Genomic DNA, 121,896 nt, shown 5'->3' on the forward strand with positions numbered 1-121,896 from the left:
CCTTTTTTGCCCTGGAACACAAAAGGTAATGTAAAGCGGAATGTTCAGTCTCAGTTACCATTCACTTTTATTGTATTGAAAAAAGATGCAATGAAAGTGAATGGTGACATGAGGTTGTTATTGCAGAAAGAATTAATTGATATTTGGGTGACTGATCATTCACCAGTATATTTACACCTCACCCAACAGACTTGTGTTGGCTTTATTACCATATAGGTAATATCAGCTTTTCTCATTTTAATGAGGTTATATATATTTTCGAAATATTTTGAGATATCTTTAAAAATATTTTATCCTTGTAAGTCTGAACAATTCTTCATACAGAAGACTCTGGTATTTTTCTGCCATATAAAAAATAGAAATAGTCAGGGTTGCAGTCATCTTTGTTATGATCTTATCGTACTCTCATACTTGAACTTGCCATTCATGAAAGCTCATATTTTTTGTATTTTTGCCAAACATCGTTGTGTATGTTTGGTGCGAGTGTACAGATGAAATGGGTAGTTCACCCAAAAAGGAAAATTCTGTTGTCATTTACTCACCCTCATGTCATTCCAAACCCATATGACTTTTTATTATGTGGACTATCAAATGAGAAGTTAAGCAGCCTGCACAAGATGCTCTGTTCCATACATTGAAAGAGGATGGGGACAAGGGGCTGTCAAGCTCCTTAAAATGCAAAAAAGTAGTTAAAAGTAGTTCATATGATTCATGCTCTGTATTCCAAGTCTTCTGAAGCCACTAAATAGTTTTATCAGAGGGAGTTGTGGCGGCACGAGGGGGACCTACACAATAATATGCAGGTGGTTTTAATGTTGTGGCTGATCGGTGTATGTAGGCCTAGTATATATGATGTTAACATACTTTATTTACAGAGGTAACAAAATACTGTGTGTGCATTACAGTGTGAAATTTACACTTTAAGTCACCACTCATGTGTTTGATAAAATCTTATCCAGGTTTTTTCTTGTAGGTGGTTTGTAAGTATCATCTTACAAGAAAAAGCCCAGAAAAGACATCATATCCTGAAGATTACCACAATAGGCCAAACAGAGGAAGTACAGTACATCCTCAAAGCTAGTAGTGAAGTGTGGTGTTTCCCTTCAGCAAGTTTCATTTTGAATCAGTCGCTTTATCTATGATGTGGTCAGTATTTCATTCTGTTTCGGCAATACTTTCTCACACAAACAGTAAATGGCATGCATGTTGACAGAGGTTGATTATATGCCTAAAAACTCACCTGCCTTGTAAGGCTTAAAAAGGTTTAAAAGAATATTTCACCCTAAAAAAAATAATTCTGTCATCATTTATTCACCCTCAAGTTGTATCAAACTCATATGACTTTCTCTCTTCCATAGAACACAAAAGAAGAATTTCCGAAGACTTGGAATATATAGCGCACGAGTCATATGGATTACTTTTATGATTTTTTATAGTGCTTTTGCATCTTGAAATCTTCAGTCCACATTTATTTTAATTGCATTGAAAAGACTGACCAGCGCAGTCTTCAAAATGTCTCATTTTCTGTTCCAGGGAAGAAAGAAAGTCATATGGGTTTGGAACAACGTAGGGGTCAGTAAATTATGTCAGAATTTTAATTTTTGTGTAAAATAACCTGTAAAGAAAAGGACCTGATCAATTTCTCATTATCTAAAAAATTCCCAATATTAGCTCTAACATTTCTCAAGGAGAAGTGTGTGGTTTAAGCATGGTAGGTTAGACTCCATGGCGCTCATTAATGTGTTCTCTGTTGAGAATCTTTCAAGGTTAATTGACAGCTCATACAGCTTGTACACTGTATATGCGCTCTTCACAAAGTGTGGTAGGAATAAATTAAAACAATATTTAAAATAATTTAAAATGAAAATGTTTTAAAACCTCTCAAGAGATGGGTTATTTGAAAGCAAGGCAAGTTTATTTATACATATTTTGTACAAAGTGCTTTACGTGAAAATTATAAAGAAAATAAAATCACTTAAGAACAAGAAAATAAAAGACTAAATATAGCCGCAAGCGGCAATCATCAGGGTCCAAGCACATGTGAAGAAATAAACAATATAATCAGAACTGACAGAAATTATCCAGTGGATGCCAAATAATACAAACTGACAGAATAGATCCTCCCTAACCTAAATTTTGAAGCTGTAAAACGCACATAAAGGAATCATAAAATGACTCCATTGGTTGAATCCATATCTTTTGTAGCAAAATCACTCAAGAGTTATGGCCCAAAATGTGATTTTTGTTTGTTTTATTTGTTTTGTCTGAGTCAAATGAACATGTGACGAGACAGGATAGGAATGAGGATCTAAATGCAGCCTTTTTTTAATAAAACAAAAGTGAACCAGGTAACTCAGAACATAATGAAACAAAACACAGGGAACAAAGCACAGCATAATACAGATGAAAACTAACAAAAAAAAAACAGGGTAAAACAAGGGCTTAAATACACAAGGGAAAACAAGGGAACGAGGAACTCCTGGGGAAACAATCAGGGGAAAACCAATCATGAAAAGAAACTACAAAGGACTACAAAACTAACAGGAAACAGGAACTAAACCAGAATTTCAACACAAGTCAATACAAACAACAAGGGATGTGACAAAGCCCCCCTTTTAAGGAACGGATTCCAGACGCTCAAACAAAATAAATAAATAAAAATAATTAATTGTCCATGGGGTGTGGGGGAAAAAAACAGGTAGTTCTGGGGGGGCACAAGGGGCAAGGAGAGAAGAGGAACAAGGCAAAGTCAGGGAGGCTTGAAACCAAGGTGGAGGCAGAGGGATGGAGAGCCAGGGCAATGCTGCAGGCTCAGAGGATCAAGTAGACCAGAGCAGATCAGGCGGGCAGCCAGGAGACCAGTGAGACCAGAGCAGATCAGGCGGACGGCCAGGAGACCAAGGAGACCAGAGCAGATCAGGCGGACAGTCAGGAGACCAGGGAGACCAGAGCAGATCAGGCGGACAGCCAGGAGACCAGGGAGACCAGAGCAGATCAGGCAGGCAGCCAGGAGACCAGGGAGACCAGAGCAGATCAGGCAGACAGCCAGGAGACCAAGGAGACCAGAGCAGGTCAGGCAGACAGCCAGGAGACCAAGGAGACCAGAGCAGATCAGGTGGACAGCCAGGAGACCAAGGAGACCAGAGCAGATCAGGCGGATGGCCAGGAGACCAGGGAGACCAGAGCAGATCAGGCAGACGGCCAGGAGACCAAGGAGACCAGAGCAGATCAGGCGGACAGCCGGGAACCAAGGAGACCAGAGCAGATCAGGCAGACGGCCAGGAGACCAGGGAGACCAGAGCAGATCAGGCAGACGGCCAGGAGACCAAGGAGACCAGAGCAGATCAGGCGGACAGCCGGGAACCAAGGAGACCAGAACAGATCAGGCGGACAACCGGGAGACCAAGGAGACCAGAGCAGATCAGGCGGACAGCTGGGAGACCAAGGAGACCAGAGCAGATCAGGCGGACAACCAGGAGACCAGAGCAGATCAGGCGGACGGCCAGGAGACCAGAGCAGATCAGGCGGATGGCCAGGAGACCAGGGAGACCAGAGCAAATCAGGCGGACAGCCAGGAGACCAAGGAGACCAGAGCAGATCAGGCGGATGGCCAGTAGACCAGAGCAGATCAGGCGGACGGCCAGTAGACCAGGGATACCAGAGCAGATCAGGCGGATGGCCAGGAGACCAGGGAGACCAGAGCAGATCAGGCAGATGGCCAGGAGACCAAGGAGATGACCTCAAGGTGGGGACTGGGTCAGGAGTCCTGGGAGGCAGCTGCAGGGCCAAGACAGGGTCAGGAGGCCTGGGAGGCGGCTGCAGGGCCAAGACAGGGTCAGGAGTCTCTGGGGGAGCGGGCAGAGCCGCAGGAGGAATAGTCTCTGGGGGAGTGGGCGGAGCCGCGGGAGGAATAGTCTCTGGGGGAGCGGGCGGAGCCGCAGGAGGAATAGTCTCTGGACAAGAGGGCGGAGCCGCAGGAGGAATAATCTCTGGAGAAGCGGGCGGAGCCGCAGGAGGAATAGTCTCTGGGGGCAGAGCCGTGGAAGACGGAGCCATGGGAGGCTCAAGGGGCCAAGCGGTGGAAGGCGGAGCCATGGGAGGCTCGAGACAAATGACCTCCATGGTCGCGAACATGGGATGAGACTCGGGAATGACCTCTGTAGTCGTGGGTATGGGCAGAGACTCGGGAATGACCTCTGTGGTTGTGAACATGGGCAGAGACTCGGGAACGACCTCTGTGGTTGTGAACATGGGCAGAGACTCAGGAATGACCTCCGTGGTCGTGAACATGGGCAGAGACTCAGAAATGACCTCCGTGGTCATGAACATGGGATGAGACCCGGGAATGACCTCCGTAGTCGTGGGCAATAGGCAGAGACTCGGGAACGACCTCTGTGGTCGTGGGCGGAGACTCGGGAACGACCTCTGTGGTCGTGGGTGAGGGCGGAGACTCGGGAAGGACCTCTGTGGTCGTGGGCATGGGCGGAGACTCAGGAACAACCTCTGTGGGCATGGGCGGAGACTCGGGAACGACCTCTGTGGTCGTGGGCAGAGACTCGGGAACGACCTCCGTGGTCGTGGGCATGGGGTGAGACTCGGGAATGACCTCCGTGGTCGTGGGCATGGGCAGAGACTCTGAAACGACCTCCGTGGTTGTGAACATGGGGTGAGACTCGGGAATGACCTCTGTGGTCGTAGGCATGGGAGGAGACTTGGAAACAAGCTCCATGGTCATGAAAATGGGATGAGACTCAGGACTGATATCTGTGGTCGTGGGCATGGGAAGAGACTTGGGAACGGAAACTTTTCTTCTCTTCCTCCTCCTCCTCTGGATGGCCGAAGTTGGCAACGCTGGCTCTGGGATGGGCGAGGCTGGCAACGCTGGCCCTGGGATGGATGAGGCTGGCAACTTGTTGGCCGTGGCAGGCGTGGGCATTGGCTTGTTGACCGTGGCAGCAGACAATTTTTGAGGTAGGGTCTTCATGGACCTACGCACCGACATCAGTGGCAGATCATACAACTTGGAGACAGGGGCCATGGATGGCTTCGAGACAGGGGCTGTGGAAGGCTTCGAGACAGGGGCCGTGGACACAGGTTTTGGCCCGGGGTTCCCGCCATAATTCACTGTATAAGGGGAACCGCTAAGTTCCAGAGCCTTCTCCATATAATCGCCGAGCGTCCAGTGAGGATCAGCCAGAGGCATGAGTTCCCTCAGTGCACTATTCAGACTGGCCCGGAAGAAAAACACCAGAGAGTGGTCTGGATAGTGCACTACATTTGCCAGCTCTAAAAACTCACAAACATGATCCTCAACTGGACGGTCCCCTTGCTCAAGGAGTAGAATCCTGACAGCCGCTAGATCCATTTCTTGGTCAGTCTTTCTGTGACGAGACAGAAGAGGAATGCGGCTCTAAATGCAGCCTTTTTTAATAAAACAAAAGTAAACCAGGTAACTCAGAACATTATGAAAAAACCACAGGGAACAAATCACAGCATTATACAGATGAAGACTGACAAAGAACCAGGGGAAAACAAGGGCTTCAATATACAAGGGAAAACAAGGGAACGAGGTACACCTGGGGAAACAATCAGGGGAAAACCAATTATGAAATAAACTACAAAGGACTACAAAACTAACAGGAAACAGGAAGAGGGAACTAAACCAGAATTTCAACATTAAAGTCAAAACAAACAACAAGGAATATGTGACCGAACAAATCCGATCTGGTTGCTAGGCAGTTACCAAGGTGATACTCAAAAGGTTCCTTGCTACCCTGAGTCCAATGAACAAAACCAGAAGTCTCTACAATGTTCTGGTGAACATATATGTCATTTGTTACTTGGTTGCTAAGGTAACCCCATCTGGATGCTAGGCAGTTACCAAGGTGATACCAAAAAGACTCCGGAACCGGAAGTCTGTATGATGTTCTGGTGCAGAGATTTGTTTTGTTACTTTATTGCTAGTGTAGCAAATTTGGTAGTATAAATGTACACGGGATGGGTTAAAGTGCCCACGTACCTCCACCATTATATGTAGGGAAACAGTATGTGTAAGCTAGGAATTAAACTGTCCTTATTCTACATTATTATGTAAGGAAATTTATAATGGAATTAGTCGCGTTCGACAACCATTATAAATTAGATAAATGACAAATAACTAGATTATTTGTCTGAATAAAATTCTCCACCATTAAAATCGTAATACAATGTCTCGTTGTATCAGCTCACAATTTCTATTGTAAGGAATTAGCTTTAATAAGGGAATTATGATTAATTCTCTTATCGGAATAATATTATTCTCATGGCTTATTGAAAACATTATTACACATATTTAGGTACAGTTTTGAAGCGAAATCTTTTAAAAACAGGGATATGTTTATTTATCAAAATATACCACCGTCAAATTATCTTTAAAAGGTAAATAAGAATAATTAATCATAACTCGTTATAATTAATTATACATATTTGGATCAGTTAATAGAATTAACTTGATGTAGCTGAACTAACATTACAATGAATTAATCTGTTCATCCAGCGAACACTCAGTATTGATCGTCTATCAACTCTCAGAAAGGATATTTTTCATGGCCACAGAAAAATAACTCTTTCTTAGCATGTAGCTGTGATCAAATTGTTAAATTGATGTTGATTTACAAGCAGACCAGAATCAACTCGCAAGAATGTACACAAAAGCTTTATTTAACTAAATCACGAACACATAACTAATCTAAACAAACACATACGCACAAATCACGCATACATGGGAAATGGAAAAGTGAAAGTGAATGAAACCGGAACAGAACAGGGGAATGAAGCTATGAAAAGAGTCATTTAACCATCTGAAAGAACCATCAGTTTCTTACTTCAAAGCACCTTTGTTAACAAAGGGGTTCACAGTTTATACTAAACCTCTGTTTAGTTAGTTAACTGTACGATACTTGCAATGCCTTGTCTGTTTAGAGAGCGCCCGGATGCAGTCTCAGGAGAAAGTCTTGATGGTTCCTTGAGTCGATGGTGTTGAAGTTGCAATCAATTTCTTCCGTGTTGAATGAAGAAATGATGATGAACTTACGGTGTTAGTTTGACTCCGTTATGGTCGAGGAAATTACACATGGCTTGATGTGTTTGAGGCCTGCCGGCCCGCGACCTCATGGTTGGACCGGGTGATTCCGGTCCCACACGGACAGCAACCAGGAGAAGGGAGAGAGAGAAGAGAACAGAGAAGAGAGGGAGGTCACTCCGACAGTGCCCTTTAACTCCTGAGGGAGGCCACTCCTCTCAAGTTTGGCTTGACCAATGAGAAAGATGCAATTTTCCAGCGAGAAAAGTTCCTTTGTTTGGAAACTGTCTCATTTGCATGATTGGAGTAAGCTGGCAGTTTGTACCCCTTTATGCTCTGATTAATATAACAAGCATACAATGCATGCTATAAGGGGGTGCTATACACCAATATTTAGGGCATCACACAAGGATTAATTTGATAGGAAGCATAATACCAATCATTTTACATTATCTAGTGGTTCTGTCATAAAGCATGCACAAAACAGTATACAGTACAAAAGACACTACGACGAGTAATAATCATACACACAATATCCTGAGGATATGCATGTTCATTTATAGAACAGTTTGTCTATAAATTAATGAAGAAAAGTCTGTTTTATGGGCTTTATGTGTCTTTCCTATGGGGGAATGGAGTGAGTTACTTCTCCACATTCTTTTGCTTTTGCATGTGGCTACCTTCCCCCACCTGGAATGTCTCTGAGGTCCACTAGTTGCTGGACCAGTGTCAGCAAAGGGGGAGCAAAAGCTGATAATGATCAGTGGGAGAGCAGACATCTCGGAGTCTGCTTGGGTCTACCTTTGCTTGTTATGGTCTTGAGATGTCTGTTGGATTATTCATTAAATAATGAATAATTGTGTGTCTGATTGGTCCAGATGCTACACTAGGATAAACCCATCTGGTTGCTAGGCAGTTACCAAGGTAATACTCAAAAGTCTCCTTGCTACCCTGAGTCAAATGAAAGGAACCGGAAGTATCTACAAAGTTCTGGTGTAGAGATATGTGATTTGTTACATGGTTGCTAGGGTAATCCCATCTGGTTGCTAGGCAGTTACCAAGGTGATACTCAAAAGGCTCCTTGCTATCTTGAGTCAAATAAATGAAACCGGAAGTCGCTACATTGTTCTGGTGCAGAGAAATATGATCCATTACTTGGTTGCTAGGGTAAACCCATCTGGTTGCTTGGCAGTTAACAAGGTGATGCTCAGAAGGCTCCTTGCTACCTTGCATCAAATGAAAAAATTGGAATTATCTACGATGTTCTGGTGCAGAGATATTTGATTTGTTACATGGTTGCTAGGGTAACCCCATCTGGTTGCTAGGCAGTTACCAATGTGATACTCAAATGCTCCTTGCTACCCTGAGTCCAATGAATGAAACCAGAAGTCTCTACGACAAATGGGGTTTGGTTGCTAGGGTGCTCTAAATGGTTGCTAGGGCATGGCTAAGTAGTTTTTCAAGTGGATAAATGAAGTCTGATTGCACACCCAAGTAAAAGAAGCCAACTGTCATTTCTCTAGGACATACTGATCCAAAGAAATCACTCTCAGCCAGTTTGAATGGAAGTCAATGGGGTGTGGTTGCTAGGGTGCTCTAAATGGTTGCTAGGGCGTGGCTAAGCAGTTTCCATGATGATACCTGAAGTCTAATTGCTCACCCAAGTAAAACAAGCCAACTGTCATTTCTCTAGGACATTCTGATCCACAGATATCACTCTCAGCCAATTTGAATGGAAGTTAATGGGGTTTGGTTGCTAGGGCGTGGCTAAGTACTTCCATGATGATCATTAAGGGATGTAGAAATGAGATGTGAGGAATCTGTTGTCTTGGTGAGTCCACTGGTTTGTTTTTGTTTGTCATGATGTTCTCTGTTGAGTTCATGTGTCGCTGACTTGTGTAATCTGCGTTGCCATGGAAGCCGTGATTGTTTCCATAGTAACGCTGATCATGCCAGCTTGCTGCCAACCAGCAGCACCTGATCGCCATTAGTTCCCTGGCTATATCTACCTCCCTCATATCAACATGGAATTAGTGCAAAATACAAAAGAGCACTTAAAATGGACTCCAACTAATATTAATAATCCATAGGAACATGAATAAACTCTTGCAAAATACAAGAGCATTTGAACAGACTACAAATACTTTTAATAACAATCCATATGAACATGAGATGAATTCATACAAATAATACAATGTATTAATATAAATAGCTAAATGGAGTGCATGTTTTTTTTCCCCAAATGTCTTTAAAATGAAAGGAACACGAGCACGGATTTTACGCATGTGCAGCTACAAAACAATGAAAGAATCACTCTCTGAGACTACTCGTTATTTAGAGTCATATAAAAGATTCGTTCAAAATGAATGAATCGTTCATGAACGACCCGTCACTAGGAACACATTATAAATTAATATCACTTAAACTTGATGTAGTAATTTGACACTGACGGTACTCCACTACTTGTTGAAAAAGCTGCACAACTTTAAGAGTATAGACGTGTCACACTACTTCTGCACCCACAGTATTAACTTAACTGTTGCGTATTCTTACCTGTTCTCTCGCAAGTGATGAATGTCCCACAAAGTCACGAACTGAAGACAATCCAACTTCATGTGGCTCTTCAGGCCTTGTCCACACTAATATGTTTTCGTTTGAAAACGCATCTTTTTCTCTCTATTTTGGCCTTCCGTCCACACTGAGATGCCGTTTTTGTCCGTGAAAACCGAGCTTTTTGAAAACGCAGTCCAAAGTGGATAAATTTGAAAACGCTGTTTTCGCATTGTAGTGTGGACTGTGAAAACGGATACTCTCGAAAACAATGATGCATTTTTAGTCATGTGACCCATTCAGTCCAAAACAAGATGGTGGACGACGTTGTATTGCAGTTGTTTTGGCTACTCTCCAGTTTGATTGCATTGTTAAAGATTAATGTCAGTTTGTACATACTTCAGCTTACATTTCTTCAAAGGAGATGGGATGTTTACTCACAGTTGTTGTTCAGTGGTGGAACGTGAGGACAGCTGCATTTCAGATCGTACATTGCCGCAACCTTTCAAAAAGGCAAAAAGTAAATAAACGCCTGACAGAAATGCGCAGTACAGTGTGGATGAGCAACTTTTGGAAAACGCTTGAATAAGCTAGTGTGGACAGAGAGCGTTCTGAAACGAAAACACCATTTTCAAATGTATCCGGATTAATGTAGATGTAGCCTCAGTGGCCTTCCCCATACTCGACAGCCCGAAGTCTTTTTTGCATAATTTACAACAAGCTCTATGTACATTGCTCGTGTCTGGCAAGAGCCAACCATAATAAAGTGTCAATGTCCAGCTATGCTGGATTGAATTTACACTGATCAGACATGATAGTTATCTAAACCATGACCATTACTAAGGTTCAAATTAGCCGATTAACAAAAATGAGCACACTAATTCAACTGAATCTGAGTGTGAAAATGTCACTAAAGTTTTATAAAATTCATCCACCACAATGGTAGTTGTAAAGGGGTGGGCGAGGGGGACTCCAGTGTTAACACTAATTCAAGGTAGAAGGCAGCTGTACTGTCAGTCACACAGCCCTTCCAATCAAGGGCGGTTTGTGTCCTGGCTGCTGGGAATATTATAAATACAGCACTTCTAAGCACTTTTCCACAAAACAAGCTGATTTTCCAGGTTTTCCAGACCTTAAATTTAGAAAAGCTAAATTCAAGCATTTTAAGGAACTTGTGCGAACCGTTATAACCTTTCTTCATTAAGCAGACACTTTTATCCAAAGCAACTGACAAACAGAAGCTATTCCTCCAAAGGAAAAATTAAGAATAAAAAAGCTGTTAATTTAATAATTTATTTGTCTGATTTACAAGGAGTGGCTGAATGGCAAAATATTTCAGAATTAACTGATAGTACTCTTTAAAGACATTTCTTGTCGTGTGGTTCCCTCTAGTGGACAAAAAGTACAACAGCCTATTTATGTACAATTACAGCATTATAACAGTTGTAAAAAATAGCTTTTTCTTATGTTATAGCTCTGCCAAATTGCTGAAAATTGGCATGTTACCTCAAGAATGTTATCAGAAAGTTTTGATAAGTTAGAATTTTTCGCTCACAAGATACAGGCCAATTAGTAATTACAGGCCACACCCAAAAACATATTCGCTTATTTCTTTAAAACAATTTGAAATATAAAAATTATTTTGATACATATTTGTCAGAAGGGTCAGTAGATGATGTATACCAAGTTTTGTGCAAATAGGACAAACGGCCTAGGACGAGTTCGAAAAAGTAAGTTTTTCCTAAATGGTAGAAAAGATTTCATGTGGAAATAAAAGTCCATGTGATCATATCCTTTAAGGGCACTAATGGATTTGGAGAAACAACAACAACAAAAAATATTCTATCTGTAACATGACTTCACAGCAGAAGGGAAGGAGGACACAGGGAAGCGGGTTCCAGGCTCAGGTAAGACTTTTTAACCAGCCACTTCAATACTTTACAACTTCACAAACTCATCAGCTTCACAGGCACAAAGTCACTTAAACAGATTAGCTTCACAAACACAGTAGGTTAAACACAACAGCTTCTCGAGCACCATGGGCTTCCTTGTGCCAGACTCTCTCTCTCTCTGTCTGCTGGTAGCGTGGCTGCTTAAATGCCGCTCTCCCCATGCTCACTGGAATTAGAGACAGGTGTTAGACATAATTTAGCTCAGGTGTCAGTGCCCTTACCGCTTTCTCTCTCCGGACGGACGCTCGACCCCGCCCCTGCTGCCACATATCCTCACCACCTGACTCAGGCCTACCAGAGTCTACCACTCCACCCCCCCCCCCCCCCATTTCTGGAAAGGAGGTCAGCGACAGCCATCTGCGCCCCCAGTCTGTGGACCACCTTGAAAATACCGTACCTCCACCTGCCCAATCGCGCACTTTTAAGGGTTTGCTGTGAGCCCCGCCCGTCGCAGCGACCTCAGAACTGCCCTCAGATGCTGCATATGCCGCTGCCAATCACTGATATAAATGATGATGTCATCCAAATAGGCAGCGGCGTAAGCCGAATGCGGTCTGAGGATTCGGTCCATGAGGCGCTGAAATGTGGCCGGAGCCCCAAACAAACCGAACGGAAGTGTCACAAATTGGTGTAATCCGAATGGTGTGGAAAAAGCATTTTTTCACGGGAAATTGGTGTCAAGGGGATCTGCCAATAACCCTTTGACAAATCCAGTGTCAAGTAAAAATGAGCAGTGCCTAACCGATCGAGAAACTCATCAATACGAGGCATTGGGTAGGCATCAAATTTAGACACTGCGTTGACTTTTCTATAATCCACACAGAACCGGACAGACCCATCGCCCTTAGGCACCAGAACAACCGGGCTGGACCAGTTGCTGTGGGATTCCTCTATTATTCCCATATCGAGCATTGCATCTAGTTCTTCCTGGACTATTTTTTTTTATGTTCGGGCAATCAGTAGGGACGAGTACTTACCACCACCCCTGGCTCGGTCTCGATGTGGTGCTGGATGAGGATTGTGTTTTGTGTTCACCTCCAGCCCGAGCTCCATCCTCTCCGGAACTACCATAGCCAACATTATAGGGGCCGCCTCCCTCCACAATTTCAGGAGGTTGAGGTGATAAATTTGATGCGCGCCCCCTCTATCGATTCGCTTTACCTCATAATCGAGATCCCCCACTCGTCGTGTGACCTCAAAGGATCCTTGCCACTTGCCGAGTAATTTGGAGCCCAATGTGTGCGGTGCAATTCCCGCAGCCGAGTTCCCCTGTTATACAGTCGGCTCTGTCGTTCTTGAGCTTGGAGCAAATTCTCCTGTGTTAGTTGCTCCAAGGTGTGGAGTTTTGCTGTAAGATCAAGAATGTATTGAATTTCATTCTTACTGTTTGAAGGTCCCTCCTCCCAAGCTTCGCGTATGACGTCAAGCACGACGTGCGGGCGCTGTCCATACAGCAGCTCGAATGGGGAAAACCAAGTGGAGGATTGAGCCATTTATGCCAATTTCTAGCATCCTCGTGCACAAACTTACGAAGGGTTCTATTAAGTCACTCCACCAGGTCATCTGTTTGTGGATGGTAAACGCTGGTGCAAGTTGTCTTAATGCCCAATAATTTGTAAAGCTCGCGTAGTGTCCATGACATAAAGGCTGTGCCCTGATCGGTGAGAATTTCTTTTGGAATCCCCACCCAGGAGATTATTTTGAAGAATGCCTCCTCAACACTGCGTGCTGAGATGTTGCGCAGGGGCACTGCTTCCGGACATCGCGTTGCATAGTCCACTAGGACCAATACAAAGCAATGTCCGCGTGTCGACCACTCTAATGGCCCGACGAGGTCCATGCCAATTCACTCGAAGGGGACCTCGATCAGTGGAAGGGGGTGCAAAGTCGCTTTTGGGGAGGCTGGTGGATTCACCAGCTGACATTCACGGCAATCCGCACACCACCTGTGAACATTGCTGCCAGTGCCTGGCCAATAGAAAAGGGCTATTAGTCGGTTCAGTGTTTTTCTTTCTACTAGATGCCCTGCCATGGGATTATAATGAGCCGCCTGGAACAACATTTCCCGCCGGCTCTGTGGTATTAAGTGCTGGGTTGTATCTTCCTTTGTTTGAGCGTCCTGCGTCCTGCGCCCTGCGACACTTTTAGGGCAGAAAAATAATAATAATAATAAGAAAAATAATACAAAAATCGGAACAAATACAATAGGGTTCCTGCACCTTCGGTGCTTGGACTCCTAAATATAGCCGCAAGTGGCAATCATCGGGGTCCAAGCACATGTGAAGAAATAACCAAAATAATCAGAATTGACAGAAATGATCCAGTGGATGACAAATAATTTAAAAAAATTGACAATTGGAAAAAATGTGATTTGTTACTTGGTTGCTAGGGTAACCCTATCTGGTTGCTAGGCAGTTACCAAAGTGATACTCAAAAGGCTCCTTGCTACCCTGAGTCAAATTAAAGTAACCGGATGTCTCTACGCTGTTCTGATGCAGAGATATGTGGTTTGTTATATGGTTGCTAGTGTAACCCCATCTGGTTGCTAGGCAGTTTCAAGGTGATACTCAAAAGGTTCCTTGCCATCCTGGGTCAAATGAACAAAACCGGAAGTCTCTACGTTGTTCTGGTGCAGAGATATGTGATTTGTTACTTGGTTGCTTGGGTAACCCCATCTGGTTGCTAGGCAGTTACCAAGGTGATAATTAAAAGGCTCCTTACTACCCTGAGTCGTATGAACGAAGCCAGAAGTCACTACTATGTTCTGGTGCAGAGAAATGTGATTTGTTACTTGGTTGCTAGGGTAACCGCATCTGGTTGCTAGGCAGCTACCAAGGTGATACTCAAAAGGCTCCTTACTACCCTGAGTCGTATGAACGAAGCTGGAAGTCACTACTATGTTCTGGTGCAGAGAAATGTGATTTGTTAATTGGTTGCTAGGGTAACCGCATCTGGTTGCTTGGCAGTTACCAAGGTGATACTCAAAAAGGCTCCTTGCTACCCTGAGTCCAATGAATGAAACCAGAAGTCTCTACGACATTCTGATCCTGAGATCCCCATCTAAACATTTTGAATGGAAGTCAATGGGGTTTGGTTACTAGAGTGCTCTAAATGGTTGCTAGGGCATGGCTAAGTAGTTTGCATGATGATACTTGAAGAATGATTGCTCACCCAAGTAAAACAAGCCAACTGTCATTTCTCTAGAACATTCTGATCCAAAGATATCACTCTAAGCCATTTTGAATGGAAGTCAATGGGGTTTGCTTGCTAGGTTGCTCTAAATGGTTGCTAGGGCATGGCTACATAGTATCTATGATGATACTTGAAGTCTGATTGCTCACCCAAGCAAAACAAGCCAACTGTCATTTCTCTAGGACATTCTGATCCAAAGATATCACTCTCAGCCAGTTTGAATGGAAGTCAATGAGGTTTGCATGCTAGGTTGCTCTAAATGGTTGCTAGAATGTGGCTAAGTAGTTTCTATGATGATACCTGAAGTCTGATTGCTCACCCAAGTAAAACAAGCCAACTGTCATTTCTCTAGGACATTCTGATCCAAAGATATCACTCTCAGCCATTTTGAATGGAAGTCAATGGGGTTTGCTTGCATGGTTGCTCTAAATGGTTGCTAGGGCATGGCTATGTAGTATCAATAATGATACCTGAAAACTGATTGCTCACCCAAGTAAAACAAGCAAAATGTCATTTCTCTAGGACATTCTGATCCAAAAATATCACTCTCAGCTATTTTGAATGGAAGTCAATGGGGTTTGCTTGCATGGTTGCTCTAAATGGTTGCTAGGGCATGGCTATGTAGTATCTATGATGATACCTGAAGTCTGATTGCTCACCCAAGTAAAACAAGCAAAATGTCATTTCTCTAGGGCATTCTGATCCAAAGATATCACTCTCAGCTATTTTGAATGGAAGTCAATGGAGTTTGCTTGCTAGGTTTCTCTAAATGCTTGCTAGGGCGTGGCTAAGTAGTTTCTATGACGATACCTGAAGTCTGATTGCTCACCCAATTAAAACAAACAATCTGTAATTTCTCTAGGACATTCTGATACAAAGATATCACTCTCAGCCAGTTTGAATGGAAGTCAGTGGGGTTTGGTTTGGTTGCTTTATGGCCCAAAATTTGATTTTTGTTTGTTTTGTTCGCAGTTGCACCACCTAGTCTCTGAAGGATGTGTGTCTGTATGCCTGAGTATTGGAGGGGATTTGGAATCAACCTGCCAAGTTTGGAATCTCTATAATTTACGGTCTCTGACGCCCAGACACATTTAGGGCAGAAAAAAATGAAATATATAGCTGCGAGCAGCAATTAACGGGGTTCAAGCGTTTTAAGGCCTTTAAGCACATGCGTAAAAAGGTATTATGTTTTATTTAGCAAGCATGTAACCACCTAGATCATAGATGGAATAGACCATTTACAGCCAATACAGGCAATTTACTAAGGAAATACGTGGTTTTTAAAGCTTTTTAAAGCTCATAGCGCCATCTATGGTCTGATCTCCATAAAAGTCTGCATGCTTGTTTAGAATCATATGTTGCATGTGCTCACCTAATTTCATGAAGTTCTGAGTTTTTGTTTAGGAATTATGGGCTTATTTGTACACATAGTGTACAAATAATTGTACACATAGTGCGTATTGTATACCATAGACTCAAGAGTTGAAGAAGAAGAATAACAAGAAAACGAACGAAAACAATAGGGGTCTTTTGCCGCTTTGGGGCTTGACGCCCTAATAATAAGAAAAATAATAAGAAAATTGGAACAAATACAATAGGGTTCCTGCACCTTCGGTGCTTGGACCCCTAATAATAAGAAAAATAATAAGAAAATTGGAACAAATACAATAGGGTTCCTGCACCTTCGGTGCTTGGACCCCTAATAATAAGAAAAATAATAAGAAAATCGGAACAAATACAATAGGGTTCCTGCACCTTCGGTGCTTGGACCCCTAAAAATAATAAGAAAATCGGAACAGATACAATAAGGTTCCTGCACCTTCGATGCTTGGACCCCTAAAATATAGCACTAAATAGTACTAAAAAAACAAGCTGCAATCATCGGGGTCCAAGCACATGTGAAGAAATAACCAAAATAATCAGAATTGACAGAAATGATCCAGTGGATGCCAAATTACACAAACTGACTATATAAAAGCTGCTGAAAACTCAATGGTCGATGGCATCCATGTTTTTCAAAATATGCGACTGTCCTGATAGACCTTGATGACACCTGTATGCACTTTTACAGTTTTAGGGCAGGAAAAAAAATAAGAAGAAAATCGGAACAAATACAATAGGGTTTCTGCACCTTCGGTGCTTGGACCCCTAAAAATAATAAGAAAATCGGAACAGATACAATAAGGTTCCTGCACCTTCGGTGCTTGGACCTCTAATAATAAGAAAATCTGAACAAATACAATAGGGTTCCTGCACCTTTGGTGCTTGGACACCTAATAGTAAGAAAATCGGAACAAATACAATAGGTTTCCTGCACTTTCGGTGCTTGGACCCTAATAATAATAAACAGAAAATCAGTACGAATACAATAGGGTTCCTGCACCTTCGGTGCTTGGATCCCTAAAAAGTGCCCCACCAGGTATTTAAATGAATAGAAATGAAAGAAAAAATAATACAGAAATAAAATGATGTAGTGCAATCAGTGCTCAGTCAATAAATGCACAGCTAAACAGAAGTGTTTTCAGTCTGGATTTAAATGTGGCTAGTGTTGGAGCACAACTGACCTCTTCTGGAAGCTGGTTCCAGCTGTGGGTGGCATAATAGCTACACGCTGTCTCAATTTGTTTTGACTAAAGCCTTGGTATTTCTAACTGACTTGATCTTGATCTGAGAGGTCAGTTAGGTTTATATTCAACAAGCATATCTGCCATTTATTTAGGTCCTAGGCCATTGAGTGATTCATAAACTAGCAATAGTACTTTAAAATAAATTCTAAATGTGAATGGAAGTCAATGTAAAGATCTGAGGACTGGGGTGATATGCTCAGTGTAGAGCCGAGGAGGGCGGGGCCAGGCTGGAATGAGACACACCCGGTCCCCAGTCAGCCTGATGGGGCGCGCGAGGGATAAAGGCGGCCGGGGACGACAGTTCGAGAGAGAGAGAATTACAGACAGCTGTACTGTGTGTTTATAGTTGTGTGTTTTGTTTAAGTTGTTTATTAAATTATTATTTAAGTTGTCAAGCCGGTTCTCGCCTCCTCCTTTCCACCGAACCCCCTTACACTCAGATTTTTGGTTCTGGTCAGAATCTTGGTAACAGCATTCTGTATGAGCTGCAGCTGTCTGATGGCCTTTTTGGGGAGGCCAGTGAGGAGTCCATTGCAGAAGTCAACCCTACTGGTAATGGAAGTGTGAAAAGTTTCTAGTTCGAACCAAGTTTTTCTAGCACTCACCACAAGTGTTTTTTGTGCATGGCTGTTTTTATTTTTTTAATTTTTTTTTGTAAGCTGATTCTTGATAGTTAACTATGAAAGCAGGATCCTGCAGTGGAATAAAAAATGTAATGACTTTTTATCTTACAATTGTGGCTATTTCTTATAATTGCAATATTGAAAATGCAAGATGTAAAGCCACAACTGTGAGATATGAAGTCACAATTGTAAGATATAGTCACAATTGTGAGATATAAAGTCAGATTTGCCAGATATTAAGGTTGCAATTGCAAGATATAAAGTCAAAATTGTTAGAAATAAAGTCACAATTCCGAGTTAATTGTGCAATATTAAAAGCCTCACAATTGTGCAATATTATGTCAGATTTGCAAGATATTTAGGTTGCAGTTGTGAGATATAAAGTCACAACTTTGAGATATAAAGTCGGATTTGCGAGATATTGTTGCAATTGTGAGATATAACGTCTCAATTGCAAGATATAAAGTCAAAATTGAGAGATATAAAGTCAAAATTGTAAGATATAAAGTTGGATTTGCGAGATATTGTTTCAATTGCGAGATATAAAGTCAAAATTGTGAGATATAAAGTCACAACTGTGAGATGTAAAGTCAGATTTGCATGATATTAAGGTTGCAGTTGCAAAATATAAAGAAACAATTGTGAGATATAAAGCCGCGATTGCGAGATATTGTTTCAATTGTGAGATATAAAGTCATATTTGCATGATATAAAGTCACAACTGTGAGATATAAAGTCATATTTGCGTGATATAAAGTCACAACTGTGAGATATAAAGTCACAACTGTGAGATGTAAAGTCAGATTTGCGTGATATTAAGGTTGCAATTGCAAGATATTAAGAAACAATTCTAAGATATAAAGTCGCAATTGCGAGATGTAAAGTCAGATTTGCGAAATATTATAGATGCAATTGTGAGATATAAAGTCAAAATTGAGAGATTTATAGTCGCAATTGTGAGATATAAAGTCGGATTTGCGAGATATTGTTGCAATTGCGAGATAGAAAGTCAAAATTGAGAGATATAAAGTCACAACTGTGAGATATAAAGTCAGATTTGCGAGAGATTGTTGCAATTGCAAGATATAAAGAAACAATTCTGAGATATAAAGTCACAATTGCGATATATAAAGTCAAAATTGAGATATATAAAGTCACAACTGAGAGGTATAAAGTCGGATTTGTGAGATATTGTTGCAATTGTAGATATGAAGTCAAAATTAAAAGATATAAAATCACAACTGAGATATAAAGTCATATTTGCATGATATTAAGGTTGCAGTTGCAAAATATAAAGAAACAATTGTGAGATATAAAGCTGCGATTGCGAGATATTGTTTCAATTGTGAGATATAAAGTCATATTTGCATGATATAAAGTCACAACTGTGAGATATAAAGTCATATTTGCGTGATATAAAGTCACAACTGTGAGATATAAAGTCATATTTGCGTGATATAAAGTCACAACTGTGAGATATAAAGTCATATTTGCGTGATATAAAGTCACAACTGTGAGATATAAAGTCATATTTGCGTGATATAAAGTCACAACTGTGAGATATAAAGTCATATTTGCGTGATATAAAGTCACAACTGTGAGATATAAAGTCATATTTGCGTGATATAAAGTCACAACTGTGAGATATAAAGTCATATTTTCGTGATATTAAGGTTGCAATTGTGAGATATAAAGTAAAAATTGCGAGAAATAAAGTCACAAATCTAAGGTATAACCTCGCAGTTGTGGAATACAAAATCAGATATATTATGAGATACAGCTCACAAATCCGACTTTATTTTCAAATCCAAAAATGAAAGTCATAATTCCGAGATATACCCTTGCAATTTTATAGTGCATTGCTATGCTGTCTTTGCAAAGGTGTTCTGAGTTGTTGCCTTTTTGACTTGGGGCATTGAGCAATGACCTAACAACCTCCCCTTGGTCTTACTGGCCCAAATTAAAAGGGCAAACCCCCAAGTCTCGATATTCTTGTCCATAGATATGGCTCGAGTTCCTCCTGCCATGCAAGTCTATGGGATTTTGTTATCTGTTTTATTGTTCGGCAGGCGGAATTTGTAAGTTTGATTGCTTAGAAAAGTAATAGCACATCTCTCCTAAACAAGTCACATATCATGTCCATAGCACAAATGGTGCAGGACAAGTTTAATACTTGGAGCAATAATGGTGATGCACTGTGTCTCATACCTTCTCAGAAAAGGGGGGAAACAGATGCCTGATCCAGAGGAAAAATTTCAGACCTTTCAAGTGACTTTGATTTGAGCAGTCAACCCCTGCCGCACCTCACTTTCACATCCCAGCTATCACACCTCCACCTCTGGGAAGCCAGTTTGACGTCAGCAAGTGTCAGCTCGGCCTCTGCTGCTAAATGGATGTGGTAATTGATTCAGAAGAGCAGAACGAGCTTCCAGCTAATAAATCCATGGCAGCAGCTGCTCTCTTTTAGGTCTCTTCTCATATCTTCTCCCAGTTCACGTCAAACAAACAGCGCTTCGCACTAAGCTGTGCAAATATGAGGGGGAGGTTGGCCTATGCATCATCCAAAGAATGATTGAAAAGTACTTGAGAGCTCTCAACGGTTCTGTAATGTGTGGTGACAACATTTTACTGCAGAGAAGTGGATGGATATGTCTTTTTTAGGATTATGCTTTAATGCTGTTGAGAGACGAGACATAGAATTATCATCAGTGCTGGATAGTAACGGATTAGTAATGGTAGTACTGTGTTTTGTATTATGTGAATTGTACATATGTACAGTATATCGAATTACACTGCATTGTTGTGGTGCATCCACTAAGATTTTCACCATCTGTACATTTGTGGTTATGATGTTGTGACAATAAAGTGACTTGATTTGACTGATTACTCACACAAAGAACGTACATGAAACAAAAGATGAACGGTGATGTCATGGTCCCGTCAGACAAAAACCCAAACCTGACAAGGTGACAGGACCATAACACTAAACTCAAAGACAGGACACGAAACACAAGACAGAAACATGGGGCGATGATGTCACGGCCCCGTCAGACAAAAACCCAACCTGACAAGGTGACAGGACATAGACAGGACTATGACAGATTACATGTAATCTGATTACATAACAAGATTACAAAAATCAAGTACTTTCAATTAGATTAAATTATTTAAAAATACTCGTAATTACATTAAAATTACTTTGTAATGGATTACATGATTACACATTACTCAGGCAACTGCAGTAAATTGTTAATAATTTATCGATCCCTCTAATTCTTTTTCTTTTTAAATATTTTTATATTTTTATACTAAATCAATTTACAGCTGATATAATTTCTGTAAATCTTCTAGAGTTTTCTTAAGAGGGGAGAGCTGTGGAATTGCATACATAGACCTGATACGAGCCATCAGCCAGGTGGCTAAATTACACTGAAGATGGAGCGGTAATCTGAACATAAAAACTGAACTGATTGTATCAGTGCAGAAAAGTTAGGTTTCGTTTTGCGAATTGTTTTTGAACTCGGCTTCAAAAATGTGAATTCGCTTTTGCTTTTGTGACAACATTTGAAACGTTGATTCACAGATATAACTGGTCATGTGTTACCACACATGGATGGTGCCTGTAATGGCAAAATTGCCAGAGTAAGAACATTTTAAGTGCCTTTTTAATTTCACTGAGAATCAGGCTAATAGCGAGTATTCATTTTAATTATGCGTTATGCATGTGGAAGCATGGTCGCACAAGGTTAAACATGTAATTCAAGAGATAACATTACTGACTACAATTTTAGTCTTGTAATTTGTAATCAGTACCAGATTACAATTCAGAAGTAATCTATCCATCACTGATTATCACAAAGGACTTGGTAACACTGTACAATTAGGTTCCATTTGTTAACATTAGTTACATGAACTAACAATGAATGATACTTTTAAAGCATTTATTAATCTTGGTTAATGTTCATTTCAACATACAGTATACTAATACATTTTTCATTAAAAGTTGTATATGTTAATATTAGTTAATGCACTCTGAGCTAACATAAATTAACAATGAAAATTTCATTTTTATTAACTAGCATTAACAAAGATTAATAAATGCTATAAAAATATATTGTTCATTGTTAGTTCATGATACCTAATGCATTAACTAATGTTATTATACGGCGGCCTGGAATGCTCGATTCTGGTTGGTCAATAGTGCCATCAAGTGGTCTGTTATTGCTCTGTAACAACCGCAGCGCCACGTATCAGACCGCTCATCCGGGTCCTTGTGTGTCATCTCTCCTGCTTCTGTGATCACTGTGCGATTTCTTCAAGTAAGGTAATACAATATTTTCAACGCATAGCAATGTTTCATGTCCATTTATTTGTTTATTTGGCAAGTAGTCTTGTAATAGGCTGAATAATGAGGAATCAGATGGTCATTTTCACAAAACAAAGCCAACAGCAGAACTCCGACACAAACCGCAGGTTGATTTCAGCGATTTGTTTCTTCTCAAATTACATAATTTCAATGCTAATCAATATTTTATGTCCATGTATTTATTTATTTGGTTAGTAGCCATGTAATAAGCGGGAACACACATAAAAATGGCAGAATATGTGTCATGATGATGGTCTCATCTCATCTTCACTTCGTTTTGGGGTCCTGATCACCCTGTCAGGGTTTATTGTGCGATAACAACTGGCTAACTGTACATTATCCCTTACTTAACAAATGGAACCTTATTGTAAAGTGTTACCAAAAACATTAGGAGATAAACATATAGAAATTGATCAGTTGCGTCATCTGTCATTGACTGAGAATTCTAACTAGATGATCTATCCGTGAACATGGGTGATGCAGGGTCAGATATTAACAGGGGCTAAGGGGCTAATTGCCAAAAGTGACAAAAATGTCCTGGAAATTCTAAATTCTCTGTGTTTTATTTTGTAGCAGATGGTACATTTCTATTCTATTCTATTCTAATTATACATTTTATCACATACAATTTGAGGTCTATGTTAATGAAGTGATTCAATTGTTTTTCAACATAAAAGGACAATGTACTGTATATTTTCATGTGATACCAAAAAATGTGTCCTCATAATGGTAAAAAAAAAAAAAAAACATTGGCCCTAAAAGTTAAATCCTGGGCGCAAATATCACCCATCAATGGAAGAGTGAATTTCTGACACTAGAATAATTGTTGTGTGCCTGACAGTTCATCTTTTACTACATGTGTTTTGAAACTTCCTAATTTTTTTCAGCTGGAATTGACACTGTCTTTTGATTTCAAATCCGATTTTAAATCTGTGCACTGCAGTAGAATGACCAGGCTTTGGTCTACACTGAGGAAGTTCTTTTACGGGTTATACAGAGATAAAATGTAAAAGTACAGAAATTTTTCTTGATTTTTTCCACTATAATAACTCAAAATGATGTTGTGGCAGTAACAAAGTGTCATCCAGTTCACAATCTGACCATGTTATGTCAGGCAAGTCAAGCAACCCCTCACCTACATCTCTCCTCCTTTTCCTGCAGCCCTGAACCATCATTCCCTTCCTTTACTTTTTTTCCTCACCCTGTCTACTTGATCATTAGTGCGCTAGCTATTTTTTGAAGAATGACTCACCAACATCATTCTCATTGTGCATCAACAATTTACACTACTGATCTGTAAGACTGACTTGATTGGTCATCGCCAGCACTCTTCAGTCTAAATTGTAACCTTTACCCATCACACATCTTAAGGCATGAGACATTTATTTTAAGTTGGTGGTCCATTGTTTAGAAGTTGGGCTAACAGTGATGTCTGTGGTTGAGGTACAAGTTTAAATGTATTACCATTTGGACAAACTTTAAATCCAATCAACTGCTGACATGACATCACAAGAATACGTTTATGTGTATGTCAGTTTGGCTTAATTATCGAAAAGCATAGTACTTTTGTGATTTTATGCATCTTATTTCATGTCTTTTATTTCCAATCTCATCAGTAGTACATATTTAGTAAATTTACACATATTTAAAGAAATCTTAGCGGTGAAAATTGTACTGTAAAATTGCAGAAAATTGCACGTCAGGGATTTCCGGTGTATTTCTGGAGCAGTACATTAGGGAATAAGACACCAAAGTGGATTCATTCAAAGACCAAATGTTCTTTTCCAGGTAATGACTACAGTTTATAAGCAACAGTACAAGTACAACATATTATCTGACATGATGAAGTAATTTATGCACGTATAGTTTAGCCAAGACATTAATTTGCCCTCATGTATCCAGAAAGAAGTAAAAATGGAACTCGATTAACACAGAGAAGTCATGTAGGGGAAAGCTAGTATAAATGTAATGCTTAACAAATGTATAATCTGTAATAACTTTTTACAATGCACTCACTATAGCCAAATCAAGTCAGTAGATTTTAAAGTTTCAGTCATTACAGAAATGTATATATATATATATATATAAAATAAAAATAAAAAACATATTTTGTGTTTTTGGGTGTTTTGAGTGAGTTAAATAAAAAGGGTGAGTAAATGATTACAGAACTTTTATTTTTGGGTGAACTATTCAGCACCGTTACAGTTATCAATGTAACATTGTTCTTCATGTACTTCATCAAGTGTAATTGTTATCTTTATGCTAAACATTTTCTGAATAAATGAGCAAAAAAAAAAAAAAATGGTTACTATTATCCTTGCTCCCCCTACTATAGAGGACTATGGTCTTCCCGTATGTGAATCAGGCATGACACATCCTTTCTGGTATTCATGATCAAAAGAAATTCACTTGTTTTCTCTCATCTGTGCACACAGACTTAAGCTTGCATGCACTGCACTACCATGTTTATCTTTAAGATGAGGGCATAGGGGGTGCGGGCTGAATCTGTTTCTTCCCAGTGGTTCATAAAAAGTGTGGAGCACATGAAAAAGCTTATCCTGATGTTAAATAAACATCAAAGTCCAAGGGTGGTCTGCGCACACCCGGAGTGGCCTGGACCTTTGAGGAGAGTGTACAGGAAACATGCTCTAACATTAATAAGCTCAGAGTGGAAAATATGGGGGAGGCATCTGAGGAGAGTGTATACAGTCAATGTGAAGAAGGCTGGTTCAGAGAGAGCCTGATGTGAGAGAGGAATGCTTGACGTCATCCGCAGTGGCCTACAGCTACATGATTATTAACAGCTGACAGCCCCCCTGCATGCTCTTGAGGGTCATATACCGAACAACACAGAATGTAGATTGCCCAGAATTTGGGTAGTTATTATAATTATTATTTATATTATATAACCAGACTGAGATCAAGGTTTTTCAAAATACTAATTTAAAGATTTTAATTTAAAATTCCCAAAACAACCAATATGAACGAATTAATACATCAATAAACGCTCACTGAGCACTTTCTTAGGAACACTATAGGTCTTCTGCTGTTGTAGCCCATCCGCCTCAAGTTTCGATGTGTTGTGCATTCTGAGATGCTATTCTGCTCACTACAGTTGTGCAGAGTGGTTATCTGAGTTACCGTAGCCTTTCTGTCAGCTTGAACCAGTCTGGCCATTCTCTGTTGACCTCTCTCATCAATAAGGCATTTCCATCCGCACAACTGCCGCTCACTGGATGTTTTTGTTTTTTGGCACAATTCTGAGTAAATTCTAGAGACTGTTGTGTGTGAAAATCCCAGGAGATCAGCAGTTACAGAAATACTCAAACCAGCCCGTCTGGCACCAACAATCATGCCACGGTCAAATGTTAGAAAAATGTAACATCAAGAATACCCTAACGTTTTTTTCTACCTCCAGATTAACTTGGTACCATTTAGTAAGGGTGACCGCGCATTTCTGTTACTCACAACCATAAAATATTTTACAGTTGACACTTAAACCATGCTGTAAGATGTAACTTTATAGTTCAGCTATTGAGGCAGACCAATGACAATGGTGTTGATGAGTCTTACTGAATTTATGAAGTGTGTTGATATGCTTCTTTATTTTTTTCTTATATATAGCTACATTATTTGATCTGTAAAAATACTAAATAGCTATATGATTTGGTCTGTAAAGCTGCTTTGAAACGATGTGTATTGTGAAATGCTTTATAAATAAAAATATTTTTATTTGATCTGTAAAGCACTCTGGTCAACATTGGTTGTTTTTAAATGTGTTATAAAAATAAAGTCATTAAGGCATGGTTTTCTATTAAGCTGTTTACTGGAGGCTTAATTTTTAATTTTGTGTAAAGCTGCTTTGAAACAATGTGTATTGTGAAATGCGCTATACAAATAAATATGACTTGAAATAAACATATTTATTTTATTATAAAATATATGTATAGATTTTGTATTGTGTTTTATCGTATATAGACTTGTGTATCAGTAGCTTGAGACCTTAAAGTGTTTATCAAAGAATTTTCTTTCTTTTTCTTTTTCTTTTGTACTTAGCATTCTGGTTTTCCTAATTTTTAGGCAAGTGAATAAAAAAAACTGCAAATAAATATGAAGTATGTGTAGCACAATACCCATGTTACTTACATTTTTTTAGAAACCATATTGTGCTTGTTATGTTAATGGCTATCAAAAAGGCAAAGTTTTTTTTTTTTTTTTTGTTTTGTTAATGTAATGATGGTTCTTGGTATATTTTTCATTCATAAATGTCAAAGCCAGAACCTCTATTCTCAGTCTTTAAAATAAATTTTATTTCTAATTATTTTTCATCCTTAAAAGGTATGAAAGGTAAACAATTCTGCAAATTTATCAAGATTATGAATTTAATTTGTTATAAAAAAAAAAGGACCCCAAATGTTTGATTGTATTTTATTTATTATCTCACTTATATTTTAAATTTAGAGATATATGAAAATTCTGTCATCATTTGCTCACCCTCATGCCATCCCAGATATGTATGACTTTCTTCCTTCTGCAGAACACAAACAAAGATTAAAGGATTTAAAATATTTATCTGTTTCTCACCCATATCTATCATATTTCTTCAGAAGGCATGGATTAAACCACTGGAGTCATATGGATTACTTTTATGCTGCCTTTATGTGCTTTTTGGACATTCAAAGTTCTGGTCACCATTCACTTGCATTGTATGGACCTACAGAGCTGAAATATTCTTCTAAAAATATTTGTTTGTGTTCTGCAGAAGGAAGAAAGTCATACACATCTGGGATGGCATGAGGGTGAGCAAATAATGAGAGAATTTTCATTTTTGGGTGAACTATCCCTTTAAAAAGGATCAACAGGATAAACGTGACTGAAGATATTCACTTAAGCAAAATAGTATAAAGGTACAGTTTTTGTGGGTTCTGGCTCATATTGGGTTGAGAGGTAATGAAGAGGCAGATATTTTAGCAAAAAAAGGCCATAGAGTGAGAGGTAGTTGATATCCAGATTAATTTTAGTAGGTCAGAAATAAAGTCAATAATCAGAAAGTATATTCTGAAATTATGGCAACAGTATTGGGACATTGACACAAAAGGTAGACATTTGTATCTCATACAGTCAGTAGTGGGTAAGGGAAGAGTATCAGGTGGGAGCAGATTTGAGGAGAACATAATTACAAGATTAAGATTGGGGCATACAAGGTTGAACAGTACAATGCATTTAGTAGGCAAGCATCCAACAGGTCTATGTGAGGTATGCGGTGTTAATGAAACCGTTGATGAAGAGTGTCGATGGTCCATTTGGGTGATAGGTGGCGGTAATGCACTTATGTGTTTGCGATCCGCCGTAAAACAAGAAGAAGAAGAACGTGACTGAAGGACTTTTAATTTCTCGTTTATTCTCCCACTTCCGCTAAACGGAAATAGAGCAGCACGAGCAGCTTCTTTACTGTGTTCATCAACCAGGACGAAAATGGCAGGAGCAGAAGGCGACGATTCGCTTTATCCCATCGCTGTTTTAATCGACGAGCTGAGGAATGAAGATGTTCAGGTAAACTTCAGAGTAAGAAAAGCCGTGTTGGATTGCCTGAATTACACGCACAAATGATCAGCTATCTTCATTCGGATACCAGCTAACCAGGGCGCATGCAAGCGATTTATTCACAAAAGAAATCGGTTATTCTCCCCTTTAACCCTTTGTTGTTTTAAAAAGATGCCTAGTTGATTTATATAATTCAACCAGTGCCCAAGTGTCCTACTGGATGTTGTGCGTCCGGTCATTATGATCCAGTATTTGAGCGGCTTGTTATGGATGTGTTTCAAAACCTAGTGAGCTGTCTATCTAGACATCATTTTGGGCGTCATATGTGTGTTTGAACGTAAACATTAGGTTTTGTAACGGTGTTGTGAGTCATTTTGTCATATCAATAAGACCCAGGTGGATTTGACTAATGAAACGCATCAATAAATGTTAATAATGGCAGGTTTTGGATCCTTGCTGTGATTAAAAACATAATTTTGTTCTGGCGCATCCACAGCTGCGGTTGAACAGTATTAAGAAGTTGTCCACCATTGCTTTGGCTCTGGGTGTGGAGAGAACACGAACTGAACTGCTGCCTTTCCTCACCGGTAAGACATAAATTTAACTATCCAACTATTGTTATTTGTTCTGATTTAAATCTGCAAGCTTGTTTTTTTGTTGTTGTTTTGATTCAATCTTCAAGACCGATAAACTGCAGCTCCAAATGGGTCTTCAACTTTCATTTATTAATTTTACTGTTCTTTTGTTCACAAGAAATCTATTAATCTTTATGTCTGTATTATAACTCAATCAAAACATGAAATACACATAGAGAATTTTTGCAAGACATCTATTTAGACTCGTACTGTTTCTTCTTGAACTTGTTAATGTAAATTGTAATTTAGAGTTAACTAACGGGCATATTTTCGTTTGTAGACACCATTTACGATGAGGATGAAGTGCTTCTTGCCTTGGCTGAGCAGCTCGGGAGCTTTACTGTGCTGGTCGGAGGCCCAGAGTTTGTGCATTGCCTCTTGGTACGTATGATAAAAAATTAAATTGACCATGTAAGCCTTGGCCTATCTGGAGTCAAGACATGCCTTTATGCGTTTCATCGTCCTCAGCCTCCTCTGGAGAGTTTGGCCACTGTGGAGGAAACAGTAGTGCGGGACAAAGCCGTGGAGTCTCTGCGTAAGATCTCTCAGGAACATTCACCTGTAGACCTGGAGGTGCATTTCGTGCCACTTGTTAAGCGTTTGGCCAGCGGGGACTGGTTCACCTCCCGAACATCTGCCTGCGGTCTGTTTAGCGTCTGCTACCCTCGTGTGTCCAACACTGTTAAAGCGGAAATCCGCCAGTGAGTTAAACTGATGGTTTGTTTTTGTGACTGTACCTTTCAAAATAATTTTACGTAGAAAAGTGATGTCAAGTTTAATAATATATAATATAGTGGTTGTTTCGCAGGCACTTCCGTACTCTTTGCTCGGACGACACTCCCATGGTGCGACGTGCTGCTGCCTCTAAGCTAGGCGAGTTTGCGAAAGTTTTGGAGCTGGATTATGTTAAGAGTGACATCATTCCTCTTTTTACAGCATTAGCATCTGACGAACAGGTACAGTGTAATTCATATGCACTCCTAAGTATAGGTGTAAATGGAGCACAAAAGTCTGGTTCCAGAAGGTAAAATCCCATTCATTTGCTCCATAGAGAAATTGTTTTTTAATGATAACTTTTAAACCTTTCAAGACAGACCAACCATGAGTTCAGAGGTTGTTAACAACAGTAAACATTGTTTAAAGGGATAGTTCACCAAAAATGAAAATTATTTCATCATTTACTCACCCTCATACCATCCCAGAAGTGTTTGATTTTCTTTCTTCTGCTGAACACAAACGAAGATTTTTAGAAAAATATCTCAGCTCAGTAGGTCCACACAATGTGAATGGTTGCCAGAAATCTGAAGGTCCAAAAAGCACATAAAGGCAGGATAAAATATGATATGATAGGTGTGGGTGAGAAACAGATCAATATTTAAGTCTATTTTACTATAAATCTTAACTTTCACATTCTTTTGTTTTTGTCGATTCACATTTTTCGTGCATATCACCACCTCCTGGGCAGGGAGGAGAATTTATAGTAAAAAATGACTTCTGTATTTATCTATTTCTCACCCACACCTATCATATTACTTCTAAAGATATGAATTTAAGCTCTGGAGTCTTATGGATTACTTTTATGCTGCCTTTATAAGCCTTTTAGACCTAGTTCTGGGTAAGCTGAGCGTAAGGTCTCACTTAAATTGAGATGTAAAGTTCACACTAAGGGCTTAGTAACTACTAGTTAGTTTGTAACTAAATTGGTGCTTAATTTGGTTGCACCACCTGTTCTTAAGGCAAGACTTAACTAGTAGGTCGTAAGCTCTCCGTAATGTAATGCGTAGTCGCATAATATGACGTTTACCCGTATTTATCCAATAAGCAGCCTTCAGATTTGACACAGAAGTGTTAAAAAGTCTTGCATTTTAGTTTGATCTTGTTAAAAACTTGTTTGTTCATGTAACTTGTCAGCTGTAATAATTATCTCCATAGAAATACGACATGTAATAAAACAAGATTTCATGAATGATATATTTAGCTTATGTAAATAATATTCAATAACTGTATCTAAAATGAATAAAGGACAATAAATAAATACTAATACAACAGGCTGGAAAAGTAGACATTTATAAATGTTAATATCTATTTTGTATATGTTGAAACTTGACACTGGGTGGAGTACACAGGAAAGTGCACCGTTAGATCGGTTTCATGGTGAAGAGGTTTGTTTATACATAATGTTTTCTCCCATAAATGTAAACGAGTGAAAATGTCAACATCATCATATATGTCGAAAGGACTGAAGCCTGTCAACCAAAACATGAGCTCATTGATGTCATAAATATCAGTCTGATTTTTTTATTCCAACCGTTACTCGGTCGGGGGCTTCCGTAAATATTTAGTTTGTACGTAAGGTTACATTCTACCTAAATTTAATGGTGCAACGCTCAGATATTTAGTAGCACATAAATTGTGACTTAGTTCCCATTTACGCCACAACTAGGCTAAGTTGTAACTTACGTATAGCTGGAGCAACCAGCCCCTGGTACCCATTCACTTGCATTGTATGGACCTACAGAGCTGAGATGTTCTTCTAAAAATCTTCGTTTGTGTTCAGCAGAAGAAAGTAAGTCATACACATCTGGGATGGTATGAGGGTGAGAAAATGATGAGAGAATTTTCATTTTCGAGTGAACTATCCCTTCAATGGCCAAATTCCCAGTACAGAACTACACTACCCATAAACCTGAAGAGAGATTCACCAATCAGAGATGGTATCTCAAACTACTAATATACTTGTATATATTGGAATATTTTCAGTAGAATATACTTTTATATATTAAACTTTTAATCAAAGATTGTACATTTTATATTGTTCCATGGTTTTTAATTTGATTGTCATTCGTAATTCTTGATGGGATTTTAGTTCATTCCCTCAGAAAAGATGTTAAGTACACAGTACATATTAAGTCTTGTACCTTTTGTAATTTTTTTTTTTTTAAATGCTTTTTTGCTTCAAATCAAATTTTTTTAATGTTGTGATTCGCCTTGAAGCTGGTTGGCTTGGTTCATGGCTTAGCTTTGTTTTAAACCCTATTAAGAAAATGAATGGGAAAATAATTCCCTGTGCTCTAAGGCTGTTTATCGGAGCTATATACATTTTTACCTTGCTCTACAGGACTCTGTGCGGCTCCTGGCAGTAGAGGCTGGTGTTAGCATTGCCACCCTGCTGCCCCAGGAAGAATTGGAGTCTCTAGTCATGCCCACTCTCCGTCAGGCCGCAGAGGACAAATCTTGGAGGGTGCGCTACATGGTGGCAGACAAGTTTTCAGAAGTGGGTACTTACGAAACTCAAGCGCATCCTTGAGATTAACATTGGGCCAGTGTCCAGGTTTTCTCCACAACAGTGTGTGCACTAACCCTTGTTTTTCTGTTTATATAAAGTTGCAAAAAGCAGTTGGCCCAGAGATCACCAAGAACGATCTTGTCCCGGCATTCCAGAATTTGTTGAAAGACTGTGAGGCAGAGGTCCGGGCTGCTGCAGCCAACAAGGTGAAAGGTATGGTTTCCCTCTGCCTATGTCCAAAGCCTGATGTCTCTATGAAAACAGTCTCACAATAACAACATTATCTGATGCCCTGTTTATCTCCCCAGTGTTCTGCGAAAATTTGCCTGAAGACAGCAGGGAGACCATCATTATGACTCATATTCTGCCATGCGTCAAGGTACACATTGTAATCTTGCCTGCTTGTGTCTGAACAGTTATGCTACATGGTGGAAGCCAAGTTCTCAAGAGGGGGTACTTAGAAAACTAGAGTTTCTTTTTTTATTTTTTCTATTATGTGAGATCATATTTGGGGCTGGGCAGATGTCCAGGTTGTCTCTGCAAGAGTTCTTGCAGTGGGTCTGGTTGTTATTTTGTTATTTTCGAAGTGTTTACCTAAGCCTTTAACAAGTGATACCATTTTTGGTGTGCAAAATTATTATTGTAGATGTTTCATACGTATTTACGGTAGCATATAAGATTTAATAAAATTATGCCCCCATCAATAGTTGCACAAAGTTTAATAATTTGTTTATGACTTCATCAATAGGTTAGTTAACTAAATTCCGTGATTGGGCTGTTGATCCTATCAGGAGATCATGGGCAGCAGGGGTCACTGTTGTTATAGCTGTTGTACCAGTTAGAGCCCTTGTCAACTTTGTATAAGGGTTTACTAAATCATCAGGCTGGGATTAGGTTGTTATTTTTATTTTTTTATATCCTGGTTTGTAATACTGAGCTGTGCAGAAAGTCCATTATCCCATTCCTATCTAACTTTTTGTTAGATAGCAGTTATCAAGACTTATTAGTGGACAGCCTGAGCTCTTCACATTAGCCATGGGAAGTTTGATTCATTTTGTTTAGTCATTCGTTTGGACATCACTTAAGAGTTCTCAGAAGTCCTGGAATGGCATTTTACTACTACTGTTTGGTTTAATAATATATTTGCAGTTAAATACTCCCTTTTATTATGGTTTTCAATAAGACTATGTAAATTATAATGTGTATTATATAAATTACAAAGGTTGTGGTGTTCATGGCTCATGTCACCCACCTCACAGTTTTACTTCAAAAAGTTCTCCATTAAACTTAGATATTTACCATATTAAAATACTGTAGTAACTGAAGTTATTGCAACTTCAGTAAAACTGGTAACTTGTATTACCAAAGTCCCTTTCAAGGCAAGTCAGTCCACTCAGTGGCCATCTTGAGAATGCTCCCGGGCAGCTATTTTCTATGAATACAAGCAGCATGAAAGTACAGCTCCTCTCTACTTGAATGGGGGAAAAACAGAAATCTCCAAAACAGTTGGTCAAGATAACAATCAAATAACATATTATATATACTTGTCTGGCTGGTCCAGCTAATGTGCATGTGTGTTCATGAGTTAAGAGACAGGAGATGTCTCTACCTAAAAGGTGATTGGCTCTTTTACCTGTAAGGCAGGACTTCCCTTTCTACATCCGCCGTATTGGGCATTCCAATTTCTCCCATTCATTTTAAGACAAGTGCTTTGTCTCGGGCTAAATAGTCTCTGGTATTAGCCACCACTTTCATTGAAAAATATTAGATAAATGAGAGATTCTGAAAGCAACTTGCACTGTTTGAAGATCCTATAATTGATAATTTTACAGTAGTAACAATAACTGCATAACTCATATTTTGGTAAAAACTATTGTTAACATGGTAAAGGGTAGTGATTTACAACCGATCAATTTGACCAAATCATTACAAAGAATTGGTTCAAAAGCATGATTTTTTTCACAAATCTGGGATCACTGCTTGAAATAAGGTGCAAATATAGACTGGTCCCCAACTTTCCTCACCATTTTTAGTGAATGGCTCATATAAATCCCAGTACCATTTCAGAACAGGCCTGTTTTTACAGACTGGACAACAAGGGAAAAAAAAGAACGTTGGAAGAGGCTTTTGTGTGTCTGCTTGAGCTTTACAAATCGCTCTTTGCCTGTGTGGCCTGAGAGTCTTATGACCTGATGTTTGATATCTGTTAATAAGCTAATGTAAGCAGATAATTCCTCACTTATACAAACCGCTTGCTGCTTACTTAGTCAGCAGATATGATCGACAGTTAGCCTGTACACAAGCTGTTTGCCGAAACATGAGATCATCGATTATTACAGGCTTTCAGACTCTCTTGGAAAATGTACAAGCAAATAAATGTCCAGGTTTCAAGGCACCGCAATGCCTTCCTTCTTCAAAGACTCCAGTAATCACCTTGTCTCTTATTAGAGCTACTTGTAGAAGAATAGCTCGATTTAAAAGCCCTCAAACCTCCTTTTCTTCCCATTAAAGGAGCTTGTGTCTGACACAAACCAGCATGTGAAGTCTGCCCTGGCATCTGTCATCATGGGTCTCTCCACCATTTTGGGAAAGGACAACACTGTGGAACATCTGTTGCCTCTTTTCCTGGCCCAACTGAAGGACGAGGTAACCTACCTGGCGATCGGCCCAATCTCTAATCTGTCTCTCTCTTCTGTGGTCCCAGCTCCTTATAGGACTATACTTTAGTGCAGAGACACAGATGTTTTTGTTACAGGTTTGTTGGGTCACCTTGACCCCATTTACACCTGGTATTAAAATCCATCTCAGGGCTAAAAACAGGCATAATCAGGGTTCAAAACGTTTTGTGATCCGATCTCTCAAACCACAAGCAGACAGTCAGTACATTCGGTAGGCAGAAATGCATCTGACCACATCACATTTGTAGTTTAAATGGCAAATCTGTCCTGATGTGTCTCAGACAACAGTGAAGGGCCGCCTATTCGCCTGTCAATCACTGTGGTAAAACAAGGCTTTTAAACTGCTGGTTGCATGCAGATTTTAGTATAAATTATAAATAGCCTGCCATTTGAAAAATTTGGAAAATCCCAGACACCCCATACACATGCACAAGACTTTAAGAAACTTCAGTATGCCTGAAATCAACATCCAATATTCAATAAATACAGGTATTTCCCTAAGGCTGTTGGAAATGCATTGATTTTGCTACTTTTTCGACCCTTTCCTTTAAATACGAGCACAAGTGGTCACAGGATATGCTTCTACCGGATATAAACAGCAATATGTCTCAGTTGACAACCTGTGATCGGATCACCCGAGATGAATGTTTATACCAGGTGTAAACTGAGCCCTTGTGCCAGCACCAAAATTATTTTCTACTCTTAAAATCTCTGTTTCTTTAATTGGGATCCTGTCCATGACCACTCTGTTTGACATATTAGCTTTCAGATCTTGGTAATAAACTCTTACTCTTTTCTTAAATGAAGTTGAACTTTAGCCTCTGCTTTTAGCTAAACTGTGTGCCAAAACCGAATCTTGTCCAGATGCTTGCATCCTGTGTTTGTGTTCCCTTATGTTTTATTGGTCTCCTCTCAGAGGTCAAACACACAATCAGAAAATGTTAAGAGCTGGATTCTGTGAATTCAGTCCTGAAGTGTATTTCCATTGGCTGCTTATCCACTCGGTTCTGTTTGACTAACAAACTTGTTGTCTGAATTTTAGTCAGTCACCAAAGTGCACTTGCTCAAGCAAGTCATCAAATATTTGGTAACACATATAAATGTTCTTTAACAAAGTCACATGAGGCAAGCCGCCTCCTGGGGCCTTTTAAGGAAAAATAATAAATAAAAAAATACTGTATATAAAAGATGGAGACTTATCTTTACACTGAAAAGTTGACATGTGATTTTTATTCTTATATTTTCATTCTTATATTCATAAAATTATGAGGACTTGAAAGGACCAAACAAACTCTACGTAAGCACGTGAACGCAAACGCATCTTGCTATGCAAGCTCGATTTCACGCGTTGTTGCATTGTGAAATGTCGCAGCGCAATTCATACCCCAACACAAGTACGCGCTGTATTATCTGCATTGCTGCAAGGGGCGCTACAGTCAACATAAAATCAAATTTGACCCGATTTACTTAATACATTTTACTGGTCTTTATTTGTGCGTATTATTCCATAGTACAAAAATATTTGTCACAATCTTTCAGCCAAATGTAAATGGATGTTTCCAATTTGTTCCGCTACTGAAACAACGTTCCTTTTCGGCTGCCATCACCAAGCCCTCTTATTTTTTTAACCCCTCCCTGCTCATACCTTTTAGAGCTCCTTGTCTCATACATGGAAAACACCATCATGAGCATTGTGCCTATGTTTGTAGCAGATGACAACGAGCAAAGCGCCAGTTCACTTTGTAGTGCGAGGCACATACAGCCTACATATTTATTTAATTAAATAGCAGCTTTTTGCTGTTTAATAATCACATTGGGTTCAGTAGCGACCTGCTTTTCCAGAGGTGAGAAGCTACCTTCAAAACACACAGAAAGGGCTTCACTCCAAAAGAAAAGCTCAATTTAAATGGAAGAAAGTACTACAGAAATATACAACTACTATATAGTTATGTAATATTCACTGTAATATTACTACTACTACTATTATTATTATTAAGTAAATAATTGTATTATATTTAAGCTACATCACACATCTGTGATGCTCTTATGCAGCACTTTATTTGACAAAAATATCTCCAATGTTGGATTGGATTTGAGGTTTTGTATAAAAGCACTTTATTTGATAAAAAAAAAAAAGTATTATGTTGAAAATTAATTGTTCTATTTTAATTTGATTACATTTTTAACTAATTCCTTTATTTAGACACCATTTTGATGAAAAATTAGAAAAACTGTTGATATGGTTTTCAGAAAAAAATAAAATAAAAAATGGGTATCGGATCAGATGGTACCAAAAAGGAAGTATCTGTACTCGTTCTAAAAAAAATTGGCATCGGACATCCCTAACATTTAAGCAATTAAAGTTTAAAAACTAAAGAGTGTGCAATTAATTTATTTATATCGATTTTTCTCAAATTTCCACAGTGTCCTGAGGTTCGATTGAACATCATCTCTAATTTGGACTGTGTGAATGAGGTGATCGGGATCCGGCAGCTCTCTCAGTCCCTGCTGCCGGCTATAGTGGAACTAGCTGAGGATGCCAAATGGAGAGTTCGACTAGCCATCATTGAGTACATGCCCTTGCTGGCAGGCCAACTGGTAAGTCTGTTCCCCACTCTTACGTCTGCGTAGAGATTGATTATTTAGATTTGAAATAAAGGCTAGTTACCTTATTGTAAAGTGTTGCCAAATAGTTTATCAAAAAATTAAAGTTCTGTCATTTACTTACCCTCATATCATGTCTTTTCCATACAATGAATATGAATGGTTACTAGGGCTGCCGAGCTCCAAATGACCAAAAGTACCATAAAAGTGGTCCATAGGACTTGTGTGCTGTATTTCAAGAATTTTGAAGCCATACAGTAGCTTTAAGTGAGAAATAGACTGATATTTAAACCAATTTTCACCAAAAATCTTCCCTGCCATCCATAATAGCTCTCATATCTTATTCTCAGTTCAATTCGAACATGGCATTTCAAGACCTGTCGTGCCAGTTTTTGAGATTTTCAGTGAATAATAACTTAAAATTCAGTCTTTTTCTTGCAAAAAGCTATCATATGTTTTCAGATGGACTACTTCTATGGTACTACGTTTTGTATTTTTGGAGCATGACAGCCCACATCCTCATTAATTTGTGTTTTAAAAACAAAAAGCAGCTTAGTCTAACTTTTCTGGAAGAAAGTAAGTCATACAGGTTTCCAAAACATGAGTGAGTAAATGATGACAGAACTTTCATTTATGGCTTAGCAATTCCTTTAAACTGTACAGAATGTAACTATGTCTCAACTTTGTTCCCAGGGAGTGGAGTTCTTTGATGAGAAGTTGAATTCCTTGTGTATGGCATGGCTCATTGATCACGGTATGTCATGTAAATCCTCCTGTTTTCTATGCGAGAGGATTCTTTTGAGTATTTGAGGAAAAAAAGAAAGATATTGTTGAGTTATTGACAGCAGCCAACCAAAGCAGTTTAAGTTCTGGCAGATGAATTGCTAACACTGAAGAGGGCACAGCCAAGAAGTACAGCAGTTGTTTCCACCTGCCCTCTTTTTCCCATTCCTACTTTGACTTTAAAAGTGTGTTTTCCCCACAAGGAGTGTGTCATTTAGCCCAGCTGGTAGAGCATGATGTTCTAAGCATGGAGAGCCAAGGTCATGGGTTTGATTCCCAGGGAATGCTCATTACAATAAAATGTATACCTCAAATCCACTGTCAGGCACTTTTGGATAAAAGCATCTGCCAGGTGTGTATATGTGAACGGAGAGAAACAGACATGCATCTCAGCAGGTCCTTCTCTGCTCTCTTCACCAATTACAAGAGTCCGATAAGATTGTAGCACTCCCTCCTTCTCTGTCTCTGTACATTTCTCTGTCCGGTCTGACCACAGGAAAAAACACTTGCTTTTGACTTTGTTCAATATATAGGCAGTTACTACTGCATTGGTTTAGTCTATGTACTCCTGGATCAGCTCTGACACTGAATTCTCATATATATATAGGTTATTTGCCATACATTTGCACCAGCGGTGGGCAGTATGACCAAAATGTTGGCCTCAGTCACCATTCACTTTAATTGTATGAAAAAAAAAATGGATTGAAACTTCCTATACCTAATCATTCAGCCTTGCATCGTGTTTTGTGTTTCATGGATGAAAGGAAGTCATGGGTTTGGAACAATATGAGGGTGAGTAAATGATGATGACAGAATTAACATTTTGGGGTGAATTATCCCTTTAAATTGTCAATCTCAAAAGAAGTCAGTCTCATTAGATTATTTTCTATTATTTGGAACTTGATGGACACAAACCAAAAGGTAAGATTATTCATAACAAATGAATAATTCTGACATCAATATAAAAAAAGAGACTCAAAACAGTAATACATTATAGTTCTGATTAGATCTTGCAGACCTGTGACTGCAATATCTGTTGAGTTCGATATTGTTGCAGTAAATTGAGATGTTAAATATTGCCTACACTGGACACAAGCAATGCAACACATCAAAGCTAAATGACTCCCATAATAATGAACGCAGCTGTCTACACTGGAAGCAGTCGTGTGCAACACAGTTTGCAGAGTATGCTTTAGTTTTATGTTTTTTTTCTTTCTTTTTTTTTATCCCCTTTTCTCCCCAATTTGGCATGCCTACTTACTAGGTGATCGTGGTGACGCGGTTCCTCACCTCAATCCGAGTGGCGAAGGACAAGTCTCAGTTGCCTCCATTTCTGAGACTGTCAATCCGTTTTATCACGTGGTTCGCTGTGCATGACACCGCGGAGACTCGCAGCATGTGGATGCTGTTCTCCGCGATCCACACAGTTTACCGTGCGGCCCCATTGAGAGCGAGAACCACTCATCACGACCACGAGGAGGTTACCCCATGTGACTCTACCCTCCCTGGCATCCGGGCCAATTTGTTTGCTTAGGCGACCTGGCTGGAGTCACTCAGCACACCCTGGATTCGAACTCGCGACTCCAGGGGTGGTAGTCAGCATCAGTACTTGACCAATTTGATCAAAATCATGGTGCGGATAAACCGCATTATAAAGGGTATGCAAGAATCTCAATTGACAGATTTCTAACACCGCATGTTATATAACTGCATACTTCCCAGCCCTAATTTTCACAGTACTAAATGCATAGCACAGCTTTTTACACAGGTGGGCTGGTTAACGAAATAAGAATTGATCACTGTGGATGAACCACAGATTTCACACCGGGTTGCCAGTTATTTTCGTATCAACCTATTTCCAGTTTCATTCAGATGCCACTCTGCCCCTGCTCTTGAATAGATCAGGCTTTTGAACTGCATGCTGATCTTACTTTGATTTGCATGTCAATGGTAATGAATGTTCCAGATTGGTGGGTCTCTTAGTAAAGCTTTAATTTAATGGATGTCAGAACGGTTATGATCTCACTCTAAACCATGAGCTGATTAGACCCAGCTGTTGAGGTGTTTTGCATGGTGATTTTCACCGAGGAGCACATTCTCTCACACACATGCATAGACATACAATTACACTGTGACAATTGTGGACAAAGGGCCAGATGGGTTACATCACTGGAATGTTCTTGTATATCCTGTGCTGCTAGGCCAGCGCTCTCCTCTTACATAAGCGCTCACAGTCAGGGCGGCGCTATGCTCTGCACTCTGAAGTGAACTTGTCTTTTTTGACAAATACACACAGGCACAGTGCATGGCACAAAGCGTAATAGAATATTTGAAGGAAGGACGTTAAATACACGTGACCTGCCACCTCCATTTTTCTGAGCATGAGCACCGGGCCAATTGTGGTTCGAATAACATGTATAAATCCAGGAGGAAGCCAAGTTACAATCGCATTATCTAGGTCTGTTACTCAGACTTTGCAAAAATCAGACTGGTGCATTTTAATAAAAAAAATAAATTAAAAAAAAAAGGTTATAGGACATAAGAGAAAAAAAAAGACAGACTGAAATCAAACTCAAAGTGGATTTATATGTACTGTGTAAGACGTACAGATTGTCAAAATGGACTGTCAGTTTGTGTGTTTATTATAATCTATTTAAAGCTTGACCTACTTAATGGAAGTGCATATCACAGTTTGTCTGATGTCAAGTATATTTATTATTTCTTTGAAAAATAAATGTGGGGAGATTTGTCCTGAATTTTAAACTCTAAATAGGATTGTCTCGGACCAATTCAGAGCCATTTGATAAAGGGGTTATTTCATGCCATCTATGGTTAAGCAGATTGGTAATGCACATTTTCACAGGATGTTTGTAGATATCTGCTCATCTCAGAATGGAGTTTAAATGGCTTAGATTGTGATCTCTTTGAGTTATTGCAAAGTCAGGTGGAATGTAATCAGCTGGAGTTACGTGGAACACTAAAACAAGGTTGGTAAACAGCACAAAATCCATGTCCGTTTCTCATGCCAGCAATCTGTTTGATCCCATGAGCCAGGGAAAGCTAAAACCAGGCAGAATAAATATCAAGTACGACACTGGCGTTTATTCACCTTTGAGAAAAAAAAAGCACGTGAAATGGTGGACCTCTTATTTGATACCGGCGGTGGTGTGGTGTGGTGTGGTGTATTGCAGTGGTCCTCAACCTTTTTGACTCGGAGGGCCCCCATTGTCGAAGACCATTTTCAAAGGGCCAGAATCTTGGAGTGTCAATAGTTTAAAATGCTGTGAACACTGTTTTATTTGTTCTCCAAAGGAGAACTGTCTGCGTTGTTCAATTCTTTTTTTAAAAACCATGTTTAATAGCAGAATTCCTCATGAAGACCTCCACTACATGTGATCCTGAAGAAAAAGATCCACCAATCGGCAAATCACTGCAAAAAAATTGCACAGAAAGAGCTCTGCAGTTAGCAACCGCCCACTCCCGTGAAGCACTGCGAATGATGTAATCTAGTCGGTTCCCCTACACTCTCAAATTACTTATATATTGTGCATAAAAATATAATGATTCTACATTTATAATCGGCAACTTCACTGAGTGTGCTGAAAGTGGCTTTGGATAAAGTGTGCGAAATGACTACTTGCTCGTGATAATGAAGAATGTTTGCCTTCAGGTATAGTGGACTGTAAATCTGGTAATCTGGAGTGACATATTTGTGGTTAAAAAAAAAAACCATCTAAGCATTGCCATGTTACTGTTGATAGAAGTAGAGGTAACAAAAGCATCTTTGCGTAACTTGCAGTGTATGCCATCCGAGAGGCTGCCACCTGTAACCTGATGAAGCTGGTTGAGAAGTTTGGAGCAGAGTGGGCCCAGAACACCATTGTGCCCAAAGTGCTTGGCATGGCCAACGATCCCAACTACCTTCACAGGATGACCACTCTTTTCTGCATCAATGTGAGTCTGGAAACATTGAAACTGTGGTTGGTGTTTGCTCTTTTACAACAAAGTGTTCTAATAAAAACTAATTTAGCAGTTTTCACACCCAGTTGAATTTATCTATTCAATATGTGCTTTCAGGCTCTGTCTGAAGCATGCGGAGAGGAGATCACCACCAAGCACATGTTGCCTGTAGTCCTCAAGATGGCCAATGACCAGGTGGCCAATGTCCGCTTCAACGTGGCCAAAAGCTTACAGAAAATTGGACCAGTCCTGGAAAACAGGTATGTTCTTTTTTTTTTTTGTCAGTCTAAACAATGGCTACCATACTTTCTTGTTTGATAGTTGAAGTGTTACTAAAAGCAGACATGCCAACAACGATGTGTCCTACAGTGCTTTACACGCAGAGGTCAAACCAGCACTGGAGAAACTAGCCACAGACCAAGATATGGATGTGAAATACTTTGCTCAGGAGGCTATAAGTGGTATGTATCCCTGTATCCCTTGAACTTACAAGCATATTTACCTATTTCCACTTATTCACCATGAATCTGGTGATTGGATTGCGTATGCACATTCCATTTACACCTTGCCAGATAAATGTGTCTCCGCAAAACCAATATAAATCTGTTCTACTATTCCTGCGCTATATGCAAGTTCACTTCCGCGATGAAGCTAGTCACTAATGGAAGCAGCTAAAATTGCTTTGGTTGCATAGCAAAAGGTGTCAGCTGTTTTTGGCCGCATTTTTTGTCGTCTTTGGGCTCCCAAACTTCTGTATGGTGACATACTGTAGTTCTGTGAGTTGTAAAGTTTACGTATGTGGCCTGAACAACCAGATATATTTATACTTGTCTGAGTTGCGTCTCAAACTTCGGAATGATCTAATTGGTTTTCATCTCAAATATGTCTTGGAAGGCGTTTACATTTGGTCTTTTCAAGGGCTGTCAATTTAACGTGTTAATTTAATGCGATTTAACTATATGAAAAATAACTCATTAAAAGCAACTAGAAATATTGATTTTTCCGATGCAGCATGATCTTAGTTGGAACGTTCTCGATATCGATTTTTAAATCCCAAGATCGATCTTTCACTTTGTGGCAAACCTCTATAATGCAAGTAAATCTCATATGCGACCAAAGTTTGCGCTGTACAGCTAAAAATTTTGACGATTAGCCACTGGCTGGTTAATGTTAAGATTTCACTCACCAGTGATTAAATAGTATAGTGGAGACGTTATTAGCACAGAGGTCTTTTCTCTGCGTGTTGAGAGTAAAATTTAGTTCTGTGTGTCCACGGATCCATGTGTAATTTTAAAAATGTCCCTTAATTCCCTTTGTGTATTTACAGTCAGTTGTTGATTAAAAAAAAATGTAATTCTAATCACACAAGGATGCGCTACAGTAATTGATGGAATAGACTGAATTTGAAACATTTTCAAAAGCTAAAATGTAACCAATTTGATAAACTAATTAGAAAATATAATTTGTAAAATGTTTTTTCAAATTATACCTATAAGGTTGCCTAGAACAATAGTTCTCAACCTTTTTTAATCCAAGGCCCCCCATTGTCACAGAAAATATTTGAAGGCCCCCCCATGTAGGCTATTAGATATTTATATTACAAGATATATCTATTATAAGATATTTCCTTAATTTTTGATTCCAGAAATGTCTAGAACTGTATATTCTTCATAAAAAGCAAGCTGTTGAAGGGAGTTATTAAATTTGTAGCATTTTCAGTAAGTTTTATTATAATAATTAAATATTATAATAATCTGTCATATTTTAAATAATTTTAAGAGATCTTGAGGCCCCCTTGGAAGTGTGCTGAGGTCCCCTAGTGGGTCCCGAACCCCTGGTTTAGAACCATTGGCCTAGAAGTTTCCTTTATAATTATGAGCATTAGCTGAGAGTGAATTTTTTATATGTAATCAAAATGGATATTGTAACAGAAATGTACCCAGATGAATTGATATCGAATCGAATTTAATCGAGATTGGAATTAATTAGAATTGAGAGATTGTAAATCGAATCAAATTGGGAAATCTGTATCAATACCTAGCTCTAAATGTATGTAAATTCCATAAGCAATTTACCATGTTTTTGCAAATCTGTGGCAATAGAGGGCAGTCAGCGCAACTCTCCTCATCAAACAAATGAGAGCAGGCAGCACAGCCTCCCACAGATGACGTGGTCTTGCGCTCAAAGACAGCTGGACCAAGTACTACAGAATGCAATGTTCATGTTTTTCAAAGTTTCAAACTATGTTTACACCGCATCCTGAAAGTACAGTGCTTATGGCCATATACACTGAAAACTTGTGCTACAAAAGTGTCCGTCTGACACATGAATACATGGACCAACAACCAAAAATGGTCCAGCCAGAAATGGACCAGTAATAGGCTTATATTCAATAAGACAGAAATAAACAATATTTTGACTTTGAGACCCTTTTTGTGTTGTCTAAATGCTTGTCTGCTGCCACAATATATGTATATGATAATTTATTTGAAATGTCTGATTTATAATTATTTTATAATATTATAATTATAACATTATATTTTATGCAATATGTAAGGGATAATCCACGGCTAGGTGTGCGTTAAATTATTTTAAATGCACGATGTGGAGGCGAAGAACCACCCGACGCAAAGCGGAGGTCTGCAAAGTGCATTTAAAATAGTTTAACGCAAACCTAGCCATTGATTATCCCGCTTATAACATAGTCACTTGCCAGAATTGATTAGTTACAGCTGTCATAGATTTTTTTTACTGTGCAAATGTGACTGGAAAATCTAAAAATAACGGATAATTTTAAGGGTCGTTAGATCTACAGTTCTGCCTATTGAGACACAGAGAAAAAGTAGTGCAACCACACACTTGGACAAAAATGTAAATTTAAATGCACAATCCGAAATAATAATTTCCACAGAACGTAGAGGGGTTATTATACTTAGAACGTAGAGGGGTTATTATACTTTTTATCCATTGTAATTTTCACATGAATGTGGAAAAAACTGTTACAAACGTGGCAGTGACAGTAAAAGTAGCACTTACTGTATGATAAGGGGAAAACCATTGAAAACACTCTGGAATCTGCAGATTTTGACCTGAGACATCGATATGGTATCCATCAAGGCTGCACAGTTGACTGAATTAAGAATGAAATCGCAATTTGTCCTTGAACGGTAGCGCTTCACCGCAAATGTAAACAAACAACACTTCTCCTTCAGCATTTGAGTCAGAGATTTGTGAGCGCGGGGGGCCTCTTGGCTTTAGGCGACACTTCAGCACATAACATACACAACACATACAGTTTAAATTGTCTTGCATCGCCTTGCTGAAAGACGCATTTAATAGGTCCTGATTTCTTTCTTTCACCCTCCGTACAAAACAAGCTGAATTCCATAACATTAGCTATGCTGTTGAAAGTGGTTAGGAAATGTTTTATGTTGCTATGGTTACAAACAGCACATTAATATCAAACGGTGATTAAAACTGACCAGAACTACCTGTGCATTCAGCAGTTTTAACCGCATGTATTCCAGCCAATCAGAATCGAGTAGTCGAACACACCATGGTATAAATTAATATATCATTATATATTATACTTGAAGGACTTTCTAAGTAAATGTTTGTTATAAATTTGATTAATCTGCACATCATGTAAAAAATTCTCTTCATGATCGAACAGCCATCTGATCCATAGAAATGCATGAAATTAATACAGCGTGAATCATCTCAGAACATTTTAATTCTCTTCAATGCTGTTTGTTTTTCTCTCCTCAGTACTTGCCTTGGCCTGATAGACTTGCTCTCCACACCATTTGAAAACTGACAACACAAAACTTGTTGCATTCTATTTATTGTTCATTTTGAATGGTTAAGTATCATCAGTGTATTATTGTGTACTCAAAGATATTGAATGATCAAAGGACGGACTTGTGTCTAGTAGTACTACTCATGTTGTATGTAAATCTGCCTCAAACACGCTTTTGCCACAACTCAGCTCTGCATCCTCGTACAGTTTGCGCACAGCTCTTCAGACGCTCAAAGATCACCCCCGCGAGCCATTCAAGTGCAGTTGTATCGTAATCGGTACATGCCTACTTCAGCATGCCATTGCTTTTCTTAGACTAGAGCTCATCCTGCCAGTAGCAGATGGAGCAAAATGCCTGTTCAGTTGCTTTAGTATATTTGCAAGTGCACAGCACATTGTTTACATGTATTCACACTCCAGGGAAAATTTCTCATGTGCTCACATGATTTTAACCGCAGAGTCCTCTGTACGCAGGGCAAGTAGTCTTCTAAGCACATGGTTAGATTGCAGTCTCTCTTGAAATATTAATAAAGTCACACTTTGTTACTTTGAGCATTTTTCAATATGGGACTCTATGATTGAATCGTATCTTAAACATCTCACACTTAATTCACAGTTTCGCCTGCATTTTTGCAGGATCAGTTGAAGCCCCTCTTTACACTTTCTCGAAGATCTTGTTTGAACTTCTGTGCCAATAATGTCTAGTTATAACTCAATTGTCATTTTGTAAGTTTTCAAACATTTCTTGTAGTGAACATGTATCTTTTAAAAAATGGAAGGATTGTTGTACCCTTCTGTTAAAAGCATGGTTGTCATTAAATGATTTAGCCTGCCAGAGGTATGCTCTCTCTTGTAGAAGGTGATAAATTGAATTCAGCAATATTCATTACTACAAGCAACATGCACCTACTGCATTCTGAGGACACTCCTTTGTTCATGCTCAGTATCATGAGGATGTTTTTTTTTTTTTTTTTTACTCCATTGGGTCATTACTGTACTTTTGGGATTTAATAAAGCCATTTGAACAATGTGTCTTGCTGTTGTCCTTTTTTAAACTCTCTCGCTGACTAACCATTGCATAATTGTCAGTGGAACAGTGTGTGCGTCACACCTGTAAGATATCGTCTCTAAGAGTTTGTCATTCTATATGAATTTTAAAGATTAATGTGGAATCAGGTTTTTGGTCTCCTGATAAACCGTTTCTTCAGTTACCTAGCTAATGATCTTGTCGAGGGTGTTGGATTGCATATTTATGTCACCAAGTTTGGCAGGAACTTGAGGTGCTGCAGTCTGGCATTTCTCCTGTAGAATTGAATGTCTTTTTAACAAGCATCAATTCAATGGCTGTAATGACACTTAGACTGCATTTTAGAGTACACCTAGTTAGAACAAATTTCAGCAGCTCGCTTGATTAGAGACTTACTATAAGAAAGCAGTGCTCAACCATAAGGATTTTATTCTGCTGGCCGAGTTGGGTCAGTTGTTCAGATTTTTTGATTTTACAGTTCAATTTAACACACACACAAAAAAAGACTTTAATTGTTTAATTCATGCAACTGCTTTTTTTTTGTTGTTGTTTTTAAATAGAACAAATAATGTATTGCAATAATAGCTGTAACATTTTCTAACTAACTTCTAAGACTATGGAAGTCTTGGTTCACCCAAGACAATGGTTCCAAAAAAACCTCATTTAAGTCAGCCAGCTAAATATTGTAACCTTTATCAATGGAATTCCTTAAACATTGTTCAAAACATCACAGATAACCAAATGTTTTAATTGTTTAAAACATAAAAATGCATATGCGTCATTGACATATAAGGTTTCAAAGGTGAAACAAATAAGAAATAAAAAAAAAAAATGGTCAAGTTTGTAGAAATGTAACCTTTGTGTCCATGTTGGTTTCAGAATTTTTTGGAAAAACATTTAAAAAACATTTTTTTTTACATTTAAAAAAAAAAGTGTGCAAACCGAGTAAAACGTAAAATATATTTCTTGAATACATAATTGTACACAAATTTATATTTAACATTAAAGGTGCAACATTTATCAAAGGTATTTAACATTTTTTTATTTTTTTTATAAAAAAGCTTATTTTGAGTCAAGAATATCAGGTTTTCACTGGGTTACTCCATATAACATGAACAATATGCGCCTTTTCAAAAAAAAATTAAAAGATCTGATATAAAAAAATAAAAACTTCACGCAGTCTTCTCTATTTTACGTTTGATTTGGTGAACAAAAGTTTTTCCAATATTAGTAATTATTTTAAAACAAAATAGTTTTACTGTTTTTTTTTTTTTTTAAAGTAAAAATGTTAAGATTATTCTGCACTAGTCATGCCAACATTTCTTTTTTTCAAGAATTTTAGCTTTTAATGATTTTTTATTGTATTTTTTATACTGTCTCCAGATGGTTACACCACATTTTTACTTTAAGCCCGAGAAAAAAAATATCAAAATGACTTAGAAACTCATTTACTGAAAGCATGTAATCATAAAAGCGGTATTTAAGTCATTGTTTTGTGTGAATTGCATTTTTTGTGTGTTACTGTTTTTGAATAACTTGGATCCGAAAAAAAAAGAAAGAAAAAAGACCGTCATGTTATTGACCCAAATACATAATCAACAATTGTAAGTTCATTGAAATGTAAGCACTGCCCCAATAAGGCAGGTGACAGTTCTGTCAACTGGCCCAAAATGATCTCACTGTCTAAGGGCATGTAGTCATAGATCAGGCTGAATTTAGCCTAGAGGTTTGCATGAGTATTTAATGCTGTCTCATTACCTGAGCCTGTATATCGAGACAGTGGATCATTAGGCGACAATCTAAAACTCGCATTAATGTCTTCCGCAATCACTCTTATAAATGGCCACTACACATCTAACTGCTTAGAGCAAAACTTGGTGAAGAAAGTGGATGTGTGCAAGCGTCGCAGAGTTTTAAGGCCTTGCTCTTGTCAGTGATGATGCTCTGTACTTCCTGTGTAGCAGGATCGGTCATTGTAGCCAGTAGTTTTCAGATGTTCCTGATTGTGTGTTAGCTGGATTATGCAACGGCAGCTGTGCTGCAGATGGCATATAAAGATCCACTCTCTTTTGCTTGGTGTTCCTGTAGCACAAGTGTGTTCCTTTTGCTGAAGTGGTAGAGCGTGGCACTATATGCCAAGAACATGGGTTTGATTCCCAGGGAACATATCCGATATACAAGTTGCTTTTGATAAAAATGGCTTGAATGCATAAATGTAAATGCTTAACGGCATATCAAGCTGAAATGAGTGAGATGAGGTGGTCTTGTCACAAGATGCTGCAATGTTTTGTTTTGTCCAGATTTGGGTCATGTTGTCATTCAGACTGCACTGATTGTGCTTTGATGAAAGTAGAAATCACAAATCTACAATGAATCTACCAGAATAATGTAGCAAAGCCCCACTACAAGTAAAATTACGCTGATTGAGCAGGTCAAATATTGATTATATTTCGGTCAGAGTATCAGAAGGGATTCTTCAGTTAGGATACATTTATTGCTGAGCAGACAGAATTAGTAATGTCTCTCCGTTTACAAGAAATTAATATGTTAAGGTTACAGACAATGTTGGTGTTAATGGTCCGGTGTTCCCCAGGGTTCAGTACTTTGCCCTCTTCTTTTAATGACTTCCCTCAAGTGATATCACTAGTAAATATGGTCTCGGCCTTAACTGCTATGATGATGTCATTCATATTTCACCACCAGCTTTGAAACACCCCTTCAGCTTTCTTCACATATCTATGTAACATTGTCCCATACTCACCATGACAGATGCTGAAACTTTAGAATAAACTTTCAAAACCTCATGCTTGGACTACTGCAGTGCCCTGCTCATCAGTGGTGTTATAGTTTTTTTTGTTTTTATTTCTAATTTTATATTCAATTTCTCATTACAACTTAGTTTAGTTTTGTTAGTTTTCACAGTTTGTCTGTTAGTTTTAGTTTTCTCAGTAAATTGTAGTTTCAGTTTAGTTACTTTTTATTTTAGTTTTAGTATTTTTTATGGCTGCCAAAGCTGAACATTTACTGGTGTGTATATAGGATGAATATTGGTACAGTGACAAAGGACAAAAAAAAAGCTTGATCCACAGTGTATCCATATGTATTTCCTTAAATGATTATAAATCATTACTAAACTAATATTTGGGGAGTAAACAGTTAAAGGGATAGTTCACCCAAAAATGAAAGTTCTCTATACATTTACTCACCCTCATGATATCCCAGATGTGAATGACTTTCTTCTGCTGAACACAAAGATTTTTAGAAGAATATTTCAGCTCTGTAGGTCCATACAATGCATGTCAATGGGGGGACAAATCATTGAAGCTCCAAAAAGCACACAAAGATGGCATAAATGTAATGCTTACTACTCCAGTGGTTAAATCCATGTCTATGATAGGTGTGGTTGAGAAACAGATCAATATTTAAGTCCTTTTTTTACTGTAAGTCTTGACTTCAGCAGTCTCCTTGGCAATCAAGATTTCAAGCTCGATTATATTTTCCAGAACCATCTAGCACTCTGCGAACTGTACTAGTAAGTGTAATCGAGCTTGAAATCATGATTGTTCCTGTAGACTGCAATTGCAAGATGTACAGTGAAAAAGGAGTTACATTTTGGTCTGTTCTCACCCAAACAGATTAGATCACTTCAAAAGATATAGATTAAGCCACATATGGATGACGTTTATGCTGCCTTTATGTGCTTTCTGGTGCTTCAAAGCTTTGGACCCTGTTGACTTGCATTGTATGGACCTACAGGGCCAAGATATTATTCTTAAAACCTTTGTTGTGTTCAGCAGATGAAAGAAAGTCACACACATCTGGAATGGCATGAGGGTGAGTAACTTATGAGAATTATTATTTTTGAGTAAACTATCCCTTTATCTGTTTGAGGTTTTAAATTGATTATTTTACTTTGGGATGTGTGGCAGAGCTCATTTCATGACCACTAGTGGTAAAAGTAATGGTGAAGAAAACGACAGAAATTTGATGTAAATCTTAAGGTTATATATAAAAAAAACTTAATGTTGTGAAAGTGTATTAGAAAATATACAAATTAATTCCAAATACTTTGTAGATATTTTCTAGAGAATCATTTTTCCTCTGTCCCACTTTACCAGTACTGCATAAAAAAATCTGGGATTTGATCAAAAGAGGGTCTTCAAAAGTTCTGCTTCCCAGTATTTAATTTTTTATTTACATTTATATATTTTCTCCCCAATTTGGTATGCCCAATTCCCAATGCGCTCTAGGTCCTCGTGGTGGCGTAGTGACTCGCCTCAATCCGGGTGGCGGAGGATGAATCTCAGTTGCCTCCGCGTCTGAGACAGTCAATCCGCGCATCTTATCACGTGACTTGTTGAGCACGTTACTGCGGAGACCTAGCGTGTGTGGAGGCTCACGCTATTCTCCACGGCATCCACACACACAACTCGCCACGCGCCCCACTGATAGCGAGAACTACATTATAGCGACCACGAGGAGGTTAACCCAACGTGACTATACCCACCCTAGCAACTGGGCCAATTGGTTGCTTAGGAAGCCTGATTGGAGTCACTCAGCAAGCCCTGGATTCAAACTTGTGACTCCAGGTGTGGTAGTCAGCGTCTTTACTTGCTGAGCTACCCAGGCCCCAGTATTGAATATTTCTTAATTTTTGCTTTTGATTAATGTAAAAGATATTCTAAGCTTTTTTCAAAGGTATAATATTAGGTTATGTGATGTTTGGATAATAATTCAAAGTGTCAAGAAATGTACAATTCCCACTTTGCCCATATTATATCAATTATATCAAATACTAAAACTAAAAGATATAAATTATATCTTATTATATAAAAAACATTTTTATTTTATTTATTTTATGAATTATGAAAAGTATTTTAGTTTCAGTTTTTTCCAATAATTTCAGTTTTTATTTTAGTTAAAGAAAATGATTTTAGTTTAGTTATAACACTGCTGCTCATTGGCCTACCCAACAAAAACATTGCTAGACAACGATATATACAAATCTCAGCAGCAAGAGTTCTCAATTTCAGCTCACATCACTCCTCTTCTACAAGCTCTTGCTGCTTCATCCAGCATTTCATCCAAAATACTCTTAATAAAGGTCTTAACTGTCCTGTTTATCTGTCAGTTACTTTATTCCTATATTCCCTCAGGTTTCAGTTGTCTTCCATTGGTGACAGGTGTCTGTTTTAACAAAAATCAAATGGCCTTGGAATAGAATGTTATGTCTTATGTTTTGTTTGTTGATGGTGAGTGATCTGTATAACATCATTTTGTGTAATCTAGTAATCAGTGTGTGTATGTATATACTGTATACTATATAGCCTCAAATCCCATTAGACATGTCCACAGCACAATACTATGAATAATGTGTGCCTGGGGCTTAGATACAGGTCAGCAAACACTGACTTCGTTGGGTCAATTGCATCTGTCCAGTTTAGCAGACTGAATTAATCTATCTCAATCAGGATGTTCCTCTGAGGTTGAATGCTGATAACCTCCTAATTATGCTGTAATAAAACAGCAATGGGAGTGTTATTACATTAACCATATTTGTTACTGTAGCCGTTATTAGCGTCATGCCATTACATTCAATAACTTGTCAACCATCCTGACATTGCAAGGTGTAAATACAGTGTTTTTACTTTAATACAATGCTTTTTTATTATTATAAATTAAATACAACAATTCTTACCATGATGTATGTATAAATACTTTTAAATTTATAGTCAGAATCACAGTCATGAGTTTTTACACAGGTCACAAAAATGGCTTAATTTTCTTTTTGTGAAATATACATTTCTTATTTCCATCTTTTGGTTGTGGGGTGAAATATGCCAACATGATCACACGGGAAATTGTCATGTTGTTTCTGAGAGTTCCAATACCCTAGGATCTGGCATATTATGCCAGTTTACTGACAAGTGGCATCTCCTATCAGACATTTTGCATCAGCTCCAATGGTTTTACCTTCCCCTGTGGTGCGACCGGAAGCATTTTGCTTAAGTAGCGTGGATGACCCGGGTTCGGATACCCTGTTGGAATCAGGAAGTAATCGCGTTCGCATAATCAGTGACGAGTCATCACTTCGACTCTGCGTCAGTAGCTGAAGCTATGGGAACTCCTCCCAGGAGTGACTGTCTCTGAAGCTCTTTAAAAGCATGCCAGTCTATTGGCAGATGGCGCTTGACGCTCTGCCACTGATGCATGCATCATCGTGGGCATTTAAACTGGAGCACAGCCCCATTTCATCAGGATTTTTCTCTTTAGGGTCACGATGAGATCACTTGTTTTATGGAGGCCTGAATCTTTGCTACGTTGTTTAATCTGCACATTTTAACAGCGGGTGGATTATTTTCTATCTCCATGTATGTGCTCTGACGAACAGCGTATCCCTTATCACTTCGGCGTTTTAAACGCTATTACATTGTGATTGTTGTGTGTTTTGAATGTAAACATGAGACATTTGGTTAATGTCTTTCTCAAGATAACGCAAAATGTTTTTCACCTTATGAGTGAGATCTACCTATGTCTGATGGGAACGAGTGCTGTTTTATAAGCTGCACTCGTTGAGACTGATTGCATTCATTGTGAACGCATGAAACTCATGACACTTTGCTCTCGGCTCGCTTTCATTCTGAAAGCCGAATCCGCTCCTCTCTCCTTCCTCTATACTCCTTCTGTGGGCACAAGGATGGGAATAGAGTGCGGAAATTTGAGGAGGATTTGTCACTGGCCCAGCCTTGTAGCCTTCTCTCCTCCATATTAAGCGTCTTCTGTTCACTGTGAATGCATGAAACTTATGACACTTCGCTCTCGGCTCGCTTTCGTTCTGAAAGCCGAAGCCGTTCCATATCATGCACACATTGTGTGCATGGAATGGTCATGTTTGTCTGAGATTATGATGAGGGGGATGCAATATATTGCTGACGTTTATCCCTGTCAGGCACGTTTATCGCCTGAGCTTAGCCCACGCTGACTCGGTGCTCGCTGATATTGATTGTTAATTGCGAGCATGAAACTCGAAACACTTCGATGTTGGCTTGCTTTCTGGGAAAGCTGACGGCAGTTCCCTTTTTCCTCCCTGTATCTAGTGAGGACGGGGTATGGAGCATGGAGAATTTAAGGATGATTTGTCTCCGGCTTGAGTCTTGTGTCTCTTGTCTTCATCTCAAGCAGCTTCACCTATTCAGTCCGCCTGTTGCGATTTACAGCTCACTACGGCAAGCATGATGTCAGGGATATTTTGTCGTTAGGCTTTATTAGTGAGACATGTACGCTCTCAGGTGAGGTTGAATGGTATTCAGTGTGTTGGTGCCGCCGGGGCAGTTATTCTAGCTTATTATGACTTGATGCTCTCCCTATTCAGTTAGATTTCTGGTCTCTGGTGCTGCCGCCATTGCAGTGTTTGTTAAAAACGACACACCACAGATCAATGCTTCGGACACCACATGACATCTCATCTGTAGAAAGAAAGTCATACACATCTGGGATGGCTTGAGGGTAAATAAAAGATAATTTAAATCTTAACTATACCTTTAAGGGTCTGAGAGATGCATTCTCCTCCCTTCATTCAAAAACTCCTGATAAAATAGCACTGTGTTCAGGTTTATATGCCCGTGATGATGCGTGTATCAGGGGTGAAGCATCAAGCGCAATCTACCAATAGACTGTCGTTATTTTAAAAGGCCTCCGAGATCATCACTCCTGGGAGGAGTTCCCATAGTGCCAGCTACTGATGCAGTCTCTCTTTCCCTTCTTTTAGGGAACCAAGGTTCCAGTCGTAATGGAGACATTTCCGATTTCACTGTGAGATCAGACATGCTCTTGATTGGATTTGTAAGGTTCGCCCAAGTAGATCAACACTAAATAAAAAAAATTTTCTTCAGTTTTACATTTTAACTGCTTTTTGTTCTTGCTATTAACTAAATGCAACATTTTAAATCGGACTAAATTGAAATGGGCAGCACATGTGAAATATACTTTTTTCGTACAATTTTTTTTTCTGCTGCCAAAATGATCTACAAAATGACCCCTTCTTAGACACAAAACCTGTATTCATCTTCTCCATATACAGATATAGTCTGAAATTCCTTTTTGAATGTAAACACAGGCTATTTGTAACCAAGCTGGGTAACTCTACAGAACAATGCGAGTTGTGATACTGAAATTCCCACCTGCAAAAATAAACAGACACAAATCTCTTTGTTCAATAAACCTTTTTTTTTTTTTTTTTTTTTATCTTAACAGCACGTTAGCTTATGTGTGTTCAGCAACTATGAAGGTAAATGCAGAATTGGATTTCTAAGGAATGGTGTTTGCCAGCAAGAGGTGTGATTAAGATATGGCAACACGTTCACTAATCTGTTCTTTCAGGACTATTATTATAAGAAATATTGCTATTAATACTTTTCAATGGCATATAATGATTGACCAAAAAAAAAAAAAAAAGTTTAATTTTTTACAAAAATAAAAAAAGCACTGTTACCAAGCTGACTAAGAAGCTTCAACTCCACATGGTGGGGTTATACATGAATACTTCTGAGGGGACTTTGGTTTTGTACCTTTGTAAAACCTGGGTCTACATTTGTCATGTAACAATACCAATAGAAACTGAAAAGCTAGTTATTAAAGGGATAGTTCATGTAGTCCATGTAACTTATGCGCTACAGTATATTCCAAGTCGTATGAAGCAATACATTAGCTTTCATTAACAAATGGACCAAAATTCAAGTCGTTATTAACGGAAAATCTTGACAATCGCTCTAGCTCTCTTTGGCATGATCAATGACTCATTCTTTCCAGTTAGAACTATTCAATGAAATGGTTGGTCTGGTTCTCAAAACCTGTCTGAATGGTATGTCATGAATAGGACTGATCCGTTCAACTCACTGACTAAATTATCCGTTTGTGGAGGTTTCAGATTATCAGTGAATAATGACCTAAATTTTGTGCTGTTTCTTACACAAAGCTACTGTATAGCTTCAGAAGACTTGGAATACGTGAGTCATATGCACCACTTCTATGATACTTTTATGGTGCTTTTACATCACTTTTGAAGCCTGAAAGCTTCAGTTGCCTTTGATAGTAACTGCATGGACAAGAGCGACCAGTTATTAAACATTCTATGATGTTTTATGGTGCTTTTACATACTTTTTGAATCTTGAAATCTTCAGTCCCCATTCATTGTAATTGCATGAAAAACCGCAACCAATACATTGAAATATGTCTTTGTGTTCCACGGAAGAAAGTCATGTGAACAATATGACGCTGAATAAATATTGATCGAATTTTCATGGCTGGGTGAACTATCCCTTAAAAATCTTAACTTTAAAAGAACAAAGAAAAAGGCACACCGAATACTATCACATTAAATACAATATTTGCTGCATTTTGAAAGCACTTTCAAAGTTTCTAGCCCCTACTTTACACAAAAGCATGTCGAACAATCACCAAGACACGCTCTCTCTGCATCCTTCTTTGAGAGCGCTGACTTGTAGAGAGTCCATTATTGAAAAGAGATGAGTTTTGTGTTTCTTAGTTGATGAAACTAGCAGAGCAGGTTCACCTCACCCATCTGCCATCTCCTCCTAAGCTACATTTCCATTTTTTTCCTCGACAAAGTGCTCTAGTATATGTATCTGCCTTAATAGCTTTAGAATTCATCTTCTGTTACAAAGTCCTGAACCTTATACGAACATTTTCTTCATCATCTTTCTGTATAAAGTAGCATCTGGGTTTAGTCACAGACTGTAATTTCAAGTGGAACAGATTTACTAAATGCTGCTAGTAAAAACAATCTCCATTTTTTTGTCTGTCGTAATGGTAACGCAGCGAATTGGCCGAAATCCAGTGTCTTGTGACTAAATGTGTGGAGTTTACTGCAATTCTGAAATGCTGATGTATTCTGGTTTAGTGTAAAGAGCAATACCACCGAAATAATCATAACTGAACACTCTAAATCATTTAAATGCCTGCCTAAACTGACAACGCCCATGGAGGTGATGTCACCTGAAACACAAACCACTCCCCATTAATCATCATTGTGGAAAAAGTGTTGTGTCTCACCCCTCCATGGTGAATCACTCATGTGCTGATGCAGAGGAACTGTAATACTAAGGAACAAAATAAGGATAAGGATGAGGGGGAATCTAGTGAGAATCACAGTTTCAGCCACACAAAGCTTGAGCCATTGAAATATTTTTGGGTGGTGTAATTCCTACTTATGGCTTCCAGATGAATCAGTATATTGCTTCAATATTGCCATGTGTTTTAACTAACATTGCACTTATTAAGTGTGCACAACAATAAGCAGTCTTTTATAATGAAAGTTTTTGAGCTTGATTTTTTTTTTCACTTTCAGTACATAATGTGTCAGTATTTAATTGTGCTGTTGAGCAGGCTCTGTATTGCAGATTTAGGCTGTCTTTGTGCTACGTACAATGCGTAGCGAGCAGCTCCTATCCTGCAGTCAGCTCAGAGGTGAGCTCCCACACAGCCGGCCCCATGCTGGCCCAAATGCCACACTATCCAGCCTCTACTTTGTGAGACAGAGCAGCAGGTGGGACCACCGAAGAATGAGGAGGGAGGTAGGGAGGAGTTTCGTAAAATAAAAATGATTACAGCTCACGTTCGCCACATTATAAAATGTTGACAATACAAAACTTGATCCATCCCCGTTACCTAATCTCCATCATTTCATTCATCAGTCAAGGTAATACTGGTTATTTTCACTGTCTTGACTTAGTTCACCAGCACAAAACCATGCTGGGAGTCCACCGTTTCCATCATTTCACTGTCCAGAAAGGGGTCACCCAGCGCCAGCCCTTCGTATCCAGTTGCAGCACCCCCTTCTGGGCCCGTTGGAGGAGGCTGCCCTGGATCAAGCGGGTAGTTGTATTGCTCCTGGTACAGTGTTTCTCCCGAGGCAGAGTGGCTTGGATCACAGGTTGGGTAGCTGTAGTTTTGGGGTTCCGGTTGTTGGCCCTGTAGCTGAGCGGAGAAGCCTTGTGGTAGAGGTGTTGGCTGCATCTGAGGGAAATGGCCCAGGTAAGGCTCATATGCTAGGGCTTCTGGGTTGGGCTCCATTAGAGGGCAGAGGGGTTGTGCATGTGCATATGGAGGGGAGGCTTGGGGACTCTGGTGTTGCTGATGTCCTGGTATTATGGAACCCTGTGTCTGAGGAGGAATTCCTGAGTCCTGGTGCCCCATAGGTTGACAAGAAGCATAGGGGTTCTCTACAATGTGCATCTGATTGAAGAAGGCCTGCATTTGGGATTGTTTATGGAGATATAGCCGCTTCTGCTGCAGCCTGCAGATCAAACAGAAACAGAGGTGGTATAATAAAGGTCCCATTCTTTTTTACCAATGGAATTCCAGTGGTTTATGATTTCTGGAAACCTTTAAAAAAATTTTTTTTTAAATCCCTCGAACAATTACATTTCTTCACTCACAAATCAGACATCACTATGGCTAGAGAGCAAGTACTACTCTACACAATATTTAAGTGCAGTGGTTCTAGACCAGGGGGCCTTGGCAAACTTCAAACTTGGGATGACTTAAAATTATTTCAATTAGCTATTATATAACAATATGAACTGCTATAATAGATCTAAAAATGCTAAAAAAATTAATAATTAAAAAAAAAACCTGTAAACTGACATTATATTTCTTATTTTAATTCAACAATCCCCTACTACAACAACTGTTTTTATTGAAGAAAAAAAAAAAAAAATTATATTCCTGGAATATGGGGGGGCCTTGGAGTCAAAAAGGTTAGAACCACTGTTTTAGAGCAGAGTGTAACTAGAAAAATTTTTATTCACTATAGAAATTTCCATTATTTTTGAGTTCTGGAAAACACAGTTCTAAAATTCCCTGATATTTCAAGGTTTTCTTTGATGGTGGGGACACTGTAGAACAGACTAATTCCTGGTTTGACAACACTGGAGATTGAAGTAGGTGAAATTTAGTACCTGTGTTCCTGCAGCTGCTGCTCCAGACTGCGAGGAGTTTCTTTGCAGAACATCTGACAACTGCCGGGGCTGTTCGCCATGAGCGTAGCTTTCTGTACAGAGATACACAGAGTTGAGAATTGCAAAATACAGAGCTGTAGCGATCTTTTTAAACCTCTCTGAACATGTTAGGAAATTTAGGTGGAGTGAACATTTTTGGCATTCTTGACACTTTTGTTAAAATTGGTAGCAGAAAGAAGACAGGAAATTATGGGAACAACGTAATCTGGAAACATAAGAGTTGGATTCAAACCCCATCTCTATCAAGAGCACCACAGCTCAATGTGTTAGAGGCACACTAGATTTACATTTCATACTACTGTGTGTGCACGAGAGATCGCGTTCCCAAGTGCTTGTCAGTCATCTATGATTTTTTTTAACTAATAATTCCAAATGTTTTCTGTTATTTTGACAGAACATGAGTTTTCATTTCTTCACGTGATATCTTCACGGCTTCTCTCTCTCTCAGCTATGAAGGCTGAAACCTGCAAAAAGGTTGGAAATAAGTAAAGAAATCCATATATATGTGCATAAATAAATAATTAAATGTGTGAGGAGATATACAAATAATTAAATAAATAAATGCACCCATTAATGCAAAATAATACAACATAAAACTGTTGGGGAAATGCAAAAATGTTAAAGGAAAAGTAACAATGAAAGTTGATTTTTAATTCTATATTTCTTTAATCATTAATTTATTTCTGTATGGAGTTCTGTATTTTTTCCTTCATGCAACATGTTCATGAGAGGATGTTAATCAAATATCAGTAGGTGGTATTTATGACACCACTAGCTGATCATTAATAAGGACATTACCAAATTTTCACAATCAATCAATAAAACAAAGTTTAGCAAAGTATCTCGCTTTTATGATTCTCCAAACTATTCGCTGCCTCGCGGAGCAACTCTGCCATCCACCTTCTCTTCACCATGGTGAAACTGCAAACTCCCGCCAAAAACCGCACTTGGTATCGATAGTTTGACTGTGATGCCTGAACAGCTATTTACATCCTCTCATTAGCATGTTGCGCGAAGGAAAAATAAATACGGAACAGCATACATAAATTAATGATTAAAATGTGGAACTAAAAAACAACTTTCAATTTTGCATTTCCTTTAATAATTTGCATTTCCCTAACCATTTATTTGTGTTTTATGTTGTATTATTTTTGCATTGATTGGTGCATTTATTTATTTTTTTAGCTCCTCACACATTTAATTATTTATATATTTATTTATGCATGAATATGCAGATTTATTTATTTATTTGTTATTTTTGCAGGTTTTGTCCTCCATACTCTCTTGTGTTTGAGGGAGAGCAAAAGGTCGCTTTCATCAGACTTGTGCCAGACGGTCACTGTTGTCCTAAACACCGCAACTCCAAAAATCATGTTATGTGTAAAGAAGATGCTGGAAAAAGGGATAGGAGTTATTGACTGTCACTATACTTAACCCAACAACAACACAGGACAGAGCAATCAAACGAAGGTCAGACTCTGTCAGGCTTAATGCAACAAACCCAGAAAAATCAACCAATACTAAGGCCGGATTGCCCACTATGTACATGCCCAAATCAATATGCATAAATGAACACAGTTAAAGCATGAATTACGTATTATACTTCTTAGATGGGTTCCTTTTAAATATAAGCTACGCCCTGGTAAAATGGTCCCAAATTGTCATTTTTAATTGATGAAAATGCTAATATTGGCCATATCAAGATATCAAAAAGAAAGGCACAAGTAAACAAACACAAAACTTACTTGTATCAGTACACGTTATTGACAGATACCTAAAACTAGGTACTTGAATTGGTCTTTAAAAATTGGTATTGGTGCATCTCTAGTCAGCATTACCTGTATTCTATGAGAGAGGTACTGCGGCTCCAGACTCTGTCTCCTTGACAACAGCGCAGGATGTGTTTCACCTGAGCACAGAGCCATGTCGTGCTGGTGACCTCTTTCCTCCTGAACAAACCAAACACACATACACACACAGAAAAGATGTGAGCACTTGCTAGGTGACCACATCAGTGGCTGTGCACTCAAATGTATGAATTCATTAAGTCGCTTATGAAACTGGCACCGCTGACCCAGAGGGATTCTGAGAAAACATGCCAGTCTGCTCCAGTAGCTAATCCTCACAATGCCACGTGCCTCTAATGCAATATCTGCTCTTGAGTTCTACCGTATTCGCCAAAAATAATCCTTAATCAGTATTCTGTCTTGTTTTCCAGTAAAAAAAGATCTAAATTTACTTGTTAGAAAATTATGCTCGTTTTCCCTGAATTTCTTGGATTAAGGTTATTTTTTCTTGCCCCATTGGCAAATGATTTTTTTCTTGTTCTGAGCATGAACCTCTCTCACTTATATTAGATTTCCTGGAAAACATAATCTATTATGCCATTTTGCTTCTCAAGTAAATAATTTTTTTGTTCTTTTTTACTGTAAATCTTGTTTTACGAGAAAAACAAGACAAAAATACTGAGTAACAAAATGATTTTTGTATTTAGACCTCAGGAAAAGATGTATAAATACATATAGACACTGGCGGCTACCCGGTGCAGTATCCTTATGGGTTATTGCCAGGGGTTTTCATTCATTTATTCATACTAAATCTCAGTCTTTGGTGAGCTTGCATTGGAGCAATGGGCACCAGTTACCAGCCTGTTATTCAACGATGCCTGCATTCATGTTGCTTCCCGGAGGGACAATAAACAACTGACAATTGGCTGCTTCTTCTCCAGTTATTACATAAGCAGGGCTGTCTGTGTGTCAATAGAGAGGTTAGAAGGGTAAAAAAGTATGGGTATCCTGACACTTTGCATCCAAAGTAACTCACAGTGGACTAACTGGTAAAGCACTGCTCAAGGTCACAAACGTATGGACAAATTGTGATGATATGTCATGAGAAAATGATGTTTAGAAAATAATCAGCTTAATAAAGAGGTTGACCAATATTAGATTGAGGTAATACCGATAACTAAGGTGGTGGAAAAGGCTGAAAACGATTAATCGTCGATAGTTTTAAAAATTGATTTGTTGAAATGTTAAGATCTTTTTTAGTATTTCCTTACTTTGACAGGCACAGACATAGAGGCAACAAGAATCTAAAATGAATAAAATCCCATTTGCAGTTTAACGTGCAACCAAAATCTCAATAATAGGGAGAAAAAAAGATTTGGTGCATAATGCAGGACTTTTAACTATAAACGAGCTTGAAATACACCACTTGCATGCACTTGATTATCTACTAAAAATAACAAAATATATGCATTGAAGTCAGGATAAAAATATGGATGAAAATTTTCAATGATGACAGATTTGGACAGGAAATCCCCACAAGCTGTTAGTGATTGTTTCTATTTCACCTCCAGGCAGCAGTTGTACTTCAGAACTCTCCAGCAGCATCCACGGGGGAAAAAACTATCGGCAAACTATTGTTGTCGTTTTTTGACGATAACCTATAGTTCCAAAAGCATCTTTCGGTGCAGATTAATCAGTCGATTTCTAGTAATATACACAATAAATATTCTAAAATCATCCTTCTGTAATGCTTTTTATGTGGACGTCAAACTGGTGCATGACGCTAGTCATGACAAATGGCAATAGAGCGCAACAGTGCCTGCCCACTTTTTCAGCCGTCTGGGTTCCGAAGTATTTTCACCATTCATTTTTCCATAGACTTTTTATCAAATCCTTCATACAAGAGTTGTAAGCCATGAACTAAACCAACCAGCTCCAAAGTGAATCCCAACATCATGAATGTTGTTTTGAGGCAAAAAACAAAGAAAAAGGTACAAGGCTGTGTACTTACCGTCTTTTTTTATGAGGGCACAAACTACAATCCCATTAAGCATTGCGAATGATGTAGTTGAATAAAAACGATGGGAATATATAAAACTATTCATTTGTTGATTGCAAATATTTTGTTTCTATACTTATAAAGTATTCTGATTTAAGGGTGAAGGGAGACTTGATCACATCATACACAGTGTGTCATGAGAGTGGGCGGTCGCTCCGAGGCACGTTTCGGGGGGTTTCGTTTGCCACGACTTTCTCTGCTGTACCATGGGTAATGTAGTTGTTTACCACAAATTTATGAACAACCTCGGAGCACGTTAGGTCTGTCTTTAAAGGTTTATATGTTATCGTTGAACATCAATTAATCTATGGGATAAATTAATGGGATTTTTACTTCCGGAACCAGACTGTTGCGCTCTATTGCCAACTCATGGCTAACTAATATCCTTTATCTACCTCATTGTAAGAGATACTGTTAAACTGATCTCAGATTAACACAGTACCTATCCTGGTGGACTGACCTGTACAGCAGGGTCCAGCAAGCCATGCTGATGGGCATGAGGGCTTAGCAGCCCCAGGGAAGGGTTTTCTCCAGAGTCCATCTGCTCGTACACCTTATTTAGCTCCAGGATACCTTTGGTCCTTGCCAGGTTCTGTAGGTGCTGTCTGAAGGCCACCAAGCCTTAAAAGAGAGAGAGAAATATGGTTATGAATAATAGCACTGTTATGGATGAGTGATTTACAGATGAAATCATGTTGCTCTGCCACCACCCCCAACCCACTTATTGTCCATGTGTGGTCGTGAATTTTCACATGCGAGTGTCAAAACACAGGAAATGACTCTCCTTCACTTGACACATGCCAGCTCGGACTTCTTCGGGACATTTCTATAATGTTACCCACTTAGTCAGTCTATTTCAGGAGAAGACATGTCCAGCCAGGGCTGCAAATGGCTCATTTATCGCTCAAGTTCACGTAAAAATGCTGTTAAGTGGCTTTTAACACCTCTGCTGCTGAACGGTAGATGGGAGGATGGGTTGAAAAAGGATTCTCAGGTTATTTTAGGGTTTCAAGTGATTAAGGGTAATTATTCAGGCCACAGGATGTGAGAACTCAATAGGACTGTGTTGGCCCGATCTTCAAAGCGTTCTCTGATTCACTCAATGAATCATTTGACAGGGGGGTGGGTACATGTAGAGGAGGAAAACAGGAGAGAAACAGAGAGTGAGAGTGTGTGTGAAAATGATAATAAGTGTAAGAAAAAGGGAGAGAGGGAAAAGCAGAGAAATTTTGTAATTATTTTGTGAAAATTGTTTTGTAAAGTTGTGTTTTTGATTTGCTCCACAAACAGGCTAGTGCTTACCTTGTGTGAGTGAAGTGTCTGATGCTCTACGGCCCTCCCGGAAGCTGATGGGAGAGCGGTTGTGCGTCTCTCTCCTCTGAGCGCTCAGTGCCTGCATGGCAGGGTTAGCAGGCCGAGGACTGATGAAGGGCGGAGTCATGCTGGTGACAGGCGTGTTGGCCAGGACCACATCGTTAAGAGAGGGCGTGTCCTCCAGCAGACTCAGATCACTGTGCATGGAGCCCATGTCGTACTCTGAATCAACGCTGCCCAGAGATGGGTTATGACCCATGCTGAACAACTTACCTGGGTTGAGAGAAAGAGAGAGAGAGAGAGAGAGAGAGAGAGAGAGAGAGTGTGAGGACCTTTATAAATAGTCTTGACAAAAAAGTTAAATCATAGTCCTAATCATATAGTGGGGTTCAAAAGTCTGTGTCCACACTGAAAATCTGGGACAAAAATGTAATTGAAAAAATAAAAATTTGTGACATTGACTATGTTAACTGCTTCGTACAAAATGTCAGATTTAATTGTTTCAATTGAAGCACACTTTGGAACATTTTCAAATCATGCTGGGACAACATGGATCATCAGGCTTTGCACAAACTTGTGGAGTCCTTACAGGGGCACAACTACCCATTTTCGAGTATGCATGCAACATTAACTTTCACGCCGATTGCGATTGACAGAGTTCAACCTCTGATTGTGCCCCCTTTAGTGAGCCCCGGTGCCCTCCTTTACATGGTGCCCCATGCGTTGCATGTATTGCATATATGGTTTTTGAGCTTCTGAGTACGTGCTAGCTCCATGCAGTGCATGGTGTCATTAAAGCAACAGAGGGGACCAAATACTAATTGGTCAAGACATTTTTCAATTGAACTCTACAAAACTTTTTATGCTGATATAATTTGTAATGAAAACAAAACAAAGCTATTAAATTAGAAAAGTGAAAACTATAATCATTTTCACTTCATATATCAGAGTTAGCAACCATTAATTTTAAGCATTCTGCCTTTTATTGGTATGTACCATACGCACATCATAACCTTGTGTGACCCCACGTACACATGCATTGACATTTTTTTGGCTTTGTTTACACAATGCATAATTTAAATTAACTGAATCTGAATAATCTCAGTTCAGGAGACTCTGTGCTGTCAATAAAGGGTTAACCTTTTGACACACTGAGTCATGTGACAAAACAACATGGCACTGACCACAGTGGAGTTTGTCTTTAGGAGAAACATCAACAAAACTACAACTGGTAAGAAATTACGTTTTTACATTGAAACCTGTTTGAGTCAAAAGATTACAGTCTCTAGTATTTAATGATCTGCCATTTTTAAAATTTGAACGATTTATCGCGAAACGCCATGCTGCTAAACACAATGTACACTAATGTGTACTTTAGCAAATTTTTTCCTTAGAAATCCCATAATTACTGTGCATTATCACACTGAGAATCAATGGGTTCATCCAAAAGCTGAAAACTTTGCTTTCAGAGGCTTTATATGGAGTTAGGATGAAAATAAAGTGCTTTCTGAACTGTTCTGAGACCAGTGCAGACAGACACACACTGGAGGTTAAGTCATTCACTAAATAGGGACCATCCTATAGCTTCCTATCCAAATGTTCAGTTTCGGGCTGTAGATAAAGTTTAGAACATGTTTGGCAGTCATGGGAAGATGATAATCAGTCCTTAGATTCAGAATTTATAATGAATAATTTTTACATGGTTGTACATGGTTGGCAGTGATTAGATGATGCAGGCCATTACTTTGAATCAGAATTAATTATGCTAATTTATGATGTAATGTCTGTAACATCTCAAAAACATGAATAACCAACACTCCTGGAGTGTTTTTTTACTTTCTACAGCTGGGTATCATTTAAAATTTCTCAACTTAGTCCCGCTGTCCACATTTTCATTTTTAGGAAAATTATCTGCTCTAGAAATATATATATATATATATATATATATATAATTATTTTTTTTTATTATTCTTGTTTATTAAGTGATACTAGTTACAAATCAAAAAAGGAAATAAAAAATGCACACCGCAATCACACTTGGGTCTCAGGAGGATAAATTACAGTACACTTACTACAGGGACAATCCCTCTAGGGCAACCTGAGGTTAAGCGCTTAATAAGGGTACTTAATAGTAGCTCATGAATAGCCCCCTCTTATTTTTGAACCTACAACCTTTTGGTTACCAGCCCAGATGTTTTAATCTCTAAGCCACACCCATCACTTATTTTAAACTTCAGAGACTCTCAGATGTGCTAGCTTTGGCTTTGAAGGTTGTAAAACAGCCATCAACAGCTTTGTTATCACATGCACTACATTTCACAGAAGATCTCACCTGCATTGGTCATGACTCCTGGCTGGTTGATTACCTCTGACAGCGTGTGTCTGCGCTGCCCGAAACGGGCCGTCTGATAGGCGTTGAAGACATGGATAGGGTCATCCTCTGTGTCCAGCTCCTCTGTCTCGATGCCCTCATCTATAGAAGTCTCCATCATGTTGCTGGGGGATGAGGCACTGGATTTGCGAACGGCCACGGGGGGCAGGGGGTCTAGCATGCAGCCGTTGACCTGCAAACAAGGTGAAGATCTCTAAATATGATGTTTTTTAGCTATTGCAACTTTTTACTGATAGAAACTAGACAGAGAAAGGAAATTATTTGAGAGAGAAAAGGGAAATGGGATAGGGACTTGACACAGGCCGGAATCGAACGTGCATCTCTTTAATGAGCATCAAAGCTCACTGTGTCTGGATTTCTTCGTTGGTCGGATTTCTTAAAAAAAATTTAAAAAAAATTAAAAAATAATCTTGTTTAGAAAAGACAATCTAATTCCACCCAAAATTATAAAAAGAACTACAATTAGCTTGGAATTAATGACTGTTTCTTGTGTTTCTCAATGTTACTAAACCACTCCCTTGAAGGCTTTCATTAATAACTCCTAAAATATGTAAGGGATAAATGTTCAGTCAGCCAGTTATTACCGTAATATAAACCCTGACAGGGTGATCAGGACCTCAACGCAAAGCAGATTGTTTTAATGTGCAAGAAGAGACCACTGAGTGATGTGAGAGACATGAAACGAGTGCAGTTATGTAGGAAATCGAATGCTTGGGACAGGTGACAATTGTTACAGAAGCCCATAGCTGCCTAGGTTTTCTCACAACCTAATCACGATCACAACGTATTTTTCTCGTGAGAAAACAAGTTTATGTCATGTCGAGATCACATGAAAAGAACTTACAGTGCATCCGGAAAGTATTCACAACGCTTCACTTTTTCCACATTTTGTTATGTTACAGCCTTATTCCAAAATGGATTAAATTCATTATTTTCCTCAAAATTCTACAAACAATACCCCATAATGACAACGTGAAAGAAGTTTGTTTGAAATCTTTGGAAATTTATTAAAAAAAAAAAAAACGAAAAAAAAAAAATCATATGTACATAAGTATTCACAGCCTTTGCTCAATACTTTGTTGAAGCACCTTTGGCACCAATTACAGCCTCAAGTCTTTTTGAGTATGATGCTACAAGCTTGGCACACCTATTTTTGGGCAGTTTCTCCCATTCTTCTTTGCAGGACCTCTCAAGCTCCATCAGGTTGGATGGGGAGCGTTGGTGCACAGCCATTTTCAGATCTCTCCAGAGATGTTCAATCGGGTTCAAGTCTGGGCTCTGGCTGGACCACTCAAGGACATTCACAGAGTTGTCCCGGAGCCACTCCTTTGTTATCTTGGCTGTGTGCTTAGGGTCGTTGTCCTGTTGGAAGATGAACCTTCGCCCCAGTCTGAGGTCCAGAGCGCTCTGGGGCAGATTTTCATCAAGGATGTCTCTGTACATTGCTGCATTCATCTTTCCCTCAATCCTGACTAGTCTCCCAGTTCCTGCCGCTGAAAAACATCCCCACAGCATGATGCTACCACCACCATGCTTCACTGTAGGGATGGTATTGGCCAGGTGATGAGTGGTGCCTGGTTTCCTCCAGACATAACGCTTGCCATTCAGGCCAAAGAGTTCAATCTGTGTTTCTCATGGTCTGAGAGTCCTTCAGGTGCCTTTTGGCAAACTCCAGGCAGGCAGTCATGTGCCTTTTACTGAGGAGTGGCTTCTGTCTGGCCTCTCTACCATACAGGCCTGATTGGTGGAGTGCTGCAGAGATGGTTGTTCTTCTAGAAGGTTCTCCTCTCTCCACAGAGAAATGCTGGAGCTATGTCAGAGTGACCATCGGGTTCTTGGTCACCTCCCTGACTAAGGCCCTTCTCCCCCGATCGCTCAGTTTGGCCAGGCAGCCAGCTCTAGGAAGAGTCCTGGTGGTTCCAAACTTCTTCCATTTACGGATGATGGAGGCCACTGTGCTCATTGGGACCTTCAATGCTGCAGAACTTTTTCTGTACCCTTCCCCAGATCTGTGCCTCGATACAAGCCTGTCTCGGAGGTCTACAGACAATTCCTTGGACTTCATGGCTTGGTTTGTGCTCTGACATGTACTGTTAACTGTGGGACCTTATATAGACAGGTGTGTGCCTTTCCAAATCATGTCCAATCAACTGAATTTACCACAGGTGGACTCCAATCAAGTTGTAGAAACATCTCAAGGATGATCAGTGGAAACAGGATGCACCTGAGCTCAATTTTGAGTGTCATGGCAAAGGCTGTGAATAGTTATATACATGTGATTTTTTCATTTTTTATTTTTAATAAATTTGCAAAGATTTGAAACAAACTTCTTTCATGTTGTCATTATGGGGTATTGTTTGTAGAATTTTGAGGAAAATAATTAATTTAATCAATTTTGGAACAAAGCTGTAACATAACAAAATGTGGAAAAAGTGAAGCGCTGTGAATACTTTCCGGATGCACTGTATGTTCTGATCTCAAGAAAATGAAAACGTGACCACGATGTAGAGATCACAAGAAAACGACTTTTGTTATGTGGAAATCTCGGGAAAATTAAATTGTGATCACGAGGAAACAAGACAATGCATGACCTTTTACAGCTTCTATAAATTATGCAGTTTACCAATCAACCACAGTTACCACAGAATGACCAAACAGAATCAAGTCGTGATTCTTGTAAGAGAGTCGTGTAATAAATATAATACATAACCTATACAATACATATTCACAATATTTATAGGTTATACGTATTGAACAGTACATACTTTAGGGGACGACAGCCATTCAGGATTTCTCCATTTCTATCAAATGAACTCTCCCTCACACTGTTGTAGATAAGATATTTCACCCACATGCCTCCCAGCACTATATTTCCAAAGAGCAAACTCTAATCTCCCATAAGCCCCCATAAGTCACAGTGCTGAGGCACATTTCCACCAAGTCAGCGCCACACACTAACTGTATGTGTTTGACGATGACAGGCCAGACTTCATGAACACATTCTTTAATGATTTTGGGACTGAGTGAGAGTAAACAAAAGCTTTGCACACTCTCTCTTTCTGCCTCTTTTTATAGCTCCCTCTCTTTTGTGTTTTCACTCAGACGAATGAGTGAGCGGGAGAGGAGGGGGTGGAAGTCTGGAATGCAGGGACAGGAAGTGTGTTTTGGCTAAGAGGACAGTCAGAGCCTCATGCAGACAGAGTAAACCAAGACATGTCATAAAACACACACACGTACTGAAACTAGGCATGCATCACGATGGTTGACTAGTCAATTAGTATGGTTGACTAGTTCATCCAGATTTTTTTTTTAATGCATATACATGAAGGCCTATATTAGTTTTAATATTTCTGGTGGCAGTGTTTTAATAAGTGTACTGACACCGTGTTGTTCTTTAGCTGTTAGAGAGGTTTGCACAGTAAAACCATCTCAGAAAAGTTGCGTCTTTAAACTCATCACATTTAAAGCACCGCCTCTACAACATCTTTGGCCGCTGTGTTGTTTTTTGAACATCCTGACACAAATGTTGCATTTCTAAGACATAGAGTAAACATTAAAAATACAGCTTTTAAAAGTCCAACTTTTTAAATGTCTCTCAACTCCTGCGTTCTGTTACATTCTGTTGCACTCTATCCAGCTGCTTTTAAATGCAAGAACGTGTCTTATGTAAATGCCCTCAAATTATGCCTTTAAATTCGTCTCCTTTAAAGCACTGCCGCTACAGCCATACACTTTCAGACTGAAACCTTTGGCTGTTGCATTGTTTTATGAGCATTCTGCCAAAAATGTTGCGTTAAGACACCAATGTGTCAAAGTTAATAATGCAGTTCAACTTTTGCGCTCTATCCAGCAGTATTTCAACGTAAGATGTATACACCCTTTAAAGTGGCATCTTAAAATTAATCCCATTTGAAGCACTGCTGCTATATAGCCCAAAACATTTAGCTGGACATTTTTTGCCATTGTGTCATTTTTTTGAGCATCTCTTCAAAAAACTTTGAAGTCAACATGTCAAAGTCAGAATTCCAACTTTTGAAAGTCAAACCTTCAAGTCTCAACTCCTGCATTCTGTACCATTCTGTTGCTCTCTATCCAGCTGTTTATCCTTCTGCGACCCCACGTACACATGTGTGGACATTGTATTTTAGCTTCGCTATATACAACGCACAGTTTTATTTCATTTAAACTGACTGATCTCAGTTCAGGACACACTGAGCTGTCAGAAAGGGTTAAACTTTCATGTGACAAAACAACATGGCGGTGATCACAGCGCAGTTTGTCTTTGGGAGAAACGCCAACAAAACTACATCTGGGAAGAAACCTAATTATGTTTTTACATCGAAACCTGTTTGAGTCAAAAGATTAGGGTCTCTAGTTTCATCCGATATGCCATTTTTAAAATTTGAGTGATTTATCGTGAAATGCCATGCTGCTAAACAGTGTACACTAATGTGTAGAACAGCACAAGGTTTTCATTAGAAATCCTATATTTACCGTGCATTTTCACATTAAGAAATGTTTTTTTTTTTTTTTTTTTTTTTTTTTTTTGCTTTCAGAGGCTTTATATGGAGTTAGGATGAAAATACGGTGCATTTCGAACTCTTCTGAGACCAGTGCATACAGACAGCACACTGGACGTAATTCACTAAATAGGGAGTAAGGGAGCATCTTAGAGCTTTCCGATCACACTTGGGTCTCAGGAGGTAATCAAAGAAATAACACGTCTCATTTAATAGCCTCCTTATGTCTTAAAATTCCACTTCTTTAATGCACAGCCGCTACAGCCGTAAACATTCAGGCAGATGCCTTGGGTCATTGTGTTGCATCTTACGTAGTTTTTTTTTTTTTTTGAATGTTGCATTTTTACGGTTGAGCATCAACATTAAAAATAGTCCAACTTTTAAAAAAATAAATGTGTACATTCAGTGTCAGGTGAACCTGAAATCTTCCTAATTATACAAGGAATCATTTAAGCCTGATAAGTTGACTAGCTGTTCAGGCAACCCACAGGCTATTAAATTTTGAAAATATATAGTTTTGTCCATCCCTAACTCAAGCACACACTCATGGACATGAATCATCTTCAGTCATGGAGCTAAACGAGTCAGAGCTGCAGTTGTACCATTCCTGGGTTGATTTCCTGCAGCATGCTGGGCCAGGAATGCTGTTATCCCAACACATGGGGTGAAGAACAGCCACAGATACTTGGCCTTCAGCCATTTATCATCATGCCCAGCCATGCCATATTCACAGACACAGCGTGATCATGTGGACTCTGAACACATTATGTTATCCCAGTAGTCCCTTCCCCTCCAGGGGTCCTGTTGTTCTCTTCGAGATCAAACTTCAGTTTTGATGTCACGTAGTGGAGAAAGTGTCACAATCTGGTCTTTAAATCAACATGAAATCAATATCCACCCTATTTTCTTTCTTAATACAGGTTCCTGGTCTTACTGTGCATGATTTATTAGTACATATTATTCCAAAGTATAAACTTGCTCTGCAATTCCCGATGGATAAAATCAAGTCTCATCCTAATTTTTTTCCTGTTTCACTTCGAAATAATTAATGTTAAGGAAGTCAAATGTTTTGCAAACACCTCGTTTTACGTTGACTTTAAAAACAAGACGGAGAGGTGTGGACACATACCGCTATGAAGGTTTTACAATAAGATGAATTTTGTTTATTGTTCAATGGATTTAGATAGGGGTGGGTAAACATCAATTTTCCGATGCATCGCGATCTTCATTTGAACGATTTTGATATTGATTCTTAAATCCCAAGATCGATCTTTTACTCTATGCGCAACCCTCCAATACAATGAGAGGAAATCACTCGCATTTGCAACCAAATTTCAGGCTATGCAACTAAAATGTATATATTTAGCAACTGGCTGGTATATGTTTACATTTCACTCACCAGTAATTGTGTAGTATAGTCGTGAAGTGTTCAGCAGCTAGATCCTTTCACAGCATGTTGAGAGTAAAAGTTGTTCCGTGTAATGCGTGTCAAAAGACGAGATCCACGCAACCCATTTGTCATTGAATAATGTCTCTTTTAATACCCTTTCTGTTCTTTACAACAAAAAACATTTAATTCTAATTATGCATCGCACAGATGAGGTAAAGACACTAGGGTCTTATCTAGTTAACAGGCACTCATTTAAAGAAGCTTTTTACAGAAATGCCATTTTTTTTTTTTTTTAAAGAGACAGTACCAGGTTTAGCACGTGTTCAACAAATCAATGTAAACACTTGAAAATAGTACAAATTATGCATAAGTAAAAATATAATAATATTTAAAACATAATCTCTTATTTATTGATTGAATACATTGATTTGTTCATTTTTAAAAAGCCAAAATGTGACCAAAATAATTAAAAAGTAATAAAATATAATTAGTAAAATTAATATTTTCCTAGTTAACCTAGTTAAAAGGTCCGCTGTATAATTAACAGCATTAGCTTGGAGAGAATTCCTTTCATATATAAACAAAAGGGACAATATAACTAAAATAAACCTATATGAATTGATATTGAATCAAAATCGAATCGAGAGCTTGTGAATCGGAATCGAACTGAATTGGGAAATCTTTATCAATACCCAGCCCTAGATTTAGTTGATGCAATTCTCAGTAGGAATGCCATGAATGCACAAATAACAAGATTCCGAAGATGGTCAAATACAGGCATGGGCAAAGCCACCCAATGCAGTGTGTGTGTATGGATATCCAAGCAGGGCTGTAGTGGGTAAGACAGACAGACACTCTGTGGTGTGTGTGTGTTTGAGAGAGAAAGAAAGCGAGATAGAAGAAATAGAGGAATTACTAAGCCAGAGCGAATGGACAGCGGTCACGTCCAATGTGAGCCACAGCCAGAGATGGCTGTAGTCTGACTCGCTTACGTAAGCCAAGCAGCTGTGGATGACCTCAAGGGGAAACACACTCATAACGTGTCTAACCTCACCATCAGAAAGAAAGGGGTGAATTCACTGAAGAGCTGCACCATTTTTATGCATGGTATTTCAGTGCAAAAAACTGCCATTAAACTGTTATTCATTAATCACCACAATTTATTTTAACCAGGTGCTAAATGCATTGAAATAGTGCTGTGCCAAGAGTATGTAACCTTAGTCATTGTCATTCCAGTTCAAACATACTTCCTTTCTAATAAGGTTTATTATAGATTGCGCCTTATTCATAAAAGTGTGCTGCACTACAATTAACACTGCACTATCACAGTTCACACAGAATTTTATTTAAAAGAGATGTTTGTGCACATTTTCTATTGATCATTGAAGTAGTAATTAATCAAATTATGGAAAAGAGCAATATAAACGGCATATATCCAGACGTAGTCTTTTTTTTGTGGTTCTCAAAAGCCAGGCCCACTGCCTGAACTTGGAGGGACTAAAGTTGCTTAACGGCAAAGTTGGGAAGGAGTGCAAAGGCACTCGGTAGGCAGCAGTCGGATAAAACCCAATGCTGTGGCAACAACTGTTTGTACTAGCTTCTCAACACTCCAGTTGGGTCAGCTACCTGACCCCAGCCCTATGTGATCCGACCAATTGTCAAGTTTCAGGCACAACAAGCAATGATGACACTTAAAGTGATAGCTCACCAAAAAAACATTCCTTCATCATTCACTCAACCTCGTGTTTTTCCAAACCTGTTTGACTTTCTTTTTTCCGTGGAACACAAAAGAAGATATTAGGCAAAATGACAGTCTCAGTCACCATTCATTTTCAATGTATGGAAAAAAGATCATTAAAAGCGAATGGTGACTGTGGCTAACATTCTGCCTAATATCTACTTTTGTGTTCCACGGAACAAAGAATGTCATACTGGTTAAAAAAACATGAATGTTTTTATTTAAGTAAACTATGTATGGGCAAATCACAAGCTTCCTTCTGTAATCGTAACAGTTTATAATCCATCTCTCACTTACTTTGGGAGTTCCAACCTCCTCATCCATGAGGCTGTGCTCGGCAGCACAGGAGGACTGTGGGAATGTGAAGGAGTCCGCGGAGGCTTGAGGCACTGCTGGGGAGCGCAGGAGCCGTACATTCTGAGGCAGGAGGCTCACCTGAGGAGCAGTGCTGCTCGCCTTAAGCACAGAGAATAGGATGCACAATAACTCAATGTCTTGACAAACATCTTTCTTATATTGCTGTTAAAATTGTCATTTTTAGAGGCAAACTGAAGTGTTACCTTGATGACGGTTTGCTCGGCGATCGTACTGGGCCGTCTCTGGCGGGCATCAAGACGGGGTTCAACAGGGAAACTGCAGCGATGTGCCTTCAACCTCTCAACCAGCAAATAGTAGATAGCAGCAAAATGATTGTAACTCTTATTCTGAAGAGACTGCAGTATGGACGAAAAAAATATGAAAATAAATTAGTTGACAGATTTTCTTAAAAGGGCCATATCCTACACTTTTGTAGTTGACTTATAATGTTAGTCAAAGTTTCTAGCAACAACAACAGTCATTTGGCTTTATCTTCCACACCTTTTCAGATTCTCAGAATTTAAAATTTTTGCTACTGTACCTTTAAGTTTTCTACTATATATACAATGGCAAGAAAAAGTATGTGAACCCTTTGGAATAAGCTGTTTTTCTGCATTAATTGGTCATGAAATGTGATCTCATTTTCATCGAAGTCACAAGTATAGACAAACACAATGTGCCTAAGCTAACCACACACAAACAATTATTATATTTCACATCTTTGTTGAACAAATGCTTGCTCAACCAAGCATTTCCGGTAGCTGTGTATTAGACCTGCACAATGTTCCTAAGGAATTTTGGACATTTCTTGCTTACAGAACTGCTTCAGCTCGGCCATATTCATGTGTAGTGTGAACGGCTCTCGAGGTCATTCCACAGCATCTCTATTGGGTTCTGAGCTCTGACTGGCCCACTCCAAAAGATGGATCCTTTTTTTAAAGCCATTCTGTAGTGGATTTCCTGCTGCATCATCCAACTTCTACTGAGCTTCAGCTGGCACACAGCCACCCTGACTTTATTTTGTAGGATATCTTGACAAACGTGGGAATTAATTTTTCCCCTCAATATTGGTAAGCGGTCCAGGCCCAGGAGCAAAGCAGCCCCATATCATGATGCTCCCTATACCGTACTTCACTGTTGGGATGATGTATTCATGTTGGTATGAGGTGCCCTTTTAACACAATAAGTAGTGTTGCATGTTCTTCCCAAACAATTCAACTTAGTTTCATCAGTCCACAAAACATTTTCCTAGTAGCATTGTGGAGTGTCAAGGTGGTCTTTGGCAAATTTCAAGTGCAGCAATGTTTTTGTTGGAAATCAGCTGCTTCCTTCGTGGTGTCCTGCCATTGACACCATGATGTTTTAATGTTTTCCGTAAAGTAGACTCATGAACAGAGATGTTAAACAGTTCCAATGATTCCCTTCAAATCTTTTGCTGTCACACTAGGGTTCTTTTTTACCACATTGAGCATTCTGCGGTGTGCCCTTTGAGTCATTTTGACTGGACGGCCACAGTACTAAATCATCTGTGGACAGATAAATATCTAAGCTCTTCAAAAAAACCTTTGCAACACTTTCTAGCTTAATGCAAAGCAACAATTCTTGATCGCAGGTCTTCTGAGATTTTTTCTGCGAGGCATGGTCCACTTCAGCAGATGCATCTTGTGCATAGCAAACTCAAAATGTTTAAGTACTTTTTATAAGTCATAGTAGCTCTAACCCACACCCCCAATCTCTTTTAATTAATTTGATGCCAGGTTTGCCATCTCCTGACTCTAATTAGCTTTTGTTAACGTCATTTGCCTAGTGGTTCACATTCTTTTTCCAATCTACACTGTGAATATTTGAATGATGTATACAATATGTCCAAGAACAATACAATAATTTGTGTTGTTAGTTAAAACAGATTGTGTTTGTGCATTATTGTAACTTATACAAGATGATCAAAACAGGTTTTAATAACAGATAAATGCAGGTAATTCCAAAAGGTTTACATACTTTTTCTGCCACTGTATAAATGTGTATAAATGACCTCTGTAATGATTGGCTAACCTCATCATATGTGCAATGAGTAACAATGCCCCTGTTGCTGAATACTGACTACAGACTGATAAGTAAACGTGAACGGTCATATGTTAATCTGCTAAGAGTTCTGACATCCGAATTAGTTGTCATTGTTATAGAATGATGACACAATAGTCTTTTTTTTTTTTTTTTTTTTAAAGCATGAAAACACATTGTTTAATTTCCTTAGTTTAAAAAGTAATTTATGCATGAGGCCTTACCTCTACGGTCTTGTGCTGGTCGATGCCCAGGCTGTGCATTAACCTGAGCACCTGCTCACTGTATTCTCCCACCCCAGCCTCCCCCTCTGCAGTCTGCTGATATAACATCGGCCTCTGCACGGGGACCTCCATAACCATCCACTTGTGCTCCTTTATTTGTCCTATAGACAGACGTTTGGAAGGGTCCAACACCAACATCCGCCTGATCAGATGCTCGCAGTCTGCATATGAAAGTGGAGAGTGGAATAGAAAGTGAGAGGAGTAAGAGAAACAGAACATATCCTCTACCTTAAAAGAGTGTTTCGGGTTCAGTGCAAGTTCATTTAACAGCATTTGTGGCATAATGTTAATTTTCACAAAAAATTATTTAGACTCGTCCCTCTTTTATTGATAAAAAGCAAAAATCGCAGTTGCAGTAAGACACTTACAATGGAAGTGAATGGGGCCAGTACATGAATGCTAAAATACACCCCGTTTCAAAAGTATAGTCACAAGACATTAAAGGGGACCTATTATGCAAAATTTACATTTACATGGTGTTTGAACATAAATGTGAGTTGGCAGTGTGTGTACACAACCACCCTACAATGTTAAAAGTCCACCCACTCCTCTTTCTTATATTTCTATTAATCTAAAACAGTGTCTCAAAGTGATTGGTTTTCGTTTCTGCTCTAATGTGACGTCACGTTAGAGCAGGCCTCACCCACGACTGGTGACGGACTCCACCCTATTATCATAGATTCTCCCGAGTGATCTACACACAGTCCACCATTTTTTTCCGCGCTGGAGCAGCTACGGTGAGAAGAATAATGTCTCAGCTTCGTAAGCGTCATAAGTGTTCTGTTGTTGGCTGTAAAAGTGAACATAAGTGTCTTCATGTACTCCTGGCATCAGAGCCACTGAAGACACAGTGGACAAGTTTTGTCTTTGAAGCAAATGTGCCCCAAAATATACCAAAATTCGTGTATGTTTGTGCAAATCATTTTACACCTGACTGCTTTGTGAATGAGGGTCAATATAAAGCAGGATTTTCCAAAAATTTGATTCTCAAGCATGGATTAGTACCAACTGTTCGTGTTCCAGCTTTATATCCTGAAGATGTAAGTATCACACTTTATATTTTGTGAATGTTTGCAAATCGCCTTTCCAAATGTGCTTGTTAGCTGATTCCACGGCTAATGCAGCTAAATTTACCATTGTCTCTGATTGTATTCACGGAGAACAGAGCTATGTCGACATTTACAACATGGTATAATAAATGATCCATGGGGTATTATGATTTGAAACTTCACAGACACATTCTGGGGACACCTGAGACTTATAATACATCTTGTAAAAAGGGCAATAATAGGTCTCCTTTAACATTATACCAAATAAGGTTAGTAAGCAATTTTATCACACTAAAATCATGTTAACATGTATAATGTTTACATCTTGTGGCAATACTTTTGAAATGGTGAGTAGTTTCGAATTTATGGACTGGCCCTATTCACTTCTATTGCAAGTGTCTTACTGCAACCCAGGGATGAGTCAAAATTTTTATTTTTTTTATTTTTTATTTTTTGTGGTAACCAACATTATGCCACAAATGCTGTTAAGATTCACTTTTATTAAACCAGACTATTCCTTAAGCCAGGAGTACACTGTGTGATTTCTTATATGAAATATATGACTCTTATATGATTTCTTATATGACTCCAGTGAGATCTTGGGGAAAAAGCCAACGCAAATTGGGCAGCATCAATGGTCTTTTATGTTAGATTGTCGAATGTCTGGAGTCTGTTGTGGCTGTGCAAATGAGGGAATGTGGACTGCTCATTGTTCAAGAATTTTGAGAGTATAATACATACTTAAAATGTGATCAATTGCTGTGCTTTTATTGGTTCTTCATTTAAAACAAAAAGTGTTGTAGGAGATGTCAGAACTTCGTTAGAGGCTAAGATTCATCACAAAAGCAATTCATTGGCTGTCGGTGATCATGTCACACTAAGTCATCAAATACTACACTTTGCTACACAAAATTGTTCGCGATTCCTAAAAATTGTCTCAAAAATTGTGGCCAAAATCGTACAGTGATCATGATTAACATTCTTCGCAAAGGCAAGTAATTGGCTATTGGTGATCATGTCACACCAAGCGATCAAAGACAGATGATTTTGCCCTACAATTAAAGAAATCTTTCACAATTTGCATAATTTGTCTCAGAAGGCAAAATTGTGGCTAAAATCGCATAATGTGAATCCTGCTTAATTTTCATCGCAAATGCTATTATTCAGCCATCAGTGATCATGTCACACCAGAGACAGTTTTGGAGATTTCAGTCTTTCCCCATTCAAGTAGATAGGAGCTGTACTTGTATCCCTCTTGTATCTAACACGAGAGACAGAAAATAGCTGCTCTGAAGCCTTATGAACATGGCCGCCAAGTTACCTTACTTGCCTCAATGGAACTACGACTAAATAAATCTAATATGATTCTCATAATTTGTCTTCCACGGCAATAATTTGAGTGCAGTGCACCCAGATGTAGTGACAGACAGAACTCTCACAGTATTATTATCATTGTGGAAGCAATTTGAGAGTTCTGTACTTGTCTGTACTTGGCGAGAACAACGATAATCTCTTGGAGAGAATCTGTATAATCTCACCCTGAAAGGGTAACTGTGTGTTTGCCACACAGTAAACACTGCTCCATCTGAGACATACACTTTGGCCTGCAAAACTGGTGACAGTATGTACCGTCCACTGCTTGGGACGAGATTTGTAAAACAGTCTGTCTACAAACCCCAACTGAAAACAACCCAATAAATTCAGCACTGTCAAGGAGAAAGGACTCCAGGGATTGGACCGACACAAACTCAAAACACATTATCTCATTCAAGAATGCACAAGGTCTTTTGTCTGCCGCCTATGCCCTTGCCTAATGGCCACGTCTGACTCAGCTGGGCTGAATAAAATTGACGTCAAAGGGCTGTGTGTTAGAGGGCTTGATGTGGGTGTGCTAAATGCTCCACTATTCCCCTGTTGACGTGAGACTCAGGACTCACTCATCTTGTTTATCTGCTGTATTTACGGTTGCTGGAGAGCCTGTGAGACACTAGAGCAAACAGGGGGAGTTAAAGGACTACAGTAACACTCCTTGTGCTGGAACACAGTGGGATGCCCTCCTGCTTAAAACATCCTCCTCCCTTCAGCACAGGGAATAAAGAAATCTCATCACCAAATTCATGTGGCACTAGTGAACTATTACAAGGTTGCAGGTAGAAATCATTATGCATAAAAAAAGCTGTGAGAAAAAGTTTGTGGAACCTGGAAAATAGAGGGTGATGATAGTGGATTTTGCCGATACCTGACATCATCATTGTGCATATTGTTTTCACAGTATCATATTCAAGCCGCGGTCACACAAGACCTGCAAACTATGGAAGAGCATGCAAAATTATTAAATGACTATATGATGTTGTGTTTTTGAGCTTCTGTTTTTTTTTCATCCCCTTTTTCTCCCAATTTGGAATGCCCAATTCCCACTACTTAGAAGAGCGAGAACCACTAATCGCAACCACGAGAAGGTTACCCCATGTGACTCTATTGGGCCAATTTGGTTGCTTGGGAGACCTGGCTGGAGTCACTCAGCACGCCCTGGATTCGAATTCGCAACTCCAGGGATAGTCAGCGTCAATACTCGCTGAGCTACCCAGGCTCCTTGAGCATCTGTTTTTAATAAATGATAAAATCACAAATATTTAATATATTCAAAATGCAACAAAAAAAACATTTACTCCACTTCGCAACAATATAAACATGCAGCTTTGAAATATGTATTCCTTGTATTGAGCCAAGAGGTCAATCTTTGAAATTTAGTTCTTCTATTGGTCACACATCCTCTCATCATATGAATTCACAGGTCAGAGTTCAAGAAACTTGAACTTTGGCAAGCAGCGTAATGCAAAATTTCTTCGCATGAGCTTACGTTTCCAGTCTGTTGCATTCAGATATGTATGAAGGGAAGTGATTGGAGTTCTGAGTCTAGTGAGACAGAACTTTCTGAACAAACAGTTTAAACTAGTGATAAACTAAAATGTAGGCCAGACTGATATACAGGCCAGGCTGATTAAATTGGCCAATATTTCGGCATTTTAGGATTATCGTCATTGGATAACCATGCACTTGGACAATTAAAAGAAAATCTAATTTGCTATCAATAAATCACTGTATTACAGAAATAAGCATAATGTGGGCCGTTGGCCACCTTAGTCTGTAGATAGCAGTCACTGAAAAACAATTGTTGTTCAAAGTCATAAATGGAAAAGTATGTTAATCCTTATATTTATCAACAAGTGTAAACTTCTTTAAAAGCAAGAACCCCAATCTCTGCTAATCAGACCATAGCACTAGATATATTTTAAGATATTTTTTTCTTTATAGTGTAAATCTGTTTCAGTTCAAGTTAGGGCTGTTGATTTAACGTGTTAATTCAATGCAATTATTTATATAATAAATAACGCATTAATAAATGTATGCAATTAATCTTAAAAAAGGATTATTCCTACTATCGGAGCAATTCAAACTTGAAGTACCACTTTTTTTCAGCAGGGAGCAGAAAGCGAAACTCCAGCTGTATAGGCAATGCACAGCTGTAAAGAGAACAAACCACACTCAGGATTGCTTGACACTAGCGACAGCACAAGATGAGAACGCGTTCTTGCATTCAAACACAGCTGGAAGCAGGGATCTCGAGACATGTTTTCTGAGTTTTCAAGCTGTTTAACTTGACACAGCAATCTAAAAATGCTGTGTTTATGACGCAACGCAACCAAAGTGAGACGCTTCCAAAGCGTCTGTCTGACGCATGTTTACATTGACACATCCTTAGAAAAACTCCAATAATACACCTATCTTGGACAGATTGACGAATTCCATTGCAAAATGGATTGCTGTGGACTGTAGGCCAATGATGTTCAATAATATGTAAATAAACAATATATTGCCTTCTAAATCCTCATTTTGTCTTGTCTTATTAATGCTTTGCTCGTCATAGACAATAATGTCATGCATTTTTATTATTTGAATTATATTTATAATATATATAATATTTGTAATTATTAAAAATAGAATTATTTAATCATTATATATTGAATTACTGTTATTGTGGGGGGGGGGCAAATATTTATATATGTGATTAATTTAGATTAATTAATCGGCATGTGATGTTAATTAATTTGGTTAAACGATTAAACATTTTAATCGATTGACAGTCCTAGTTGAAGTTTATTGTTGATACCCTGCTTCAGTGGTCTGCAGCAGATCACAGCTTAGCATTTCATTGGAACTTAGCCCAGGAGTATGATTTCACAATTCTAAAATACATACTTTCTTTGGTTTGAGGCACTCTGCAATTGATTTATCCCTAAGTTTTGAACTATGCAACATGACCCAATTTCTTTAAGTTTTAGACCGTAGAGAGATGCTGTAGAATTCTGCAGTACAATCTCGTTCCATAATGGAACTCACTGATCCTCTCTGTTTAAAGCAGCTCCGTGCCATTTCACTCCAACCATCATGGTTATTGTATGCAGTGTTTTGTTTTCTCTGTTTATTTACCATGAAATATTTCCCACAAAACACAGTTCCAGTAGTACTGTGACCTCCTTTGGTAAATCTCTGGGCAGGTTAATACAAACCTGACCTGATAAACCTGACTGAGTTGTGACTGACCTCAAGAGGTCAACATCCTACTGGTACTCACACTTTTACTGTCAGTGACTATAACTGTGTTAACCATTTAATCAATAAAGATATGACAGTATATAATTATATATAACCACTTGAGTAAAATTAAGACGACTTGTGACTAAGATGAAGATCTGATCATATTCTAGGAGTCATTTCATCAGACATCGAGATAATTCTAAAGTTTTCACAAACTGTTTGTAAATATAGTGACAACTAAGTTCACATCCACACTAATACATTTTTGTTTGAAAACGCATCTTTTTCTGTATGTTTTGGCCTTCCATCTACACTGAGACGGCGTTTTTGACAGTGGAAACTGAGCTTTTTGAAAAGTGGATACATTTAAAAACGCTGTCTTTGCGTTGTAGTATGGGCAGGGGAAATGGAGATAAACCTGAAAACTATGATGTATTTGTTGTCATGTGATCCATTCAACCCAAAACAATCACGATGGAGACCCATGTTGTAGCGCCGGTTTTGAGCCCGCTATTCACTTTGATAGCGTTATTAAAAATAAATGTTACTTTGTACAACCTTCACATTGCATTCCTTCAAATGTGATGGGAAGTTTACTCGGAATTGCTGTCCAGTGACGGAACACGAGGACAGCGTTTCAGACCATACATGGAACGGTAATTTTTCATATGCATAGTAAGGGGATTTAAGAGTTTTCATACTTTGAGACTTATGTCTCTGAAGAACAAAAAATTGGCTTTTCCCAATCAGTGGGTGTTTTCAAACCATTGAGATTCCCTACTTTCACTGAATAGTTTAGAAACGCCCATCCTGGTTTGGAAACGCCCACTGATTACTACACTTAGATTCCCTACTTTCATTGGATAGTTTAGAAACGCCCATCCCGGTTTGAAAACGCCCACAGATTTGAAAACACCCATTACTGTTCCACAGAGACCTATACTTGCATACATTTCAGTGTGGACGAGCAAGTTTTGGAAAAGGCTTGAAATCAGCAGTGCGAATGGAGAGCGTTTAGAAAACGAAAACACCATTTTCAAATGTATCCAGATTAATGTGGACATAGCCTAACTACGGCGTGATGTAACAAGTTTCCAAGAAAATAGTTTGGCCACAATAAACATGATATTGCTGCACAACATGACACAGTCACAGCCAATCAAAAGATCTACTGTATATGGCACAGGATTTTGGAACAATGAGATTTCGTAGTGCCTTGAGCAAACCAACAAAACAGCACACGAAATAGAACCCAAGCGATCAACAAAATGTCTTGTTGCTTATCGTGGCTGGTTAGCACAAAAACTCAGATTTACATGGAAGAACATCTCGTGCAGGAGCACTGCTTTTCTAGATGCCATGTCAAGTTAAAAATAAGTTTAACCTTTAAAAACATGTCTTGAGACACCTGCATTCGGTTCTCATTGTTGTGCTGCATCTAGCTTTTGTAGTGCAAGAACACTTTTGGCCTAAGTATATTTAAATAAATGAGAGTTTCCCTACATGTTGTAGAAGATACTGCCATTACCGTGAAACAGATTTCCTGAATGTTCTGTCTTGTCATGATTCCTCATTAAAATAGCTTGGATAACTCTGGAAATGACCTCTTCCTTCATTTGTAACATTGTGACTTCCCTGAATCGACAAATAAGACAAAATTCCCTGAACATCATACCAGGCTCTCATAATCTCTGCATATGTTGTATTCACTGAATGGTGTTTAGTGTGTAGCATGTAATGTTCTGTATAGTGCGTGCTATGAATCTTGGCTAAGTGTACACTGAGGTGGGGTGCATACGCTGCAGGGGTAAAATCCTATGTGATGAGAGCATTCAAAAAGGAAATGTAAAGGAAAAGCACATGCTGTTCTTCTCATTCGGAGGAATGGTGCCTTAGATTCACTTGGGGACCCAAAAGGGCTTGAATTACATTCAAACATTCTCAATATGGCTTAATTGTTTAAATGTCTTGAATAAAGCCAGCTGACCCCTACTACCGGCCCCCTCCTCCCCAATCAGGGGCCATCCTGGCTGGAGCAGTAGGGTAAAAAGCAGCCCTCACCTTGCCTCTCCCAGAGCCGGCCACATATTGGCTCCCTGCCATCAGCATAGTTTAAACTGCCTTGCCTCATACCCTTTGCCCTCTCATCTTATCTCTCATTCACGGCTTGCGTGAGTCTGCCTTAAAAAGTCAGTGGAGAGAATGTTGACTGCTGTGTTCACTTTGAGGGTTGAGACTTGCTTCAAAGAGGGATAAGAATATGTCCAAAACTATACATTTTCAAAATCAATGCTGTATTTTTACAAGTTGGACTAAATTTACTTGGCACACTGTCTTAAAAATGCAAAACGTGATGAGATGTGTCATGAAATGACATACAATGGCAAAAGACGTGATTTAAAGTAGATGAATTTAAAGACGCAAATCTCGCGAGAGTGTTTAATGATGCAAACTTACTTACAGCTAAAGCACAGCACGTTAATTGTAGCCATGCCTCTAAGTATATTAAAACTAAAACATTTATGGAAATAAAAATCTGGAAAAAACTTGGTGACCTCACTAATAGACTAGTCGGTGGGCCACTAGTCGATCATTGGGACCCATCCCTACTTTAAAGGTTTGCTCAAGGCCAACGAGCTACAGCCATTCCCCTTTATACAGTCCAGACACACAAACTGTAGCCAAGCACTTAAGGAGTATTTTAATTGACCAGGCTTGAGTTTCGTGCAAAAACAGCAACCGCCGCCAGAAAATCTCTCTTGGTGGTAGCTCAATGGGCAAGAAGAGCGTCTTACCTTCTGTCATGAAGTAAGGGATACGGAAACGGCCTTCCAGAACACGCTGCCGCAGGACAGGGAGAGAGGGGCCATCAAAGGGCAGGGCCCCACACACCAGCACGTACAGGACTACCCCCATACTCTGCAGGAACACAAACACACACAGCACCAGTTCAACAGTTAATGGCATAACTATTTATTTTAAAATATTACACACTGATCGAAATCCAACTACAACTACACGCAGGCCAAAGACAAAAAGGGGACCTAATTTTTATTTTGCTATACCGTCATTTCCAGCGGAATTTTTCACGCCGACATGAATTTGCGTCAACACTTTCAGTCCAGGGTAGCCACAGAGCTTCACACTCTGAGGAGAATTATGGGGCATTCATATAGGACAAGATCTACCTTTCAAACAGCTAGACATAGCGCAACTGAATGAAACAGAGATTGTGTAACCCTCACAGTGCAAGATGTTGAAAAAGGCAAAATGCGAAGCAATGGCTAAAGACGTCCTTCTGACACATATGTACAATAACTAAAAATATTTAAACTATTTTTAACATATTACTATATTCATAAAATAGTAAATGAATTATTATTTTATATTTATACTATTTTTAAAATTAAATCTTAAAACGCTAAGCTCATAGCGCCAGATGCTGAAAAAAGCGAGGTATGAAGCAATGGCCAAAGTCGTCCGTCTGACACATTTGCACAACAATAAAAAATATTTATACTATTTTTACTATATTATGTTTAGAATATAGTATATTTATTCAAATTTTTATATGATTTTTTAACATGACATGAAATCTTAAAACACGACCCTCATTGTGCAAGATGCTGAAAAGGGGGAAATGCGAAGCAATGGACAAAAACGTCCTTCTGACACATAGGCCTATGTACAATAAAAAAAATCTATTTTATTTACCATATTACTATTTTCTATTTATAATATAGTATATTTATTATTAATTTATATTTAAACTATTTTTAACATGATATCTTAAAACACAAAGCTCATGGCGCAAGATGCTGAAAAAAGGGAGCCAAAGACATCCGTCTGTAACACGTTCAATAATTAAAATTAATTATAAAATATTACTATTTTATGTTTAGAATATGATATATTTATTATTGTTTTAATGTAGGTATGCCCCGATATGGAATTTCTGGGCCGATATGATAACCGACAATTCACAGCTCATTGTGGCCGATACCGATAACCAATATTTAAAAAAAAGTTTTCATTTTTAATCCTTTAAGCTGGAACTGCTAGCTAATTAATTAAAAGCTTCTCATTTGAAAAATACAGTATGTGTCATTTAAAAGCTTGGAATTTGGACTTGCTGCTATTTAAGGTTTGGCAGATGTAACATGAACCAGAAATGTAACTATATTACAGATGGATGCTGATTTGAATGAGAAATAAATGAAAATACACATGAATAAATTGTATGGTGCCCATTTATATGAATTTTTACAGTAATCCTAATGACTCACTAACAGGGAGAGAATAATGAACATCTAACAGCTGTAATAATGCATTAAATAAAAATTAGGTGATAAACAGCATGTAACAAACATTAAACATCAAAACACACCATACAAACCCTAATCTCTGTGTAATATTTATAATAACAGCCAGACTGCGAGTACAGTGGTGGTTAGTGTCTGTTATGGATGTGTGCTTATGCGCGTCTCATTCACAGATGCTTGTTACAGCGCTCATCTTAAGAAATGTGAACACAGCAATCATAATGGGAATAGGTAAGATCATACAGATCGAATAGTCATGAGTCCTAATGTTAGAAAAGTCTCAACTCTTAAAATACAAAAAGCACAAACGAATGTTTTAGCCATCTCGAGTCACTATGTGAAAATGTTTTCAAGATCTATGAACCGTGTTAGGTTGTTTTGGGGCTTGTTTTAATAGCAATGCTGTGCTGCTAGTAACAATGTGCTATTTCCCACATTCTGTATATGTTTCATTAAGTAATAAGTGAAAATGATCGCCCCCCCAAGTAACATACATGCATGTTTTTGTCGCATTTTCGCTTATTGCCTCATGAAACATAAAAAGAGTATGGGAAATGGCTTGTCGTCATTACAGCAGATTATCCCGAATTAAAACCAGACCCAAAACAACGTAACAAGTTGTAGAGATGTTGAAATAATCCACACAGAGCAATATATTGGTATAATATTTAGATTTTCCCGGTTATCAGCTGGTTGCCGATATATCGTGCCTCCCTATTTTAATGTATATTTATACTATTTTTAACATGGCATGCCATCTTCAATGTGACTCTCATGGCGCAAGATGCTGAAGAAAGCAAGATATGAAACATCGGCCAAAAAAAAGGATTCCTACCCTTTCTGATGAAGGAATTTTCATGATTTTTCTGGTCCTTTGTAATTATTGGATAAGAATTTTTAAAAATCATTGCACTCATAAAGAACAATTCCTAGCAGATACAATATTTTACAGCTTAGCACAGCTAGCAAAAAAAAAATTGATGACTTTTACAGTTCTGGAAATCACAATTCTAAAATTCAGGTTTTCCATGGCCGTGGGAACCCTGTAAAAAATAGCGCATAGTACTCAAGTTCTCGAGTAGACAAAATGATCAAAATGCCTATCCCTAAAGTGTGATCAGTTCAATGATGATGCACCAAGTCACACGGTGCAAATGTATAGGTGCATGCACTTAATGGCAGTTTATACAGAGGGTGAGAGCTTTCACATGATCTGATCTTTATCGCTCTCACATGGACCACAGGGTGTTTGATTTACGCTTTGACGTCAGCCAAGCTCTCAAAGGTTAAATAGGTGGTAACACAAACAACTGTCAGCTGACTCACTTATCATTTACAGTCAAAAACAAGTAGTGTGAACCTGCACGGGTTCACTAGCTTGTTAGATCACTGCAGAACTGTATTACCCAGATGTCCAGCTGGGGTCCCTCATACTGCTGTCCCTCAAAAACCTCCGGGGCTGCATATGGAGGACTGCCGCACCATGTGGCCAGGGGCTTTCCTAGCTCGAAGAAGTTTCCAAAGCCAAAATCTGCAAAGAGAAAGAGGCATTTTTGAGATAAGAATGAAGCTGGCAGGCTTGGTTATGCTTGTGCCAAGAGGAAAATATCTCATTTCAACTTGGTGGGGGACAATGCACATGAAGGTTTCTTTACAACATTGACTGTTTTATTGACAGGTCAGTGTTTTCCCATAGTTAAAGGGGATGTGTCTAGGTTTTTTTTCCAATTATTATTTTAGGGGAAGGCTTAGGGTTTGGTTTAGTCTATAGCAGGGGTTGGCAACCTATGGCACATGTACCAGCATTGTCATGTGGAGGGGTAATCACTGGCATGCCAGCAACGGCGAGAGAGGAGTAGACTATTTTATTCATATGAAATTCCGCACCTGCATTCCAATCTACATCTTGATATAATCCTGCCTCATGATCATGCAGCGTATTTTCATGAGCTGAATGGGTGGCTAAAAAAAAAGTTAAAATATGATGAGACTGCAGTTTACCCAACAGACTCGTGCAGCGCGTGCAAGCCATTTGTGCATCACGAGCCAGCAGCGCTTCACTTTCAGTTAATCATGCGAGTATTTGCGCCCGCTTTGCTTCGGTCAGGCTGCGTGGATGACAGCCTACATTCTGTGTTTCATTTGTTTCTTTTTGCTTTCCTTAAAATGTAATGAGGAAAACACCACTATTAATCCTTGAGATTTCCAACCCAGAATACAAAGTACACCCTCCTTAAACCATGGTCACACTCAAAATGACATTAAAAGATTAAAAGAGAAAACATAAACCCACATCGTGGGGTTAAAAAAATCTGTGTCTATTCAAAACATAATTTAAACCTGGAAATAAAGTTTTAGGATTTTGCAGGTGCAATTCACCGAAATTCATTAAAGCACTTTCACTGAAGGGTTGTCGGCACAGCCATTGACCAGGTAAATAAAAAAATGGCACTCCATGTCAAAAAGGTTGCTGACCCCTGGTCTATAGTAATTATAATTAGCTTTATATAAGAACAACTGAAGTCTATGGCATGCCCTAGTGATAGATAACTAAGTAAATGTGTGTGGGTTTAGTGAAAATCACCAATTAAAAACAGTAAGGAGCTGCCATCTGCATGCTGTAATAATTTTTCTGTGTGAAATCCGTTCACGCATGAACTAGAGGTGTAATGTCTGCATATTACCCTGCATATAAAACATATTACCCATGCCACTTGGTACACAACCTGCAAAAAAATCCACTCCTTCCAGCACAGTTCGATTAAAAAACATGTTTAAAGTGCACACTTGCCGTTCTTATTGGAATAAAACAACTAGATATATACCATGACTAACAAGCCGTAACATTGTGTGAATGATGAGAAAAGATCAGACTACATTACATAAGGTCACTTAAAATGCCTGCTCCACTCTGTGACAGCCTATGGGATTGACACTATGCTGCACAGCATCCACACTTCATGCCATACTCTGCTGGCAAATGTTGTATAACACGCCACTCTGACAACAGCCAATGAAGGAAAAGAGGGCAGCCTGAGCAGTATCTGTAATAAGGATCAGTGGACCATGCTGTGAAAACGCTGTAGATGGAAACCATCAGCACCACCTCACTCTGGCTTTAATGGGTTGGATGAGCTTTGCAAAGTGCTCACAGATTAGATACAATGGCCACCACTGCCTGACGTCAAAGACAGTGATGTGAGATGGACAAATATGGCTCTCAGGCAAAGAAAACAATCAGATATTTCTTGTGGGTAACTTTACTTAAAAGCCAGCGCCCTTAAAAGCTGTTGGCTACTATTTGTTTTCAAGTGTGTGCTCAGTGTAGGAAGACATTACTCTGACATCTACGTGCCGATGTGTATGATCCCCCCACCTGTGCTTTAATAGCCCCTTTTACACAAAGCCTTTTCCAGAAAATGTACTGCAATTTTCAGGTAAGGGGTCATGTGTGAATACGACTCTTTTGAAAATACTGGTAAATTTTGCTCTGAGAAGTTGTTGTAATACCTATATATTTCCATATTGATGGTATGTGTGAACAGAGCCATAAGATTAACGGTTTCAGTTCGTACGAGGTCAGGACGCATTGAATTAAGAAAGTTTTGACGGGAATGATGCAATTACTCCATGCCGCAACACCGGTGAATCGGAAGTAAGAAAAATTTCAACAAATTGGCCAGATAGTGAAACTAGTGAGTTTCTCCAGAGATTCTATTATTTACTAACATAAAAACCACCATGCTTTTACCATAGGAGAGAGCGTAACGGTCAACTAGATTGTTACGAAAGTAAGTCACCGTTTGCAGATAACATACAAATAAATGGGGAGAGCCGTAAACTGACACCTTCCTGTCGCAAAATTGTCTGTGACCTCTTTTAAAACAGCAATTTTATCGTAGTAAATCCACACATAGTTCCTTCCAATAGGATTGTTTAGTGTAAAACATGTTAAATATTAGTGGACAGGCAGTCAATTCATTAGGTAATGTGCTGTTTCTTCAGCACACTGAAGCATCTCCTCCATAGACATCCATTAAAAAAAACATCCTCTTATCTCATTGCCCTCAGTGTACCGCCCATAGAATGTCAATGCGAATTAAGAAATTTGCCGACAGCTTAAAAAAAAAAAAAAAAAAAAAAAAAAACAGTACGCGTTTTCGTTATATACGATAAAATCACCAGCCTCCTTCGGGAACACGCAGACCTCTTTGCAGCGATATACGTACACATTACTGTGCTTTTCAGCTGCAGATAGCATCTCCGCCTTCGGATGCTAGTGACAGCATTTTGTTCTCTATAGTTCATCAGTCTTATTTGAAGTTGTCGCTTATGAAGTTGAGTCTCGAGCAACTCCATAAATGCAAACATTTGCCAAAAAATCGAATACATCTCCAACATTACCGACCACATACGTTCAGATACAGTTTTGAATCGCAATAATATTGTATTGCAACTCAGATATCGATATAATATCGTATCGCCAGGTACTTTCTGATTCCCATCCATAGTTCTATGTGGGAAGGCATTACACTGTGACTTTTACATAACTAATGCGCTCCAACCGCCCACTTGTGATTTATAAGGATTGATTTGGTAATTTGGTTTGAAATTATTAATGGAATGTAAAATCGGATTATTTTAAGTCATTTCCAATGAGTAGTGAAAGAGAAGGAAACATTTAGTGACCTCATAAAACGAAGAGAAATATGAAAAGCCATCGGGGGGTTGTGCTGTCACTGTGTGTAAGAAGCCAGTATGATGAGTCCATATCAGTTGAGCTGACCCATTTCATGGGTTGAATGCCAAGTAGGGGAAATTGACGTCAATGCTCCAGGCAGTCCACTGGTTGACATTGCAGGGGTGAGACTCAACATTTAATACAGGAATCACTCAATCTCATCTGGTTGCAAAGCTAAAAGGGATTGTTCGCTCAAAAATGAAAATTCTGTTTATCATTTACTCCTCCTCATGTTATTCAAAAGCTGTAGAATTTTTTTATCTTCTGTGGAACACAAAAGGAGAACTTGGGCGGAATCTTAGCCTCAGTCTTCACTTTCATTGCATCTTCCATACAATGAAAGTGATCACGAAAATCTCCTTTTACACAAAAGTCATACAGGTTTGGAACTACATGATAGTGACTAGATTACAAAATATTCATTTTTTTCTATGGACTGTTGGTGGACATGCGTAATGTACAGTACTGTGCATTGCTGTGGATTTGTGTTTGAGGTCAGTTGTACAAAAATATCTGGGGATCTGATCATAACGTTTGGTACGGTTTCCTAATCATTACCCACCTCTGGGAGCTCTCCCACTCCTACAGGTTTGCTCATTCGAGTGACACAATCCAACATGGATTATGTGAAAACAGATGAAGCAAATATCACTGGGCACTCTTGTGATTATAATTTCACAAGTGTTAAAATTATAATTTTATAATACTTTGACATTTTAATCCATCATAAGATCATGATGCACTGATTCACTGTAAAATGAAGCATACTGTAGTGCTTAGTATGTGTTTGTACTGTAAGGTAAAGGATGTTCATGGAAAACATAACATTCATAAAATAACAAAAGTTGACATTATAATGTTCATAAGATTTAACCAAAATTTACCCCATTTTCTACCTTAATGCATGTTCCTGGCCTTATTGTGAATGATTCATCAGTGCGTGTGATTCCAAAGAAACATTTAGCTAGTCTTTGTAATCTTTAATCAATTTGTAATAACTTGCTCTTCCTCTGAAATCACTTTCCTTTTCTGCTGACATGACTTATGCTGTGCAGACCACTAGATAATACTAATCACTAGCAACATTGCTATTTAGGCATAGACTAGTTTTAGCAAACTCACATTTAGTCTGGCTCCATTCTGGTATGAAACACCCACTTTTCACAATCCATCAGACTCCTGAACTGCAATGAATTTGGACTTTAAAAGAATGGTCCGGGTTCAATATAAACTAAGCTCAATCCACATCATCTGTAGCATAATGTTAGAAAATGTATTACCACAACAAAATTATTTTGACTCGTCCCTTCTTTGAAAAAAGCAAAACTCAAGGTTACAGTGAGACACTTACAATGGAGGTGAATGGGGACAATTTTTGGAGGGTTTAAATGCGAAGTTTACAATTTTATAAAAGCACTTGCATTAATTCTTCTGTTAAAACTAGTGTATTATTTGAGCTGTTACGTTGTTTAAATCGTAATTTTTTTCTGTTGTTTAAGGTGTATAGCGTTAGGTTGTCATGGCAACAAAGTTGTAAAATTGGCTATAACTTTACACAGAAAGGGTTAGTAAGTGATTTTTATTACACGAAAATCACGTTAACATGCATACTGTTCACGTCTTGTGGATATACTTTTGAAACAGTAAGTATTTTAACGTTTACTGATTGGACCCCATTCCCTTCCATTGTACAGATGCTGTCGATTAAGCTTAACTTGTATTGAACCCAGAATATTTGTATAATAGATTAGAGTTCATCTGCTTTATCAAAATGTCTTCTTTTAATCATGACATAGGCACAGAAATGTTTGAAGTGTAACATAAAAAGGCTCATGACCTTTCTTTGAGTGACTGCAGCTCCAGCCAGCTTCTGACAGCCTGATGTTGCATTGGTGTGAGGTATAAAGGAAAAGGACCTTCAACGGGACCTAGTGGGACCTCCCCCTCTGTGACTGGCCAGTACATTATTTGCTGTGCCAAACATCAAAAACCACCATCATGACAGTGGAGTTTGGGCACAGAGTAGGTTGAGGTGTCAGTTAAACTGACAGTGTTTTGTCTGTGTGTACATATGTGTTTGGGAAGCACTTCTTTCAGTGAGAGTCTCACATGGCTGCAATACTCAAAGTGTGGCTCACTTTAGAGTCAGTGAGCTAGTCTCTTGATTGCTCAAATTGCAAATAAGAGTGAACCTTGGCCTTCATCTATGGTACAGAATACAGCAGAATAGACCTGTGTCCTCTGTTTCTCATGGCTCAAACAACTAAGCAGTCCCTCGTCATCGTCCCTTAGCAGTGCAGCTTTGAATTAATCAATTGTCCATTACATTTACCCTATAATGTACTATGCCAAGATTACAAAAATTTAGGGAAACTCCAAACCAAAAGTACCAAAACCATTTGACTAACACTTTTGGGACAGATGCTGTTTTGTTTATAAAGGTGCTAAACCTATAATGTTTTACATGTTAATTTAGTGTAGTGCTTCTTAACGAATCTAGGACGCAGATTTTACATTGGACTAACTGCATAGGCCTAATATAATACACACAATTATACATAATATACAAAAATAATAAATTATGTTATGTTATGCAAATTATGTAATTATGATATGTTGGTTTCTAAATGCATCTTGAATTCAGATGGTTTAATGCTCTCAGCATCCAATCATTCACCACACAAAACACATTATGGTCAGCACAGACCATGTTTATCCGTACTGCAAGTGAACCCATATTTAATCAGCTCTGGGTCATATTTTGTTTTACCTTTAACAGTTTTCTTCATGGTTTTAGGGGATGCTTGCTATCTATGTTGGCATTTATATTCGTGACCCTATCAGAACAGACTTTTGACCCATTCTTGGGTCGAGAGCCAAAAGTTGAAACCCACTGAGTATCCAACTACACTGTGTTTGGAGAATAAACCAAATGATAATATCTTTGTGGATCACATGGGTCTCAACGAGAAGGACAGTGTAATTGTGATGGCCTTTACCAGCAATCTTGATGTTCATGTGTCCATCTAGCAGCAGGTTCTCCGCCTTCAAGTCCCGGTGAACAATGTTACGATTGTGACAGTACTCGACAGCAGATAGAATTTGCCAGAATTTACGCCGTGCCTCTGGTTCACTCAGCCGTCCATGCTTGGCTAGATAATCTGAACAAAAAAGAAGATGGGGTTAACCAAACATTAAGTACACAAAACAAAGACAATCACTTTTCTAAACTTCACCCTGAATCAATTAATTACCCATGAAAACCCTTGATGAGTGCAGTTTTCTTTCCTTTGTTGACATATTTCCTATTAAAACAGGAAGTTTGGACATAAAAGTTATTGTCCATATTTTAATTAGCCAAGAGGCATGATTTACGTCACATCTATGAACCATGATTTGCTACTTGCTAGTCAGTTGCAGGTGGTATTAGGGAGATGGACATTCTCATTCTAGAGAGCACTGGATTGGACAGAAATCTGTGTAGTGCAAAACGAGTCATCAATATTTTTTATCGATTTTATCAGACAAAAAATACATTTTAACCTTGTGAGACCCCGCGTACACATGCGTGGCATTGTATTCTGGCTTCTCTGTATGCAACGCATAATTTAAATTCATTTATACTGACTAATCTCAGTTCAGAAGATTCTGGGCTGTCAGTACAGGGTTCAACTTTCGAGTCATGTCAAAACAATATGGCGGAGTTTGTCTTTGGGAGAAATTATGCTTGTAAGAAACGGCAACAAAACTACATCTGGTAAGAAACATAATTACGTTTGTACATTGAAACCTATTTGAGTCAAAAGATTACAGTCTCTGGTTTCATCTGATATGCCATTTTTAAAATTTGAGCGATTTATCACGAAACGCCGCGCTGCTAAACACAATGTACACTAATGTGTACTTTAACACATTTTCCCCCCATAGAAATCCTATATTTACTGTGCATTATCACACTGAGAATCAATGGGTTCATCCAAAACTGAAAAAATGTAGCTTTCAGAGGCTTTATATGGAGTTAGGATGACAATAAGGTGCATTTCGAACTGTTTTGAGACAAGTGCAGACAGACAGCACATTGGAGGTTAAGTCATTCACTAAATAGGGACCAAGGGAGCATCCTATTGCTCGCTACACAGCTAAGTGCATTCAGTCAAAACTTTCAGGCTGCAGATGATGTTTGGAACACTCAACATGTTTGGCAGACCTGGGGCAATGGTAATCAGTACATAGATTCAGAATTTATGATGTATAATTTAATTTTAACATGGTTGGCAGTGATTGGATGATGCTGGCCATTACTTTGAATCAGAATTAATTATGCAAATTTCTCATGTAATGTCTGTAACGTCTCAAAAACATGAATAACCAACACTCCTGGAAACACAATAAAAATGTGATTAAAAAAAAACAAAAATCTGACTTTCTATAACTTGGTGTTATTTAAAATTTCATACGTATGCTGCCATACATTTTTAGGAAAACTTTGATCTAGAGATTTGTTCCAAGTTTATTAGGTGCTACTAGTCTACAAATCAAAAGGGGAAATGGAAAATGCATACAGCAGTCATGCTCGGGTCTCAGGAGGATAAATATGTATATCTGCTTAAGGTTAATTTGGTCAACTTTAAGGATTACACTAGCTTAAAGATGGCTTCAAGCTTACAGACATGGACTAAAAGCCACAAAACTCATAGGGTTTTATACATCCCCACTATGCACGGGTACAACAGTCTAATATAGGTTCCATAAATGGGTGAGAATAAAATGTGACTGGACAAAAAAAAACTAAATTTGAAAACCATGACCACGCATTGTATCAGGAAAGGCTCCGGCGGTGTGGTGTGGCCAGTGGCAGAGATTGATGAGCCACAATAAGGAGGCTCTGTGGTGTGTGAGTAGGGTAAACATCCCCCCGGATGGTGTAATCATGCGGTCACCACACCCTAGAGTGCTGGATCAGCCCCTGGCACTCGGCCCATGGCCAAACATACAGTCCTCACACATTCCATTCCATACTTCACTGAGGTGTGCTGGCAAAAGCAAGCGTGTTTTGGTACAGTGTGTTTAAGGCGTCATTCTCTACACAAGTTGATTTTCAAACAGCAGAAACACAAAAACAAATTCGTTTTCAAAACAGACCACATTTTGTGGTCGCAGAATTGTCTTGCATAATTCTAGCTTTATATCGCAAATTATACCTGAATGAACAGTTGATGTGAAAAGTGTGTTTGTGTGAGGAGTGGAGAAGAAAAATGAAGGGTTACTATAGAAAGGCCTCATTGTGTTCGCGTCCATATATAAAAAAAATAAAAAAAAGTCTATTTGGAGTTTATACTTTACAGTAATGACGCTAATTTAAAAGAAGGTATTACAAAGCACCTTGCAAAGAGCACATATTAGTGACTAACCATATAGCTTACTGTATGTATAGGGCTAATGTGTAAAAATGACCTAGCATAAACTTTAGTGGTGTAACGGTTCTCGGTAAAAAACGAAACCGCACGGTTCACCACCTACGGTTCGGTAAGCATTTGCTCCACGGTTCATCTCTAGTTTAATAACGCATCTGGATCACACACTTTGGCAAAGAAAATAAAGCACCAAATAGACATGCGCAGTTGTAACCTCCGCTAATGCACCTGTATGGCTCTGTTGATGGACACACTTCGCCTGTGTTTCATGTGGGTCAACTTTCTACAGGGAGAAGTTGTCTTGTTAACTATAAGCATGTTAAATCAGTTGATGACATCACAGTTCTGCACACATTAGTGTGAAGCTGAAAACGGCAAGCTGAGAAAACAAGCCGCAAGATAGAAGCCCCTGCGTCATTCAAGTATCCTGTCTGGGAACTTTTTCTTTTTGTGGTCAATCAAAACAGTGATGGTCAAAAAACATTTACAAAACAGGCACTGTTTGCAGACATTGCTTGACGCGAGTGCCCTATACTGGTAATACATCGATGTTTGATTATTTATTTACGCTGACATCACACTCCCTTCCGTGTTTAAACAGGCACTCACTGCTAGATTGGACAGACATGAAACAAGAACTAAAGCACTCGGGGTGTTCATTGCCAAAGTTATGTTGCCCTTACTCCGTTGATGAAGATGTGGGATTTCAGAACACTCTTGTTGCGTTACGACATCCCTTCTATAGTGATGTACAACTTCTGAATGTTGAATATATGTTGAGTTGAGTATGAAATGCACTTTTTGTTGATGCATATAGCATAAATGCAGGTATTAATTTAAATGTTGAGTTAGTAATTAGACCATTTTGTTAGTTAAGGAAACTAACGAAAATGTACCATGGTTTCAGTAATACTGTAGTAGCCATATAGTAACCATGGTTTTACTATAGTAATATTGTAGTAGCCATGACTGAAGTAACAATGACTGCTGTCACCATTGTTTTCTTGGCAGAAATCATAGTTTTGATACAATTAACCATTGTTTTACAATAGTAATATGGTAGTTTCCATATAGTAATCTCAGTTTTACTATAGTATTGTAGCCATGACAGTAACCATGTTAATTTTGTGGTTACTATGATTTTACTACAAATACCATGGTTAAACTATGGTTACTGTTGTAAAACTATGGTGATTTGTAGTGAAGGCAAATCTCTTGGAGTGTCTGTTACCAAATAGAATATATTTATTTTGGATTTGGCAGTAATATTTCTTTTTGTGAGAAATTTGAACCGTTACACCTCTAATAAACTTAAATTAAGTGCTCGATAATAAGGATGGCCCAGGGCTAATGTGGTTATTGATAATACACATTTGATTCTATTGCAAATGTAAGGCTGATATGTGTCATTTTTTCGATGTTAAAATTCCTTTTCGAATCCTAGCTTAACATGCAGAACTAACTATAAATAAGCCATTATGTGTAACACTGTGGCACTATTAAAACACTCTAACAGTATGTTTGTTAGAGTGGTCTATCCAGTCCGACACTAGGGCTGCAACTAACAATTATTTTGATAATCGACTAATCTAATGATTATTAGAATGATTATTCGACTATTCGGGCGATTATTGCAACGATTAATCATTAGCTCTAAACTGACTATTCAGCTTGTGCCCCGACTTAAAAGGTTGTATTAAACGTGCTTGCTAACAATAAAGAGGACTAAATCATCTTTTAAAAATACCTTTAAATGACATTCACTGAATTAAAGAAAAAATGCTTTTTATTAAGTTTAATTCAGTAAAAATTTCACTACAAAAAAATCCTATCGTTATCAAGTGTTTTTGTCTTTTTTTCCATTTAAAATTGTCTAAAAATCCTTAAAACAAGATACATTTACTTGAGAAGCAACATATAAGATATTTAGACTTGCTTTAAGAGAATATAAGTGTATTTTGTATATAAGTGTATTTTTTCACTTGGTTATACTTCTGCGAGTGCAGTAAAGACAAAATACACTTATATTCAAGATCTGTTCTCTAAAAGCAAGTCTAAATATCTTATATGCTGCTTCTCAGGTGAATGCATCATTTTCTAGATATTTTAAAACATTTGTATTTTTAATATTATATTCAGCATTCTCAGATAAATTTTTTCTTCTTCTGCAGTATGGCTGCTAAAGAAAATGTACGTTGTTTTAAAGGAGTTTTAGATATTTATATTGGAAAACAAGCCAAAACAAAAGCAAATCAAAAACATAATTTGTTGAAGTCTACCCTCTCTCACCTTTCTGTTCACTTCAATCCATCTTTAACTCACAAAAAAAAAAACGAACTCTCTCGTATTAATAAAGCTGCTGATTGCCAGTTTTCTTCATGATAATAAATGCACAGTGACATATATTATGATTCAATAAGTCACGAGCCATCACGTTATAATCTAGCTGTATTAAGAGCACCCGCTCGAGGGATGAGTGTCCACGCAACAGAGTGTGCCTCAGCCGGCTACAGTTTCAATCTCTCCCCTTTAGATCGGGACATTTGCGCAACTCATAGAAGAGGCGCTGACGCACAGAGAAATGCCCGTTTTGGAGTTTGTAGTTATTACATGATCTGCTTCTGTATTACTTGAACTTTAATAGAGCTATAACACATTAAATATAACTGAATTTAAGATGTAATGCCGGGTGTTTCCTTTAAAGAGCTCCGGCTCCGCTTATTCCACAACGAGAGTGCTTCTGTATTTACTTATTTGGTATTGTTGTATAATTCCCTTATTTGGAATTGTTGTATATTGTTGTAATATTTTGCGATCTACATCACCTGAAGCTGTTTGGAAAGTTTAGAGTGCATCTGGACTGTGAGCTGTGTAATTCTTCCTCTCCTCAGTCAGGCACGAACTGCAGTGCTGCTCTCACGTGTCATCATTAGTTTCATATCTGACCTCATGTTACATTAAATGAGATCAAACGACTACTTTTAAAGGATTTTTAGATATTTTAAAATATTTGTATTTTTAATATTATATTCAACATTCTCAGTTAAAAAAATAATAATTTCTTCTGCAGTATAGCTGCTAAAGTAAATGTATGTTGTTTTAAAGGAGTTTTAGATATTTATATTGGAAAACAAGCCAAAACAAAAACAAATAGAAAATGTATTTTTTTTGCAGTGTATAATGGGGCGAAGACTACCCTCTCTCACCTTTTTGAAAAACAAACTCTCTCTTATTAATAAAGCTGCGTTTTGTCGATTTTCTTCATGATAATAAATGCACAGTGACATATATTATGATTCAATAAGTCACGAGCCACCACGTTATAATCTAGCTGCATTAAGCGCACCCGCTTGAGGGATGAGTGTCCACGCAACAGAGTGTGCCTCAGCCGGCTACAGTTTCAATCTTTCCCCCTTATATCGGGACACTTCGCGCAACTCATAGAAGAGGCGCTGACCACACAGAGAAACGCCAGTTTCCTTATTATTTTAACTTTAATAAAGCTATAACGCATTAAATAGAACTGCATTAAAGATGTAACGCCAGGGTGTTTCCTTTAAAGACGCTCGAAACGCATGTTTTGCTTAAGCGGAGCATCAGCTCTGGCTCTGCTTATTCCACAACAAGAGTGCTTCTGTATTTACTTATTTTGTATTTTTGCATTATAATTCCCTCATACTTTGTGATCTACATCATCTGAAGCTGTTTGGAAAGTTTAGAGTGCGTCTGGACTGTGAGATGTGTTTTCTTCCTCTCCTCAGTCAGGCGCGAGCTGCAGTGCTGCTCTTGTGTGCAATCATTAGAGTTTCATATGATCTTATGTTACGTTAAGATCAAATGACTATTCGTTTCAGCCCTATCCGACACTGCAACATTGGCTCGACCAATGGCATGAGTTTGGAGCGGAACTACCTGTTTGTACAACCAAACTGAAAACCGGGGGAGTTTTCTGTAATTTAAAAACAGTCTACTTTGATAACTAGTGAGGCTAGTGGTGCAAAATGAAACACTTCAGCCTTAAAATACAGTAGGGCTGACAATTTAAAACATTACTTCAGTGCGATTTATTATATAAAAAATAATGCATAAAAAAGTCAACGCAAGAGTATTTCAGGAGGGAGCAGTAAGCGAAACTCCAACACAAGATGTTGTTGCTAGTTCAAACACAATTCAAACACAGCTGGTCAGGGAGCAATTCTGAATGCAGGGATCTCGAGATGTGTTTTTCAAAGTTTCAAACTACATTTAACTTGACACAGCGACCTAAAAATGCTGTGTTTGATGCAACGCAACCAAAGTGAGACACTCCAAAAGTGTCCGGCTGATGCATGTGTACATTGACACATCTGTCCATAGAAAAGCCTTATAATAAATCTAAAACAGATTGAAGAATTCAATTGAAAAATTAACTGTTGCGGACTGTAGACAATAATAGGCTTATGTATAATAATATGGAAATAAACAAACTGCTTTTTGTATCGTCTTATCAAGGCTTTACCCCTTATTTAAGGCTATACAATAATGTAATGCATTTTAATAACCTGAATTATTATATTTATAATATTTATTTATTTATTTTATCATTATGTATTAAATTATTGCTATTTGAGTAACACTCTCTGCAAATACTTTATTTATATATGCGATTAACAGCACATCATGTAATTAATTCAATTAAAAATTGTAATCGATTGACAGCCCTAACTTTAAACTTTTGTTTTTCTGTGATATTGCAAATTCTGTGGTTTTAAATATGTCAAGAAAGTAATGTTATCTAGATGGCGAACGTAGATGAGGTTTACTTTATGTAGTGAAAATGACTTGTGAAAGTCTTGAAAGCGTCTGTTAAAATGATAAACAAATCAGTAATATTTGCACAGTATGTCATCGTTTTCAGATGAAAGGCGCTTTAATAAATTAATAGCTGTCACAGTTAATGTTTTTATGACAGGTATAAAAAATACATAGCTGAAAATGTCATTTATAATTTTGTGTGCTCTGGACCAGAGCAGCAAAAACAAAATCTTACTGTTGAGTAGGGCTGGGACGATTCATCGATGTAATCGACGTCACTGATTACAGAAATACGTCGATTTGCATAACATGCGTCGGCGTGTCGCAATGGAGTAATTAAAATTGGCAGTGCCCGGTTTAAGTATGGATTCCGCCAAAGAACAAGCTGCAGCTAAAAAAAACTCACATACGGTCATCTAAAACATGGGAGTATTTTAGCCAGAGACCCAACAATGTGGTGCTATGTAAGCTATGCAAATTGGAAATGGCTTATCACAGCAGTACAACTGCCATGAACGAACACTTGAAGCGAAAGCATCCCAGAGCGCTTTGTCAAGACGGCAGCAAGGCAGCACCGTAAGTCCTGTTTACTTTTTGTCCCCACGCAAGCATGACATATTAGTATTACAACATGTGTTTCTGTTAGTAGTAGTCACTTTAAATTGATTTTCTAAATGTTTCCTCATCGCCCCCATGTTAAAAGTAATTTCTGCACCGCTGCTAACGTAGGGTGACCATACGTCCTCTTTTTTGGACCTTAAAAAAGCATCCAGCCGGGATTTCTAAATTTGCGAAAATGTCCAGGATTCGGCTTTAGTTGCATTATGATGTGCATCTGGTCTAATACTTCATTGTATGTGCGCGCATATTTGCATTGCTTTAACCCCTCTTTGTAAGTCCCGCCTTCTCGCACACCAATTGGTCAATTATAAGAGGCTTGCAGCAACTATTGGCCAAATTCCTGCCTGTCAATCTCTCCACGAACACACAAAGCGCTGTTGTGTTCGGCATCAAACAGTTGCTTGACAGCAGCAGCAAATGACAGCTGAGTGGAAACAATGCCCAAACGAAAGTGCAAATTTACAGGAGATTTGCACAAAAAATTCCCATGCTTTCGTCCAGGTCGAGATCCGTGGGAAGCAGAATGTATGACATGTAAAGCTGGCACTTATGTGTCAGTTGCTAATAAAGGTGCAAGTGATTTAGAAGCACACATTAGCTCTGCGAAGCATAAAGGGTCAGCAAAAGGTGAAAGTTCATCAGGTAGATTAACGGACTACTTTTTGCGACCAGGTAAAATTGTTATCACATTGCTTCATTTTCCATGGCCATTCAAAATAATAGTAATAGTTAATGAAGGTATGCTCATTGCATCAAATATTTTATTTTAGTACATGGACATTCAAAAGAATGTTGGAAATGTTTATTTATATATATATATATATATATGTATGTTACGTTATGCTAATAGAGTGTCTTTTTCACTGTATTAAAGTTTGCATTCATAGTAACACTGTTTTTTGTTGCAGAATAATGCCCTGCAGTGCACACTTTGTTTCTTGTACATTTGTTTGTGTTTAAGAGAAGATGATTTAATAAAATATTGAAATATTAATGAGACAAGTTTTTTATATTTATTTTGGGTTAATTAATTGTTATATTAATCAAGTAATAATTATAAAAAATCTTTAGAATAATCGACAAATTAGTCGTTAGATTAATCGACTAATCGGAAAAAAGAATCGTTAGATTAATCGATAAAAAAAAAAGAATCGTTAGGTGCAGCCCTACTGTTGAGCCCTGGAATCAGTTATGACAAATGAAAAAAATCCTATGCTAATGTTGAGCCACAGCATTCAATTGTTTATCTTTGCAGTACTCCTTTCAAAATCAAAATACACAATTATATTTAAGTAATGTAAACATAAAGGATGGCTGGGAAAATTTTAAATACTATAAGCAAACCGACGTGGATTTGATTAGACACCGAGTGCAACATTCTGAAATTGTGCTCCGTTCTGACCAAACTTTTTTAGCACGATGCTGCTAATCAAAAAACACACCTGACATAGGAATGTCTCATCCTTGTCTCAATTGGCCAGTAGAAATGAGGTCTAAGATAAGATGCACATACATTCTACTTTACAGCTGTAATCACCCCCGCTTTAGCAAACACTGCAGACTTTGGCCAACAGAACAAAATATTAGTTTGGTACCAGCCTACCAGGCAGGCACCTTAGGCCTGTGTAAAATATGCTTGTTGTTGACGTTCTACATGTATTTAGTCTTCTGCTTGGCCAGTGAGAGTGAACTGGATAAACATACAGTGACCCTAAAAACCACTGTATGTTGAATTTCATTGCATTCAATTTAGATAACAACATAGAAATCCAAGTGACATATACAAACAAAAGATAATTTATCTTATTTCACTTTTAAGAACCATTTTTGCGATAACTTTTAGCCATCTGGTGAAGATGATTTTTAGTGGATGTATGAAATCAAGATCACACAGTTGTCCTAACAGGATAACCACAGGTATAGTTCATCACATTAACTATGATCATGTTTCACTATCAACTGACAACCAGAAAATGTTTAAATACCCTGTCTTAATTTTGAACAATATATCTATTGTTTCAGAGTTTGAAACCTGGCTTAAGTATCCAAGTACTTTTTGGGGTGTTCTGTTGGTCAACACTGTCTAGACCAGCCAGCTGACCTTATAAAAGTTGTTTCTTCTTTAGAAGTCATATGACTTGAGTTCCTTTCCACTGACCCTTTCAAAATAGAGCGGCAATCACACCACAGCTGCATGGACCACTGACTAACTGCATCAAAGAGGTGCATGAGTGGTCAGACAAAAGAGCAAATGAAGTGAAAGATACAAGGAAAGAGAGAAGGGGAGAGAGACAGTGCATTTTCTGTAGGCTCTATGCATTACGGATATAAAAGCATGAAGCAGTTGAACCTTGTCTGACTTCTGGCAGCATTGTACATTATAAAAAATTACTGTACCATGGTGCATTTATGGTATTAGATGGGAATACCATTATACTTTAATATATACCAGGGTACTGAATGATTCCCTAAATCTATAGTTTGACAAATAATGAAGTTGAACTTTTTTCCCCCAACATTTTAGGTTATAAGGATGAGTGTACCACCAATGTTTAGGTAACTGGTCAACATCTTATATAGCCTACGTTTTTCACCCTTTAGCTTTTTGCAATAGTCCTGCACTGTGACAAATAGACATTTAGAAGTACAAATATTTAAAATACAGCATATTTCAAATCATGAGCTCATAAAAACTAAATGTATAATAATTTGTTTAAAATATTTGCCATTGTGCACAACACTTGAAAAGCTTGAAATTGTATTTTCATGGTACTTTAAAGAATACCATGGTATTACCAAAAAATCTAGGACACTACTGTGGTGCATGTCCAAAAACCCATAGTACAACCATGGTAACATGTGCACAAAAACAAAACAAAACAAAATTATAGTTCTACCATGGTAAACTTGGTCATCTTTTTTAGTGGTTTCTTGCACACATACACAAATACACCAAACCACAAGAGAGTACTGAGGCCACATACACAATACTAAATTTTCATATGAAAACACATTGGGCCTCATTCATGAAACACAAGCAAAAAAACTGTGTGTAAATCGTAAAGCCGTTCCGAAGTAAATTCTCGAATTCATGAAGGTTTTCGTATGTTCAGAACGTTAGTTGGTACGAACAAAATTTTCTGCTCCCAATAACGTGTAAATCATGTGCAAGACATCCAATGTTTTGTGTCCTTTCAAACAAACTGCAATGACTACATTTTGATAGAAGTGAAAATAAGTAATGGAAAAAATTATAACCAATAATTAAATGAGTGCAATTAACCTTAAAAAACATAAATTAGGGGGAAAAAAATTTGAAACCACTTCATTTAAAGCATCTCTTTGGTGCTTGCATTTTTTTCTTCAGAGTATAGTTTATTCCCAACTCTGCTTGATAAATGTTATGATTTCTGGCAGAAATACTTGGCTTTATGTTCGATATTCTAGAAAAAATAAATGCCCTCTAAAATGACTGGTTGGAGAGTTTCGTCATTTGATATGAACTCTAATTTAGGTTTCACCAATTTTGTATAGACATCGATATATCAGGTTCAGTTGATCGCATGTGGTTAATGTTAATGCTGTCAAAGCTATAAACAAACACGTCGCGGGCAGAAAAAGCCATGCATTGTTGTAGCTAACAGCGTTTTGGTCAAAGGCTTTCTTCAGGCATTCTATCAATTTGTTTGAAGATTCTTCCAGTTGCTGGGGAAGTATATCACTGTTACAGTCTAGATTTACTCAAGAAGTTTCTCCAATAATGCTAGTGATGTGCTCAACTGAACCAGAGAAGGTTAATGGAGGTGGACATCCTCCTGTCAGCATAAATTGACATGAAGCTTTAGTGTTAAAATTGTTCAAAACCATTTCTAATGAACTCTTGGACTGTTTAATTAAAAAAGAACCTCTGATGACAGCAAAAGCTTGTGATGACTAAGTTCCTCTCTTTTTAGAACGAACATGCAAGTGTTTGCTAAATCAATATTTTACAATGTGAATGCACTCCGTAATATTACTGTTCACATAAATGTTAAAAGCTTCCTATTCTCATTTACAAGCGAGTCTGAAGCCTTCCTAATGTGCCGTTTTCAGAGGCGTGGATTATGATACTTGTGAATGAACGTACACGCACGTTGTATTTACGAATGTTTGGAATTCACTTACATACACACGTTTTACTAACAAATCTAGGGGGTATGAAACATTCGTAAAACTGGAGGAAAGTTTTCATGAAGCTCCATTTAACTTGTAAATTACTCCCAATTTACTCACATATTTACGAAAGTTTCATGAATGAGGCCCATTGATTTTTTGTAATGTTTACACCTCTCAGTCACATTGGAATGGTATTTTCCTCCACCAAAAACTGAGTGTTTTGAAATCACTCTCCATTATTGCATACTTTGGAAAATTATGACGTTTACTTAGAAACTGAAACGAAATGAATTATTGTGAATGTGGCCTTGGTCAGGAACGGTCTAGATAGGAATTCTGAATTTTCATATAGCACAAACACGAATAATAAATCCTAAAATTGACAGTCTAGAAAAAGTGTTGAGAGATGTTGTAGAAGGCAGGGATCGAGAGGCTGAGGGCAGACATGGGTGTCAAGACTGATCTGACTCAGTTGACATGTCCTCCCCTTCAAATAGAACCTTCAATCCAGCTTTGGTTTTTTCTAAAATATGCATGGCCTACATTCTCCCCCCCACCCTTTCCAAAATTCAAATCAATGTCTCTTAGCTTTCCCTCTCTCTTCTGCTTTGCCTGTTCATTCGACAGCTCCTGCTTATTCGAGGTTGACCCAGTTTCCAGGTCCCTTTAAAGCTGCAGCTCGGCTCTGTATTGCTGGTGGAGCAGACAGGCTCTTGTGGTGGGCTTCTGTACAGTTAAACTCCTCCACATGGGACTGAACCCAACACAATTCCCAATATCAAATGCTGCTCTATCTCTCTCCTTTCCCCTTTTTTCACTGTGAAGATTTTCTGATTAAAGTGAGAGTCTATGTTAGTATAGCTATGTTAGTGTGATGCAAGCCTACATTACTTGATCTTAATGGCCCCTAAAAGGCCCAGTTAAATTTAAAAAAAGTATCTTTCATAATTTGGCATAAACTAGAGACTTTTAACCTTGATGGCAATGACATGCTGTATAGGTTGCATAACCATATTGTGCAATCAAATCACAGTCACTGGACAACATGGCCTCTCGGTATGTACTGTCCAGACAATAATCATATGGTAATCTAGATAAAGACTGTCATGTAAGCATTTGTCATGCAATGTTGACAGGCTTAAAGGGATAGTTCACCCACAAATTAAAATGGTTCAATCTACTAATTTTCTCTCTTCTCATATTGTTCCAATCCTTCATGACTTTCTTTCTTCTGTGCAACACAAAGAGAGATATTCAGCAGAATGTTAGGGACTGACAGCCTCAGTCACCATTCACTTTCGTTGCATCTTTTTTTTTTTTCATATAATGAAAGTGAATGGTGACTTAGGGTGTAATTCTGCCTAACATCTCACTGTGTCTTCAGCAGAAAAAAAAGAGAAGTAATACGGGTTTGAAACAACATAAGCATGAGTAAATGATGACAGAGTATTCATTTTTGGGTAAACACCTTTAAAGTAACATGCCCTTTATATGTGCTATTATTTGTTTATTTTATTGGCTTGACCTCTAGCAATCTCATTTCAGCAAGTCTCCGTGGGACATTTGGCTGTTCTCTCACTCTCTAGCACATGTGGGCGGGAACATGTCATTTGGTTTGCCCCAGCACCGACATCTCGGTGTATATCTCTTTAAAAAACAAAAAGGCTGTTGACAAATTGAACATCAGGGTCATGACATCTACAGTACACAAATTACAACACAACATTTTATGTGATGCCAAATGTTTATTTATTGTTTGGTAATAAAACTATTCCAATTACAGAATGTGCATGAAGAATAGGTCCATAAAAAACAATAAAAGTTAGGGATTGTTCACACCGAACGTGTACTTGTGCTAAAAAAGCTAGACGCAGTGCAACAAAGAGAACTTGTTCACAAAAAGCGGTCGTGAGATGCGTTTTTAGAACATGTAGAGCTTTTTAACTGGACATGGCATCTAAAAAACATGCCGCTCTTGCATGAGATGCTGAAAAAACAGCAAAAGTTTATCAAAGTTGTCCATCTAGCACATTTACATAAAAAAAAATTAAAAAAAACTTGAAAAACAGTTCAGGCAGACAGACACACACACACACACACACACACACACACACACACACACAACACACACACACACACAAATACACACCAACAGTGTGTTCACAGTGAACCCCTTAGAACCATATTGTTGAACAACATAGGATGCTTTAAAACATTATGTTCTAACCAGGCACAATGCAGTACGTTTCCACCATTAAACAATTTGTATGTGCACAATGAAAGTGAAAATGTGGCAAAAACAGCCAAATGGAACATTTTCGATGTTTAATATACAGTTATTTGAAGTGAGATTTTGGACCAATGACATTTCACTCATGGGCGGGGCTACTTTCCATAGAAAACACATCAAAACACTCAGAACACACATAAGAAAACTTGATTCCTCAGGGTAGGAACAATTTCTTGCTAGCATACCACATTGCAGTGTACTGTGAAACAGACACACTATTATGTAAGAATAATGTCTGATGATTATGCGAGTTCACAGGTGGCACAGAGCAGCTGCTGCTACAAAGTCAAAAGGATCACTCAGTGGAACTGTTGTAGTCTACATTTATAGCACTTTCACCTTCAAGCCCAACAAGTGATTTTTTTAATTACCTGTGACCTTTAATTTTGGTCTGAATTTTAGTTTCAAGCTCCAGCCTATATGTCAGACAGTACAGAACTCTAAAGCGACGGAGAGACAGACAGCTGACCCATCGGAATATGATCATCACTGACACATTTGGTGCTTGTGACTATGACGGTTATTCACAAAGACTGTGTTTGTCTCGCCTGTGCTAATTTCAGCCTGACCTTTGTCACTATCATTTAAAACCAAGCTGTTTGCCTGATCACATACTTTCTGTGTCAGTGATATTTGGAATCAAGATAAATATACAGTGAAATTGATAAGAGATAGATAGTTCTGATCTGGTAGACAATAACATGAGTGAATCTTATATCATCCTGAATCAACAAGAACAACAAACTGCTGAGAAATTATGCCCAGTTTGCCCAAACAAATATGATTTGTCAGCTTTTAACAGGAAAACTTCAGGCATAAATATGGTCTTTCTTCACAAATTTGGGGTAATTCTTTGCAAACCATCTTGAAGGCAACACAATATTCAGCCCAAACTGCCATATTCAGTTTATTTTGGGTTATGGTGTCCCTGATATTTTTTGAAATCCTCAAAGAGGCCTGTCTTTTTGCCTTGTACCTTAAAGGGATAGTTCACCCACAAATGAAAACTCTCATTATTTACTCACCCTTATGTCGTCTCAAACTCTTATGACTTTATTCTTTCGCAAAACACAATTGAAGATATTTTGATGGAGGTATGTCTGTTTGTCAATACAATGAAGGTCAATGAGGACCAAACTTTCAAGCTCCAAAAATGACACTAAGGCAGCATAAAGGTAATCCATAAGACTCTAGTGGTTTAATCCATGTCTTATGAAGTGATCTGATTTTTTTGGGTGAGAACAGACCATAATAAATCTTGACATCTGCAGTCTCTTTGGCGATCATGATTTCAAGCTTGATTAAATTTCCTAGCGCTCTAACATGCGTCAAGCACTAGGAAGTGGAACCGAACTTGAAATCATGATCTAGCCTACAGACTACAATGACAAGATGTACAGTGAAAAAGGAGTTAAATTTTGCTCTGTTCTCACCCAAAACCAAATGGATAACTTCAGAAGACATGGATTAAACCACTAGAGTATTTATGTCCTTTTTGGAGCTTCAAAGTTTGGTCCCCATTGACTTTCATTGTATGGACAAACAGACATCATATCTCCATCAAAATATATTTGTTTGTGTTCCGCGGAAGAAAGAAACCCATACGAGTTTGCGATGGCAAGAGGGTGAAAAAATGTTTAGAGAATTATAATTTTTGGATGAACTATTCCTTTAATACAAACAAATTATTTGTACAAAGTAACAGATCAAAATTATCCATTGAAAAAAATTGTTCATTGATGGTCAAGGTATCACTGATGATTAATAAAAAACAATCACTTACCAAAAATTTCCCCATTCTTGGCATACTCTGTCACTAGGTACAGCATATTCTTGGTCTCCATGACCTGTGTAAGGATGAAGAATATTGCGATCACTGGAAAAGGTAGATATGTGCAATTTGTTATCTTAAGAGTTTGTTCTACTTTCTCAAATCCAGAAAAATTACGTTTGTTGGTTTAATTTAATGAATTCAGTTTGATTCAGTAGGGCTGGCTGTTGACACAGATTTCCCAATTAGATTCGATTTACAAGTTATCGATTCGATTGGATTCAGATTTTGATTCAATTCTATTCTATTCAATTCTATTCTGATTAATATGGGCATATTTCTGTTTATATTTATTGGTATAAATTGTTTGCATGGATCACCTCTTTGGCCACACATTTCACGGAATGAGTCAAACCACACTTTTACTCTCAACACACAGTGAAAGGATCTCACTGCTAAACTTTTTCACCACTACACTAATCAATCTTGGTGAATGAATTAGGGCTGAAACGATTAGTCGACGTTAGACAATGTCGACAATAAAACATTTTCAAAACATTGTGGAATAGTCGTTTGATCTCATTTAACGTGATATGAGATCAGATTATGAAACTAATGATGACACGTGAGAGCAGCACTGCAGTTCGTGCCTGACTGAGGAGAGGAAGAATTACACAGCTCACAGTCCAGGTGCACTCTAAACTTTCCAAACAGCTTCAGGTGATGTAGATCACAAAATATTACAACAATATACAACAATACCAAATAAGGGAATTATACAACAATACCAAATAAGTAAATACAGAAGCACTCTCGTTGTGGAATAAGCGGAGCCGAAGCTCTTTAAAGGAAACACCCGGCATTACATCTTAAATGCAGTTATATTTAATGCGTTATAGCTTTATTAAAGTTCAAATAATACAGAAGCAGATCATGTAATAACTACAAACTCCAAAACGGGCATTTCTCTGTGCGTCAGCGCCTCTTCTATGAGTTGCGCAAATGTCCCGATGTAAAGGGGAGAGATTGAAACTGTAGCCGGCTGAGGCACACTCTGTTGCGTGGACACTCATCCCTCGAGCGGGTGCGCTTAATACAGCTAGATTATAACGTGATGGCTCGTGACTTATTGAATCATAATATATGTCACTGTGCATTTATTATCATGAAGAAAACTGGCAATAAGCAGCTTTATTAATACACGAGAGTTCGTTTTTTTTGTGAGTTAAAGATGGATTGAAGTGAACAGAAAGGTGAGAGAGGGTAGACTTCAACAAATTATGTTTTTGATTTGCTTTTGTTTTGGCTTGTTTTCCAATATAAATATCTAAAACTCCTTTAAAACAACGTACATTTTCTTTAGCAGCTATACTGCAGAAGAAGAAAAAATTTATCTGAGAATGCTGAATATAATATTAAAAATACAAATATTTTAAAATACTGTATCTAGAAAATGGTGCATTCACCTGAGAAGCAACATATAAGATATTTAGACTTGCTTTTAGAGAATAGATCTTGAATATAAGTATATTTTGTTTTTACTGCACTCGCACAAGTATAACCAAGTGAAAAAATACACTTATATACAAAATACACTTATATTCTCTTAAAGCAAGTCTAAATATCTTATATGTTGCTTCTCAAGTAAATGTATCTTGTTTTAAGGATTTTTAGACAATTTTAAAATGGAAAAAAAGACAAAAACACTTGATAACAATAGGATTTTTTACAGTGAATTTCTTTACTGAATTAAACTTAATAAAAAGTATTTTTTTCCTTTTAATTCAGTGAATGTCATTTAGAGGTATTTTTAGTTGATATTTAGTTTATTATTTAAGATGATTTAGTCCTCTTTATTGTTAGTAAGCACCTTTAATACAACCTTTTAAGTTGGGGCACAAGCTGAATAATTGGTTAAGAGCTAATGATTAATCGTTGCAATAATCGCCGAATAGTCGAATAATCGTTCTAATAATCGTTAGATTAATCAATTATCAAAATACTTGTTAGTTAGAGTGAAAGATCAATCTTGGGATTTAAGAAACGACATCGAGATTGTTCAAATGAAGATTGCAATGCATCAAAAAATCTATATTTTTACCCAGCCATATGATTCAGTAGTATTTAAATAATATTTTTTACTTGAATAAGTCCACATGACCAATAAATTTAGATGTTACGACATGAAGAATTTTTTTTTTTAAGTTGCATGTATGTTATATGTAAAACCCTCCATATGCCCTCCTTTAAAGGTGCTATATGTAAGATTGACAACAAGCATCTGAAATAGGTACTGCAGTCCAAATTCAAAACATTGGAGAGTTGTCTGCCCCGCCCCAGACTGGAAGCTCATGCGGGTTGCTAGAATGTTGACATGCAAATTAGCCAACTCAGCATTCGTTTTAAAGGATTTCTGGGCTTTAAGCTGTCTCCATCTTCCAAAGGCATCTCCAGTATTTATCCTTGTTTTACTACGCCTCTGGTCATGGTGGTTTTTAGACGGATGGCGAGGCTTTTTAGGTCGGGTGGAATCTGTTATCTCTGATCCAGTTCGTTTGCTGGCTTCCATGGTTGCAGCAAGCAGTGTTGTTTCTTCTGGCAACCCAGTGGTGTCGAAATACTATTGGTGAGTGGGCAGTGGGCGGGATCACACAGGCCGAAACATAAACAGAAATTCCGGCCTGGAATGGAAACTTCAAAGAAGAATATACTAGCTGTAGCACTGTTATCGGAGAAGCCAGTATTTCAACTTAGCATGTTTCCTAAATCTCTAATGACATATTATGGTCATTTTATGATTTAGTACAGTAAAAATATTAGATATATCACCTTTAACTGAGCTAGATGGCAAACATACACTAGAGTCAAAGTACAGATAAACAACTGAGCAGGTTCAAAATGTTTTACAAAAAGTAGGTTGAGTGATAAAAATCACTTCTACGTTCAGCAGCTGAAAACTCAAGTATCCCATTCAGTTGGGACTATAATGAAACACATATGAATCAGAGCGATGGTGCTGGTGTAATCATAGGCTCAATTCACAATGCAGTGTCAGAGCCAGCAATGTGTGGGAGGACTCAGAATTAGCCAAACAAAACAAAAAGATGAATAGACCTAAATGTAGTAAAGAGAAGTGGATTCAGATACATTCACTAAGTCAAACATAAACACTTCTGTCACACGTTTACGCAGCCAGTTAAATTGGGGTTTACTGATACATCAACCTCATTTGTACTGCGAGGCTGTTTTGTAAATCAGCCTTATCTGGCTTCAACTTCTTGGAGTGGATTTAATGTTCTTGCCATTTAAAGGCATTACAGGTTTGACTAATAAAATCAACAACTAGGCCAGAATATGAATCATGTTTTAAACTCCTAAATGCTCTCTCTCCTTTCCAGAAACTTGTTTTGATGGAAGCTGTGATCTCAGAACTGTTCAGAACACAATGACCACAAAGCACTTCTTCTCCCAATCAGCTGCCAAATATGCAAATAACTGGAAATAACTCAAATGATCTCATGCGAATTGTTTATTATTCACTAGTTGGTTGTCTGTTTATATGACAAATCGCTGGTGGTGTCACATTATATTGAGGGAAGGGTCACGCTATTGTCAAAGCTAAATATGAATAAATTGTCAACCAACAAAACATGCTGCCTGGAGACCTAAATAAAAGATGCATGAGAAATATGACAAATATAAGGAAGTGAGCTGCCTCCCTGCCTACATAGGCAGCTGCCTTCTAAGGCAGCACCCTAACTAAAATGGTACCTAATAGGTGACCGATTTGGAATACTTATCACTGGCAGCAACTCTGCACACCACACAAATAGCACTCCTTGTGTGAAGCGCAAGAAATATGTGACTCACAACTGAAGTCAAGTGAGTTTGATATTAGCATGGTGCTAAGCTAACAGCACAATACTCTAAGAGGTATAAAATACATATGTAGCACATACAAATATTGGGATATAATAGTCTATTAGTCTAAAAAATATACTATTTTCTACCAATACTTTTCAGTATTGGAAGTTCTAGGAAGCTTTCAATACTAGGAAGTGTAATCGAACTTGAAATCATGATGTAGCCTATAGACTGCAATGACAAGATGTACAGTGAAAAAGGAGTTACATTTTGCTCTGTTCTCACCCAAAACCAACTGGATCGCTTCAGAAGACATGGATTAAACAACTGGAGTCTTATGGATTACTTTTATGCTGCCTTTATAAGCTTTTGGGACATTCAAATTTCTGGCCACCATTCACTTGCATTGTACGGACCTACATAGCTGAGACTTTCTTCTAAAAATATTTGTTTGTGTTCAGCAGAAGAAAGTCATACAAATCTGGGATGGCATGAGGGTGATGTGAAAATGATGAGAGAATTTTCATTTTTGGGTGAACTATTCCTTTAAGCATTAAAGTGAGGCATTATCCACTGCCACTGTATTGCAAAAATGCAAGGGGATCTTCATAAAACATCTCCTTTTGTGTTCTTTATAAGCAAGAAAGTCATACGGCTGTGAAAAATTATGATTTTTAGGTGAACTATTCCCTTAAAATGCTGTCTCCATAGGCAGCTCACTACTGTAGGTTTTGGAATGGAGCAAATGAAATTCAAAGCAAGAAAACTTGCACTGTAATGCAGCAAATGTGTGACGTGTGAATAGAGGCAGAACGCCACAGTAAATATGGACCATTTGCTGTCACGTGTTTAGCAGCTGCTTGGTGTTAGGACCCTGAGCCGTGGCAGATGGGGCAGAGGGAAACGGGGGGTTAGAGATGAGACAGCAGGGGCCTGCAGAGCTGCCCTCTGTTTATAAGGACTGAAAGGAAATGACTAATTGACCCATGCCGTTTGAATGGAGTAACTGTTGGAAATGATGATACACTATGATTACACGTCAAGCCCTGGATTGGTGCCGCTTCGTTGTATAATAATGAAGCACTATTCACATTCCCAAAAACCAAAGTGACCTGAAGTCTTACATAATGCTGCAGTGAAGTCACACTGGGGGAGAAGCTATATCATCTGCCGAGTGTTTGTGTGACTCCAGAGTGACTCCAAATAATCTCCAGCTAACAAAACAGGATTGAATCCAGCCCAACAAATTTAATGTGGCCATGTGAACATTTAAGAGTAGTTAGCCATTAACTCTGGCCTGATTGCTGGCAATTTGGAGATACTTGCTCAGGTTAAATGCTTCAATTTTCTAAAATTCACTGAGCTCTTAAAAACTTTGCCTGACAACAAAGTAACAAAATGTAACATGGTACAACTACTATGCTTTTTTGGACAGTACCAAGCTAGTAGCATGCTCCTTAGTACCAAAATGTGCTACAAAAATGTATTACCATAGTTTATTGGACATGGTACTACTATGGTTTTTAGACATGTACAGTACCTTGGTAGTACCATGGTATTCTAGGAAGTACCTTGAAGAACCATGTTAAGACCAAGGTACAATTTCAGTACCATGAAATTACATCAAAGATACATGGTATTACCATCAGATATCATCACTGTGTCACAGTACCACCAATGTGGTTCTATGTTAGGTTGGTTTTCTTTGAGTACCTTTTTGTACCACATAAATACCATAGTACATGAATATGGTAATCATTCAGTACCATGATATTTATCAAAGTACTATGATATTACCATCTGATACCATAACTGTACCATAGTACCATCACAGTACTTTTTTGTGAGGGTTTTAATAACACTCATTTAGAAAAAGTAAAGCTAATTAGATATTTTTGAAGGAAATGGTTTGGGAAGGCATTACCTGGTACAGTTTAATGATGTGCGGATGGTCCAGCATTTTCATGATTTGTACTTCACGATAGATCTTCTCTAGGTTGATAGCATCCAGCTGGGTCTTGTCGATGATCTTTATAGCCACCTGTTGAATAAAGAGCACAGAGACTTTCATTGGCATTGAGCCTAATGCCTCAAGCTACTCTTCAACATACACTCAGTGATATTCATTGGTCTTTTAAGTGTCTGCGGTGCAAGTCGATCCAGTCCTCACAAGCCCTGGTACACATCAAAGGCAGATGTCATGTGAGTGAAGCTAACAGACACCTGAACGTTTGTTTCTTGGCTTTACTATTGAACTAGACTAATGATACAAATTATCTCATCATTTTTCCACAGGCTTTTCATCATTTGCCAGACAAATGGGAGACGAAAATAAGTAATTTACCATTTAATAACCACTCATACCTTTACAAACGGACACTGTATAATGATAATGTTCAGGAAAAGTAAATATACAGAAGCAGAGAAAACAGAACAGATTGCCAAGTTAAAGACTTTGACCTTTGTTTTATATCATTACAGTGATATAAAACATGTATGTTTTGAAGTTTTACAACACAGCAGTACTTTAGCATGCTTCCTGTTTTTCAACCACATACTGTACTGTAACAAAACCAAAAATAAAAATACATTTTCAAGACAACACAAAAAAGGCTTCAGACATAAATTAGCCTCGAATCAAAATTGGAATCAAATCGAGAGCTTGTAAATTGTAATCGAATTGGGAAATATGTATCAATACACAGCCCTACTGGATAAGTATTTTTTACAAATCATATGATTCAGACAGATTCACTAATGAATCTTTCAGATGATTTGTAAACTAATTTGACCAACTGTTTGAAAAGAACTGACTCAAGATAACGATTCGCCCACAAATCAGACACAACTATGACTTTCATGCAATACAGAAAAGCAATATCTAGCCAATTAAATATTTTATAGCAGAGCATAACCGGAAAAAGTAAATATATTATTCACTACACTACACCATAACGTTTCCAGGGCTGGATGTGATATTTCCAGGTTTTCAATGACCGTGGGAACCCTGTAGCTTCAATACAAGTGTAAAACTGATTCACTTTTCATATGTGAATATGGCTACCCATCCACACTGGCAGTAAGTTCAGTGCAGGCGACATTAGACCAGGAAGATAATGCAATAGACACATAGTATGTGTGTGTATTTTTCAGAAAGCTCAGTGGGTGTTGTACAGAGAAACCTCAGAACACAGGAGACTGTTAAAAAAGATCTGAATGCAATGGCAGTGTTGTCCCCATAGAAATGAAGCTGCCCCAAGACAGATGTAGCAGAGATGCATCAACTCTACAGAGCCTAATCATATTTAATATCTTAATCCCAAGACACACTGACTGCTCCAGTGCAAAATTCTACATCTGCAGTTGCACACTTGCAGACTTGTCTGAAAAAACCACAGGAGCCCATTGACCTAGTGTAAATTGCAGGTTGCACCCATGACTACATTGTAAACATCTTGAAGACAAACTTTACTGCACTATCACAGTGACATAATGGCATACATTTTATACTTAGCAGGGATTCTTTTAAATGAATGTCAGGCAGCCATAAGATTTTGTGATGAGACAATATGCATTTTCACAAAATTACCCGTTGCTTATGCAACAACTGCCTAAATCATCAGCATGTCCCACATTGAAAGGGCAATTAAATCAGCATCATTTCATGCTATTATGTACTTTATAATCAGTGTATATACGCTACAGAATAGTATGTTAGTATATCTTTCTATAATACGTTATTGACACAATTAAAGTTGACAATGCCTGAATACTCGGCTTATTTCAATTGAGGACGCGTTACTAAGGTAATAATTATAATAAGTTCCAAAAAGAACTATTATCAGCACTAGTATGAACGAACGATTAAATGACATGATCACACTAGTAACTACTACTGACTATTTCTAAGACTACAACTTTGTTACAATGAAATTGTTTACTTGCCAACCTTGATTTTTCAAGCGCATGTATGGTAAGGATTTGGGTTAGACAGTGCAGTTCATTTCCAACTTACCTCTGTTTTGGTTATACGATGTCTTGCCAGTTTTACAACCGCGAAATTGCCCTTTCCTAGAGTCCGCTCGATATCGTAGAAGCCCACTCGTACCGGACCCCGGAGCACTGGCTTTTGGTGACAGTCAGCCATGACCATGCTTTTGGTGAAACACTAGGGTTCGGGGAGCCTCAAGATAACGAGGTCGGCAGAGACTAAAATGTGTCTATCAAAAATAGACCGAGTAGAAATCCCGGTCTGCCGGCCAGTTTGGTCACTGATGGTCCACTCCGGTCCAACCAGAAGAAACAGAGCGTTCAGGAGTGCGGCGATGTGTCACGCCACCCTCCTCCAATACAATAGAACTCTAATATTTCAGCTCTGTTTGCCAGAGTACACGAGTTGACTTGCAGGAGGCATCATGTTCTCTGGTTGACGTGCATTGACGTCAGAGCCTTTGTACAGGGGGCGGGGCTTTCAAGTGGTTCTACACTCCCCTGCCAACACGTTGCCAAGACGACCAGACCCTCCTCTTACGTCAACCGGCAGTTTTGCTATTCTGAAAGAGCGTCGGTCTGTTTAGTTGAAATATCTCATACTAAACCTCTTAAAATCTCTTAAACTAATATATAATTGCAACAATAACCAGTTTCTAAGGTATTATGACGCCGTTTTTTCTTTCGGATCGAGCATTTGTGTTATGTATTTGCAAATGTTTTTGTTTTGTTTTTTGTTTTTCTAAATAATTGTATTTGACTAATTTTCCCCTTTCCTTTTCCTGTATTTATTGAATGCAGTACTCACTGTTCTTTGTTTACGTACTGTGCAAATAATACAAAACTATTTTTATTATAAGAAAAAAAGAGAAAAAAAGCGTATTAAAAATCTGTCTGTTTGTGATTGCCGCCGACAATAACTTTGATAAAGTCTTGCGCTGCGTACTTCAGTCGAGGAATCAGAGCCGAGTGGGACGTGCTCTTTATTTGAAGGCTGTATGCTGTGTGTTATCTGTCGATGATTGTGTCCAAGTGTTATCTTTATTATATCTTCATTCATATCAAGGATGTCACGTATCTTATTTGTTTAATTTAAATCCTGGTATTTTATACTTAGGGCACTGAATCAAGAGTTTTCAACCGAATCCTGCAGATCTCAAAGCAGGCGTGCCACATATTTGCACATATCATCATCATATAAACCGGATTTGTATTATTATTATTATTATTATTATTATTATTATTATTATTACAAGCATTAACCCGTTGATTGCCATGTGCCTTCTAAGAATGCAATAAATAGTTATTTACTTATGTATTGACAGTAAAACTATTTAATGGGCTGGGCAGTCTATTCTGTTTGTAATATTCAAATACGTTCTAGAAGGCTTTGTTTTAAATATCTGAATTTGAATGTGCATTCTGAAGTGATTCTAAACAAAAATGTATTATTATTATTATTATTATTATTATTATTGAAACTTTAAGATTAGATTATTATTATTATTAGTTTTTTTTATTGAACAACAATAAATTGTATAAACGACAGGGAACACAAAACAAAATACAGACATACACAAAAATCAAACAAAACAAATAAAAACAAATAAAAAAATTATATATATATATCAATAAATGAAAATAAATAATACACATACATACAGAGGAAAATATTACACATCATCAGAAGTATTATAAAAACATTTATCATAGTGTTTCATGAATTTGTTGCTTTTCTTGAAGAGATTTGAGAAATGCATCAATTTCTATTAAAAAATAGAGAGAGTAGGCTGCGAGTTAGAACATTTTTGCTTATGGATGAAAAAAATTTCCATACAAAAAATACAAAAATTAACAATATATTCCACTGAATCATTAGAAGTGTTGCTATAGTAGCAAATAATATATTTTAAAAGAAAGGATTTGGTAGTATCAGGGGGCTTAACTGTATCTGAGTTATTTCACACTGAAAAAATACATTGATTAATGTTTCATCCTCACATCCACAAAATGAGCAGATGCTGTCAACATCTGTATATTTGGACATGGTGAAATTCACAGGATATATTTTATGCAAAATCTTAAAATGAATTTCTTTGGTCTTATTGGAGTACTTATGAGGTAGCAATCATGCTTTTTTTCCCACTTTATACACTCAATAAAGGATGCCCAATGAAATTTACTTTTAGGGACAATATGGTTTCTATGTTGGAAAATTTGGCGAATATGCTTATTATTACACATCTTGTTGAATATACTTATTCCATCCAGGGTTTGGGAGTAACGGAATACATGTAACGGGATTACATATTTAAAATACAAAATATAAGTAACTGTATTCCACTACAGTTACAATTTAAATCATTGGTAATTAGAATACAGTTACATTCAAAAAGTATTTTGATTACTGAAGAGATTACTTTGCATTTTATTTCATTTGTTTCATTTCATATTTAGTCCTTTCAGATGGAAAACATTTATAAATGATGCGATCAAAAGTGCATTTGAACAGCAGTGAAACACTTTCTTATAATGTGTTACATTCATACGAGCAGACAGAGAAGTTTGAAGTAAGTTTGGAGCACAAGAAATAGAAATAAACCTTGTGTAAATTGTCAGCTTTACGCTAAGCTAAAATGCTATTTCTAGCCATTTTACATGCACATGTTATCAGACACGATCACTTTTTTTTATCAAGAAAATTCACATTGGATCATAATTTCTTTTTTCTAGTTAGACCTTTGATATTAGGGCAAAAATCATATTCTTAATAATAATTTTTGTATTGTTTTCCTGTAAAAATATCAAAAAATCCTTAAAACAAGATCAATTTTATTGATCTTGTTTTAGAAACAACACTGCATAAGATATTTATGTTTTTCAGAGAATGTATTTTTAACATGTGTATTTTGTCTTACTGTACTGGCAGAGTTTTTACAGTCAAAACAAGTGAAAAAATCTACCAATGCTGAAGAAGTAATCCAAAGTATTTAGAAAATGTTACTGACCTTGAGTAATCTAAAAGGAATACGTTACAAGTTACATTTTACAGCATGTATTCTGTAATCTGTAGTGGAATACATTTCAGAAGTAACCCTTTCATCCCTGTTCCATCTAATATCAAAGCAGACTCTTTTGTGTCTTCCTTACCAAACATTAAGTGACTCTTCACAAGTTGAAATAGGCCGGCAGGAATGGCTCTGAGCACAGCATTATATTCTTTAAAAGGTATGGGGAAGTCATAAACAGACATAAAATGCTCATAAAACAAGACATTGCCAGATTTATCAAAAACTGAAAAGATTCCATTTGTTCCTATTAAACCATGTTGTAAAAAAGAGAGATTTATTCCTAATAGATATATACGAATTATTCCACAAAAGAGTCTTATGTGGTGACAAATTGTGGGTGTAACATAACTTCCAGGAAAGAAGAGCTTACTGATGAAATTTAGATAACGCAGATTCTAAACAACAGTTGTCACAATTGACCTGTTTGATGTGATGTCACTGTATGGACACGCCACCATGTTGTGTCCAAAATTACATATGTGCTGCACTGTGGGATGCAACACAATTCGGCGAAATTTCTGTTTATAGATCTTGATAAAGTGATACCGCTGTTTAATTGCCAGAGCCAAAATGTTATTTTTCTTTCAA

The 121,896-nt window shown here is 38.1% G+C and overlaps 2 protein-coding genes across 3 annotated transcripts; one reads left to right on the forward strand and one right to left on the reverse strand.

Annotated features, from left to right (window-relative positions):
* Positions 1 to 27,781: 27,781 nt before the first annotated feature.
* LOC127421779 (serine/threonine-protein phosphatase 2A 65 kDa regulatory subunit A beta isoform) lies at positions 27,782 to 46,689 on the forward strand. The gene is made up of 15 exons (XM_051664913.1): positions 27,782 to 27,923; positions 28,411 to 28,501; positions 28,830 to 28,930; positions 29,018 to 29,250; positions 29,358 to 29,505; positions 31,668 to 31,823; positions 31,934 to 32,048; positions 32,144 to 32,214; positions 34,347 to 34,481; positions 36,938 to 37,111; positions 37,811 to 37,871; positions 41,700 to 41,854; positions 41,978 to 42,120; positions 42,230 to 42,321; positions 45,629 to 46,689. Exons 1-15 carry the CDS (start codon positions 27,846 to 27,848, stop codon positions 45,643 to 45,645), a joined length of 1,770 nt encoding a protein of 589 aa, XP_051520873.1. The 5' UTR covers positions 27,782 to 27,845; the 3' UTR covers positions 45,646 to 46,689.
* A 4,954-nt stretch (positions 46,690 to 51,643) lies between these two features.
* On the reverse strand, positions 51,644 to 118,666 carry LOC127422091 (serine/threonine-protein kinase SIK2-like). Of its 2 annotated transcripts, XM_051665448.1 has the most exons (15): positions 118,263 to 118,666; positions 116,172 to 116,288; positions 110,396 to 110,459; positions 94,338 to 94,499; positions 88,004 to 88,128; positions 85,071 to 85,194; positions 76,568 to 76,788; positions 74,486 to 74,638; positions 74,223 to 74,381; positions 66,218 to 66,449; positions 63,874 to 64,158; positions 63,032 to 63,192; positions 60,564 to 60,674; positions 58,666 to 58,757; positions 51,644 to 58,001 (listed from the first exon to the last, which is right to left on the reverse strand). In XM_051665448.1, exons 1-15 carry the CDS (start codon positions 118,398 to 118,400, stop codon positions 57,434 to 57,436), a joined length of 2,712 nt encoding a protein of 903 aa, XP_051521408.1. In that variant the 5' UTR covers positions 118,401 to 118,666; the 3' UTR covers positions 51,644 to 57,433. The 2 variants fall into 2 exon arrangements, with proteins under 2 accessions (XP_051521408.1, XP_051521410.1); XM_051665450.1 differs by lacking the exons at positions 110,396 to 110,459; positions 118,263 to 118,666.
* Between the last annotated feature and the right edge of the window lie 3,230 nt (positions 118,667 to 121,896).

The sequence above is a fragment of the Myxocyprinus asiaticus genome, chromosome 31, assembly GCF_019703515.2.
Source record: "Myxocyprinus asiaticus isolate MX2 ecotype Aquarium Trade chromosome 31, UBuf_Myxa_2, whole genome shotgun sequence".
Taxonomy (NCBI): domain Eukaryota; kingdom Metazoa; phylum Chordata; class Actinopteri; order Cypriniformes; family Catostomidae; genus Myxocyprinus; species Myxocyprinus asiaticus.

What these genes read in the sequence shown, in the direction of transcription:
- LOC127421779 (XM_051664913.1), top strand. Translation starts at nt 27,846, where the DNA reads ATGGCAGGAGCAGAAGGCGACGATTCGCTTTATCCCATCGCTGTTTTA. An exon ending in AGTTTGTGCATTGCCTCTTG is followed by an intron (nt 28,931 to 29,017) that starts GTACGTATGATA and finishes CATCGTCCTCAG; the next exon opens with CCTCCTCTGGAGAGTTTGGC. An exon ending in CATTAGCATCTGACGAACAG is followed by an intron (nt 29,506 to 31,667) that starts GTACAGTGTAAT and finishes CTTGCTCTACAG; the next exon opens with GACTCTGTGCGGCTCCTGGC.
- LOC127422091 (XM_051665448.1), bottom strand. Translation starts at nt 118,400, where the DNA reads ATGGTCATGGCTGACTGTCACCAAAAGCCAGTGCTCCGGGGTCCGGTA. An exon ending in CCGAGCAAACCGTCATCAAG is followed by an intron (nt 74,382 to 74,485) that starts GTAACACTTCAG and finishes TCTGTGCTTAAG; the next exon opens with GCGAGCAGCACTGCTCCTCA. An exon ending in AGACACTTCACTCACACAAG is followed by an intron (nt 63,193 to 63,873) that starts GTAAGCACTAGC and finishes CTCTCTTTTAAG; the next exon opens with GCTTGGTGGCCTTCAGACAG.